Genomic DNA, 130539 nt, shown 5'->3' with positions numbered 1-130539 from the left:
TATCTCATATATATTTAAATAATTAAATAAAATCTTTTCAAGAACGTTTGTGCACACAATATATACACATATATAATCACACATTCATTATAAAAAAATTAAAAAAACAAAACAAAGTTAAATATTATACTGATAGGTAAGCCTTTTATCTTATTCAAATAAAATAGATCAAATATATAATAAAGTATTTATAGTAGTATATAGCACTGTATATGCATCGAACAATATATATAATACTATAATTTTATATTTTATAAGAAATATAAAGACATTAACAACGATCATTTATAATTTGATGATACATACAAATAAATAGCTAAGAAGTATTTTTTCTAAAAATTAAAAGAATATAAATAGGGAAAACATAAAATAATATCTAAAATATACTAATAGATATAAAATTTTATAAATTAATTATAATTATAATTTTAATTTATTTTAAAAAAATTAAATTATTAAAATAGATTCGCGCGTAGCGCAAGTATAAAAAATCTAGTACAATACTAAAAGGCAAATATAAGCCATGGAGAGTCTACGTATAATAAGAAAATCAACCAATCAGAGAGCCCGAAGTTACCACGTCATCTCATTTATTTTTTCGTAAAAAGTAAAAAAACAATGCGAAGGAAAGGATTGAACCCGAGCTAGTATGACATAAATATAGGAGAGTTACCACTAAGCCATTGAAACTTTCTTGGACACATATAGAAGAATCACTAAGTATGTAATCACAAACTAATATATTGTTTGAAAGTGTGAGAACATTGACAAATATGAAAAAGCATAGATTTTTTTTTCGTGACAAAGTTAATAATTTTGTAAAAGTAAGTTTAACATATAAATTTTCGTGACAAATATGAAAAAACATATATTTTTGTACAATTTTGACAAAACAACTCAAAACATAGTTAGGGTGCAATAATTAAATATATCAATTCAATAAATTTTGTAATTTATAGACAAAACAATAATACAACAAATTTTGAAACATTTGCTTAACCTATCGATTTCTTTTCATGAGAATCCAACTAAACAAGATAAAAAAATAATTAAATTTACAAATATTTAATTACCATTTTCTTCAATTTTGATTAATTTCAAATTGTAATAATGTATCTTTTTGAAGTTACAAAAAAATAATGTTATTTCTTTATTACACTAGCATTATATATAGATTCTATATAAATATAATATAACAACATAAGCTTGCTTTCCCCGATTCATATGAAAACATTTTAAGTTATCCACCAAAGCAAATTAATTAAATCAATCAAATTGTTAGAATACAACAAATTAATATATAATTTTATTTTAAATTAAATTATTTAAAAGTATATTTTCATTAAAAACAAAATAATAAATAAGTAAAACTTATTTGATGGTAATTTTTATGACATATATATATATATATATATATATATATATATATCTCAATTCTGTGAAAGAAATAGAAGCTTAATATGGAAGAAAATCTTAAATACCAAAAACTCTAAAAATTAACAAAAAGAACTAATAAAAATTAAACTATGATATCACTTGAAAGTTTTTTAGACAATATTAATAAAATATTGAAGCAATAATTAGACAAATTTGATTTTTTTTGCCAGCCAAAAGTTTATTATTAATTAGCATCATTTATTTCAAGATGTTTAAGAAAGGATGGACAAAAAAATAGGATGGACATAAATGATATATGAACTATGAATAATACTTTGTAAAACTGACTTAGATAACACATCTGCACATCCATTTCCAGGCTTTTTTGATGCCTAAATTCAATTTTTTCAGAGTAGTTATTCCTCAAAGAGATCGTATGAGATATTGTTTTGATATTCATATTTGTTTCTTGACTGTTAAGAAGATTGATAACTGTAAAAATGTATCTTTCGAATATGATATGTCTATAACTGAGTTCCCAACATGAGACACATTTGTTTAAAAAGTAAATAATTTCATTTTTATTATATTATATAATAAATATATCTTATTTACTGATAATAAAAATATAGTTATTCATCTATCACAAATATCTATGCAAATATGTGAATCAAGTACAACAATCAAACAACATAATGATTTCCACAAAAAAAATTTTAAAAACATATTTATGTTATGTAGTCTTATTTTATATTCTTTAAATAATGTAATACAATATTATTTTTTAGGATTGAGAAATACATATAATGTATTATCCGCGCGTAGCGCGGTTAAAAAATCTAATTTATTTATAAGTTTGCCATTATGGCTAAACTGTAGTCATTCTCAAGTTCTATTCTTAATAATCCTTTATTTACTAGATAGATTACACAATATATGTCATTGGTACGTACTAGTCACGTAACATAATTAGCTTGATAAAAAGATTATACATATTTTTTTTTTCTTTAATCGATCATACCAATTTAATAAGATGAATTTTGTTCTTTTGTGAGATTAGGTCGCCGATGTTGGATGTCGGATTTAGAGCAAGGTTAATGAGACGGGGAGGTCAGTGAGGTTAAGGAGACAAGCGAGGTAGAGTCCTGACATGCCGTTGTGGCGGCGGAGGAATGAAGAGACGGCGGAGAAGAAGTGGAACAAGTCAGGGAGGCGAGGTCATGCGGAAGATGACCTGCGAGGAGTGGGAGCTTCGAAGATTACTATGGCGGAATCATTCGGTGCTGTTGTTTTAGGTGGTATCTTTGATTGATTGCACGCTGGGCATTAGACTTCAAGGTTAATTATTGGTTTCTCTCTGTGATTTCTGCTTGAGAATCGGAACTAATTTATAAATATATTTGTTGGTGGGGATGGAGAAATCAGGTGGTGGAGCTAACCATGGATCGAGTAGTAGTGGGAGTATGATGGCCCGATGTTGATGAACAAAGAAGTAATCCATCTATCACTCTCGAATCTGTTATCATCTTTCCCTTTTCGCCTAGATTAGTTTAGCATCCTACACCGTTTGATATAAGCAAGACATTTGAGAACGAGGAATCTAGAAACTTATATGAGATTGAAGTCTCTCTTATGGGCTATGGCCAAAAATGGATTGTATTTCGAGTTTTTATCTTTGTACTAAATGTTTCTGTGGTTTAAAGCTGAAACTGTTACGCTTTGTTGATGAGCTCAAAAATTTCAAGGTCTCAAAGGAATCAAAGAGTTCAATTCACTGGACCAAGGGGCTTCCACAATTACTTATTAGTTAGGATACACAATTATATAATAATAATATATATATAATTATTCATTAAGGGTAAGAACGATATTAACTAGTTTAATTTTTAACGTGAGAGTTTTGTTACAAAAAAAAATAACTTCACAAATAATAGTATACTAGGTGATGGTATTTGTGGAGGGGACGAAGGAGTCTATCCAGGGAGCTTTAGCAGTGTTTGATATCTTTGCTGAGTGGTCGGGTCTTATGATAAGCATTGCCAAATCCACATTATATCTAGCAGGGGTTTCGGAGACTGAGACAAACAACATATTATCAAATTTCCCATTTGCAAAAGGTGATCTCCCGGTTCGTTACTTGGGTCTACCTTTGATGACTAAAGTGATGAGGAAGCAAGATTACTTTCCTCTTGTGGAGAAGATCAGAGGTAGAATCAGTACTTGGACCACAAGATTTCTCTCGTTTGGGGGAAGACTACAACTGATAAAGGCTGTGATTATGAGTGTAGTAAACTTCTGGTCAACGGTTTATCTCCTACCAAGCAAATGTATTAAGGAGATAGAACATCTTTGTGAGGCTTTCCTATGGACAGGACCAGAGTTGAAAGCTACGGGAGCTAAAGTGGCTTGGTCGGTTATCTGTCAGACAAATAAAGAAGGAGGTTTGGGCATAAGAGATCTTAAAGTTGTAAACAGAGTAAATGTACTAAAACTCATTTGGCGATTGTTCTCGAGTAAATCTCTATGGGGGAGATGGATTGAAGTGAATCTGCTGAAAAAGAAGTGTTTTTGGGAGATTAAGGAGAAAACACAAATGGGATCTTGGATGTGGCGAAAAATGTTAAAAACGAGAGATATAGCAAGGAGGTTTCATAAGAGAGAGTTGGGTAATGGTGTTCTGGTTTCTCTATTGGGTGAGCGTGGTATTGTGAGCTTGGGGATCAGGAGAGAGGCTACTTTGGAGGAGGCGGTTATGTGTGTTAGAAGAAGGAGGAGTCATCGATCACAGTTGCTGAATGAAGTTGAAACTCAGTTAGTGCTGGCTAAGGAGAAGTTGAGAGATGGAGTGGAAGATGGTAATATATGGAAAAGGAGATCAGGTTATAAAAAGGAATTCTCGACTCATGAAACCTGGTCACAAATGAGAACCCTGGGGGAGAGTTGCAGTTGGTCTAAAGCCGTTTGGTTCTCTCAGGCGACCCCAAAATATGCGTTCATGACCTGGCTTGCAGTAAGAGATAAATTGTCTACTATGGATAGAGTCTCTAAGTGGAGGCAGGGTGCTGATGAGGTTTGTGTGCTCTGCAAAAATGCACCTGAGACTTGAAACCATCTATTTTTCGAATGTCCCTACTCTACTCAGATATGGGAGTGTCAAACTAGTGGTATTCTTCTCAGTGCACAAACCAATGTATGGTCTGAGGTCTTAGCTATTATAATGGATGAGAGTTTGGAGAAGAAGAAGAGATTTTGTCTAAGATATGCATTTCAGGCGACAATTCATGCTGTGTGGATTGAGCGAAACAAGATCAAGCATGAGGTGAAGCCTCTACTTATTGCAACTGTGATGAAGTTAGTGGAGAAAGGGATCCGTAACAAGCTGAGTATTTTGAGATCAAGAGGAGTAAAAGGATGGGAAGATGGGTTGCAGTATTGGTTTACTAGAACCTAAGATTTTGCTCAAAATATAGGATTATAAGGGTATACGGTAATATGGTTTTATAAAACATAGAGGCTACACTTGATGTAATAAGGGTTTTTTGATGAATAAAATTTAACATTCATTCAAAAAAAAAAAGTATACTAGGTGTTTTGCCCGCACATACGAACATAATTTCCTTATGAATATTTATTAGTTTAACTTATTAATTCAAAAACTAACATAATAAGTTATTATCTCCTTGTGAACTCTTTTACTTCTATTGAAGAATATGATTAGATCACATTTGATAACATATAACCGCAAAACTACGGAAATGGAGCAAGCTTTCCATACCAAGCTTTAAAAGTTAAAATATACAAGTCCTTCTTAAGCTTGCATATGGTTAAAATACTCTCGTGATTGAAGACAAAATCATTTCTCCATTTTGTTATCAACCTCACCATTTATAAAATCATTCTTCACATATAACTGCCATAACCTCCAACTAAAACTTGTAGCTAAAGATATGAGTAAGCGTACAATTGTAATCTTTGTTACTGGGCTGAAAATCTCATCATAGTTTTCTTCATACTTTTGAAATAACCCTCGAGAAACCAATCCTACTTTGTACTATCAATGCTTCCATCAGCGTTTCGCTTTAATCGATACACACATTTACAAGAGATGAAAATTCTTGGGTTTCAGAACCAAATCACAAATTTCATTTTTCATGTGAGCATCCTTTTTGGTCGTTGATTGGTGATAGAACCACAATTATGTTCCTCTTTTTTTGTCTTGGTCAGTGTCACTCTTTCACCTTGAGTCTATGTTTTAAGACTTTCAATGTGACTTAGAAAATCAATATTATGTTCATCAATCTTGGAGGAACACACACCATCTTCATAAACCAAGACTTGAGGTAGCCCATAGTATTATAAACCTCTTTCAAATAAACCTCACAAGACACTATGTACTTATGTGTCTCCAGATCCATGCCCTTACAGTCTTTCCATTATTGGTTGTAACTGACAAAAATGCACTTCTTTATCTTTGCCTCCAACTTTTTCATTTGAAAGTAGAACACATTTATATAGCCGACTGATCCTATGTTTTATTTGCCTAAGAGAAGTTAAGTCTTAAAGAATATATCCGTCGTAGACTCCCGAATAATACATTGTTTTAACCGTGCTTCCAAAATATATTCCACCTAAACATGAGTATTAATCTCAGAGTAAAGGTTCTTTATCTTGATGAAGAACTATGGAAATTGAAGACTCCCTTTGCTTCGCTTTTGCGAGTTTATTCTCTGCTAGTTGTAGCCTAGCCTCATTATTCTTATTCAAAAGTTGATCTAATGCTTCGAAATATAAATAGCAAGTTTACACCTTGTGACACACTCCAATACACCTGCAGATATGGAACTCTTCAAAGCAAACTCCGCTTTAGCATTTTTCTGTGTTTACTCCTTGGTTGCTTCCGCGGTTGTATCATCTGCCCTTTTTGATGTTGTGCCACTATCGCCAACGCCATTCCATAAGTCCTCACTCACCAACTATGGCTCCATACATGATTTCCATAACTGGTACTTAGATTGGTTTAATATTTACATTTGCAATTCAACAACACGACCCATTGGTTCCATGCTTAAAACTTATTCGAGCTCTCTTTTAACCCCGATCTTGATAATACATGATTATAATGACTCTGATATCATTTAAAAAAGTTTGGATAGTGCTTAGAACTAGTGTAAAACCATAATACCCAAAAAACTCCAAAGGAATAAAAGACCTTTAAAGTATGAATAAGAATATAAAAAAAAAATCAAGAGAAATCTTAAAAGCATTTAAAAAAAAACAAGAGAACTTATGAGAAACACTTTATAACTTTATATTACAAATGATGAGCTGAAGAGATGTTTATAACTTCTTATACATCTTATAAAATATCTAGATTATTCGACCACAACTTTAATTACTTCCTATTATTTTATTAATCTCTAAATTTTTCTACTGCAATATCTAGATTTTATTAGTTTTTTTTTTCCAAATATGACTCAAAATTTGAAGTCAAACACAAACATGACCCATGCTTTTTTTATTTGAAACTTTATTTTGCAATATCCACCCTAGAAACTTGAGTTATTCACAAAAATACTACTACTTTTTTTTTCTTCCAAAACTGAGTGTTTTACTCATTCATCCCCATCTTTCTCATTTATTTATAACATTGCCATTGTCATCAAAGCACCAACCACCATGAACAACCAATTTCAAGCTCTAAAAGCACCTAAAATCAACATATACATCTTTATATCCTCATTTTTCACACACATAAACCATTTCCATTTCACTTTATCTCTGATTTCATCCAAAAATCCTAACGAATTTTTACAAAACTATAAGCTTATTAGAGTTACTTAAGTTCATGATTCATGGTCAAGAATGAGTGAGTAACTTCCATTAAGAAGTTATGTGTACTTGTAAAAGCTAAACTTGAATTTCACCGGATCTAAAAATGATTTTTGAATTTTTTTTTATATATGTTTTGCTAATACGAATTCTAGAGAAGTCTTCAAGTCAATGCATAGGTTAGTTTTGCAATTGACTTTTTATGTGTTTTTTTGCAATTGACTTGTGTGTTTTTTTTGCAATTGACATAGGTCAATGACTTTTTTGTTTTTTTTTTTGTTAACAAAGTAAAATTAGAAGACTTATCTAGAAGTCTTCTAACTTTACTTTGTTAACAAGAAAAATGAGAGGAGTCTTCTCGGATAAACAAGTTATTTTTGAAATTAACCGAAGTTTGTCAGAAATTTGACTTTTCATTAGGGCTGTTCAATATGGTAAAACCGAACCGTACCGAATCGAACCGAACCGAACTAGACAATATGGCTTGGTTTTGGTATATACCATATAAACCGAATGGATATAATTTTATAAAAACCGTAGGATTTGGATATGGTTTAGTATATAACCGATTAAACCGAATAAACCGAACAAAACCAATTAAAAGTAGAAACATGTAAATATGTATCTATTTTATAACAATACATGAAAATCTATTTGTTACATAAATTAAATTTGTGTTAATAACTATTACCATAATTTTATAGTAATAAAGAACCTTAATTTGTAAAATAGTTGAACTATAATTAAATAACAATACATCGCAATTTAGACATCTTATTTTCTAAGTCTTTTTTTGATCTTTTTGCTTTATTTTAGTCTTCACTAAATTAATATGAAGATTATAAATTTGATGGACAATAATTAATGGAAAATTTTCACAACTTTTTTCTGTAAACAAACAGAGTTTTGTGTTCAATTGAAAAAACATGACTTTAATGAACACTAAATAAGGAAGAGTGGAAAAACTTTTCTTTCATATTTATGTTTTGTTTCATATTTTTATTTTCAAAATTTCAAGCTTTGATTTTAGTTATAGATTTGATTATTTTATTTGATGGTAGAATCATTTTTACTTTTTTGTTTATTTATTTGAACATGTAATATATTTTTAATAAATGACTATGTTGACAATATGACTCTAAAATTCATATAATATGATCCCAAACTAAATAATTATGTTTTTTTTGGTATAAAACCGAATAAACCAAAAACCGACGGTATATAAACCGAATCGAACCGAAGTAAATATGGATTTAGAATGGTAGTTATATTTTACTAACCGAAATACCGAAACCGAAAAAAACCAAACCGAAACCGAACCGATATCCGGATTGAACACCCCTACTTTTCATAGAAGACTTCATGAGAGAAAACTTTTCGGGAAATCTTCTTTATTGTTAGATGAAGTCTTCTCACTATCGCAAGAAGTCTGCATAGATTAGTTTTGCAATTGAATTTATTTGATTGTAATTTTTTAAAAATTTTATAAATTACTTTTAAGATCTAATACATGGGAAGACTTCTTGAAGACTTTCGGAAGACTTCGCTTTAGGTGGGAATATGTCAGAAGACTTCTTAGGAAGTCTTCTATAAGTCTTCAAAACCCTAACATAATCAAATAACTAACTAAATAGCAAAAAAACAATTTATTAAACTTAAAATCAACTTAGAAAGTGTTTAATATACACAAAACTAAGCACATGTAGGTCAAAAAAACAATTTTAAGTTAAGATTCCAAAATCTAATCCTAAATAATAACAATACTATAACATATGTTATCAAACCTTAAATCAAAGTCTTCTAAACCCTATAATCAAATAATTAAGCAAAAATAACTTCCGTAAACTTGAAAGAAATTTAGAAAATGTTTAAATCAAGTTATTAGCTAGTCACTAAACACATATAAGTCAAAACTAAAAACAAATTAAAAAGATAAGATTTCAAAATCTAACTCTAAAAATACCAACAATACTATAACATATGTTACCAAACCCTAAACCAAAGATTATCATTACTCAATCTACATTATTCACTCACCTACGTTAATAATAATTCAATTTTAGTAAAACTAAATTACATCATTTATAAATGTCTATTATTACATGATTTCTATTTTTTCCCTTTCAATTTTTTTTTATAAAATTTATAAATTATTATTTTTTATTTAATACATGAGAAAACTTGCCATGGAAGACTTCTGAAAGACTTTGATTTAAGCGAAAAACCTAAATTCTAACCTAAATTCTACTAAAATTCAAGGAGGAACATATCAGAAGACTTCTTAGGAAGTCTTCCAAACCATAACCCCTAATCAAATAATTAACTAAATAGAAAAAAAAATTCACTAAACTTAAAATCAACTTATAAAGTGTTTAATATACAAAAAAATAAACACAAGTAGGTCTATTTTTTTTTCTAAAGTTATGATTCCAAAATTAAACCCTAGAAATATAAACGTTACTATAATATATGTTACCAAACCCTAAATCAAAGCTATCATGACTCAATCTACATTCACTCATCTATGTTGAAAACAATTCAATTTTAGTTAATCTAAATTTACATCATTTATAAATTTTTATGGTTATATGATTTCAATTTTTCTCCCATATAAATATTTTTATAAAAATTTATAAATTATTTTTAAGATCTACTGTATGACACGCGGAGGGTTATAATGGTAAAACTTAATACATGTTTTTTGTTTGTTCATAAGATGATTGTTGTGATTTCACTAGCCTTTTGGGTTACTTTTGCATTTGATTGAATTTAGGGTATATATTTATGTTCAAAATCATGTTTTGAGTTATATTTGGCAATTTTACAAAAATTTATTAAGGGTAACATTGACTTTAACCGCTCTAACTTGTAACGTGAGAGCTCAATTGCAAAAATTCATTTTGCAATTAAAAGTATACTAGGATAAGACATGCACCTTGCGCATGGTGAGTTTATTTGTATATATTATCGACAATTATTTATATATATCTGATCATTTTATTTATTTATATACAATGTTTTTTTGTTGCTATTATATAATTTCTTTCCAATGGACCAGATCAATTTTTATTAAAAAATGTGGAACTAAACTATAATTAATATATCATGGGTTTATCGGATTGGACATTAAACAAACTATTTACAAAAATCTTATTTTTTTCAACCGAACACATTCTTTAAAAAAAAAATGAACAGTACTGTTTCCATAGTTGAATTATTTTGACCTTTATTTTCCATATGGTTTTGAAAGGTTTTAGATCAACCATCAAATTGATACATGTCATTTTAATGTTTTAGTCGTATGCTTAAGGAAAACTTACATTTTTATAATTTAAAGTCGTTTTAAAAAATTCAAAATATAACATATAAGAAAAAACATATAAGAAAAATATAACATATAAGTTTTCCTCATTTTTCTAATTTAAAGTCGTTTAAAAAAAATTAAAATATAATATATAAGGTTTCTTCATTTATTTAATTTAAAGTCATTTTAATATTTTTATTACATAGTTAATGTGATTTTTTTTAATTTTTTAATAATATAAAATTAAAAAAAATGAAGAATGATGCAAAAATTGTTATCAAATCTTTATTATTCATAGTCAGTAATTGCCATATATATTAATCATATTAGATAATTCTGTAGCTTTTATTTAAGGAAAGAAAACATGCTTCTTATATTTTTGGTTTATCTAATGTTCCCTAGTAATTGGATTTGGACCAATACTTTATTCAATTGATTCTTAAGCGTAAGCTAAATTGCCATCATAATTAAGTGACACATAAGCAGAGTCTCTTTTTAATTAGTACAAACTTAAGGTTACAACTTTTTAAATGATCCTCAATTAATATATAGAGAATATATATTAACCAAAAATATAAGAAGCGTATAACATATATATATATATATGTGTATATATATATATAACATTTTTATATTTTTTCTTTGAAAATTTTATCCTTTGATTTTCCAGTATTAAATTTAAGAAAATTTATGTCATATAAAATACTAGTAGAGAAATAATGTTAATGAGGAAGACATATTTTGTAAACCAATTATAGTGGTTTAATGGTTGATATCTGATAACTCCCTCGTTTGATTTGATTTCAAATGGAAACAAATCTGATTTTATTTAAAAGTTGTCATTTTGTTTTAACTTTGATTTATAACCGACCCGGTATATTGATAACTATTATTTATTTCAAAATATAGTTTCCATTTGTGTTTTGCATCAATAACTACATATAAGCTATTTTCAATGAATTTCATTAGATGAATCAAATATTCTAGAGGAATTATAAAATTTTGAGATTTCATTGTTATTTGTTTATGAATTTTAAAATCTAAGTAGAATCTATTGTTATTGGAGTGAAGAATTTTAAATCTCAATCAAAATCCTTTATTATTAGAAAATTTTAGTTTTCATTGATTTTAGGATTCTATTAAAATCTATTAGTATTGAGATGTAATTTTTTTTGTTTTTACATATAAGACTCGATTTTGAGAATATCATCTATATCCATAAATTTTTTAAAATCTATGTAATAAAATAAATTCACATACAAAAACACACAAAATTGAAGAGCGAAATAATACAGATCAGAACTTTATTACTACAATCCCATTTTCATGCAAACAGTTTGAAGTATTTGGATTTTTTCTAAAAAAAGAAAAAGAGAAATAACAAATTTGTGTGTTGTCCCAATATTGAAGGGTTCTCCTGATTTCACTCTAATGCAAACCATATCTTGCATCATTTGTTTTCCATCTCTCTATTGACAATCTTTGTTTTCCTTATTTTCCCCGGATTTTCCGTTTTGTTGAACCGCTGCTGCAACTATGATTCTCAACATTTGTTTGCTCTTGAATAGTAAAACCTTGTTGCGTTTGTTTCTATAGAATTTGCCAACTTCTTCACCGAATTCACAATCTTTTTGGGGTTTAGAAGAACCCCTTTTGGTTTCTTGCCGCAAAAACTTAGATTTGCATTCATCTCGATTAATCTGTGCAAGTGATAGAGAGAGCTTTGATGCTTGGTGCAAGGTCATGTTTTAAATCATTGTAGAGTAGTAGGATATTTGCGTGCGTAAACCAAGGCAGAGTTATTTATTATTATGGGCTGCATTTGCTCTAAAGGTGCAGCAGAGGAAGCAGACGATCTTTCATCTCATCGTCATCAGAAAGGAAAAGAGTATTGGAACAAATCTTCCTCAGTGCAACTGATTGCTCCTCTGCCTTCAAGTAAAGATGATTTCTCGCACAAAGCCGTAGATGGAAGCTCTGGTGGTGGACGAAGAGCGAGCGGTTTGATTGTTCCTATAGATGATAGTCACGATGGTAAAACAACGATCATAGAGAGACCTTCGAGGTCTCATCGAGGAAGAAGAGTTTCAGACAATGGCAAAGGAGGAGGATTGATTATTTCGAAAGTACCTCGTAGCGCAGAGGCAGAGCTTATTGCTGCTGGATGGCCTTATTGGTTAACCTCTGTTGCAGGGGAAGCCATAAAAGGTTGGGTTCCTCGCCGTGCAGATTCCTTTGAGAAGCTTGACAAAGTTAGTAGTCTCTTTCAACTTTTCATTTGTCTGAATCATACAGTGTATTGGTTTGTAATGATATTGTATTTATTTTTTTTACAGATAGGACAAGGGACTTATAGTATTGTGTATAAGGCTCAGGATCTTGAGACGGGCCAAATAGTGGCGATGAAGAAGGTGCGGTTTGCTAACATGGATCCGGAAAGTGTGAGGTTTATGGCTAGAGAAATCAACATTTTGCGCAAACTAGATCATCCAAATGTTATGAAGCTTAAGTGTCTTGTCACTTCAAAGCTATCAGGTAGCTTGCATCTTGTTTTTGATTACATGGAGCATGATCTTTCAGGTCTCGCCCTTAGGCCTGGTGTCAAATTCACCGAGCCACAGGTACTTTAATAAAAGCTTCCGTCAATTACTCTCACCCATGTTGGTTCTCTAAGACTAACAAATCAAATTTCACTATTCTCTGTGATTAGATCAAGTGTTTTATGAAACAACTTCTTTGTGGACTTGAGCATTGTCATAGCCGCGGAATTCTTCACCGTGACATCAAGGGTTCGAACCTTTTGGTGAACAATGATGGTGTTCTCAAGATTGGAGATTTTGGTCTAGCCAGTTTTTATAATCCGGATCATGAACAGCCGCTCACTAGCCGTGTAGTCACATTGTGGTATAGAGCACCTGAGCTTCTACTGGGATCTACAGACTATGGACCAGGCATTGATCTCTGGAGCGTTGGTTGCATTCTAGCAGAACTCTTTGTAGGTAAACCAATCATGCCAGGAAGAACTGAGGTAAGTTATAAGATTTAGATTATGTGTATCATGAGTCCATACTTTTTTTTTAGCCTATAACCATTGGTTTTAAACTGATATTGTATCTTGCAGGTGGAGCAAATGCATAAGATCTTTAAGCTGTGCGGTTCACCATCTGAAGACTTTTGGGAAACAACAAAGTTCCCACAGGCGACAAGTTACAGACCGCAACATCCTTATAAGCGTGTCCTACTAGAAACGTTCAAGAACTTACCATCTTCTTCTCTAGCTCTACTTGATAGGCTTTTATCTGTAGAACCAGAGAAAAGATGCTCAGCTTCTTCTACTCTATTGAGTGAGGTAATGTGCCCTCTTCTTGTTTGTTAACATTTTTGAGTGAGGTAATGATTATCTTATTCATCTCTCTAGTTCTTTACGACCGAGCCACTCCCATGTCACATCTCAAGTTTGCCCAAGTATCCTCCAAGCAAGGAACTTGATGCAAAGAAGCGCAACGAAGAAGCAAAAAGGTGAGAGAGTATGCAATGAGAGGTCCCTGGATGATGCATGATCAGAGAGATCCTAAACAAACTTTTCATTTTTGCAAAATTTCAGGAAGAAAGCAGAAGCTGTGAAGTGGCGTGGACACGAATCTGCGAGAAGAGGTGGAAGAGACTCCAAGGTAACACCGGAGTTCATGGCTTCAGGGCACTCTAATGTCTCAATCAACACCCCATATGGGTTCAAGAAAGAGAATGGAAGAGGAAAGCTCTTTTCTGCTTCAAGTTCGGTGATCCATCCAAGCTTAACCGCAACATTGAATAAGAATAAAAGCTCTAGGAGCAGTGTAGGAGAGGTGAGAGCTAATCGTTCCAACAATGTGCCTGTTATAACATGGGGCTACTCATCTAGCTCTTCGCAAAAGGAAAGTGTACCATCACGAGAACCCACAACGGTAATAACTGAATTGATTTCAACTCTTTAACTCTTCTTCCTTCCTTCCTTCCTGTTAAATAATGTTTTCTTGATATATTGTTTCAGAGATATATGCGAAAGAAGAACAGAATGCACTGTTCGGGTCCGTTGATGCCTCCTGGTGGCAACATTGAAGACATGATGAAAGATCACGAGAGACGAATCCAAGAAGCTGTACGCAAGTCCCGCCTTGAGAAATCTGTAACAAAGAAATCTGTCAAAGCATGTGCTTAAGCAATGAAACAAGATAGAAATTGATGATACACGAACTAGATGATTTCATAACTTTGAGTCACAGATTGCCTCCCAAGTTCTATTATGGCAAACCTATGTTTCATGCTCTCTGCTATTTCTTTTGGTTAGGGAAGCAAACAGATGTGCATATTAAGAACTACTCCTTTAGTAAGTCAATTTATAGATAGAAGTTATACATTTGGCTTAATAGAGAATATATATATATAAAAAGCCTTAGTTCTCTTAGAAACTAGGCATCAATTTCAAAACTAGTACATATCCAGCTTGGGTATCCGGCTCAGCTCTGAGTATTGACCGCCCATTAACTGCAAATCTCTTGCCACAAGTTTTCTGGTGAAGCTCCGCATATTAAATCGGAGCTGCAAGCGGCAACATGCCAGTAATCTGATTCGATTTTTTCTCTGAGCTGATGTAGCTGCCAACCGGCATAACCAACAAAGAATCTAAAGTCCTGTGGCTTAAGAATTCCCTTTTACAAGTACTGAAGCTTCATCCAAAGTGTTCCGAGCACCAAAGTTTAGTCCCGGCATGACTTCTTCAAACCCATGTATCTTGGTTTTCAACAGGAATAAAGCCGTGCGAAGGTTTTGGGTTGCCCGAAACCAATCCTATAAATTTCTTCGATAAAAATAATAATACAAATTACTAGAGAAAATAAATATATATAAAAAAAACTAATAAACAAAATGATAATTATATAATATTTTTTATTTTTATTTCAAAACAGTTATTGTAAAGTTTTTACTATTAAATTTTATAAATATTTTTAGATAAAGTGATGAAATTAATTAATTTTTATGCCATGATCAAACAAATATAAAATTTTATCAACTTTACATTTTTGAAAATATTTTAATAATGCATTGAAAACTATAACCACCAACCAATCTAATTACTCTAATTCTTTAATAATTAACCATTTCTATATTTTTGTTACTTAGGAAACCATGTTTTCATTATATTTCCATGTTTTTTTTTTAATTCTAACTATCAGATTTCTTTGTTTTTATAATTATATTATGCCTTTAATTTGTTAATAATAAATGATGTCTTTGATTTGTAATTTTTTTCCTGTCCAATTGTTTTTTTTTTTGCACATATTGGAGAGCAAGGAGCATAGCCAGGCTACCTCTGAAGCTGTATTTGCAACCGCTCTATATTCTTCTCCCGTTGATGAACGAGCAACTCCTTTCTGCTTCTTAGAAGACCACGAAAATGGGTTTCTTCCTAGGTAGATGATGTAGGAATTTGTTAAGACGTAAGAAGAAGCCTTGACTGCGAGTGCCAGCCAGATATCATAATACACGTTTTGCTGCTTGCCAATGCTCCATAATCGGCTGATGCATGAACTGTGATAGACGTGTAACAACATAGGAGAGGTCAGGTCTGGTGGAGGCCAAATACTGGAGGCTATCAAGAAGAGAACGATAAGGGGCATCATCAGCTAGAAGGTTTCCACCAGCAAGCGTCAGTTTCGGTGAAGTTGGCAATGGCGTGGAGACTACCTTGGCATCTCCCATGTTATGTTTACTGAGTATATCATTGACATACTTCCTCTGCATTAGATGAAGTCCTTGAGGTGTCCTGATCGCTTCGATTCCCAAGTAGTGGATATCAACCGGATCTTTTATAAAGAATCTTTCAGCAAAGGATTTTATGACTTGTTGAACAACAACTAAGTCACTGCAAGTTACCAGTATGTCATCGACTTATACAAGAACATATGTGACAGTGTGACCATGAGTGTGAACGAAGAGAGATGCGTCAGCAGATGAGTTGATGAAGCCAATCGTGAGAAGATGGTGTTTGAGTGAGAGATACCAAGAGCGTGGAGCTTGTTTTAGACCACATATTGGCTTCTGGAAGCGACAGAGGTGGTTGGGACGATATTTATCAATAAAACCAGGTGGCTGCATCATGTAAACAACCTCAGTTAGATCATCTTGGAGGAAGGCATTATTGATGTCTAACTGTTTCAGAGTCCATGACTTTGTCACTGCTATTTCAATGACAAGTCTGATGGTGGTAGACTTAATGACTTGACTGAATGTTTCAGAGTAGTCAACTCCATATCTTTGTGTGTATCCCTTGGCTACTAGTCTGCCTTTGCATCGCTCTTCCTTGCCATTTGCGAGGTACTTTGTTGTAAAAATCCATTTGCACCCAATTAAATTCTGGTCTGGTGAAGGTGGTTCCAAATCCCACGTATGATTGACAATATGTGCATCGAACTCTGCTATTGCTGCTTCTCGCCATTATTTTTCTTTCATTTCTTGAATAATTATAGTTGGCTCTGAGGAGTGTTGCTTTTGTCCTGCAAAGTGAAGAGTTAATTTCTGCACCGGTTTTGAAATATTATTTTTGGCTCTTGTTTTCATTTTGTGGATATTTTGTGGTGGTTATGGAACTGGATTTTGTGGTTCACTTGGTTGTACAGACGTGTATGCTTGGGTTTGGGATGTATTTTCAAGTTGTGTTTACTGAGCTATGGCTTGCAACTCATTTTGTTCTTGAGCAGTGGGCTCATGGGAAGAGACGGTTGGCTGAATCATGGGTTGTGATTCATTTTGAGAAAGAGCAGTGGGCTCTGAGGAGGAAGAAGATGATGTAGTTTGAGAGTTGGAAGGTAATACATGAGGATTTGGCGGAGGAGGAGAAGTGTGGTGAAGGTTCTTAGGCGAGGGTCCCATAGATGGCTGTCGCATGACCGGGATTGTTGTAGCTGCAGGGGTTTGAGTATTAGGTGTGGTTGGGGTCTGTGGATCACACACTCTTGATTTGGCTTGGAACGGGAACTCTGTCTAAAAAAATGGACATGTCTTGACGTATAAATACGGTTTGTATCAGGTTCAAGACAGAAGTAAGCAATCTGAGTAGCAGAATATCCAAGAAATACACATCGCTGTGATTTCTCCTGAACCTTATGAGCATTGTATGGCCTTAACCAAGGGAAGCATAATCACCCAAACACTCTCAGGTTCTCATAGTTTGGTATTACTCCAAACAGTATCTGAAACGGAGATCGCATCGAGAGAGTTAGTGTGAGGAGACGGTTGATTAAGTAAACGGCCGCTGAGAAAGCAAACGTCCAATACTCATTTGGTAGTGATTCTGTGGAGAGCAAGGTAAGCCCAGTCTCTACAATGTGGCGGTGTTTTCTCTCCAATAGGCCATTATGTTGTGGTGTATGCGGCAGAGATGTCAAGTGAGTGATGCCATTTGTAGTTAGAAAGCTTCTCAAATCGATGTACTCGCCCCCTTTATCCGAGAACAATGTTCTAATGGCCGACTGATACTTCTTTTCTATAAGTGCTTTGTAAGCGATGAACACCTCTTTCACCTGCGATTTTTGTTTCAAAGGATAAAGCCATCTATATCTTGAGTAGTGATCAATAAAAATTACATAGTACTTGTAGTTATCGACATAGATAATTGGTGAGGACCAGACATCACTAAAAACATATTCAAGGGGTTGATATGAGACAATGAAAGAGTTTGTAAATGGTAATTTGTGGCTCTTATTAATCAAGCAATCAGAACAAGACAAATGTTTTTGGGTACTAGTAATAATAGGAAGAGAAAACTAAGAAACTATTGTGTTTAAAATAGAAAAAGAAGAATGAACAAGCCGAGAACATGAAGAGATAGATGGTTATGGGTTAAAGAGGTGAGCATGGCCATTGGATGAGAGTTTGTAACAGGCCATTCATACAACTCATTCCTAGTCTTGCCTTGGAGTAATGGGATCCCCGTGCTGAGATCCTTCACCTGAAATTTAGAAGGGAAAAATTCCACCGAAACACCGCTAGTGTTACATAGGCGATATACGAAGATAAGATTTTTATCAATATTGGGAACACAGAGTATGTTTTTCAAGGATAAATCACGAGTGAGAGTGGGGAGAGTAGATGAACCCGTATGTGTTATTGGTAGGCTTGATCCATCAGCGAGCAGAACATCATCTTCACCCTGATATGGATGATGTAAGGCAAGATTGTTGAGGTCGGAGGTGATATGGTGAGTAGCACCATAGTCTAGGAGCCAGTGTTTCGCTGTATAAGGCTGGTTCACAGCGATATTCGTACGCGGTTTCTATGGGCAAAAAGGGCTGCTTGCGTGTTGATTGTTCGCAGTTTGTAGGCCCTGGAGCTGAGGACAACGCCTAGCACTGTCCTTGAGTGTTACAGATTTGGCATTTACCCAAATATGGCTTGAATGGGCGTGCATCAGAACGTTGCGTGAGCTGATTGTTCTGATTGTTGTTGGGGTTGTTGTTGTAGTGCTGGTTGTTGTTGTTGTTGTTGTTGTTGTTACGGTTGTTGGAGTAGTTGTGTTGCTGTCGGTGTTGCACTGCATTCGCCGATGTTGGGATCACAGATGTTGTTGTATCACGAACAGAAAGAAGCTTGGCTTCATGATTCAACAAGCGCTCATGTATCTCTGTAATACTCGGAGGAGTTTCTTTTCCTTCGATCTGATCAACCACAGTCTTGTACTCCTCAGGTAATCCTCCAAGTAGAAGTTCAACTTGATCCTCGTGATCATATGGCTTCCCTAAGATCGCAAGTTGGTCAAGCTTGGTGATGGCGCATTGGAGATACTCATCAATCGACTTAGTTCCTTTGGTGTAGTACTTCAGCTGGTATTTCAGTTGTTTGATATGTCCCCTACTCGGCGTAGCGTAGATCGAGGCTAGATTTTCCCAGATCTCTGATGTAGTTGTCATGCGTGACATGGTTGGCTAGATCGGGGTGGAGATAGCACCAAGAAGAGCACAGTAAATCAGTTTGTCTTGCGATTCCAGCGTATGAACTCGGGATTCTCGGTGACAGCATCTCCGGTGGTGGGACAACATGGTTACTGTCGAGATGCTTTGCTAGAGCATAACCATCCAATAGGGCATGAACTTGTAAAATACAAATGAGGTAGTTGGTGCTTGTAAGTTTTGAAACATTTGACATGTTGATGTGCAAAAATGTGTTGTTGCTGATCGAGGTGGTCTCGGTTGTGTTGGTGGAAGAACTCGTGGCGGCTAGAGATTGAGATCAGAAAATTTTTCTAGGTTTAGGAGCGCTTGCTCTGAAACCATATAGATTATGGAAAGTTATAATCTTATTAGAACCTTTGTACAATACTTATACACGTAGAGAGTAGGGTTTAAGAGAAGAGTAATTACATAGAGATCCTCAACTATCTATATTCACATATATATCCAATATTTTCTTCCTATAACATCATTATAAGCATAAAGTAAACCCTCCTGAATAATATAATTTCCCAAGAATGTCTAAGGTTTGGTATCAACAACTATCGGAAATATAAAGGGTATTACCTGCTCCTTCATAAACAAGTTTGCTCTAGACTCTCTCCAATCCATATTAAGAACAAAAGGCTTTGGAGCTCCGGATTCAACTGTTTTGTTTCCATCAGAAGGCTTGTTTTCTTGAGAAGCATCTCCTCCTTGATGAATAAAACAGCTGCACTATTATAAGATACATGAGAAATTTAAAGTAAACGCACAATCCCACATCATTGAGAAGTAAGCAATATAATCATCATGGTCATCCCACAAAAGGAAGTTTGACTTTCTACTACCAAAGCTAACTCTCTAGTAATTTTTCTATGTTCATCAAAGTTTCACACTTGGCCACGAACAGAGCGGGGCATGAGCGGGCCTGCTTCATGGGCTGCTAATGTTTTATGCTCTCATGTACTCTATGATTTCATAATGATAATTTTGATAGAAACTAGTTCACCATAGTTTCAACCAGAGATGTGCCTACACTACATTGAAAAAGGCATTCGTCTAAAACCCCAATTAATATAACTTTATTTGAAGTTTCATAATTTAAAATAATTTCTAGTCTACTGATTTAGATTTTTTTTTTGAAAAATCCTTTCCACGAAAGTTCAACTTACTCACCTTTTGAATTCAACTATTTTCCTATATGATATAATTATAGCATAGTTACTTAATAAACTTATTCTTTTATGGTTTTAGACTTATGTATTTGGGGAAAATTATATATTGTAGGGCAATTCTCTCAAACAAACATTTTTTAAGTTTTTGTCACAAAAAAAACTTCCAAATATCAAAATATTCCACTAAAGGGAAAAGACTTTATACCCTAGATATATAAATACAAAAAAAAATCAATATAAAAATAAAATAAAAAATTTTATAATCAAATTCTAATATTTTATAAAAATAATTTTTTGAATTTTTTTTTCAAATTTTCTTTTTGAAATTCAAAAATCATTTTTGAAACTATTTTAAAAAATTTATTTATAAATTTTAATATTTATTTTTTTAAATTTTGAACATCACTCCTAAAACCTCACCCCTTAACTCTAAACCATAATCATATATTAGTTAACTCTAGGGTATAAGTGTATATTTACCACGTTAATGAAATATTTTGGTCATTTTTATCTTTAGAGGCTATATTGTTACAAAAAATTTTTTAGGACTATCCTAAAATATTTCTCTATATTGTATTCGAAAATTGTTTTTAATATAGTTGGAACATAATCCTTAAACTGAATGAAACATCATCCTTAAACTGAAATGAAAAGTACTCCGCACACATCAACTCCGGAAAACAACATTCCATAGTTTAGAACACCAAAAATTTCAAACAACAAAGTTTAAAAACATAACATAGAGCCAAACATCTTGTGACAGCATGACCACTCTTACTCCTGCCAAACAGAATAACAACAACAAAGCTGTAAAATCAAGCTATAAACCAAAAGCATAAAAAAATTCTAAACCAAGAGAAGAGATTTTATCTTATACATATGGAAGACCAATTTAAGCAGCAAATTATGATGCAAAAACAATTTAAGAAACAAAACTAAAACAATCATATTGGTGACATACCTCTTTCAATCTTTTCAAGTTCTGCAATATCCTCAAGGATTTGTGCATTAGTAAGCACTTGTGACTCGCATTGAATGTCTTGTTTTAGGCATTGCTCGGTACACATGAACACCTCATGCAGTGAGTAAGGCATCTTCGGGATGGGTCAAGGATCCTTCCACTTGCATTGAAAGCACCCTCGGATGCAACAGAAGAAACTCGCATGGCATGCATGGCAAGGAATCTTTTCAATATGTGAAAGAAGCGGGTAATTGGTACAGTTTTTCTTCCAAAATGAAAGAACATCACATTCTACACCAAGCATCAAGTCTGGATTCTCAACATCTTCTTCAAAGTATATATCCACCTCAACTTGTTTGTCTCACTCCTATCTCATTCAACTTCTCCTTATACCTCTGGCCAATCCTCTTATAACCTAAACCATCATCAACTAAATCCATACTAACCGATGACTCTTGTCGACTACACTGAGAGGCTTGAGTGTTGGAGGTTTTAGACTGATCAACTTACCCTCCTTGACTCTTCCCATATCTCTCACTGTACTCCTTGAACATTGATAAGGATCAAATTATCCTAGAGCAACTCTCTTAAATAAGAGATTGATTGCAGTACTTCGGGATCAAATCAACAGGGAGCGTGGATAACACAATATACTTTAGATTTAAAATTAAGCTAGGCTAGAAATATTAAAAGCACTAAATAAAGAAATAAAATCAGTTTATAAGATGATTGGGAAAGGTGCCAGACTTAGGGTTTAAATATGTAGAAGTTAAGGATTATAAGAACTCAAATATGTAGATGTTAAGGGTTTAAATAAGAACTGTCTTAGGACTTGAATTCAACAAGAAAGTAATCCCGCTCTCGCATGCAATTACTACCAAATGCCTAAACTTATCAGATGCCAACTCTCTGTGGGAACTGAAATTCACACTGTCGATTTCCGTTTAAATTAGGAAACTAGGAAAACCCTAATTTCCCAGAAATCTCGGATATCTGCTAATACCACACGCCAAGCAATCAGAACACGAGATAACAACGATAAAATATAAGGAATCGTAAAAAGAGAGCAAAGAAAAGTCTTATTCCGAATTTTCGTATGAGCGTTTACAACAAGGTATTAGCCTGGGCTCGAAAGCTGTCGGCGAGATTCCTAGTTCTAAAAACCCTAAGGCGGCTAAACCTAATTGAGTCGTAGCTCAAAATAACAAAAACGGAAAGTTGCCTAATTGCTCTAAGTGCTCTGTTTGTTCTGAAAAAATCCTCCTTTATGTCTCACGCCTAGGGCTCCTTATATACTCGCTCCTAGGTCGGTTTACGCTTTTCCTCTTCTGCTCTTAAGCCATCATAGCTTGAAAATGGAGATATTCCATTTTTCCCGATCTTCGTAATTATCTTCGAAAACTTTGTATTTATCCGCGGAAACTTGACATTTATCTTTCCTTGCGAACCAAGCATAAACCGTCCTACGATTTACGGGCTTTTGGTTAAGAAATCGTAAGTGGGCTTTGAGTCACGTCTTAGGCCTCTTTGGACTGTCTTTTGACTCGAAACGTTTATTACAGCTTCTTTCGATAAAAAAGAACTTTATGCGTTTTTTATCGTAAAGTTCGATTGATGACTTTAAATGACGAGAAACATGAAATGGATTTGCTACAGTCTTCGGGAGATAGCATTAAAGAGTAGACGAGAATGCATTCGTGTCGTATCGACATTTCGGGAAAGCTCGATCGCTTCGTAAGGATCGAAACGTGCATGTGCTCGGTCGCTACGTATAGCGACCGAACCGTGTGCATGCTTGGTCTCTGCGTATTGATCGAGCTTGTCTATGGCCATTTTGAGTCTTCGCGAATGATATGTTTTGAGAAGATGTTAGTGCGTATGACTGTCTGGTCTTCCAAGAAGGTGTTTTTAACGAGGAAGGAAATTTCGTCGAAGAATGAATCTTCAGGCGTCTGCGACGTCTCGCGATGCTGAAGATTTGTTATTATTTTGTGTGCCGCGCTTCGTGCTTGAAAATGTTTGCGGGCTTGATGATGTTTCGCGATGTTGCAAGGGTTTAGTCTTAGCCCTGCGTTTGAGAAACATTCTGGTTTGACTACGGATGTTCTTAGCCAAAATTGTTGTTCCTGTTTGGATGCTAATAATTGGATTTGCGATTGAGGAATTAGGACTGAGGTGTCGCGTAAAATTTTTCCATGGGAAGAATCGTTTTCCTTCACAGTGCTTTGTAAAGTGTTGGCCTTCCGAGATCTATTTCGTGCATTTTTTAGGATGTTTCGTATAGCTCTAGAAGCTTTGTTACGAATTTTTCCTTACATGCCGCGTATTATGGGTAAAACGTTGCGGGCTTAAAGTGAATTGTGGATCGTATTGAAATTGGTCAGTTTTCGAAAAGTTTAGATTTTCCGTTAATCGTTTGATTGTTAGGACTGAGTTTCGTTACGAAGAATTTATCATATGACTTCCGACTATGGGCTATACAATAATTATTCTCTTAATTGTCACATGACGTTTTTAGACAAATCGTAGATTGTCGTTTAGCCGTTAAGTGATGGAGCGATGGTTTCTCAAATAATTTGGCTTGGCATGAGGGATGTGTTCACTTAGATAGCCAAGGATGTTGCAGGTCAAGGATTAGACCATGGTACTTTAACATTTAAGGTCATGTTAGTTTACGATCATCCTTTAAGGGGATGGCAAATATTGGTTTGGACCTTTAGTGGAAGGCGTAATTGACCGAGGGCAAAAGAGCGCTTGTCGAGATGGATAGGCCAAGTTTGCCGGGGTTATCCATGCTAATATGGCCGATAGTCGTAGAAACGATTATCCGCTCTAGGTTTCAGTTATACGACGAACATTTCGTATAATGTGACCTATAGTCTTATGAAAATTGAGTCATTTTTGTCTGAGGAAGACGAAGCCCAAGAGGTTTGCTACATAACCAGTGTTGAGTCAGAGGCGGGATGACTGCCTTCTCGGATGTGACCGAGGGAAAAGAAAAGCAGAAGCCAGCGAGCCGAAAGGTTCTTCATAAAGCATGTTATGTTAACTTTAGAAAGTTTCTTCGTAAGACTTGTTCTGATTGTACAAAGGATTTTTCGCGTAAGTAACGGGGACCGGTTTTACGAAGGTTGTAAATCGGTGATGTGTATACATATGTCAAAGTAGCGTTGTTTCTGTGGGTTTTACGAGAAACGTTTCTGCTGTGATTTTGATCTTAGGTGAAAGTTGCTTGGAGTTACTCATGGAGTGTTACAGAAGTTTATTTCAATACGATCTAGTCGCAGAACATTTTTCATAGGTTTTTTTAGAGGATTCTTATGACACATTCGTTTCTGGAACGAATTGGTCAACCAGAGGTGGATCTAGCTAACCATCGGTAGGAAAGTGCGCCTTTTAATGTTCACGATGCTACATCTATTCTCGAGTTTTCTTCGTCGCAAATGTTTTCGATGCATTTCCGTGACTTGCTTGGTACAACGGAAACAGAAAGAAATGCTTTGGTGATTGAAGATTTCGAAACTGGCTTTCTAAAGCCGGAAAGGGCTTCAATACTTTGGCTAATCGTCGAGTTTCAGTTTGATATTGGTACAGGTTTTATGTACGCATGATTGCGACAAGAAATGATATAGTCTTTGAGATTATGTTCATGATCGTCTCGATACTTTGGTAGCGTTTAGACCAATTTTTGATTGTCGTTTGCCTATTTGGGACGATTTGCTTTGACGAAATCGTTTTCTTGACGATTTGCAAAAAAAATTTTGAAGTTTGGGAGCATACGAGTATAGTATACGTATCTACTCCCCTTTTTTATTTTTTAATTTTTTTTACGAAAGAAAACGGTTGAACCGATACTTCGAAGGGTTGCGTACGTTTCTTCTTCTGAGGTTTGGAATGATCGATAATCCGGGATGATTTAAAGACGACGCTTGGACAGTGTTTTTGGTTGTTTCCACGTTGACGACTTGGAATATATCGGTTCCGAGAAAATTGCTAGTAACGAATCGGTTTTAAGACGACGTTCATGTCTCTAGTTTTTTCACTCTTTCAGAAGCGAGCTTGATATGCATGGCGATCGTTTCTTGATTTTCGGAGAGTTTAGATCGGTTTGCAAGATCTGGCTGAACAGTTATGGAACAATATATCGAGACATGAAAAATCACATAAGACTTATGTCGCTAGACTATCCACCTAGGTTTTATGTTCCCTAAAGTTCTATGGCAGTCTCAAAGGGATTTTTATTTCTTAGTAATTTCCTACGAAAATTCCAAGTCTGATTTCAAAAATTTCAAGTCGGAAATACCTTTGTTCTTTAGAAGATGTAGTTTTGTCTCTTCTCAGTTTTGCTTGTTTATTTCCCCTTCCTCTTCTCGTGTATGTTCGCCATTTTCGATATTGGTGTTTATCCTTTGAAACTTGACATTTATCTTCCGAACTTTACTGTTATCTTCTCCTTAGATACGACGTCAATTTTTATAAAAAGTGTCAACGTAATCGTATAGTTGAGGCGGCTAAGGTGTTAAGTTGACTGTTGCCGTTTTATACGATTCATTTGAATCCATGCGAGAAAACAAGTCTTTGCGGGTTTTTTTTATCGTAAAGTTTCAATGGTAACTCCAATCGAGACGACACAAGAGATGTTCGATCGAGATTCGAAGGAGAACGCAAAGATGGAGGTAAGGGCGAGCAAGCCAAGGAGTTTAGACGAGTCTAACTTGTTTTCGTCGTAAAATCTCAACGGAAACTCCGATTGAGGCGAAACGAAAAGCGTTTCGATCAGGATTCAAAAGAGAACGCAAAGGAGGACCTTTCTGAGGCCTGACAGGTCGTTATGTAGCGAGTGGAGGTCTGACAGGTCGCTACGTGGCGAGTAGAAGTAAGATAAGAAGAGTCCTACTTGTTTTCATTGTAAAATCTCAACGGAAACTCCGATTGAGACGAAACGAAAAGCATTTCGATGAGGATTCAAAGGAGAACGCAAAGGAGTACCTTTTTGAGGCCATACAGGTTTCTACGTAGCGAGTGGAGAGTTGGATTAAGCTCGGTTGCTACGTAGCGACCAAGCTATGTGCTTGCTCGGTCGCTACGTAACGACCGAGCCGTGTACTTGCTCTGTCCCTAAGTAGCGACCAATTTTACCCTTCCGAAATGTTTTCGGAAAACATATTTTGGTAAAATCCTTAGCATTGAGATTTTTCTTGTTCGGTAATGAGCCAAACTTATGGGGTTCGATAAGATTTGTGTTTCCCTTTATGTTTAGAAAGAGAAATCGCGAGCTTGTTTTATTGCACTTCTTGTGGCGAAAAGTCGCAGCAAGGTTTTCGATTTTCTCAAGAACTGTGGCGTTTGCGTAGGCGGCGCAGTGGCGGCTGGGGTTGTCTTACCAGCGTTATTGCGAACTGCGATTTTTTCTTTCGAGTTTCCAGACAATGCTTTGATCAAGCGTTTTGTGGCTGAGAGTTAGATTGATCCGTACTCCCCCCTCCTTCTAGTGCCAAACTGTGGGAACTGAAATTCACACTATCGATTTCCATTTAAATTAGGAAACTAGGAAAACCCTAATTTCCCAGAAGTCCCGGATATCTGCTAATACCACACGTCAAGCAATCAGAACACGAGATAATAACGATAAAGTATAAGGATTCGTAAAAAGAAAGCAAACAGAAGTCTTATTCCTAATTTGGGTATGAGCGTTTACAACAAGGTATCAGCCTGGGCTCGAGAGCTGTCGGCAAGATTCCTAGTTCTAAAAACCCTAAGGCGGCTAAACCTAATTTAGTCGCAACTCGAAATAACAAAAACGGAAAGTTGCCTAATTGCTCTAAGTGCTCAGTTTGTTCTGAGAAAATCCTCCTTTATGCCTCTCGCCTAGAACTCCTTCTATACTCGCTCCTAGGTCGGTTTACGCTTTTTCTCTTCTGCCCTTCAGCCGTCATAGCTTGAAAATTGAGATATTCCATTTTTCCCGATCTTCGTAATTATCTTCGAAAACTTCGTATTTATCCGCAGAAACTTGACATTTATCTTTTCTTGCGAACCAAGCATAAACCGTCCTTCGGTTTATGGACTTTTGGTTAAGAAATTGTAAGTGGGATTCGAGTCACGTCTTTGGCCTCTTTGGCCCGTCTTTTGACTCGAAACGTTTATTACAGCTTCATTCTATAAAAACAAACTTTCCGCGGTTTTTATCGTAAAGTTCGATTGATGACTTCAAATGACGAGAAACATGAAATGAGTTTGCTACGGTCTTCGGGAGATAGCATTAAAGAGTATATGAGAATGCATGGATCCGTGTCGTATCGACGTTTTGGGAAAGCTCGATCGCTTCGTAATGATCAAAACGTGCATGTGCTCGGTCGCTACATAGCGACCAAGCTTGGTTCTGAGCTCGGTCACTACGTAGCGACCGTGGCGTGGGCGTGCTCGATCGTTACGTAGCGACCAAGCATTACGCATGATCGGGCTCGGTCGCTACGTAGCGACCGAGCGGTACGCGTGCTCGGTCGCTACGCAGCGACCAAGCGGTACGCGTGCTCGGTCGCTACGTAGTGACCGAGCTTGGCTCGAGGTCGCTACGTAGCGACCGAGCCGTGTGCATGCTTGGTCTCCGCGTATTGATCGAGCTTGTCCATGGCCAATCGGATACGTGTCTGTTGTCTTGGACAATCTGTATTTTGTTCGACCGAGATTTTGAATAAGATTTTACCGCAAGGCTCTTCGTAAAGATTTCTTTACGAAGATTACTGTTCGTAAAAACGTTCATGCTGATTTTTACGGACTTTCAGATATTGATTCCGTCGTAACCGATTTTGACCCCAACACTCTCGTTGTGGCTCTAATAATTCAAGACAAGCTTTAAGCTTCAATTTGGTATGTTCACTAAGTTTCCTAAACCAACTCTCATTGTATTTATCAACTTAGCTCAGCAGGATTTATTTCAGGAGTCGAACCCACTCTCGCGATTGTCAATTATCCTATGATCAGGTTTGTAGTTAGCTATTGAAGAATACAAGCGATAAGAACCCTAAAACCCTAAATCTAATAAGTAAACTGATCAGACATATTCAAGCAAGACATATAGATAAACTGAATGAAATGCATTAAAAGTAGAGATATATATACAGGAGTTCCAATCAAATCTTTGAATGTGTCTTGTGATCTTCTCTCCAAAAACCTCTGTTAGAATAATAAAATTCTTAGTCTAAACAATGGCTGTAAAAACAATATAAATAGGTCAAAATATGTACATGGTTCATCTTGAAATTAGTAGAAACTTCTGGGCCAAAAGTGCAATTCTTGAAATCTTGGGTTGGCCACCCTAGTGACACATCAGTTTCGACCGACAGTCCTTCGATATATCGGCTTTCACTTCTGTCTTCTTTCATAGCTACGGGTTTTCCAATCTTTAAGCTCCAAATGACTCTATGATCTCCACAATACTCCAAAAAGTACCTAGACTTGAAAAGACCTTAAAATAGAGTCGAAACATAATATAAAGACTTTGTAAAGGACTTATACTATGGGTTAAAAGTGGTAAAAATCATAGTATATCAAACATACTACACAAAACACTGATCACAAATTCATACATTTCTTTACCTTTGTCATGTCCATAAAGCTCTTCAAAACACATGCTTGCGAGATCCAGCTTCTTCGTGGGATCAAAAAATTGTCGCCACAATTAACATCTTATTGATGTTCTTCATCCCATCCCAGTATTTGTCAAACTTCACATACATCTCCACAGCCTTTTCCTTGAGTTCATGATCTTTTCTATGGCTCAAATCCATAAGGTTAGCAGTTATGGTTACAATTCCCGTAACACTTGTAAGCACTGAGAGAGGTAGAGTCAGATACACCTAGACTGAAGTTGTAGAAGATGACTAAGAACCGGCCAAATCTTTTTATTTCTCTACAATCAGTAAACTGAGGAGGGCCTATCAGGTTGATGATATGTGCACTACATCTCAAATGCATGAATTCTCCATCTAAAACTAATGCCTCGTTAAGCAGTAAAAAAAACTGACTCTGAAATCTTCTCAATGCAGATTAATTAGGCGTTGAATTGTCTACATTTACAGAGAATACCTTTCCTATTCCCAGTCTACATTTACAGAGAACCTTTGAAATTGTCTCACTTTTATGATCGATGACGTGTTTGAACCCAATGATAAATTTCTTCAGTCGCCAACACACATCACTGTAATGGGAGTCACAACAATGTAACTAGCACATGTGAGAAAGAACAAACACATAAGAATCAAACCAAACACATAAGGAACAAAATCATTTAAACTAAAGTCCTTAGGCGTTACTTGAGCCGCCCAAATATCAGTAGTCAGTGAAACTGTTTGCTTATTTTCTTTAAAGCACTTCTTCATAACAGCCTTCCTCTGCAGATACAGCTAAAAATGTCTCTTGTTGATGTCCTTCTTGAAAGAGGTTTGTATAGTTCCATCTACACACCTAACATACAAAGTTATATACTAAAATAAACTAAAGCATTAAACTATATATGTCTTACTTAGATAATATAAGAGAAATCTGACCTTGGTACAAAATTGTTTCCAAGCAACACCTTCTACGAAGTACAGAGGTAACTCTCCTGTCACCATTATCTCATTTGTTGCTTCTCTGAAAGTGTGCTCACTAATCATTGCAGCCTTCAGCTTTCCTTCTTCGCTGATGGCAGGCTGATAAGAGCTTTGACCCTCTGAAAGGGTCTTAATGTGTTTGCATACGGTAAGATGCTTCAGAAAGTTTGTTGTTTCCAACTTTGTAGAACAACAAAACTCCTTATTAAAATAATTATATATACATTTTTCACGATTCTCCTTTGTTCTTGTGAAATGTCCCAAGATTTTAGACCTTGCAGGAAGAATCCTAGGTTATTTCTTTTCCTGGTATGTTGCTCTACTAGATTCAGGTGATTCTTTACCCTTGCCTTTACTGTCTGCATTCAGCAACTCTTGTTCTTCATCGGCTTCTACATCATTGTTAACAGTAACTTGGTTTGGAGTTGAAGATGAATCCATCTGAAATAAAACAGAGTATTGGATTCATCACATAAGACAAAGCGATAAAACACATTCATAAATCATCTACAAAACTCTACTCAACACGTGATTCGTTACAAAGAAATAAGATTCATCTTCAAAAACCCCAAAAAGTCAATCGCATGCATTATTCATCTATATAAAACTGGCCTAACCGACTCGTGACTCGTTACATAGGAATAAGATTGTCAACTCGTGACTCATAATAGAGGAAGACGATGTCGACTTGTGACATGTTACTAACCTGGAATTGATTTCTCTAAATCACAGATGGTGGAGACAGAGTGAGCTCAATATTTAGGTTTGAAGCATGATAGACACTCTGCTACTCTTTGATTTAATAGGAGATTAGGGATTTCGAAACTAGGAAGAAGATGAATTGCTTCGCGTAATGATTTTTATCTGAAACACAAAATATTGGAACTCGTAAAACGCATGTTGTCTATACACAAGATATGTATAATGTCATAAAATTTTGATTTATTTTGGCTTACGTTTCAGTTCTGTTTAAACCAAACCAAACCCACGGTCCAATATATTGAAAGATGAAACCCGATCAGGTTTTTTAAAGGATCTGAAACCGATATGATACCCTTATTTTGGGTCGGGTTCGAGTTCGGGTTACGACTTTGTGCCCATGCCAAAGAGAAGATGTAACAAGACAACAATAAAACAAAAGAAAGAAAAAAGACAACTGTGGGAAACAGAATATGCTTTTTATGTATGGATTATTGATTTAGTTTGCTATTATTAATCATATCATACAGCCTAATTAGTCGGTTTGCAATTCCTAGCCAGCCCTTATGTGAGAAATTGTGGAAGGTTAAATGAAAAAAAAATTGGATTATTAATTGAAGATAAGTTAGCATAGATAACAAAAAAAGAAACGAAACTAAGTACCCATAAGAAGGTATGTGCTAGGATATTCTTTGTGTATTATGTATTTTTGCTTGGGTTGACTAGTGCAGTTGATAATAGGAGATTGTACTATGTTTAATATATGTTGTTTACATATCATGCATGTCCAGCACATTTGGTGTTCTTTCTATACGTCACTTTGCTTATATTATCATATGCAACAATGTAAAATATAGTATGCCGTATCATCGTGTGTCCAATGTTTTTCTCCAACAACCACCATGAAATAATTGATAGGATATTATGAATATATTATACTATATTTTATCTTATGACATAGTATATTATGTAACAATATCTAGTTATTTTCTTTTTTTTTTGTCACTCAATGTGTTTATTTTGTCTTTTTATATGTTCTTGTTTTTCTCTTGTTTTTCTTTTGTGATTTAATGAATATTATGTTCTATTCAGAATATTGCCAATGTACCCTCCTTCTCTTCATTCTCATGCTCCTTGATATACCTTGGATTTGACCCGTTTTCATCCATGGTATATAGGTGTTTTACTATATATATATATCTATGTTTTCTACTCTTCTAGGTATGTTTTCAGGTTCAGGTGCATTTCGGAGTAAATCTATGACTTTGGAGCATTTTGGAGCTTAAAGGACATTTCACCCGAGCTAACCACGTAGAGGTCGACGAGAGGAAGAACAATCGATCGATGCGCATCAGTGCTGACGATCGATGCCAGGAGGTACCTCGACAAATGAAGATTAATATCGATTGATGTACACAAGTACCATCAATCGATGTCGAGACATCAAACACGCGACATTTTGGATTCAGCAGACTTAAAACCCAAGGCCAAGCCAAATTACAAAAATGCCCTGACGAGTTTTTAACCTAGTAGATTATATACTGCCTAAGTATTTTGACGGCAGAGAGACCTTTTTTGTTACAAGTTTTACTTTGAGAGAAAAGAGAGTTTTGGAGAGAAGATCACTTGTGATTGGAACTCCTTGTTATCATTTCTTTTCATCTATACTATGAGTTTCTATTTCTTCATTGTTATGAATTGCTTTGCTATGTCTGAGTAGATTAATTATTAGATCCAGGGTTCAGATAGGTTTGTGGGATTAGCCCCAAACTATAGATCTGCCTTGTTGTGATATTCATGATAGATTTGTATGCATTGCCTGTTTTAGCCTTGCTAACTAGAACTTGATCATAGGATTGCATATTCAAGCACCCTTATTATCCCATCCTGACATATATCTATCATATTAGGATTGCTAGAGAGGGCTAACCGCTAATTTAGTATCTTAGTAGGGCATATCATACTAGCGCATAGGCCTGGCTAGAACCCGTCGATCGATGTCCTCAACTGACTATCGATTAACGTTGGCAAAGGTGTATCGGTCGACGTCCCAATAGGACCATCGATCGACACTCTTTCGTTGTCGACATACTAACCGTTGAGACACGAGATCTAGCCTGTTAACCAAGTGAAACATGCGACAGCTGATCACTGAGTTAAGCGGTTGAGCTCTAATATATCATGCATGCAACAAATAGGCATCTATAGGTATTATAATCTCCAACACCTAAATAGTGGCCCTGCATCTAATATCATTTCCAACCAAGTTACATTTACTAGTTGCTTCGCTTGTTACTATTGCTATTTCATTTAAACATTTACAACTCTTAGAATTAATAAACACAAGATTTAATTGTTCCCTAGCTCCTTGTGAATTCGATCCCTAAGTACTACATCTGAACCTCTTTTGATGAGAGTAACACTCCTTAGGGTAATTAGAGTGGTATCACTCCTCTTCCTCCTCCTCTTTTTGTAAGACAATTATGTTTATTAATATGCTATTGATGAAAAAAAATACTATTTTTCAAACACATATAGTATAGTATAGTTTTTATGATCCATATTGTGTTACTCGGCCAGACAGCACGTGCGGGTAAGGAGAAAGTGGTCCACTTTTGTGTAAAACCGTCACATACCAGCACCACTTTATTATATGGTTAATTGATCAATTTTTCTCCTACTATATGCATTCCGCCAATTCACCCTTAAATGAAAGTTTTTAGTTTAACAAAAATTGTGGAAGGTTGTCCACTTAAAATAGAACCACAACAGAGGCTGAACTCTAAAAACAAAAACAACATATGACACGGAAAAAACATTTTAAATAGTGTTATATAAAAACATTGAAGAAAAACATTTTAATATTGAGGAAAAGTATTATTAGCAAGGTCCATTTTAAGTGGAAGGTTGTCCACTTAAAATGGAACCACATCAGAGGCTGAACTCTGAAAACAAAAACTAACATATGACATGGAAAAATCATTTTAAATAGTGTTATATAAAAAACATTGAGGAAAAGTATTTTCATATTGAGGAAAAGTATTATTAGCAAGGTTTTATTTGAAATCATTTGCATTGTATATTGACAATTAAAAAGAAGACTCTTCATGTGGATATGATGAGTAAAGGTGATTTTCTTCTTTCATCTAAATAGCTAGCTTGGAGTAGTGAGCAAATCAATTGTTATGACCAGTTTCAGATTCAATTCAGATGTGAAGAATCAAAAATAAACTCCCTAGCAGCAGGTTTTACTGAAGTAACTTTTGCATAAATCTAAAAATTGTTGTAGTGGTGCAATCTAGATCAGCCACAATTAAAGGCTTTGAATATAATGTGTGGATCAGCCAGATAAGGCCAATGCACAATCTAATGGGCTGAAGTTGACTTAAGCAAAGTTTAGTTGGTTGAGAAAGATCTAATAGATTTGATCCATGAAGTATTGGACCGAGAGAAGACAAAATCTATGACTTCATAAGGTGTGGATGATCAAGTCTTTGTCAGAAAATGAAAGGGATGAACAAGTTTGGATAGAAAATGGACTGGATAAGTTAAAATGACTGAGAAATGGACTGAACAAAAGAGATGGGCGAGAAATGGCTTGGAAATGGAAGATGAAGAACCAAAGCTTGAAATGGATCATCATAAGCATTTTCATCAACCAAATGATTCGTGGATAGGATGCAGTTATTCATGGATCAAATCAAGGGGGAAGATGAGGGGTGTACTAGAGGCCACGATCACTCGTTTGTGGACTGTGGTCTTCTCCTTGAAGATGTGGAATGGTAAAAAGATGCATAGCTAATCTATGCCATATATGTGCCATGCTTTTGCCAAAATGATCACGTTGGAGATTCTTCTTCGTATGCGAGTTCAATGTTCTTATGCTGAACAGAGAAAGCAATTGATACGATATAAACTTGAAAGTTAAAGTTCAAAGACTGATGGTTGAATCTTAAAACTCAGCTGGTTACAAAATATAAAGGATAAACATCATCTATTATGTCTAAAAAATCCCTAATCTTAACCAATTTTATTTCTGGAAATCAATTCCTATCCTAATTGTTTCATATGGTTTAATCATATTCCTAATTCTATTTGATTTAAGATATCCAAGTCTATCCCTAATTGTTTTAAATTTAAACAAAAAAAAACTTATTTACTATAAAAATAAGCCATGTGGACGTTTTAAATCTTCTTGGGCCAAGTCTAGACCAAGAGTCCTAGTTTTGACTAAATAACTAGGATTTTATTTTACATTTTACATATAACTAGAGGTTGGCCCGCCCTACGGGCGGGTGAATTTATAAAAAAATATTTTATATTAAAATATATTTTAATTTTATAGAACAATTGAAATATTGCTTTAAATTGAACATGATAAATTTATTTATTTTTAAATCATATTGTACATTTTATTTAATTTTGTTAATTTGAGTTAAAAAAACCACTAACGTTTTTTAAGTGAACATAAAATTTTAAATAAAAGAATTTTAAAAATGTAATGGTTTATATTTGTTCTTTTGAGTTTTATTCTTTGATAATATAGACAAACGTTTTTATTGTTTTGGACGTCAAATATATATATATATGTCAACACCTTTCAACTATTGTACATCTTTAATAATTTTACATGTAACATGTATTTAAATGACAGTGGCACATGCAGTGTAGATTTGGATGTACTCAGCAATGCTTGGATGTTACAATTTTGAGGCTTTTAATCTTGTTTTGGGGAAATACTTAACGTGTACACTGCTTAATTGTATGGTTATGTATTCTTTAAAAAAAGTTAATAAACATTTCAAGTTTATCATAAACTGCTTACGTAGACTACCAAACGTAGACTACCAAGTGTTTAGAAGTACGAAGTTCATACGTAAGGTCGCATGACTGCTTGACTTATCTTAACAAAATGTTGAACATGTATCCTACAAAAACTTTCATTAATAATTCAAACACTGATCACTACAGTGAGTTCAAAACAAAAATAGAAAAATATGTTTTTTTTTTGAAACACAAAGTAGAAAAAGATGCTAAAGCATATTATTTGATAATAAATTTTAGGGGTTGTCAAAGGTATCCACGTGAACTTATGCCAAGCGTGCCTTCTTGGTTCCACTCTCGCCAAGTTCACATTTCGACAGTTGGATCAGCAGACGTGGATGGCTGGGGAGAAAAATTGGAGTTCTCATCAGCAGCGACATTCGAAGCTAGTGCACTCACTCCAGGAAGATGAGCATCAGGAACCTCTGCACCCCGTGTTTTCAAAATATTAAATTTATTGTTAATATAACTGAGTTAGCAGCATATCTAAATTAGGATCGGGTACCAACATCTATAACAAATCCTGGCAAAGGTGACTGATGTCGCTCAGCAAAGATACAGGAGATGGTGAAGGTTTGGGGTTTTGAAGGGAAATTGAATTCGCCTATCTTCAGCTGGAAGGTGTACGTCTTCCCAAAAATTTCAGCAACGAACCGAAGGAGTTCAGCGTCAACCTTAGCATAAACTCCTTCCACCTGCAAAACGCGAGACAGATTTAATTAGAATACTTGACACAGAAGCAATATCAAAAGTTAATAGGAAACTGATGTATATAGAGTATACCAAAATTTCAGCAGCTTGAATGTTCGTCAGTTTAGCCATCCCTATATCAAAAGCCACAAAAACAGCATCATCAGTTACGTCTGAGACAGACAGTTCCACTCGATACCTATAGAAAGGGAAGCAGACATATTTGAACATTACTGTCCAGAAATGTATGGAAATGAGTTTCAATATGCAAACGGAAACAATGTTGTTGAATTCTAACCTCAGTGCACCAATGGCATTGTTTTTATTATTACATGGGATACATGTGAAGGAAGATATCTCTCAGTGGAGTTTTTTGGAACAATTGGAGCAGCCTATATAACACCAACCTTTCTCTGGCTGAATTCCAGTCACTTTGGTCATGCAGAGAAACTCAATTATCTGTGATGCCAAAGGAAATTTTATCTTTCGGTTGGGATAATTCATAGGGGTTTCTAAATTAGGACACATAAATGTTTATTAAACTATTTGTAAAATCACCATTTCTCTCAGTCCCTGTTAGAAGACTAATTATGGGGAGTTAACGTTCTTTACCTAACAAATATGACAGTCCTGATAGGAGCAGTTGAGTCATTGAATGATTGTGTTTTATAGTACGATTCTTGTTGAGATAGAGAGCTTACGTGGAATTTGGCACTTGGGAGGATCATGTCTTCGGGTGCTGAATCTTACCTGAAGCTAAAAGCCTCAGTAGGGAGTAGATGTTGCTGTAAATGAAACCAAATTCGTGTGAGCATTGTAGACTATTAACATGTTGTCTAGTGAATGTGTTTTACAGTTCTCACCAGCTATATCCTCTGCTCCGTTTGTTGGTATCACAGCATGGGGGCCTAGGCTTTGTTGTACACATGTAAGAGTTGGTGTTGTACTACTGCTGGCATGTTGAGCTGTGAACAAATGAAAAAGTTGGCTGGTGGAAAATTTTCAGGCTTTGAAAATGGGAGATGTCCTAAGCGAAGCTTCATTACAACCCATTCAAGGTGTGTTGTGAATTGTTAGCTGCACCGCACCTGAGCACAATGGTTAAAGGAAACATGCCAGAAAGGGTAGGACCAATGCGAGATTAGTTTTAGTTTAAGTGCCTTATGGTTCCTCTAGCTTTCCTGCTTGATTGCGAGCAAGTTGCTTAACTTGGCGTAGCTGCGTGCTCACTTGGCGGGCTGACTTCCCTAAATAATGTAATAAATTAAATAGTATCAACTTGAAGCGACGGCTTATACCTTATGAATGTGGGAGACCATAGACTCTATTATAGTAGGATGTTCGTATCCAGGCAGTTTCTTTTCGTAGCATAGAAGCTGAGTTTGCGCTATCATTGATATCAGATTCATTAGATTTAGAAATCCAGTATAAACTATAAACTCTGATTGTACACAATACCAACGCCTTTTTCGTATGTGTGATGGAGACGGGTTGATATGCAGCGGCTGTCCCACTGTGATCACTCTGATCACTAATATCTTCATCTTCTCCATCTTGTTTTCTCTTGACCATTTCTGCAGGAAATATTGATGTTCAGGTAAGGAAGTTGATTTAATTTCGAACTTAAATTATCCAGGTAATAATCAATCAGAGTTCAATAAAGCAAAACTTAATACCTTGAAGAAGTATACAATCTCTATTATTATAATAGATAAGCAATTAAACATAGCTCAGAGATTAAAGAGCAAGGTCAAGATAATTGCTTTTACGTCAAACATGAATCAAAACATCAAATAGCTTTTAAAAATTCAAACTTTAAAGAAACCCAAAAGCCAGAGACACGTACGGTCAATAGCAGAGGTGTTGAGCTGCTCCAGGGCCGAGATGCTTGCTGACTTGGACAGAGAAATCTCTCAACGGGCCCTCTGCCTCAGGATTCGTCTTGACCCGTTGTTATCGGAGAGCACGAGTTCTAATCAGACCCGACAGTGTTGGAGAAGAATATGGATCACCTGGATTCGATAACAGCATATTCAGCTTCGATTGTTAAGGAAGGCGTTAGAAACCTCCATAGAGAAATCAGAAAACAAAATTAGAAAACGAAAAAAACAGAAACAGTCGTCAACTTGCTACAACTTGCCATCGACCATTAACAGATCAACACCCATGAAAATGGGTATCTTAAATAGTCCCATATTAGAAAAACTTAGAAACTGTAAGCCTGGTTACCTTTCCATGGATCCGTAACAGATCAAGGCGAGCTTCCCAGAATCGAAGGAGCCTTGCTACAACACTCTCCCAATAGCGATTTAAGGAAGAGAAGCTGTACAGTGAGGATTACACGGATAGAAGATGGAAAGCAAACGATACAAATCAACACTCTTTCATAATTTTGGGTTTAATGGGTTAACTTAATTGGAGTCTTCTAATTGGTTGATTTAATTTGCTGAGGTGGATAGGCTGAGAGGGCTTCATATTCCCCTTCTAGTATTGTAAGATAATCAAACCATTTTTGTAAATTTTCGCTTTGGTTTTCATATTATGAAAAAGACGTTGAAAATGACATTACTTGGCTCTTGGGTCACGTAACAACTTATAGACAACGTCTCTCAATTTAGAGAACAAAATAAAATTTGAGTGGAAAAATATTTATAGTGTGCTATTAACTGATGGTGAACGATTTTAAAGAGAAGCAGAACTTTAACTAAAACTTGCTCTTTGAGAGAATATCTACTGAACTAACCTTTTATTAAAGACGGAATTTTAGAAAGGAGGAACACTTGCATGAAGCTCTTATCTTCATTAGATAAACATATTTACAAGTAAAGGTGTGTTCGTTTGTCCATCCAAGTGGACTATTTAAGTGAAGATGAAAATTATTATTTGTTTTATGTTAAAATGGATATCATCTAAATGAGCCATCGAAATAAGTTTTACAATTAAAGTAATTGTTTTGTGGCCAACTCTTGTACATCACCGCTGAAGGGAAAATTCACAAAAAGAGAATTGTGTCCTTAATTTAAGGATTGGTTTGGTTTCGGTTCAAGTTTTGTTAAATATTTGAAATCTGAACTAAAACTTTTACAAGTTTAGTTAAACCGAGTTGAGTTGGATACCTTTGAAAATTGCTGTTTTTGGAAATGAAGGTTTTTAATTATTATAGTAAATATAAACAAACAAAGAGTGATCCTGCCGGCTCTGTTTTCTAGAGCTCACTTTCTTGTATAAATTTGAATTATGACTCCGGTCTATTGTATTAAGCATGTATCTTTTTAATATAAGTATCTTTGTGCTAAATAAATAAGGGAAATTGGTATATATAACCAAGAAAAAAAGCATAATTTGTACACTAACCAATTGACCTATTATACCAATATGTCTCATGTTTTTAATGTAATAATGCCCTTTTATCCTTGTAAGCAACTGGCTCAACCTGAAAAGTAATAACAATTTATATTATTAATTATTTCTTGCAAAAAAAAATTCGTGTCTCTTTGATATCCACTCATCTTCTGCAAGTAATTTAATTTTGGAGAAGATGAATCTGTTTCTTCTCAAATTTGTGGGATTGTTGATGAAATTGTCTTTGTTGATAGTTACGGTGAATAATAGAGATTTATAGACTCGTGTGGTGAGCGACAAGACTTGTGCAGTGGCGATCACCTCCATCTATATAATCGGCTCCATCATCATGATCAATTATCTCACCGCCACCACCGTATTTGTTTCTGCCGCAGTTGTTCTTCTTCCCCTAATTTCTACGAACGTGTGTTCTTCCATTCCATCTACTGTATCAAGTATAAATTTTTTTCTCTCCAATACGGTTACATGTATTATATCCACTGATTTCGTCACACAAACTTATATTTTTTCACTGTAAATGATCTATATTTGATTGGAGAAGATGAACAGATTTTGTTTATTGTATTATCTTCTATTTTATGTATATAGAATAGAAATGTAAAACAATATGTATTATGTTTGTTTTATTCATATTATGTAATGCATTTTGTTACTATACTATTATATTATGTTCCATTCCATTTGGGTTTATGGTTTATATTTGGGTTTAGGTTTACTTATTAAAGTTTAGGGTTTATATTTGGATAAGGATTTAGTGATTAGAACTTTAGGTTTAGTATTTAGAAGGTGACATGTATGGTTGGGGTTTAGGGTTTTATATTTTCCATGCAATCACAGACAATTCATAAACATACTATGTTATTTATTTTGTTCCCTTCTATTTGGGTTTTGGATTTATATTCGGGTTTAATTAGGGTTTACTGATTATAGTTTAGGGTTTATATTTGGATAAGGATTTAGTGATCAGATCTTAGGGTTTATTATTTAGAAGGTGAAGGGGTATGGTTGGGGTTTAGGGTTTTAACTTTTTCCGTGCAATCATAGACAGTTCATAATTTTATCAATATGTACTATGTTATTTATTTTGTTCCGTTCTATTTAGGTTTTAAGTTTATATTTGGGTTTATTGTTTACATTTGGGTTTAGGGTTTACTGATTAAAGTTTAGGGTTTAATATTTATGGGTGGGGTGAGACTGAGATAAGGTTTAGTATCTAGGAATTGGACTTGGGATATGTTTAGTATTTAGGGGTTGTAGCTCGGGTTGTAATCCTATACTACTTCGTGATAAGGGTTTAGGGTTTAGTATTTTTGGGTTGGGGTGGTGTGGAGTTTTGGTTTATTTCTTAGGGGCTGGGATGGGGTTGGTATCCTAAACAACTTTTGTAAAATGGAATAGAATATGTTGGATATTCCGTATAGACTGGTTTTATTCATTTTTATACTATACAGATTGACTGGAATACTGCTTTTTCAGTTTAGTTTATGTTGGTTTCGGGTTCAGGCCGGATAAGTAGTACATATTTCGATGTCAGCATAGAAGTTTAAAAATATTACTATTAAAATTATTCACTGTCAAAAATTAAACTCTAAGAACATTTCCCTTCGTTCTTGTTAATTTTTTTTGTATTTTGATATGTGGTTCTCATCACGACACACAACACTCACATACTATCACTTTTAACTGGTTACTTGTTAAGGTAAAGGGTAAAACCGGTTAGTTTGTGTATGATATATCTCAAACTAAATAACGTCAAAATCAAAGTTACTTGCTTAATTTAGTCTCGATTTATGACTAGTACGCAAATTAGCCCTAAAGAAAATTAGTATGTATAACCAAGAAAAAAAGCATAATTACACACTAACCAGTTGACCTATTATACCAATATGTCTCGTGTTTTTTATGTAATAATACATTTTTATCCTTGTAAGCAACTGGCTCAACCTACAAAATAACAACAATTTACATTATTAATTATTTCTAGCAAAAAAAACCTCGTGTCTCTTTGATATCCACTCATCTTCTGCAAGTAATTTAATTTTGGAGAAGATGAATCTGTTTCTTCTTAAATTTGTGAGATTGTTAATGAAATTGTCTTTGTTGATGGTTGCGGTGAATAATAGAGCTTCATAGACTCGTGTGGTAAGCGACAAGACTTGTGCAGTGGTGATCACCTCCATCTATATAATCGGTTCCATCATCACGATCAATTATCTCACTGCCACCACCTTATTCGTTTCTGCCGCAGTTGTTCTTCTTCCCCTAATTTCTACGACCGTGTGTTCTTCCATTCCATGTACTGTATGTATCAAGTATAAAGAATCGGTGAGTTTGAAAAAAATAATAATAATAATAAACAATCGGTGATGGTAGTTTGTTTGACAAATATTAGTGTTCAAGAAACAAAGAACCAAAGTTGTTAAAATCAACATGGGTTATTTAAAATACAAGGAATAAGAAAGTTGCAACCACCATGTTGGTTCGTTTTCAACACCTGTCTTGTTTACGGGTCATTATTACAACTGTATCCGATTCTTCTCTTTCAAACATCATTTATAATACCAGAAAACTCCCCATTACGTTTCACATCTTCCAAATATATATAGATTATGATATGAAAAATAAATTTGTTAATATATGAATTCACCACCAACTTATGTTGTATTGGAAGAACAGCAACCTTAGTAGCTTTCATGTCCTCCTCAACTTCCTCAATCATTCACTTTCTTTTATGCTACATTATACAATAGCTCTTCTTTATAGTTATATAACTTCTCACCGTTATCAAAACCCTTCATTGTTGTATTCATCGACCAAAAGCAAGATCGAAAAATGAGGACCAAATCTCAGTCTTCTGTTAATCTGAAGGTCATATTCACATGCTGCTCAATCTTGATATTTCTCATTATCTTCTTTGCAAGATCAAACATCTCTTCCTCCTCCTCAAAGCCCCTTTCCGAAACCAATCTCTCTCAAGAAGAAGTAGAAAATCAGCATAAACCAAAAGGATGTCCAACAACACAACAATGCACAAAGATGCCAATCTCTTTATCCGACGCATTAGTTCACTACGTCACCAGTAACGTCACTCCACAACAGACATTCGACGAAGTCTCTGTCTCAAAGAGAGTCTTGGACAAGAAGTCTCCATGTAACTTCCTAGTCTTTGGATTAGGTCACGACAGCTTGATGTGGGCATCTCTCAACCATGGTGGTCGTACCTGTAAGTGTTTTTAATTTCCTCTGCCTCTATCATTACAACAACAGAGCTAACGAAGTTTCTTGTTTCAGTGTTTATTGAGGAAGACAAGGCTTGGATCGAGACTGTGACTAACAAGTTCCCAAACTTGGAATCTTACCACGTCGTTTACGACACTAAAGTGAAAAACTCCGACAAGTTGATGGAGCTGGGAAGATCAGAGGAGTGTACATCCGTCACCGATCCAAGAAACTCGAAATGTGATCTAGCCTTGAAAGATTTTCCGGCAGATTTTTACGAGACGAAATGGGATCTAATCATGGTAGATGCTCCAACTGGTTACCACGAGGAAGCTCCAGGGAGGATGAGCGCTATTTACACGGCGGGGCTTTTGGCTCGCAACCGTGAAGATGGAGAAACTGACGTTTTTGTTCACGACGTTAACCGTCCGGTGGAAGATGAGTTCTCGGCGACTTTCTTGTGTAAGGGATACATGAGGGAGCAAAATGGGAGGCTAAGGCACTTCACCATCCCTAGTCACAGGGCTCGTGCTGGAAGACCGTTTTGTCCTGTGGATGTTGATCACCGCCGTTGATTTTTTTTTTCTTTTGCCGGGAAATATTTGTGTTGCGGAGATCTATGCAGTTAACCGGACTCAGGGCCGGTAAATTGATTTACCTAGTGGATCTAGAGTCACTTTGCTTGGCTTTTTGTGTGTGTTTTTGCTTTATCTTGATGATTACCGTTTTAAGGATTCAGTGCATTTACTGAAACGATGTTTTAATGTAGTTTTATTCATATAATTATTTGTCATTTTAATGAACACAAATAAGAAAAAAATCTTTATATATAAAAAAGGGTTTGTATCCCTCCCAGCTATGCCACCTAGGATGCCAGGTAAAAAATTCGTTGCACGACAGCTTGACACGTGTCACATTCCTTCTACGCAGCGTTTCATTTAACCTTGGCGTCATGGGCTTCGTCTGCGTGTTGTGCGATTGGGCTTTGTTCGGTTGTGAGTGTTATCCGGCCCGGATACATCGATGACGCCTCTACCCTAGAACGTCTGAAGCAAAGAAACGAGGTTCGTCGCTCCCCTTCGAGGCGGCTCGCCGGTGACGTTTACGCTTCTTCCCACGGCTTGAAACGGTCTGATTTATGCCTTCGTCTTTACTCCCATTGATTCCCTCACCCACGATCTGTCTTCAAAGTGCTTTTGGATCTGAGAAGCGGTGTAGGTTCAGTATAAATATATGTTACATTCTTCTCCTTGAACACATCTTCTCTTCGTTTCCTTTTTTTCCTCTGAAACTTTATCATCTTCTTCATCTGATCGAGGATGAACAACTACAGTTATGAGAGGACGAGATGCTTGAATGTTTCTGGGGGGCTAAGAATGTTAAGCGCGGTGGTTGATATAAATGTAAGGCGGTTATTAAAATTTATATAATCATGTGATTTAATATTTTCCGTTGTATCGAACTCTGTTTCAGGGGAAACCGAAGGTATTAACTATTTAAGAAATGGAGGCGGTGATGACGTAGCAGGAGCTCCGCCTTGGAATCCGATGACGATGCGAGCTGCTTGTAACGAACCTGGAGATGAGTCCACAAGGATCACTGGCGTCAAGAGAGGTAGTAACGAAGGAGGTGGTGATAGAGATTCACAGAAACTGAAATTCTCTGTTTCTTTGTTGAGAGAAGAAATAAAAAAAGATTCCACAGCGTACGATGGGAAAAACCTCCTACAAGACAAAAGAAGAGACAAGAACTATTCTGAGTCAAATGAATGTAAGTTCCAAGCTTTATTTGTTGCTTAACATTTTCAATCTTGGTTGCTGACTCTCTTCACCAGACTGTGGCTAGCCGAGGAAGTAATAGCATGCTCTTCTGATTTATGAAAACATGATCAAAGGTGTGATTCTTTGGTTTCTTCAGTTTAGAGTCCTCAAAATTCATGTTCTATCAAATTTGTGTTAATACTTTTTCAGTTGTAAAAATGAAGAACAAATATAGCAATGTACCAATTTTTAGTGAATGAAGCTATTTTACTATGTTTCTTAATATTCTTCTCTTTATTTGTGTAAAAGAGACGAGTGGAGCTAATCGTAATCTCCGGCTGTTTTATTTATCAATAATACTCTCTGCAGCTTTCTTACATCTTTGTTCCTTATTTAATTTCAGGCTGGCTACTATATACTCATCATCGCAACTTTGATGAATGTTATTAACATTTTTCTCATATTGCTCGGAACTTATGATCATGAGAGCTTACGTTTGTTGTTTGGTGCTATTCATGTTCTACAGTTGGTTACTTGGTTGAATAATATTTTAAAACCGCCTAACCTACCATTTACGTTTGTTGCTCGCTGCAAGATTGGCTAATTTTCGTGTATTAGTAAAATGGTTCTCAATGAATGGCCAAATGTTACATTCTTGCACATTTAATGATGAATTTTAGTGAGTTTGAAAGTTTAAATTTTTCAAACAATATACATTCTTACACATTTATTGGGTGGTAATCCAATGGTTCCATGATCAACAATACTAGCAAGACTTTTCTTACTCTACTCTGATCAACTAAGAGAGTTTTTTTTTTCGTTTTTAATTGATCACTAGATATTGACCCGCCCTCAAGAGGGCGGGTAATTTTTTTTGTTTTAAAACTTTTTACCTAATATAATTTATATGTTTGTGTGTTTGTATAATTATATTTTTGTATGATATAAATTTAATAGAACATATAATTTTTGTAAATATATTAGATAAATCAAGTTTCATAAGTATACAATTGTGTATTTTTTTGTACCAAATATGTATTTTTTTGTAATCATATTTGTGTTTTTATCTTTGATCATATTTGCGTTTTTTTTAAATGATTAGTAAAGTATTTTGATAATTGTATTAAATTCGCTGACAACAAAAAAAGAGTTGTATTAAATTTATTATATTGTTAAACTATACACCATAGCCTTTTTACACATCAATATGGTACTTAATTTTCAAAAAGTATTTTTTTTAAACATAACAAACCCTTTATATAGTTTTGTTTAGTAATCTATACTATTATCTGAGAAGTGGTTTTGCTTAGTTACCATCTTCTCCATAATTTTAGGTAATTTTGATTATTTGTAATTGTTTATTGTTTATTTGTCTTATTTTTCATAATTTTAGGAAATTTACTTATTCTTTATGTTTTAATAATTTTATTTTTTTTCTTATTTGTCTCCACATTTTAAATTATATATATATATATTATATATTTCATATTCTTAGTAATTTTAATTCATAATTTTAATTATTTATAATTAAAATAAATAAGAGGACGGCGATAGAAACGATTGTGGGGAAGGAAAAATTTTTAGTTTAAAAAATTGTTAAAAAATATGAGAGCATATTTTACGGGATTAAGGAGTTAGATGACCAAATTTCGAAATTAATTTTAGAATAATTGATTTGATTCCTGGAATGTTCTTGTTTTATTGGATAAATAACTAAAAAAATAGATATGCTCCATATTATTAAGATACAATCGATTATTAACTATATGGTATTAAGGTTACGTACATATTATTAGCTATTGATAATATGGTGGTAAAGTCCAGAAAATATATTAGTTGCTCATTTAACTGATAGTAGATAATGGTCCCGATAAGTAGGAAAAAAAATGTTAAAAGAAAAGAAATTAGATATAAATAGAGTTTCCCTATATTGTCGCTGTGATTATGACGTGGGGGTTACTTAAGTTTGATAGGCGTGTGAAGGATAAAAACTAAAGCTAATAAGGAATAGTGGTTAGGTTGAAAAATTACATAAAGGGGTGGTTATGTTCGAAAATGATGGATGCATGTATTGTTGCCATTAATTGTTGGATCTAACTTTTATCAATGGGTCACACTGCTGTTTTAATAGAATAGATGTTGTCGGAGTTGTAAATTGTTTTTTTTTTTCATTTTAATTTTTATCTAGGAAACATATTTTTATGAATAAACATTGATTAATGGGAAGATATAGTAAACATTTGTTTTACCATGTTAAATATATAGTAAAATTTTATTTTAAATAAAGGATAAATTCTAAAAATTATTTAAAATATTTAATAAAATGTAAGAAGCTTCTCAAAATATATAATAAATTTATTCGATATGAGATAGTTAATTTTTAAAAAATATATTCGAAAATAATGTATAATTGTTTTGTTTTTTAAAATATAGTCAATTATTTGGATGACAATGTTTATTTAGTCTCTAAATATTACTCCCTCCGTTTTTTAATATAAGTCGTTTTAGAGAAATTTTTTTTTCCAAATTATATGTCGTTTTCGATTTTCTATATAAAATTTATTAATAATTAATGTTTTATGGCCAATGATAATATATCTTCTATTTTTCTATTTGTTGAATTGTGGTTAGGTAAATAATTAATGATATTTTTGTTTAGAAAATATAAGAAATTAATAGTTTTTTTAATCTACGTGCATAACTGTAAAACGACTTATATAAAAAAAACGGAGGGAGTATAATATATAAAATCCAGTAATATCTTTATCTGAATAGTAATAATTAATATTTGGTTTTCAATGTATTTACCAAACTTTTAGAAAAAATCTATAACAGTGAATTATGTACTTACATTTTGGATTATTTAAATTATTGATTCCAAAAGAATATAATGAACTAATCTACCAGTAAATTCAAAAGTATGTACAAAAGAGAAAATAAACCCAATATTGTATGTATTAAACCTAACCGAAAAAATAAAAATTATATTCCATTTGCTATATGTATATATTAAATTTAAGCAAACATTTAAGAAACTATATAACAATGACAATAACGAAAAATTTGTATTCCTAATACAAATTATGATCTCTAACAACACTAATACAAATATAAAAAATGTTAATTTTAATTATATGTATACAAAGATCAGATGAGGATGTGTTTTCATTAAAATGAAAGATACAACCTAAAAGGAAGGTAATAACTAAAATAGTACGATGGTGCAAAATATATTTGACAACAAGTAAAACACAATAACAAATTAGAAAAATAAACAAAATCAAACGTTAAACGAAATAGACAATTTAATAAACATAGAATACAAATAGATATGCAATACCTATTATAAACACTAAAAATATTGATCATAATAAATAAATGATCGTTTCAAAATATGTAAAAATTAGATAAAGTTATACGTGAATTCTACACAAAATTTATTTATATAATTCAAAATATTTAATCTTTTAAGTTAAAGAACTAGAATATTATTTTCACATCAAATTTTTAAAGAAATCGGCTAAATTTAGTAAGATTATTAAAATTTTAAAAATAAACTAAAGAATATACTAACATATAACCTCTACACACCAACATTCTTAAAAACCTTAAATATTATAATAAATTTTTCTTACAAAAGCTTATAAAACACATTCAAAAATAAGATACAATTATATATTTTCTTATATCATACATAAATCATATCCCGCGCGTAGCACGGACCGACCCTAGAAGAAAAAATTATAATTAAAAATAAACTAAAAATTTCATTTAAATTTAAATACATTTGTATTATTTCGTTCATTTGTTTACCCGCCCGTAGGGCGGGTCCGACCCTAGTATCAGATACGGTATAGAAAGTACTCCCTCCCCTCTCTTCTTAAATATCAGATGTTTAGCTAAAACACATACATATATTAACAATTTTTTGTCTAAAAAATCATTAAAACTATAAATTAATGATATACAACCAATTACAAAATATATTATTAAATATGATTAGTTACATAGTTTTTAATAAAATAAAAGTTACATAAAAATAAAGACATCTTATAATTATATATTAGAACATCAAAATTCTTTGAAACAACTACATTTAAGAACGGAGAAAATAAATTGTATTTTTGCTGATTTTGTTTTTTTTTTAAAGAAGAATTGATTTTTAATACAATATAAAGCATACATAAAAAACTGTTATGGTTTTTTTTTAAGTCTACACCGACAGAATGGCCAGCGTTCACTACACATATGGAGGAGTTTCTGCGATGTAAGGAATTCTTTCACAACTTTACTATCCAACATATTCCAAGGGCACAAAATACCCTGGCGGACAAGCTGGCACGATGTGCTAGAACTTCGCCATCTGCTATGGTTTATGTTGATTCTGTTCCCCCGAGGTGGCTCTCGGATCAGGGATCCGTTTAGTCTCTTAGCCTTTTGTTGTAAAAAAAAAAAAAAAACTGTTCAAAAAAGCGTCTCAAAAGAATAAGCCAAAATCAGGTTTAGCTTTAATAAAAGATACGATTAGAATAGCTTTGAGACCATGTCACAAATCGCTTTATAACTTATCATTTTGTTTTCTAGAGATTTAGCAAGTGTAAATCGAGATGAGTAGATCAATGTTTATTTAAATTGAAAGTTGAAAGTTGGTAGTAATTAACTTCAATGTTTATTTAAATTTACATTATAATGGTAGATCATAGTCTTCTAATATTGTTGCAGATGTTGTGCTTCTTGCTCCAACTATGTTTCTATTTTCCGATGTTGGAAAGCTTTGGATCTTTTTCCTGGGTTTTGATGATTTTACTATTTATATATCTTCGTATTGTTTAAATAATTTATAAATTTTTCTAGTAAAAGATTGTACAAGTTATAACGACTATATACATAGATTTCCCCCTTTAAGAAATAACTAAATGGTTAACTGTTAGTACTTTCCCAATTGTCACATCCCCCTTTAAGAAATAACTAAATGGTTAACTGTTAGTACTTTCCCAATTGTCACAAGTGACACAAACAACTGGAAAGTGACACATTAGACTCTGAGACCTCACGGGATTGCATGAGATGCTTGTGAACATAGCCGCAGCTAAAAAGAAGTATGTTACGAGAGTGAGAGAAGAACTAAAAAAACAACTGTCACAACTCGTTCAGCACATGAAACCAATTATGACATGGCGAACCAAACCAACTAACCACCCATATCCTCAGTATTTAATTGTGAACTCCACAAACCTTTTTCAAACTCATTCTTCTTGCAACCTGTCAACAATTTAACTTAATGGCAATTCACCGTTTTGTATTATTAGCTAGTTTGAGTCTGGTGTTGTTTGGTCTAGAAACGGCCGTGTCACAGCGACAACAACAATCACAAGTCCCATGTTTATACATCTTTGGTGACTCCTTGGTCGATAACGGAAACAATAACAGGTTTGGTTTTGCGTTTTATATTCTGTTATTGTATAATTTTATCCATATATGCATGTGTTAGACAAATTCATTGCAAGTTTGAATATATGTAGGCTGCTTTCTCTTGCGAGGGCTAATTACCGGCCTTATGGCATCGACTTTCCCCAAGGTGCAACCGGAAGATTCACCAATGGTCGCACTTACGTTGATGCTCTTGGTACTTTTGTGTGCATCTATATTTTTCCCCCTACTGATTCTTTAAAAAAAACATATCTATTGTTACTAAAACTTTTATTACATTTCTCTTGTTTTTTTGTAGCTCAAATTCTTGGATTTCGGACTTACATTCCACCATACTCCAGGATTCGTGGCCAGGCTTTGCTAAGAGGTGCGAATTTTGCATCTGGTGCGGCCGGCATTAGAGATGAGACCGGAGACAACTTGGTACACAAAACTATAAGTTTTTAATCTTATCATGTGAAATTTTGAACTAACATGGAAACTTTGCAGGGTGCGCATACTTCTATGAACCAGCAGGTCAATTCTTACACGAGCGCGGTTCAACAAATGCTTCAATACTTCAGAGGAGACACAAATGAGCTCCAAAGATACTTAAGCCGTTGTATCTTTTATTCGGGAATGGGAAGTAACGATTACCTCAACAACTACTTCATGCCTGACTTTTACTCAACCAGTATGGATTACAACGACAAAACCTATGCAGAGTCCCTCATTAAAAACTACACACAACAGCTCACTGTAAGGCTTCATCAATAGTGTATACTTTAATCATGAAACTAATGGTTTACTTGCATATCTCATATGGTTATTTTGTTTGTTCTCAGAGACTGTACCAATTTGGAGCCCGGAAAGTGATTGTTACCGCAGTGGGACAAATCGGGTGCATTCCTTATGAGCTAGCTCGCTATAATAACCGCAACAATAGTACAGGCAGGTGTAATGACAAGATTAACAATGCAATTGCGTTGTTCAACTCTCAGCTCAAGAAACTAGTTGATCGTTTCAACAATGGTCAATTGCAAGGAGCCAAGTTTGTTTACCTTGATACCTACAAGAGCACTTCAGATCTTGCTGCCAATGGAGCCGCGTACGGTGAGTTCTACATAAAATTCATACACAATCCAATACATTGAAGGTTAGTCTACAAATTCTAATAATGGCATTTCTTTAACATTTATACCATCAGGATTTGAGGTAGTGGACAAAGGTTGTTGTGGGGTGGGGAGGAACAATGGTCAGATAACGTGTTTACCCCTGCAGCAGCCGTGTAGTGACCGGACCAAGTATCTCTTTTGGGATGCGTTTCACCCGACAGAGACGGCTAACATATTGCTGGCCAAGTCTAATTTCAACTCTCGAGCTTACGCTTACCCCATTAACATTCAAGAACTAGCCAATCTTTAAATAAAGGAGATCTTGATATGAGTGCATATGTGACATGTAACCAAGCTAGCTGTATGCTGTGTTTCTTCACTTATATATTTCTTTGAAATAACTATGAATTTTCTTTGTTTTGTATTGTTCCTCTTATTTTCAGCTATATGCATGATTCAAATATTATAAGCTCATTGCAAATTGTTAGCCACATGATTTATTAAAGTTGTCATATTATGTACAACTGCAATTCTTTCTTGTACTTTCATTACTATATTTATTATGTACAAATCACTTCTTTATACTCCAATCTAGTGTCACTCATGTTAGTGGACTTGCAAAATAAAATGTAACAATGCTCTATTTTGTACAACTTCCATGATCAATGGTTGCATAAGTACCATTAGCTTTACTTGACAAGTAGCCGTATTACTTGACACTCAACAGGTCTGTAAAAGGTCGGTTTTCTAGTTTTGTCCAACCAAGCAGAGCAATCAACTAAACACACAAAATCTTCCAGCATCAAATTCAGAAGAGAGAAAAATAATATTCACGTGCATCCGTCATTATTTAGACTTATAAAACACCTTTTTGTCTTTTGATGATAAATAAAACCACAATATATTGAATAAATGAAGCCCTTATCAGAGACTTGAAAGAAGCTTTCTCAATCAAAGATTGATGCACTTTCCAAGTTTTTTCTGGAGCTCCTTTGTCTCTTTCTCCGCCCTCTCCAGATTCTCTCTCAGCTTCTTAATCTCATCGCTCGACCGTTTCTGAACTTCATTTGCCCTCTCTTCAGCTTCAAGCCTTGCCGCTTGCTCTTCACCTAGCTGCTTCTCCAGCCTCTTTGCCGTTTCTTTCAGCTTTGTCTCCACCTGCACAGCAACAACAAACAAAACATAAAGCTGATTATGAAGTAACAAACATAGCTTTTAGCTCAAGGACAGACGCAAAGAGTAGTGATGATGCGATCAACTGATTCTTTACATACTGATCTCATCTCCACGTTTCTACAAGGATATTCTCAGTTGACTGAACCAAACCACTAACAGATAAACGCAACTACAGTTTATACTTGCAGTTTCGTACAATGTACACAATAGTTTAAGCCTTTGTGCTTTGTAGCGTGGTTGAAACTCTGATAAACAGAGTATATTGATATGTACACATTCTGAATTTTCTATCCCTAGCATAAGAACCTTTTAGGAAGAACAGAAGCTAGTTAACAATATAGTAAAGATATACCATCTCTGTGATGCGGCTAAGCTGCCTGTCATAGGATATCTCTATCTGCTTCTTGAACTCAGATATCTCACTCTTTGAATAACCCTTGAGCGATTCAACCTCCTTTTTCTGATCACGTAGCTTGATAGCCTCCTCCTGAGAGAACACAATTGATAAGAGATTGTATGTAATTTGTTCCGCCCAACCTCCCTCTCTTGTATTCTACACTTTAGAATTACAAGGCAAGTACAAAGACCTTCTCAAAACGTCTCACACGTCGAGAGCCTGAGATCAAGACCTCTAGTCTATAGATCTTTACACAATACTCAAAAGCTAACTAACTCTCTCTACAACCTTCTATTTATACTCCCTAATGATGTAACGACTCATTCTGATTGTAACTGACTCGTAACAACCCTTAATCCACGTCAGCGCTTGCCACTTCTTTATTCTCTTCCTCTCTTCTCATTGCTTCCTTCTTCTTACGGTAGTAGACCCTCCATGGCTTATCATTACCCCCCCCCAATCAAACCGAGCTTGTCCTCAAGCTCAAACTCAGGAAAATCACGCTTCAAATCTTTCACCCTCATCCAAGATATCTCATGTACAGGCAACCCTTTCCACTGTACTGAAACCTCCAAAAACCCCTCGTCATCATAACGATAACTAGCCAACGCCTCAGGCTGTAAAACAAACTCTGCACTCTCATTAAACGTGGAAGGTAACTCAGTAACAATATGGTTCTTCCCCAACACCGGCTTCAACTGCGACACATGAAAAACCGGATGTATCTTACAGTCATCAGGTAGTTGCAATCGATAAGCGACCGGCCCAATTCTTTCCAAAACTGTAAACGGTCCATAATACTTCGCGGCGAGCTTGCGACAAAACGTTTTTGATAATGTTTTCTGACGGTAAGGCCTGAGTTTCAAGAAAACCGAAGACCCCACTGAGAATTGCAGATCACGTCTATGTTTATCCGCACTATCCTTCATCGCAGCCTGAGCCTTTACCAAAAATTCTTTCGCCTGTCTCAACATCTCATCACGTTCCTTTAACATAACCTCCAACTCGAAATTCAGAGTAGAACCTTCTTCATACTGCAGCAAGGATGGTGGTTCTCGACCATAAACCAGTTTGAAAGGAGATGTATGTGTAGAAGTGTGATAGGATGTATTATACCAATACTCACACCACGACAAATACTTGCTCCATTGCTTGGGATTCGCAGATGTAAAACAACGCAGATACGCTTCAAGACATCGATTCACCACTTCAGTCTGACCATCACTTTGAGGGTGATAGGCTGTGCTAAACTTCAAAGCTGTGCCTGCCAAACGAAAACATTCTTTCCAAAACTTACTGAGAAACACGCGGTCACGATCCGAAATAATCGAAACTGGATACCCATGTAGCCTTACAATCTCTCTTATGAACTTCTCTGCTACTGATGTTGCAGTGTAAGGGTGTTTCAAGGGAATGAAATGTGCGTATTTACTCAGTCGATCCACTACCACCATGATCACGGAAAAACCCTCTGCTTTCGGTAATCCGTCAATGAAGTCCATGGAAACTTCAGACCAGATCATCGTGGGAAGTGGTATTGGTTGTAACAGACCACCAGGATTCAGTGTTGAGTATTTGTGGGTCTGGCATATAGTGCACTCCGACACATAGTGTTGAACATCGTCTTTTAACTTAGACCAATGAAACAACCGTTGAATGCGCTTGATTGTTTTCAACACACCAGAATGCCCGCCAAATACTCCGTCATGATATTCCTGGAGTATAATCACAATATACTTTGATGTCTTAGGGATAACCAATCTTCCTTTGTAAAACAGTCTACCTTTGATGATCGAATAATGCTTCTTCTGATTCTTTCCCTGAACAATGTCTTGAATATCTTGTTGTATACCCGGGTCAGAATCAACTTCTTCCAACAAATCTTGCATTTGCAGACTAGAGGAAACTGTCAATGCGCATAACAGACTCTCATTATCAAACTTCGTATCTTGCGCCATGCGAGAGAGTCCATCTGCTGCTTTATTTTCGATACCCGCCTTGTAAATGATCTCAAAATCAAAACCCAAAAGTTTAGTGAGCCATTTCTGATAATCCATAGAAATGTCTCTCTGCTCTAGCAAAAATTTCAAGCTCTTTTGATCAGTGTAGACCACAAACCGCCTTCCCATCAGATAATGTTTCCATCGTTGCACTGCCAACACAATAGCCATCAATTCTCTTTCGTAAATGGGTTTTAGCTGCTCCCTGTCTGTCAGAGCTTTACTGAAATAGCAAATTGGTTTGTGGTTCTGCATAAGGACTGCTCCCAAACCAAATCCTGAAGCATCCGCTTCGACCACAAATAACTCTTTGAAATTCGGCAAAGCAAGCACAGGAGCTGTTGTCATCGCTCTCTTGAGTTGATCAAACGCTCCCTGCGTTCGTCCCGACCAATCAAACCCGTCTTTTTTCAATAATTCCGTCAACGGCCTTGCAATAACCCCGTAGCTCTTCACATATTTTCTGTAGTACCCCGTCAATCCAAGAAACCCTCTCAAACTCTTTATTGTTCTCGGAGATGGCCACGCTTGCATTGCTTCTGTCTTTGCTGGGTCAGTGGCAACACCATCTTTAGAGATAATATGCCCCAAGTAGTCAACATGATCTTGGGCAAAAGCACACTTTTTGCGGTTTGCTAGTAACGAATGACGCTTCAGGGTTTCTAACACGATCTTCAGATGTTCACGATGCTCTTCTACGGACTTACTATACACCAGAATGTCATCAAAAAATACCAACACAAACTTTCTGAGAAACGGTTTGAAAACTGCATTCATCAATGACTGAAATGTTGCTGGTGCATTGGTGAGACCAAACGGCATCACAACAAACTCGTAATGCCCCTCGTGCGTTCTGAAAGCTGTTTTCTCGATGTCAGCCTCACTCATACGTATCTGATGATATCCTGAACGAAGATCCAACTTTGAAAATACTGATGCCCCATATAACTCATCCAACAGCTGATCAATAACCGGAATAGGAAACTTATCAGGAATTGTGATCTTGTTTAACCCCCTGTAGTCAATGCAAAATCGCCATCCTCCATCTTTCTTCTTCACTAGGAGTATTGGACTAGCATACGGACTTCTACTTGGCCTGATCACTCCCGATTCCAACATCTGTTTCACCATTTGCTCGATCACTGTCATGTGTGCATGAGGGTAACGATACGGACGAACTGCCACTGTTCCCGCCCCATCTATCAAACGTATACTGTGTTCGAATCCTCTCTCAGGTGGTAGCTGAATTGGTTCCTGAAAAACTGATGAATACTGTTCAAGCACTGACACAATCTCTTGTGGCATGTCGACAGCTACTGGCCCCACTTCTGAATTTATAGTACCCAACTCATGTAACTCGAACCCAGTTGATATAGACTCTAACGATGATGTCTTCGAATGTAACGCTCGATCTCCAACTAAGGTAACTCTGCCTTTTGAAGTAACAAACGATAGCTCTTGATTTTCCCAGTCAACCTCACACTTCCCCAAAGTACGGAGCCACTGGATACCCAAAACCACATCTGCTCCCCCTGGATCCAAAACAATGAAGTCTGATCTGATCACTACTGACTGAAGTTGCAATGTGACTCCTTTGCAAACCCCACACCCATTCACCGTAATTCCTGTACCAACCATTACTTTGAAGGCAGATCTATCCTCTTGCTGTAAATGAGCCTTTCCCACTACTTCCGGCGATATGAAATTGTGCGTTGCTCCACTATCAATTAAAACCACCACGTTAACCTTTCCAATACGGCCCTGAATCTTAGTCGTAGTCGGAGAAGACCATCCCATGTACGAATACAATGACATCTCCATCACTTCTGTTGTAGTACTCTGCAGCTCTTCAGATGAGTCATGAAATTCTTCCTCAATTAACTCCACTTCACACCCTTGCGCGACCACCATTATTTGTAGATGTTTATTTCTACAAACATTGTTATGAGCTCGCGTCCACTTCTCATCGCAAGAAAAACAAAGCCCATTCTTTTTCTTGTGTTCAAATTCAGCATCAGAAAGTTTCACTCGATTCTGACCCTTCTGTACAGCAGCTTGAGGCGCTTGCTTCACCCCTGTATCCAGTTGCTTTTGCTTGTTGTTCCAAGCTTGGTTAGTAGGGGTAGCTAACGGTTTGAAGAAAGGACTTGTTGTAGACTTGGTAAAACGTTTTTCCTGACTCTTTGCAGATGAAAATAAGCGACAGAACTCACTATCTTCCATCTTGATCACTGCTTGAATGTGATCAGATAATGTGCGAGGCTCTTTCATCATAATAACCTCCTTCATTTCTCTCTTCAGACCATTGAAAAAAATGTCAATCTTGTGTGCTTCAGCTAACTTGACCTGCGACGCCAGCTCTTGAAATTCTCGCACATACTCTGCTATCGTGCCTGTTTGTTGTATACTGAACAGCCTCTTCCCTGGTGTTCTCTCGAAAGACTCAGCAAATCTCGCTAATAACCTTCTCTTGAAATCAATCCAATCAGTGAAATCTCCATACTCAATCTCGTAGTTAAACCAACAAAGCGCATCTTCCTCCAAACTTAAAGAGGCTAATTCCAACTGATACTCCGGCGTTGACTGCATCACTCGAAAATACCGCTCTGCTTGTGCAATCCAACCAAACGGATTGATACCAGAGAAGATAGGCATCTCTACTTTCTTATACAATCCCTTCCGATTCTCAAATCTGTTTTCTACTTGCCGATAACCTAACTCAGATTCCTTCCGGTATTGTTCGAAATGTCTAGGAGATACCTGATTCAAGTTTCGCGAATCTTCCTGAGTTTGATGAGCTCCACTCGACTCCGGCTGTGAAGATCTGGGATTGGATTGTTGAATCGTCGCAATAAACGCTGTCAGAGTCGATTCGAGACTGGAGAATCGCTCGTCCATCTTCGTCTCCTTCGACTGATTGTTCACCTCCGTTGTTGCGACAAATCTGTTGAAACGCTCGTCGAGACTATCGAATCTCCGTCGTAATTCATCGACGTTGTTGTCCAACGCGCCGATCCGCTGCACCGATTCTTCTAGAGTCGCCGATCTCGTCATCGTCGTCTCGTTCGCGTGGATCGAATGCTCACCGCACCAAATGATAAGAGATTGTATGTAATTTGTTCCGCCCAACCTCCCTCTCTTGTATTCTACACTTTAGAATTACAAGCCAAGTACAAAGACCTTCTCAAAACGTCTCACACGTCGAGAGCCTGAGATCAAGACCTCTAGTCTATAGATCTTTACACAATACTCAAAAGCTAACTAACTCTCTCTACAACCTTCTATTTATACTCCCTAATGATGTAACGACTCATTCTGATTGTAACTGACTCGTAACAACCCTTAATCCACGTCAGCGCTTGCCACTTCTTTATTCTCTTCCTCTCTTCTCATTGCTTCCTTCTTCTTACGGTAGTAGACCCTCCATGGCTTATCAACAATCAATCAATAATAATCATTCTCTGCCTCAAAACACAGATCAAACGAAATAAACCGAAGCAACATTCACCTGTAGCTCATGGAACAACTCATCTGTAAACGGTTTTCCATTGTTCTTTCTAGCAACTGCATCAACAAGTGAGAGAAGCTTCTGAACTTGCTCTGCCTTCTTGCGCTTATTGGTAGTCTTGTTATCAAACAGTACCATTCTATTGTCACATAGCTCAAGAATCTCCTACACAATTCAAAAAAAAAAAGCATGCATAAGCAAAGCTGGAACAAAAAGAAAAAAAAACTAACTTGTGTATAAGATATTACTGACTTTCAGAAACTCAGGGCACTCCTGACCCAAGTAGTCCTCCAAGGTCTCATCATTGTCTTCCAAATCATCCCCACCGGTAAAGACAATGATCATATAGTCAGAGATCTTACTCCCGAAGAGTGTCTGCAAGTGATAGAGAACAGACTGCTCCTCATCAGTAGGTCGACCCCTCACGGTGAACACCAACAGAACAGCATGGATTCCACCTTCAGCAAGAGTTATGCATCTCACAATCTCTTTCCCTATAAACTCAGCTGCCGTTGACAAATCAAACAGACCTGCAAAAAAAGATATTGACCAAGTGAGAACCTTTTCGTGACTTTTCAATGAAAAAAAAAAAGAGAGGTCTTACCAGGAGTATCAATGACGTTGATGATCTGTCCATCTTCTTGAACAACTCTCCGCAACTCTGATGTGCTAGTCACTCCTCTAGAGCTTGCTTTTGACTTGAACGCTTTCTTGCCAAGGATGCTGTTACCTGTTGCGCTCTTTCCGTTTCCAGTACGGCCGACAAGAACTAGGGTTCGGTTAGGGTTTGAGGATGAAGCAAACTCCCAATCATCTTCCATCATGTCTCCACCCATCTTGTACAAACTCATATACGTTATTTCTGTAGAAAACAATATGAAATATTCGTTGATCGCTTAAAGGGTTCTGACCTTTGACAGAGTAATTAGAAAATTAAAGTAACAATGACGATCGCAAGAACTTTACAAACCCAAACTCTCAAGTTTCCAATAGAATATTACTTGCTTGCAAAGAGGAATTAAACATCAAAGCGGAACAGAACTACAGAATCAACAGATCAGACGACGATAGAAAGTAGAAAGGTTACTTGCTTAGAATTAGGAGAGAGATGAAGCGACGATAGATATTTTAGATCACACAAACAAAAGCCACAAAAGCAGATATCTTTATATGGACTCAGTAAACCCTTATTCAACTCTATTGGAACGTTACGTATCTAGCAAATAAATATTAAAAAAAATCTTATTTTATCAGATAAATATCTCTCTTTTTTTTTAACACCTATCAGATAAATATCTTAAAGATTAAAAAAATATGCATTTTGAAATTTTTTTGGATAATATTTTCAACTTTGAAATATGATTTAATAAAATAACAATTTTTTGTTTGTGTGTGTGGGATGATATAAATAAAAACTTTTTAATGTACTTTTGTATAATAAAAAAAACTAAGGATTCTATTAGTAAAGACTTTCGTTTTAGACTGTCTCTTTAGAGTGTTGGCCGTAGAAATTTTGGCTCTTAACATTGTTAATATTATATTAAATATTAATAAAAATAATAATAATACTAAAATTTATAAAAAACAGTAAATAAAAATTTTAGGTTTTCATAATAAAATATAGTTATGAAAAATAATAAAGAAAAACATATATGAAAATGAAAGTATAATATGGATCTCAAAATAACAACAAAAAAATAAAAATGATTAAATTATCAGACAAAAATTATGATAAATTTAATATAAAATAGAATAAATATTCTAGTTATTGTGTGGTAGAAAAAAAATTACTTTATAATAATAAATGAAAAAAAAACTATTTTTGTTTCTAAAGTCATGTAAGTGAGGTTGTAGGCATATCACTGAAAAAATAGAGAGAAATAGAAAATGGCTTTAAGAACTTTAGAACCATTAAATTTAGAAAAAGTATGATTGGTAAAAATACTAAAAATATGCTTTATAGGCTATTTAATCCCACAGTTTTGGCATCCCTAACCCCAAACAGACTCTAAATAAAACTAGACAATCAATCTTCTCCAGATATATAAATATGTGGTTTAACGCATGACATGCAAATTATCTAGTTGACTAATTACATATTGTACGATGTGATTTTCTTCATCATGTCTAATATGAAATCGCCTTATATTTTTTTTTGTAGTGACGACTCATTTTTTCCTAAGAATTATCGTATAAAACTATTTCTACGCAAATTTTCTCAATCATCTTGGATCCCCATCAAATAAAATTTGATAAAATTAATCTTAAGAAACTTTCTCAAATAAAAAGTTCATCGTGGTACCAAATAATCATATCCACATGGACGAAGATCACACAATAAACTATTAGTTTCAGTTATGATAGGTCAGAAATATTAAAACAATAAACAAATCGATAAATCTAAACAGTTGTAAGTTATTAGGAGCAAAACACTAGATCCAAGAATTATCAGACAATGAATTCAAAACCAAAATCAATAGGTGACACATGTTTAATTAGGTTTGACTCCATAACTCGAATGCAACTAGTAAGTTTTCCAACTCTCGCTGCAAAAGACTATCAGACGTTTAACTCTAATCAAATACCAACTCTCATTGTGAATTCAATGAATCAAGTAAACGTTAGGTCCAATTCGATATTGTTAAACTAAATACCTAGACTAATTCTAATTGTGAATAAGTATTTAGTCCAACATGATTAGGTTCTGTCAATCGATTATACTCTCGTGTCTCTCAATTGTCGTATGATTCTAGGTTCTAGTTAGCTACTTTATATCCGTTAGCTACTTTAGATCATGCTATAATAAACAATCCTGGTGTAGAATATGATAAGATTACCCTAGTATATCTATCAATAAACAGTTCGTCACAAATTCAAGGAAATTCCTAAACTAACATGTTGTTTACTCAGACATAATCATGGAAGACAACCAATCAATGAATAAACTGCATATATATATATAGTAGATAGAAATACTTGACAAAAAGTCTCTCAGTTGAGTTCTTCTCTTCTCTCCAATCTCAAAACATAGCTTAGCCTAAACAGCGGCTGGTAAATAGTAAATATAGGTTAAACACGTTCAGAGACTCCTATGCAAATACATGAATCTTTGAGCCAACTTGCAATTCTTAAAACTTTATTAAATCATGAGGCTGTTTCCGAACAGGTTGGGTGTCACTCGGCAGCTTCCTCTTGCGCGTCAGATAAACTACTCTTTAGTAAAATACATGTAACTTTTTATCTAAACGATTGATTGACATCAAACCGGCGGCACTGGAAAGCTAACTCAATTTCCTATCTTGTGCCAACTATGAACTTTATCCATTGGTGTGAAGACCTCCATCCGCTTCTTCTTATCCGAGTCCAAACCCTCCAAGTGAAGAGCAACCAACAAAGAACCAAGAATCAATACAGCAAGACATGGTAAACGAATTCACTACAGAGGAGGTGACTAGCAAAATGAGATCGGCCAACTGTGTTTAGTGGATAGTGTTTTGATCCTGATTCTTTAATCGTGATTCATCGTTGTTTCTTAGTTTTTTCCTGAAGGATCATGTTTTGTCGTTGATCACTAAAAACCATAACGCACTTTCGTGTTCTGTATCTCTATATTTTTTTGTTATGTAATGTAATACTTGTGTTTGGTTCCTATTGACAATTTGATTCCTTGTTTGTTTCCTTTTTTAGTCTTTGTGCAATTGTCTGCATAATTAGTGTTCATACTCATATGCATTTAAAGCAGAGTCTTTTTTTTTTCTTTTTACTTGTGTATATGTATATGTTTTTTTAGTTTTTGCAATTGTTGTCTCTTCAACTTATGAAATAACTGTAAAAAAGCTTCTCAAGTAACTGACCGAGTATCTCCTTATGTGATCAAAGCCTCTTTACTATTCATATTATCTTGCTCGAGATTTTTTTATTAAGAAAATGATGTTTTCATATATCAAAATAGAAAATATATGCAAATATTTTCATAACTGCACTTCTCATATTTTCATATATTTGTTCAGAATTATCTATAGAATACAAACTCTACTAGGTGTAGGAAGAAGACAAGCGGTTTTAAATCTATTTTTACTAATATTAGACTTTTGAGTCGTTTGTAGATTGATTTTTTAGAATTTAGAGTGATAGGTTAAACATAGAATGTGTATTCCAGAAATATTTAGCTAACGAAGTAGATTGACTAACATAACGTGGATTTCAATTTCCACTAAACCATTTTCCATAGAACATAAAATCTGCAATCCATTTGATAGGGTTTTAATATTTTTGGATTCTATTTTAGATAGCCAAATCTTATTAGATTTCACAAAGACAAGCAGTATGACCCAAACTAGTTAATGACTGTCTTGAATATCATTTACGAAACATAGAAGGCTCAAATATTGGCCCATATACACTCAAAAGTCCACATAACTCCCCCCCCCCCCCACCCAATTTCACCTATGCGGTTCGGTTTCTCTTCCGTGAAATATTTTCTTGTTTATTTATTTATTTAATTAATTATCAGCCGTGTTTTAGAGAAAGAGGAAACAAATTAGGGCAAAAATTGGTTGCGATTGGATTGCTTAACTGCGTCTGATGTGTTTGATTTGAGAAGGAAATTGATGAAGGAGCCGTCAGCGAAGAGGAAGGTGGTTGTTCGGCACTTGCCTCCTTCTCTTTCTGAGTCCGATCTCTTATCCCAGATCGACCCTCGTTTCCGTGATCGTTACAATTGGGTTTCCTTTCGTCCTGGAAAGTCCAGGTTTGCTCTTATTTCAGTATTCTACAAACATGTTTGATTCTGGGTACATAATCTTTGTCTGTGATTCCTCAGCTATAAAGCTCAGAAGTATTCACGGGCCTACTTTGGTTTCAAGGCCCCTGAAGATGTTTACGACTTTGCTGCTTTTTTCAACGGCCATGTGTTTGTTAATGAAAAGGGTATTTCACCTTTCTTTAATCTCTCTTCTCTGACTGCCTATGTCTTCGGATATGTGATTAAATGCTTCTTTTGTTTAGGTGCTCAGTTCAAGGCCATAGTTGAATATGCTCCTTCACAGCGTGTGCCCAAACCATGTGACAAGAAAGATCCTCGTGAAGGCTCTATTACCAAAGACCCTGATTATCTTGAGTTTCTTAAGCTTATTGCTCTGCCTGTTGAGAATCTCCCTAGTGCTGAAATCCAGTTGGAAAGAAGAGAAGCTGAGCTGTCTGGTTTGTCTTTCTATGACCAAGTTAGTTGGTTACTCTGTAATGAAGGAATGGAACTTACTAACAGAAATCTCTACTTTAGGTTCTTCAAAACCGGCTCCAATTGTTACCCCTCTTATGGAATTCATACGTCAAAAACGTGCTACTGTGATTGGATCCCAGGTAATCATAGCTTTCCTGAGACGTATCTGTTTTTAAATTGGAGTATCTAGGTTGATGATCTCTGGTTTCTGTTGAAGCAACAGGGTTTAGATGTTCGAAGAGGTGGCAGAAGAGCCAGGGCAGTCTCCTCAAACAAGCCAGCTTCAAGGCCCTCAAAACGAAACTCTGAAAAGAAAAAGTATGTGGAAAAAGACAATTCAAAAAGCGTGTCCCGGAAGGCTACATCAGACGCCGGCAGCTCCAAGCAAGATTACAATCCAAGTGGAAAGGACATACCAGTAACTGAAACTGGTAATCAATCAAAAATATAGTTATTCCGAATTAGCATATTCCCTACTCGTCGAAGTCCCACTGTCTTTCTAATTATTTCTTTTTATCTGCACAACTGCAGCCTCTGTCATGGATAGCTCTCTCCCAGGGATTGCGTTGACTATGGATTCTGGGAAGAAAAAGATCTTGCTCCTGAAAAAAGACCGAGACAATCCTCTTGTAAGCTTTTTCTCTTTCAGAAAGTTGTCTTCTTTTTTATCATGTGTTTTGATAGTTGTAGACAGCAGCTTCTCATTTGTCAATGTAACGGCTTTTCAGAACTCTACAACACAACCAGAACAGCAGATGGAAACTAATCTTTCTGGAAGCTTCTTGACTTCAAGACAGGATCAGAAGATTGTTGTTGGTGGGAGGTTGATCAAGGGAATACTTCTGAGAAATGAGCCGCGACCTAGTCAGTCCTCATCTTTTGTCCAGCCGGAGTCAAGAGTGGAACCCTTGGAAGCAGAAAACTCCAAGCGTCCTCCTCGGCCAGCAAACACTCGAGCAGGTTATAAAGGATTAGAGTTTAGAACTTTAGTCTAACTATTAACTTAGGCTTATATTTTAAAAGACAGATGGTAAATATGTAGGGAAAGACAATCAGATTTCTGGTACCAACAGTGAGAAGCAAGAGAGGCGTCCAAGAAACAAGGAGAGGCCTGATCGTGTTGTGTGGACTCCTCTTCGTCGCTCTGATGGGTCCAGTATCAGCGAGGATCAACTGTCATCTTCAACAGGTTCTGTTCGGTTTACTTTTTTTGGTTGTGCTCCATGACATATTAACCCATATTGTATATCAACTTACAGCAAACAATGGAGAAATTAAAGAGAGGATGTTGTTGCAAAGATCTGGAGAAGTGGTGAACTCCTCCGGTGGACACTCTCTTGAGAACGGTTAGTTCAGTTGAAGTTGGAGAATGCATAATGTGCCTTTTTTCATTAAATGAATGAAGAGAGTGATGTTAATTCTGCCAAAACTTCCGACTTTATTCAGGTTCTACAAGACATTCTGGTCGCCGTGCTGGAGCTCGCAACAGAAAAGAAGAGGGTTTTGCGATGACTGGTGAGGGTAAATCATCCCGGAGAGGAGGTGGAGGTGGTGGTGGTCCCAATTCACATGAGGCAAGCCGAACCAAAACCTTATTATGATATATACTATTATGTCCGTGTTTAAAAGACTCGTTTTCGCTGTGTTACAGAAGCAAATGTGGATCCAAAAATCATCGTCGGGTACTTGATATCTTCACTTAACATATGGTATGTAAAGCTGCCCTCTATTACTTTCAGCGTTTAACATCAATTTATTGTTCTCTTCATGATCTATTAGATGGCCTTGTCAACACAATGTTACGATTGTTATGACCTTTCAGGCTTTTATAAATCAGCCAATTCCAGTGGATTTTGTTCTTAACGGGAATCTATAAATCTCAATCGAAATGGAGAGTAACAACACTATATCAACACACTCGGGTTTTTGAGGGCTTTTGGTCCAGCGTCGTAAGTCGTAGTATTGCACATAAAAGAGGCCTGACTCACAGTAGGGATCAGCTCAAGATTTATGGGTTTTGAGATAAGAAAGAGACTGTTGCTACTGTCTTTGAAGGCTTTTAGCGGTTCATGGTACCTGCATCCCCTTTTTTGCTTGTGCTGTGTTACAGGCAAGTGGGTGAGAATTGAGAATTACAATGAAATAAAGTCGAGTGTATATGGAGCAGGGAACACTTTATCGGGTTTTATTTTCTGTTCTTGAACGTGATTTGCAGATTTAACCTTAACTAGTTTGATTACTGTGAAAAGTAAATTTCTTGCTATTTTACTAGTGGAAGTGGATTTGTTTCACCTGATTGTTATATAATTTATGCCTCCAAAAATGTTTTCCATAAATGGTGTTTTCTTTTTGTGAAATCGCGTATGCGATTATAATGTGTACTAGGATAAGATCCGCGCCTTGTGCGGGATGAAGTTGTTATTTTTATTATATTTTCGAGAATGAAACAAAAGTTTGGTTTCATTTGGATTAGGGGTGTTTAATCCGGATATCGGGTTGGTGGCGGTTCGGTTCAGTTTTTTTGGTATTTCGGTTAGTAAAATATAACTACTATTTTAAATCCATATTTAATTCGGTTCGATTTGGTTTATATACGTCGGTCTTCAGTTTATTCGGTTTTATACCGAAAAATATAATTACTTAGTTTAAGTTCATGTTATATATTATACGAATTTTAGAGTTATGTTATCAAAAATTCATTTGTTAAAAAAATATTATATATTTAAATAAAAGAATAAAAGCAAAAAAATAATGCTTCTATCATCTAATAAAATAATCAAATCTAGAATTAATATCAAAGCTCTAAATTTTGAAAATAAAAATAAAAAAAAACAAAACAGAAGCATGAAAGAAATTTTTTTTATTCTTCCATATTTAGTGTTCATCAAATTAATATGTTTCAATTGAACACAACTCTGTTTGTTTAAAGATAAAAAAAAGTTGTAAATAATTTCAACTAATTGTTGTCCATCAAATTTATAATCTTTACTTGAATTTAGTTACTGTTAAAATAAAGCAAAAAGATCAAAAAAGAAAGACTAAGAAAATAATAAGCCTAGTTGCAGTAAATTGTTACGTAATTATAGATCAAGTGATTTACAAATCTATACTATTAAAGCAGGATCTTATTGTCCTTTTTACCTTAGCCTACTCTTTTCTTTACTAATATTGCATGTTTCATTAAGGGCAATCAAGTAATATTAATAAAACATCTATATTGGATAATTTTTTTCGGATCCAACCAACATCATATCTCTTTTGGGCCATTTGGGCCGATTAATAAATCAGATTTTAATATCACATTTTTTTCTTTGGGCCATTGAGTCCAAGTTCAAATAATCTTTTTTCAACTATTCTTATTTATTATTATTTTTATTTTCTTAATATAAATTAAGTATTCATAAAAAAAATTGATTTTTTTCATTGAAAAGTATAATAAATCTTTATTAAAAGTATATAATTTTTTTTATTAAAATATTAACCACATAATAAAATTAATTTATCAGAGTTATACCAACTTAATTCATTAAAGAAATAAAGTTTATTTTTTAAACATAAATAGTCATTTAAAATGAAATACGATAAATAAAGATAAAAAGTTTAAGTCTTTTATAAAATAAAACACAAATATATGAAAATATGACATTTACTAAATATTTGTCAATTGAAAAAAAAAAAATAAACCCGCGCTTTGAAAGCGCGGATCAAAATCTAGTTATAATTATAGTTCAACTCATATAACAAATAGATATTCATGCGTCGTTATAAATATATACATATTTACATGTTTCAGTTTAATCGGTTATAAATCAAACCATATCCAAATCCTACGGTTTTTATAAAATCACATCCATTCGGTTTGTATGATATATACCAAAACAAAACCATATTATCTATTTCTGTTCGGTTCGATACTCTTCGGTTTTAGCATATTGAACAGCCCATATTAGTTGGTTTTGAATTGTTTTTTATCATGTCTTAATATCCTATAGTAGAATTAGATTTTAAATTCATATTTTTTTGGAACCTTACATGTGAGTTTTATCTTGAAAATTCATTGAAAGTTTTGAAAGTAAAATATTTATGTAATCTTATATGGTATATAGTTTAATATATATATATATATATATATATATATATATATATATATATATATATATATATATATATATATATATTTGTTCTATTATTAAATGATACCTTTTACTCATATGGTTTTAAAATAATGTGTATCTTTTTATAATAAAAATGTTAAAGCATTGATCATTAATTTTTAACATAGTAATTTTAATAGATTTAGTCATTTATTGTAGTTTTTAAAATTCAAAATATAACATATACGAAAAAATCTAAAGTTAATTTTATAGCTAATTTAATTGTTTAATTTATTTTTATAATATAAAAATTAAAAAAAAAGTGATGGAGGAGATATAAATTGTTATCAAATCTTTATGATTAGAATCATTAATTGTCATATATATATTAATCATTTATGGTAATTCTGTAGGTTTTATTTAAGGAAAGAAAATTAAATGATAATTATATCTAGCAGAACAATCATAAATGCTTCTATCGTAAATACCATATCATATCATATCATCATATCATATAGTTTGACCAACGAATGTATCTAGCAACATATACAATTCGAATATGGACCTACTTGTTTTTCAATTGAATGTAATTGACTACCTAATTGAGTGACACCTAAGCATGGGGTCTTTTTTAATTAATACAAAATTGAGGTTACAAGTTTTCAAATGTTTCTCTTTTAATATATAGGGGATTTCATAGTGACGTCGCAAATTACATTTAACCAAAATTTACAAATTACATCAGTCAAAAGCAGAGTACTTTGGTTGCAAAAAGAGAATCAAAAGTAAACAGAATTATAATTTCCATGACTCACACTCTGAAGGTTATGATGAAGCAAATATATCCATAAAGCTGTCAATTGTTGGCTTCAGTACTTTCCTGCGCAGTGAAAGGGATATCAATCACTGGTATGTGTAGCTAGTGTTAGTAAGCAAGCATACCATCCGTACTGCGGGTTGAAGTATTTAGTGATTCCAAAAATATTTTATTTTTTTTAATGAATGTTAAATTTATTGATTTTTTTTTTTACATCAAGTGTAACTTTTGTTTAAAAAATTAAAAAAAATCAAAACCTAGCTATTTTTTTTACTGTATTATCCGCATTTGCTTTCCTCTCGTCAATTTCATCCTCAATTATATTAAGAATTATTGTTTTGTGCCTTCTTCTTCTGTAGGACATCATAGCTTCTTGAACTGTAGCGTGAGTATGAAGACCAAGATCAATTACTCCTCGCTCTTCTAGAATATCTGAGAGACAACCCAATGAAGACCAAGTGTCATGCCAAAAAGATGTATTCTCCATTGCAAACTTCAACTCGATGAAAACGTCTTGCCAATCTTCTCCGTTTCAGTAATTTAGCTCATATCCAAGAACCAGCGCTTGTTGTTTCACTTACAGGCCAGAACAACCCTTTCCTTATGAGATATATCTTGATCCATTATACCCAAAGTGATTGGTTTGCTGAGAGCAATCTCCAAATTAGCTTCAGACATGAGACATTGTTTGCTTCTACCAATGATCGAATATGTAACACGCCTTCAGCTTTCGGTCTACAAATTTATGTCCATGATACTTTCGATCAAAACCTAGCTATTTTTTTACTGTATTCTTGTGCCAAACCAATATCTTAAGTAGGACTGGGCATCGTTACTTGTTACTAGTCTTAAATCTGTTACTTGACTCGTACCCGCTCAAGTACTCGGTGTTGTAAAAGCAAATAACAAGTCGACAATTTTCATTACTTGCAAGACCAAATCAAGTATCATTATTATTTTTAGTACTTGACTCGTTATGCCCCGTTACTTGTCCAATTATTTGTTATTTGTTACATGATCTATTAAATAGTTGTTCATATTTGTTTTTTCTTTTACTTGCATTTAGAATTGGACACAAATATTCATTACTCTTCTTATACTTATTACTTGTTTCGTATTTGTCTTGATTTTTAAATATTTGTTGTCATCTAATCAAATATTATATAGTAACAAGTTTTAAAATTTTAACTACACGACTTGTTACTATTACATGTTACTTGTTTATATAGAATACATTTTTGTCATCATAAAAATTAAACAATGTTTATGTATCGAAATATTCACATATTTTGAACAATTATTCATTTAAGTAATTCACATGTCTATTTCTAATAGATTATTATTTAGTAATTAGTTCTTAAATACTTAGAAAAATTCGTAAATAGTTCACAAATGCTCGTAATTGTTCACAAGTACTCGTAAATAGTAAGTAATAAAGCGGGGCAAGTAACTTGCAAGTAATTCATTTTAATCAAGTACTCGAAATAGCAAGTACTCGTTTTTAACAAGTACAAGTCGAAAATTGTATTACTCGTACAAGGCAAGTGAAGTCGCAAGTACACGCAAAATAGCGAGTACTCGCCTTGCGCCCAGCCCTAATCTTAAGCCACCTTCATATCTCATGTCTCTCATCATCATAATAGAGTTAAAATGGTTTCTGATTCCTTTATCAATGAATTTAACTAGCTGCACTGGTGTAAAATGAGCTTCCCCATGCCTCCTTTTATTTATTTTTCTACATATGCTGTGGACAGTTGCTTGAAAGAGATATTTAATAATAAAGCAAATCAGCATATCTCCATCTATTTCAGATATCAACTCAATAATATCAGGCTAATCATTTTTGTATTCGATCTCCTAAAATTGGTCTTAGAAGTTTCTTCCACACCTCAGCTGAGAAGGGTCACTTGAAAAAAAGATGGTCTCGTGTTTCAATAGGATCTTGACAGAGAGAACAACTCCCATCAACATTTCCTCCCCATTTAAGCATGCAGTCTCCTGTTGCAAGTTGATTTTTCAGAGTACACCAAGTCATGAAAGCAAACTTAGGTGTAGAATGACGAAGCCACACTCCTTTGCTCCATTGACAGAGTGGTTGTTGATCTCTGAGTAGCATCCAAGTGGTTTTTGTTGAAAACCTCTTCTTGTACATTCCTCCAATACCTTTCCACAGGCTAACATCCTCTGCATTATCCGCATTTGCTTTCCTCTCGTCAATTTCATCCTCAATTATATTAAGAATTATTGTTTTGTGCCTTCTTCTTCTGTAGGACATCATAGCTTCTTGAACTGTAGCGTGAGTATGAAGACCAAGATCAATTACTCCTCGCTCTTCTAGAATATCTGAGAGACAACCCAATGAAGACCAAGTGTCATGCCAAAAAGATGTATTCTCCATTGCAAACTTCAACTCGATGAAAACGTCTTGCCAATCTTTTTCGTTTCAGTAATTTAGCTCACATCCAAGAACCAGCGCTTGTTGTTTCACTTACAGGCCAGAACGACCCTTTCCTTATGAGATATATATTGATCCATTATACCCAAAGTGATTGGTTTGCTGAGAGCAATCTCCAAATTAGCTTCAGACATGAGACATTGTTTGCTTCTACCAATGATCGAATATGTAACACGCCTTCAGCTTTCGGTCTACAAATTTATGTCCATGATACTTTCGGTCTACAAATTTTAATCTCCTTTAAACATGCTTTTGGTAACCTGAAAGCAGACACCCAAAAATTTGTAATACTCATAATCACCGAGTTAATGAGTTGTAGCCTGCCTGCCTGCCTGCGAAAGGAAGCGTCCATTCCAATTACACATTCATGTCTGAATCTTCTCCATAAGTGGCAGATAATTGTTCACTGTCATTCTCTTGGTTAGGACTGGTAAGCCGAGATACCGAACTGGGAGCTGTCCAGCTGAAAATGGGAAATCCGTGAGGATAGAGTTTTGTGCTTCTTGTGATATTCCTTCCATATACAATGTCGACTTCTCTAAGCTTATCCTGAGACCTGAGATCTTAGCAAACTCCTTAAAAACACTCAGAACTCCTTCTCTATATCTTTGTTGTCCGTCCACAAAGACCATTATATTATCAGCAAAGCAGGGATGCGTTATTGGAATGATTTGACATCTCAGATGATATCCTATTTTCCTCTGAACCGCAGTTTCGTCAATCATTTTCGAAAGGACATTCATGCAGATCACAAACAAATAGGGAGATAAATCACAACCTTGTCTTAATCCCCGCTCACTCTGGAAGTAGCCTACAAGTTCACTGTTGACTTGTACAGAGAAAGAGGCAGTGGTTATACACAACCAAATCCAATGAACAAACTGATGTGGGAGTCCTAAAGCTTCTAACACTCTTAAGAGGAAAGGCCACTGAACTCAATCAAATGCCTTATAGATTTTAATCTGGATGGCACATCTAGCTGAGAGATCATCCTTGTGGTAGTTCTTGACTAGCTCAGTTGCTAGAAGAAGATTCTCCATCAATAGCCTCTCTTTAATGAAAGCAGACTGATTTGGGGTGATGAACTTGGGAAGCAAACCTTTAATTCCGTTGGCAAGAATTTTTGAGATGACTTTGTACATGACGTTACAACAGAAGATTGGTCTATAGTCCTTTATTTCCTGAGCATCCTCCGTCTTAGGTATCAACACTTTTTAGGTAGAAAACCTTTAAGAAAGAATGATTGCTCAGCGACTATAAAATCTTCTCCTACCACTGACCAAGCCTCTTTGAAGAACTCAAAGGTATATCCATCCGACCCTGGAGACTTGTAGCTTCCATCTTAAAAAGAGTTCTTTTAATCTCTTCCCTGGTCACTTCCTTAATCAACTGACCTTTCTCCAAGTCATTGCACTGAAACTGCATAAGTTCCTGAAGCATGTTTATTGAAATATCTTCAATGTCATCAGGCTTGTGCGTAAGAAATTCCTGAAAAAATCTGACAGCCTCCAATTTTATATCTTCATCATTGTTGGCAATAATCCCATTAGGACACTTTACTTCCGGGATGGAGTTACGGACCTCCCTCATCTTAGCAGCATTATGGAACACTTTATTGTTGCCATCACCAACTTGCAGCCAGTGAAGCTAGGACTTCTGCTTATAAAAATCATCTTCTATTAGTGCCAATTTCTTCCATTTATCATACGCTTATGCTTCCTCTTTAACACTCTCCGGAGAAGGTCGATCAAGAGTTATATGTTGCTTCTCACATAGTCTAGTATATGCATCTTTAACCCTTACCGGAAGATGGCTAATTTTTCTTTGCTTAGCTTCCTTAGCAGTGCCTTTAGAGCTTTGAGTTTCTTGGAAAATCTGTGCATAGCTGATGTCGAGTGAAACAGCTTATATGTCTCATTCCAAAACCCTCCCACGACTGGAATGAATTGAGATGTCGTCGCCACTGCATTTGTAAACTTAAATGATCGATGTTTCTTTTCCTTGACATCGTCAAACTGAATGCGACATCGTAAATGATTAGAACAGCCCCCCGGTTTAAATACACAATATACCTGAGGAAATTGGTGCATCCACACATCGTTCATTAGGACCCTATCCAGTTTCTTACACACCATTCCCTCATCAAGTTTATTACACCTTGTGAAAAGAGGTCCATGATAGCTCATATCTATCATCGAGCAATATCTTGCAGCTTCTTGAAATTCTCTCATACCAACCAGTATTGATGGCGAGGTCGTATAGTTTTTGTACTCCCTGCCATCCAAAATTTCATTAAAATCTCCCATAAATAGCCATGGTTTTTTCCTGAACATAGGAGAATCTTGATGGTTTCTCAAATCAGCCCATAAGACTTTCCTACTTTCCATAAAGTTTGATATGTAGACAAAAACGTCAAAAGAACTCCTCTGATCTACCCTCCAACAAAACTGAAATAGTGATTAGCTGGTCACTCTTAAACACCGGAAAAACACGTACTGATGAACTCCAGAGAATCCATATCCGACCTAGAGAATAAAACTCATAATTTGACATGAAAGACCAGTCTTGAAAAACCATGCCAACTATATCTTCTGCTTTCTTTTCCTTAAACCTAGTCTCCAACAAACCTCCAAATTTCATATCATTTTGGTTTATCCAATCGCGGACAGCAGCATATTTTGTAGTTTGATTGAATCCGCGCATATTCCAAAAAACCCCAGTCATTGGTTTGATCTCCGGGTGCTTCTTTTGACATTACTTGGGATGCTATCCCTCGTAATATTGGCTGAAGCAACCGTGAGAAACTTGTGTTTGCTCATTGAATCCCTTGGTAACAGTTGACGTGATGTACTGCTCTCCACACCAGTTTTGCGTAGAACATACAATTACCTCATCTGCAATATCAACTTTATTCTCCATTTGCAAATGACCATCTTTTCCTTATGCATCATCGTGGATCTTGTCCTCAGAGTGCAAATTCTGATCCTTGTTTTCCCCATCCATATCTACAGCATATTTATTTGTTTGAGTCTCCTCTTCCATAACTTTTTGTAGAACTGAAATTCTCGATGGAGAAATCACTTTCCCTTGTTCCAATAATAGAGCTTGTGATTTACCCACTAAACTTCTGCCAATGTTATCTAGTGATACTTTTGCCCAGTTACTGATGATTTTCCCCTCTTCTATATCACCCTCCTCAACATCTCCAGAACTAATTACTTCAGTTAGCTTGTCACTCTCAGCATCTTCCTGCATAACCTTTTTTTGAACAGATGCTGAACCTGAGACGGTTTCAACCTCCACTTCTCCTATTGATTTCCTTGTCTCTTGTTCTACCACATCCTCTTTTAATATATCTGAGACATCTTTCTCTACTGCTACCTCAACCACATTTTTACTCATAACACACTTGTTCTCCGAGTGACTCCATTGATCACATAGCTTACAACGGATTGGTAACCACGGAAAGATGAAATCCACTAGGAAGCCTTTGCCATTCTTTGAGAACTTAATCGATTTCGGAAGCTCCTTAGTCAGATCAACATTAACAAAGATCTTAGCTACATCAAATTGTGAGCAAGAAGTTGTCTCTGTATGAACTCGAATTGGCCTACCCACTGGACTTGTCATGAAACTCAACCCATCCCATGAAAACATATTCATAGGGACATTTTTCAGATAAACCCACATTGGAATTGTAGTTTTCTCTTCTTTTGTCTTCTCAACCATAGGAGACCACTTTGACACCACCAAAGAAACTTCCGCAATGTTCCACATCCCTCTTCCAAAAACCCTTGATCGAATCTGAGTATTCGGAATTTTGAACCTCATTGCTGTTGAATTCACTTCATAGACCTCAATTATCTGGTTTTTATCTCCTTGGTTCCAAATTTTGTTTACGATGACATGAACTTTTGCATTGTGTGGAGCTGTTTCGAGAAATTTTCCGATCAAAAAATCTTCCCAGAGAGGCTCAGAGTTATCATAGATCTCATCGGGTATCTCGACTTATGGTTTCCCATCAACCACCGTCAGATTTACGTCAAATTTCTTGAGAGTATGCTTCTTCTGAACCACTGATGCATACACACCAACTTGTTTCTCTTGCGTTATCACCTTCACTGTCTGCAGTCCCCCATCTTCAGGATCCCTCATCAAAGCCACAACGGCGACGGTGAGAAATCACAAACCCTAGAAAATCGCCAAAATTTCGTATGGAGCGTACATATTACACTTGCACTCATCCTTTTTTAATTTATGGATGACATGCAGGATACATGCAATTATTAATTAAAACAAAAAAAAGTTTTATTAAAAAAATATAGTATAAGTTATATAGTAAATAAATAAACACATTTAAAAATAGATTAATTTTTAATCAATATATATATATTATACTATTTATAAACAATATAAAATTTTGTAGTTAAATACTTTTATTTTTTAAAGGAAATTACGCATTAGTCGGTATATATAATTTAAATTTGACAGACATACACCCATCTCACATAAAAGAAAATCAATATACATTTGTACCCGTATTTTAAATATCTGAAATCTGTTTACCAACTTCCCCCTGCAAAGAATATAACTAGACGAACCAAGGTTGAGTTGGCCTAGTGGTAAAAGGGCTGCAACTGTAACTACCGCTATTTGGGTTCCATTCACGCTGGAATGAACTATTTGGGTTCGATAAGTTAAGAAGGTGATGGGCCATCTCTAAATAAAAGACAACTAAGTTTTATATAGCCTTTAGTGTTATTTAATATGAGTGGATTAAAAGGAATATAATAATTTAACATAATTGTCTTCAATGTTATGGATTAAAACAGATATGATAAAAGCATTTGATTATGAAAGTTTGATAGATGATTTTGTAGAAAAAAAGGTAAAAACCCAATATTTAAGAATTGATAAAAAAAAATTTAACTAGTTTTAAAGATATTGTAATTTTCAATCATAAATTTAACATTTTTATTGACAAATTTTTTATGTGTTATCGAAGGGCCTCTTTTTTTGTATTTCGTATTGGACCATAAATATCTCAGGACCGGCACTGGGTGACACTACCTTTTTTGACCAAAAAAAAAAGAATATAACTAGACGAGTCCCGCAAGTATTAGCTCACATTCCTAGGTTATGGGAGTTGTTCCCATATACGTGCTAACATGTGTATAGTTTCTATTTTTAAAGAGATTTTATGTGTGTATCTTTTCCATGTCAATAGTTTTACAATTGCTTAGTACAAAATAAATTTTGGAACAAACCAAAAGGGATGTGGATTGAATACTTTAGAGATCTTTTCTTTGAAATTTTTTTTTGAGCACTCTGTTTCTAAGTTTCCAAAGTCGTGTTTTCCATTAAATGAATACTTTATCAATAACCATGTGGTAATAAGATCCACAACCGAAAAAATGGAAGAATTTTAATGTACAAATAATTTATACGGTTAAAAAAATAAATGAAATATCAAATTTTTTAAGAAAAAGATATTTATTTATTTTTTATTTAGCCTATCAAATTGAGTATATTGGTAGCTTTTATTCAATATAGGCTTTTTAGTAGAAGTTTTCTTTTAAACAAAATTTTGTAAACACGAAGATTCAAGGCAAATGTATTAATAGATCAGGCAAGGCTTGCTCTGCTCACAAGTCATATTAGTAATGAAGAATAAGAAATCATCGTTATGCATGAAAAAAAATGGAACAATGAATGATATGGTCCTCAAACTGAAAATGTTATCCATATGCACCTAAAATGGATTTTCTTTATAATTTAATCTAACTTAGGAAAATGGTAAAAGATAATTGTGTCCAAAAAAATAGAATAAGATAGTACATAATCCAACTAGGAAAATATCCACTCATTCCGGAAACCAACCATGAGATTGATGATGTTAGTCACAAGCCTTTCTCTCTCCCCAAAGTCTCTCTCTCCTTAGCTCTCCCTCTTACACGTGTGTGGTCTTCTCGGCTCTGACACTGGCGTCCGGCTAGCGCGTGAGCGTCGCGGGGAAGCTCCTCTCCCCTTTACTCTTGTTTTTGTGTTGCTAACCTCCGATTTCTTTGTCTCTTTGTCGATATGTTGCGGATCTTGGGTAGGGTTTTCAACTGACATCTTCACTGCTCCCGTGGTGGGTGTCCTCGGCAACGTCTATGCTACCATTGGATTCTCGTTGAGGCTGAGGAGGCGGTGGCCTAGGGGGTGGTTAGCTTTTAGCTCTATGGAACAGATCGATTTTTTCCTTCAGATCTAGTCCGAATTTTGTTGTCGTTGTCGAGGCGAGGTGAGGCGGAATTTTTTCTTCTCTCAGTTCTGCAATTCTGTGTGGTGGTTCTGGTGGAGGAATCATCCTTCAATGGTGTTTGGCTCTTGGCCTCACCGGTGTCGATGTGGTACAGTTCCTCTCTCTCTGTTGTTAGGTGTGATTCGTTGGGTCGTTTCCTCTGAAGGCGAATCCAGAGATCTGGTTCGCAGGCGGGTATGGTTCTAGGTTTCTATCAAGGTTCATGTGGTTAGATAAGCAGTGGCTTTGATTGTCGTTTATGGCCGGTTGGTAGGCTTCTTGTCGATCTACGTCATCTTGTTCTCTCCTCCCACGGCTACCTTTCAAGTTCATATGTGAGGAAGCAGCGGTTTCTGTATCGGATTTCAGCCTTTTGTTTGTTCTTGGTGTACCTCTTCCCGCAACACCGGTTAGGAGGTTTATCAGCTTAGTTATGGGTCTTCGGTTCTTGAAGTCCACATGTGTCGAACCGGTTCTCGGGAGTCATTGACCGGCTTAGTGTCAACACTTGGTCATTGTACACTCCTGGTGTGGTGTTCTTGACTTTTTGTGCAGGTTATGGAGGCATACTTGTTTGGTGGTGTCAGCAAAATTAGCCTGTTTTCTTGCTGTTCGGTTTGGTGACAGCAGTACCGGGTGCTTACTCGGTTTGGGACTCGGTTTCAAGCGCTTTGAGGTGTTGTGTACATGCCCAGATTTGGTGGCGGTTGCAAGGCCTCTTGCGGTATGTACTCGAAACCCTCTCCTATTGGTCGTCTAGTATTTCATAGACAGTTACGGTTATAAGCTTTGTGGATTTCATCGGGAACTAGCTACTCTGGAGACAACATGGAAAGTCCCGGCATCCAAGGCAACAAGGAGAACCTCACATTCTCGTGGTGTTCATCAAAGGTAGAGAACAGTAACCGATTCCAAAAGATTTTGAAAACGTGCTAGCGGAATGTGTCCGGTTTAGTGGGCGTCCGAAGCTAGTTTTGTAATAGTTTGACTTTGAAACTTTTGTTCAAAGTGGTTTTGTAACAAGATCTGATTTCTCGATTATTCGGGTTGAATAAAAATATATATTTCAAAGAAAAAAATATTGATGCTGGAAAGCATAGCTCCTCTAGTTCGGATTAAGGGAAGACTGACGGCTGAAGCTGAACTTCATTATGATCAAACGGCAGTGAGTGATGTGTGAATTGTTAGCTCAACCTTCAGCACATTGATCCAGATTCAGATTGTCTTAATTCACTGAACTTGCAATTCTATTAAATTAAGATTAGATGAAAAACTTTGAAAATTAATTATGATTTGGGAATTTTTGTATTTTTGCTAGGAACATAAGCAATGAAAGTAAATAAGAATATGTGTCACTTATGTTTTAATTAGGTGCAGAAAAAAAAAAGGAAATCTCTCACCAAATAAGTGAATCTACAGCCTCAACAAACTTTGCATACATATGTGTTATGTCCCTTGTTCAAAAACGCAGTCGCCTATGCGTTGTTCAGAGGTTGACTGCGGCGAATATGCCCAAATCGGGACGTTGACCCGTGTAAGACCACTTAATTCCCGCGTTGATCGTTTAATTCCTGCCAAATTTCCGTCTAGACCGCCTAAGTTTTTTTCGTCCGTGTAAAGTTGAAACACGTTGATTATTTTTTACTCATTATTGACAGATTTTGTGTAATTATTCATTACTAAATAATTACAATTAGCTATCAAACCCCAAAACAAACACATACTTACTTCATTTATAATGGTTCGAATCCCACTGGCTACCGTCGATTAAAACGGGGTGAAAAAAGTGGCTCTCCAGGATGTCTTCAGCGGAGGTGTACTTAGACGCTAGTCGGGTTCTCTCCGGGGTGTCCGGATTACCTGGATTATTAAAAAAAATTACTTCATTTAGGAATTTTTCGTACCAAATACACCGACAAATCAAAAAGAGGCTGTTTAAAATTATATATAAAAAATTATATAATTATGTCTAAGAACATGTGTCATCCTGTTTAAAATTAGCTAAATATATTATACATATATTAAATTGTATTTAAAACTAGACCCCGCGTAATCTCCGAGTACTCCCCGATTTTTTGGTAACTTGCTACGCCCGGGATTGCCGCCCGACTAGCGCCTAGCGTAGTTCCAAACAGGGGTTATGTCCAAATCACTCTCTGTCCTTGTTTTTTTGCCTTGCGTTGGTACAAAAGTTCAGACACAAGTCACACAAGTGTATTAGGACATCTCCAACCATGACACTAAATATGGGGTTAAAATTACACAAAATTTGGTGTTATGGTGTCAAAATCTTTTTGTCATCTCCAATCATGACACCAAATATTACACCAAAGATAATATTATATATTATTTTATGTTTTCAGTTTTAATAAATTTTTTATTTTTATTATTTGAAATTGAAAAATGTTTTTATCACATGTTTGTTAAATTTTTTTAATTAATATGTTTATCAAATTTATTTACATTTATATTTTTGGTTTAATAAAATTATACATTTTGTGTATTTATTTTATATATAATATTATATTAAAAATTACAAACTATTAATTATGAAAAGCACATAATAAAATCATATATTTATTTTAATAAAATTTGTATTTGTTAGTAATACAAGTTTAACTATATTATACAATAAATAAAAAATAAGAATGTTATTTTGTTGTTTGGTGAATTTAATAGTATTACATAAAGTTTTAATTAATTACTATTAAATCTAACATTGCAATAATGTAATATTATTAATTTTTCATTCTGATTAAAATATAACTTGAATAAAGATTATAATCAACATTATAAAATAAAAATACATTATAAGATAAAGTAAATGATAATAATTTGGTGATTTTTATTTGAAAATAAAATAAAATATAAAAGTTCTATGATATTTTATTTTTTACAATATAAAGAAAATGATAATAATCACTTTGTGATTTCTTATTTGAAAATAAAATAAGAAATATTTAAATCATGTAAAAATAATTTTAAAATACAATATATTTATGTTTAATAACAAATTTGAACTGATTAATAATAACAGTTGAACTATATCCTTAAATGAAACATAATAAAATATAAATATTTAATATTTAGTGTGATTAATAGTGTTATTCTACCCAATATTTGGCGATAGTGTCATTTTTAGTTTTTTAGTGGAGATGAATTCACATCAAATTTGGTGTTTTGCTGTCCATTGGAGTTGACCTCAGCAAGACCTGGGCACTTTACTCGATATCCGAAGTTGTACCCGAACCTGACCCGAAAAATCCAAACCGAAATCCGAACCGAAATAGCAAAATACCCGAACGGATATTGATTTATGAGAGATTGGATATCTGAATCCGAACAGGTAATATCCAAACCCGAATGGATACCCGAAAATAACCGAACATAAGTATATATAACCTTATATTTTTAATTTAAATCTTTTATTTTATTTAAAATATTTATATTGATGTTACACATACTTTAAAATCATATAATATACATATAAGTACATATAAAATGATTTGATACTCACTTAGAATGCATGTCAAGCTTTTTGTTTTATGTATTAACAAAAGTTACATCCAATGTTTTTTAAAAATGACCAAATTAATGTTTATTTATTTTTACATTGTTATCTCCAAATCTATTAATCACTCAGTCTATTAAAAATAAAAAAAATCGGTTAAATAAAAGTTATATTTTCAAAATCTAAATATAAGAACCCGATCCGAAATAACCGAACCTGAATTAAAAATACATGATCAGACCCAAAATACAAAAATATCCGAACGAGTTTTATATCTCTATACCGAAATACCCGACCCGAACTGGTACTCGAACTCCTATCCCTAGCCTAACTAACGACGGATTGTTTTCCTCACAGGCTCTCTCCTCTCTGGAAATAATAAGCTTATCGCTTGATCCCATCTTAGGGCAAAACTTTGACTTTCTCGGAAACAGCATGCCGTTTTCTCGAGAATTTATTGAATTCCCATAAACTCGGAATCAGCTTCTGGTCAGTCTCAAGTTGGAAAAGATGGATAGCAAGATTATCTCCATGATGAAGGACAGCAAAGATGGGTCCAAGAGCAAGAGAATGAATCTTTCACAGAGAAAACTGCTTGCCGACGAAGAGATGTTGCATCGACGAGCTCTGTCCATGGCGATTCATCAAGCTCAGCTTTCTCAGATATTCGACGGATCCATGTCTAGACGGGCCAGGTCTACAGGCACCAGGAAACAACGGACACTCTCTGACCCGTTTTCTAATGGCAAGCAGGTTACTGGTTCTTTGCCTTTTTGTTCAATAATGTGTTGGTTTAATGATTATTGGGAACTTATGTATGAGAAGAAAAGGCCATTACAAAAGTGGAGAAGAGGAGATTCTTTCCGTAAAAGTTAGAAAACAGAAGCTAACTTATCTGTTGGATTCCAACTTTACTGACAGTGGGTTGGGAGTTGGGACCAGCTTAACTAAAAATCTACGAGTGACTTTGGACATTCCACAACCTTACAACACTAAGTGCTGATAAACTTTGTTAGTGTCAAAAGCGCTTTTGTCTCTCCTCTTGTTTCTAAAAGTCCTGTAAGGATTTGCTTGTTCTCGGAAAGAAGTGAAATTGAATAGGTTTTGTTTGAAAGTGATGCTGTTTTGCTTTAAACTTGATTTAAGATGTTAAAACAATGAATGGTTTAGGAAGCTTATTTTTGAAACATGTATCTAACATCCTTCTTTCTTCAGGTACCTGATTTTTCATTGGAGGTACCTGATTTTTCATTGGAGAGCTTGACAGTAAAGAAGTTATACCTGACGTGACGACAATGTTGAGGGAGAGACTGTTGCAGCTTGGTTCCGCAGAGCGGTTCATGAAAGAGTCGCAGTTCTTAATCTATGGTAACGGATAAGACAAGCCTCCTACAGGATTCATGTTTTAGAAACAACACATGAAAGGGCTTGTACTTTAATCAATCATCCAACAAGGTACACTCCAAAACGCTAACTTAGTGTTTGCATTTGGTAATCATTGATAATCATGATTCTGTTTGCATTTGCTATGATGTCGATGATAGGGATGTCAACTGGATTGTCCATGTCCAAATGGGTTTGTCCAGTTGGACAATCTTATTTATTGGACATGAATTGTTGAAGCCCAAATAAACACCGTCCAAATAAGACCAATCTCAAATAGGATCATAACGAGATGGATTATCCACAGAGCTCAAAAATATCAATTTTTTATTTTTTTTGTTAGACAAATAATTTTTTAGTGATTTTACCAAAAATGTAACTTCATAGTTTTGTAAAAAAAAATTATGATTTTACGATTTGACAAAAAAATGATTTTAATAAATTTTACGGTTTTGGAAAAAAAAACACAATTTACAAATTTATTGGAAATTTTTTTTTTCGGTTTTGATGGAAAAACGTAATTTTGCGGCTTTAGCGGGAAAACATAATTTTTGCGCTTTTGGCGGGAAACATGATTTTATAAATTTGGCGGGAAATTTTTTTTTGGTTTTGACAGAAAAAACATGATTTTTGCGGTTTTGGTGAGAAAATAAGATTTTGAGATTTTGGCGGGAAAACATGATTTTTTCGGTTTTGGCGGGAAAACATGATTTTGCAGTTTTGGCGAGAATACATGATTTTACAAATTTGGGGGAATAATTTATTTTTATGGTTTTTGGTAGAAAAATGGGATTTTGCGCTTTTGGTGAAAAAACATGATTTTACGGTTTTGACAAAAAACATGATTTTGCGGTTTTGGTAGAAAACGTGATTTGCGGTTTTGGCGGTAAAATGTGATTTACACCCAAAATTAGACAATCCTAGATTTGTATATGTTTATTGGACTGTCCATGCTCAAGTGGGTTAAACCCATCTAATTTGGGTTTCATGGACTTTTGTCCAATTGGACAACTTTAATTTTTAGGAAGTCCTCATCAGATGGAGATGACAAATGATGAAACAAACAGCCTCCTATTAAAGGCAAAGAAACTGAAACATTAACATTGGTTTTATTTCATTTGTGATGTTACAAAATTTACCACTCAAATATACAATCAAAACTAGTGAAAAGTTTGGCGATCGTACATATTTACAATTATCTTTCGCACCCTTTGATTTTCTGTAACTTCCTTTTTATAATTAACTTCATGATTATAGTATCCGTAAATTCATTGCTTTGGTGATAAATTAATTTTTTTGTGTTAACCTTCGTTCAATCTCTAAAGTGATATTGTTTTTCCATTATGATCATTCAAGCCGCAACATCAATCATTGTTATTCCTTTTATGTTGATTATGAGTTCAATAGGAAGAAAAATAAGAGTTCCATATGGGTTAATTGACGTCATTTGTCTCTTCATATGGAATAGTTTTTGTCTGGCATTAAATTTTTGTTCTCTCAGATCTTTAATTGCCAGTTTTTGTCTGTTCATTTTACAAGGTCTATTAGTTTTGGTTTTCCAAAAATTAACCTGAAAAGTACCATTTTTTGTTTAAAAAAAAACTTAAAGCTACATATGACTAAGGTCGGGGGAATAAAAAATGAGACTATATGCAATTGGTTGCAACCAATCCTTTATATACTAAAGCACAAGTCACATGGCCAATAAAATTTTGCCACATGGCTTGTGCTTCAAAATTAATTAGAAAAAATTAAATGCGTTATTATTACAGTTTTTTCTCTAGATTGTTTCTCACTCGAACTAACAAGATATTAACCTTTTTCACTTCTTTCTAAAACCACGATCTCCACCTCTTTCGCATAAACTGTTTTCAATTGTAGCATATAAATTCAACTCATCAACAAATTTCTTTACAAGCTTCGTTAAAAGTTAAGAATCTCTTTTACAATCTCCAGTTGTTCAACGACGCAAAACAAACGATCCTTCATCTCTCCAAATTTTCAGTTTTGATCTTGAATTCTTGATAGGTTTTTTCATATCTTCTTTTTTTATACCAGTTCGAAATTTTTATCATTCATTGTGTGGATTAATACTCTTTTTTTTTAATATGGCGGTCGAGTTTAAAATTGCGTAGGGATAATGATACAGTAATCTAGGCGTTCATATAAAATATAGCATAAATATTTGTATCGCTCAGTTTTGAAATTTATTTTAATTTTCTACAGACATGTATGAAAAAATCAAAGCTCACTTGAAGAAGCATCGAAGCTGATGCGGATATGCAAAAAGTTTGACCATTCTCAACTTCAGGTAAAAATACTTTTATTTACTTTATAGTCTTTAGAAAAAAAAAACAGGGCCTTAAATCTTTAATGATGGTTTGACCATAAAATTGTAGAAGTGTCTTAGCCAAAATCATGTGTTAACTCAAAATGTTTTTTTGGTAGAAATTTATGTGCTACCCACAGAATCCAGTATTAACTCAAGATGTTTTTTTCATCCTTTTATTGTCATCTTTTTTTAATCGTTTCATTTCTTTTAATTATTTTAGGTTTTGAGTGTAGCATCAAAATTCGAGATAACTTTATGATTTCTTTTTTAGTCAAAATTATCTTTATCTACTTCTCAGAGTAATACTTTTTTGTATGATTCTGTTTGAATTGTTTTTTATAGATTATTTACAAGAAGAGGAATGAGCAACAAGATAGCACAAATAGATTTAAAAATCAGACTATGGAATACTAAAGGTAATAGTTTAGCACTTTTTTTTTGTTAAGATGGAAAGTTATAATCTTATTGTTTTTTTAATGTTAATTAAATTTTTTGGGTGAATTTTTAGTTTATCATGGATATATGCAAAAAAAATCTAGCTAAACTTGCCATTAAAAACGTAAAGATGGCATATTGCGGTGCTGTGTGTGACAAGATTAGAGTAATATGGTAAATAGAGATTTAGCTTATTATTACTGTTAGTTGTTATAATTTTCTAGGATTATTATCAGGAATTATTTACCCGTACGTTAGTACGGGACCAACACTAGTTATCTAACTAAAACAAAAAGACGCATACGCCTTATGGATGAGTTGTGATCGTACCTTTTTACAATTATATTTCACACCCTTTTATTTTTGTAAATTAATACTAGATAAATTAATAATCTCTATAAATTAATAAATTTCGTCGGTCCCAATTTGGGCCGGTTCAAAATTTGACATAAATTGATAAAATAATAAGATAATATTTTTTTTAGAAAATTCTATGTAAATATATGGTCCCACTAAAATTATAAATTAATAATTTATATGTATACATTTTTTATATAAGTAAGAATCTGTTATTACTTTGTTTGTTTATATTCATAATAGAATTATCTTTATATTTTCTAAAAACTTAATATATTTTTGATGAGATTTAATAATATTATATGGGTTTTTTACAAGTATGACTCAAAACTTGAAGTCAAACACAAAACTAACCCATTTTTTTAGAACTTTGACTTGCCTCTTTCATCCCCAAAGTTCCGCTTATTCACGAAAATGCCATCACTTTTTGTTTTTTTTACGAAAATGCATATTTTACTCTATCACTCTCATCTTCCTCAAGTATTCACAATATTGTCATTGTCATCAATACACCAACCACCATGAACAACCAATTTGAAGCGTTTAATGCACCTAAAAATCGATTTACACTCTTTCTTTCTCAATTCTTATGAATTAAAAACATCTCTTTACTTTCTCTCAATATTCATCCAAAAAAAAACCCAAGATTTTGATTATAAATTTTTTATGGTTTATAGAGCCATTGAAGCTTACGATTCTTGGTGGGTCACTTTTGTTTGAGGTTCTGGGTGCTTGGAGAATACTTTTGTGTGCTAAACAAGTTATCTCACTCGTTGAAACTATGAAATTAGTTTTTTTTTTCCAGATATGTTCGTCCAGACGACTTCTGGGTAAGTCGTTTGGCTGTAGACGACTTACATGGAAGTCTCCTGGTCAATGCAGAAGTTAGATTCGCAATTGACTTCCCATAGGTCTTCCAAAGTTTGATCCAGATCTGAAAAACATGTATATCAAACCCAGATCTGAAAAACCTGCATATCATTTCAAAAAACGTTCAAATGGCTTAAAAGCAGAGAAAATGAGTGGAAAATTAGATATACATACTTTTATAGAATACACAAAGTACATATCCAAATGGAAGATGAGAAGCATTTGATTAAAACCTGCAACAAAAAGATAGATTAATGAGAAAGACATGAGACAAAAATGAAAAATTCATATAAAATTTAATGTTTTCAAGTCAAAGAGATTAGAGTGGGTTTGGAGAGTTTTAGTTTGGGAAAAATGTATGAGCTTTATGCAACAGGAGGTTACCAAATGAAGAAAAATCAGACATACAAACTTACCAAAACGCTCATATCTATTATGAAAGGGAGACATGGGAGAAGATTCCTTCAGAAGACTTCCTGGAAGTCGTCTGGAAGTCCTCCAGCCCAGAAGTCTTCCAGATTTGAAAACCCTGCATATCCAAATCCAGATCTGAAAAACCTGCATCTCCAAAAACGTTCAAATGGCTTAAAACAGAAAAAATAAGTGGAAGATTAGATATATCTACCTTTATAGAACACACAAAAATACATATCTAAAATTAATAAATCTACCTTTAAATGAGTGGAAGATGAGAACCATGTGATGAAAAACCTGCAAAACAAGATAATCTAGTGAGAAATACATGAGACAAAAACAATAAATTGATATAAATTTTGGTGTTTATAAGTTCAAAAAGATTAGAGAGAGGTTGGGGAGCTTTAGAATGAGGAACATACCATTTTTGTTGCAGCCATTTGAGAGGAAGAGAGAGAATGTATAAATGTTTCTTCATATAAGGAGGCAAAATTCCAATAAGGTTAAATATTTTTGATCAGAAGACTTACTAGACGACTTACTTGTAAGTCGTCCAGAAACACTTCGATATTTTTAGCCGGAAACTAAAATATTTTTAGCGAGAGTTAGAAGATATCTTCTAATCACCAGATAGTCGTCTAGACCCTAAACATAACCCATAAACTAAACTAACTATCTAAACACTTCATAAAATCAAATTAAACTTAAAAAGTGTTTACTATACACAGAAATAATCACATGTAGGTAAAAATTGAATTTTTCAAAAAAACATTTAAGCTTTCCAAAATCTAACCCTAAGAATACATACAATACTACAACATATTTTGCCAAACCCTTGACCAAAGAATATCATGATTCACTACTTTCACTCATCTATATTGAAAACAATTCAATTTTATTATATCTTAATTTATATCATTTAAAACTGTTTATAATTACATAATTTTCATTTTTCGCTTATCAGAATATGTTTTACAAAATTTATTAATTATTTTTAAGATCAACTATATCATACTACTTCCGTGGACGTTGTCCAGAAGACTTAACATAATCTTAGAAGACTTACCGGGGCTATATTCATAAAAATGAGTTATGTTTTTTTGTTTGGTCACAAGGGACTGGCTGTAATCTTACAAGGTTTTTAGCTTACTTTTGCATTTGATTCAAGTTTGAGTATACTTTTGCAATCAAAGTCAAGTTTTGAGTCATATTTGTCAAATTCTCTATATTATATCTAAAACCACATTTAAGTTCTATGTAATAAATATATTATATACACCAAACAATATAATAAAATTAATATAAATGTCAAATTTCAAAAAATAACAATTAATGTCTATACACTAAACTCAAATATTTTTCTTATCTCAAAATAAATATATCTTAAAATAAGAAATCTAAATAAGAAAACTTTTATAAATTAATATTTATATACATTAATAAAATTTCAAAGTCCCAACATTATAGTATCAATAAATTCATTACTTTGGTGGTAAATCAAGTTATTTGTTTTAACCTTCGTTCAATCTCTAAAAGTGATTCTGTTTTTTCCATTATGATCACACAAACCGGAGTATCAATCATGGTTATTCCTTTTATGTGGCTTATGAGTTGAATAGGAAGAAAAACAAGAGTTGTATATGGGTAAACTGACGTCATTTGTCTCTTTATAGGGAAATTTTTTTGTTTACCACTTTTATGATATCACATTTCATCTTTACCATTACTAAATGGACATTTTCAAAAACATTTTATTCATTAAATGACAAAAGACTCTTATGCCCTTATTCTTTATGTATATAATAAATAAATATTTAAATAAATAAAAATTCTAAAAAAATAAAAAATAATTTTAAACCCTAAGACATTAAACCCTATTTCGAAATTCAAACACTAAACCCTAAAACTCAATTCTAAACCCTAAACCATCAACCCTAAACCCTATATTTTTATAAATACGAACCCTAAACCCTGAAACAACAACTCTAAACCCTAAACCCCGAAACTTTAACTCTAAACCCTAAACCCTAAACCTTCAACTCTAAAATCTAAAACATCAACTCTAAACCCAAAACCCTAAACTTCACCTCTACACCCTAAATCATCAACACTAAACCCTAAACTATCAACACTAAACCCTAAACCCTAAAGAGTAAACTCTAAACCCTAAACCGTAAAAATTAACCCTAAACCCTAAAACATCAACTCTAAACCCTAAAAATTAACCCTAAACCCTAAAACATCAACTCTAAACCCTAAACCCTAAACCTTCAACTCTAAACCCTAAACCCTAAAACCCTAGAGTTGATGTTTTAGTGTTTAGATTTGAAAGTTTAGGGTTTTAGGGTTTAAATTTGAAGGTTAAGGGTTTTAGGGTTTAGGGTTCAAATTTCAAAAAAATATAGGATTTAGGGTTTATGGTTTAGAGTATGTTTTAGGGTTTAGATTTGAAGTTTTAGGGTTTAGAGTTTAGAGTTGATGTTTTGGAGTTTAGGGTTTAGAGTTGATGTTTCATGGTTTAGGGTTTAGAGTTGATGATTTACGGTTTCGATTTGATGTTTTAAGTTTAGATTTAGGGTTTAGGGTTGAGGGTTTATATTTGATGTCTTAGGGTTTTGATTTGAAGGTTTAGGGTTTAGGGTTTATAGTTGATGTTTTGGGGTTTAGGATTTAGAATTTAGAATTGATGTTTCGAGGTTTAAAGTTTAGAGTTGATGATTTAGGGTTTAGAGTTGATATTTTAAGTTTAAATTAGTTTTTTTTTTTTTGACGTCGAAAGCCATTCTATTACTCAAGCTAGAGGTGGTCTAGGTAACCAGACCGGAATAGAACAACCAATAAAAAGTAACTCCCTATGGAAGGATCTCGCAGTTTTAGCTAAAAAGTCTGAAGTCTGATTGCGCGCTCTTGGTACATGAATGATGCTGAATTCCGGGAAGCATATTTGAAGCGTCTCAATCCTCTCCAGTTCCGTCGCAAAGCTTGGCCAAGCATGAGGTTTTTTTAACATTGCGATCAGGTACTTGCAGTCTGTCCCAAAACTCTGGCATGTTGAGTGTTGGAGCATATTCTCCATTGCCCACCGCAGTGCTTCAAGTTCCGAATGCAGGGCTGATTCGCGTCTAGTGATATTTCTTGTCCCCATAAACTGTATGTTGCTCCCATTGTCCATCCACACCCATCCACATCCACTGAAGTGATCAGTAGATGTCCATGATCCATCTAGCAAGCAAATATTCCTCAAGCTTAAGACTTGGGATTCCTCAGTGTTGTTTTCATGTATCACTAGTTGTGGCACTTCAATCGCATCAAACCAGGCTGGCATTCACTTTCTGCATATCTAACCAGCTCTAATGGGTCTCTGTCTATACCTCTAAAGAGTTTATCATTCCTGGCCTTCCAGATATACCAGATTATCCACGGATAAGGATCTCTGTCTTGTTCTGGGTCAATGATGCTTTTCCTCCAGAATAGATAATCCATATTCGTGTAGACGCTTGATACTGGAAACAAATTCGGACTTGTTGGAGTTGATGATAATAACCAGGCCTACATAGCTGGTGGACACTCAAAAATGGCATGGGTTACTGATTCTTCAGGTTCTCCGCATCTTGGACAGTAGTTATCACACCTCATCTTGCGTCTTACTAAGTTCTTTGTTACTGCCACATCATCAGTTAACAATTGCCATATAAAATGACATATCTTCTTCGGCGCCTTCAGCTTCCAAGCAAAGGCTTGAATCTCAGTAATACTTGGCTCCACGACTTCCTTTTCTTCCTCTGGCTTTAATAAAGTCCGAGCCACCCAATATCGAGATTTGACCGTGTATTGTCCATTCCTTGTGTAGCTCCAGCAAAATGTGTCCCGTCGGTGGGCCGAGCTTATGGCTAAGCTCCTTATAAGAGGTATGTCATCCCGATTGACGTATTTCTCCAAAAGACTCACATCCAAATCCTTCGACTCCTGATTAATGAGATCGCTCACTCTCATGTTGGGGTTCATAACTGGGGCCACAGGGTGAGCTGCTCTCGCCGGCACCGTTGGAATCCACGGATCCTGCCAGATCTTGACTTCATATCCTGAGTGTACCTTCTGTCTGATTCCCATCATCAACAACTTCCTTGCCGCCGAGATACTAGTCCACACATATGATGGGCTAATAGCTGGGATTACACTTAGTGGTGAGCACAACCTATAATATCTTCCTTTCAACACCCGGGCTACCAAAGAGTCAAGGAACTGGACAAGCCTCCATACCTGTTTCGCCAAAAGAGCCAGATTAAACTCATGGATCAAACGAAAGCCAATCCCACCCTCCTCTCTTGGTAGACAGACTTTTTCCCATTTCGCCCAGTGCATTCCACGTTTCGGTGGATTTGAATTCCACCAAAATTTAGCAATAGCCGCTGCTAGTTTTCGCATATCTCCAAAGGGAGAAGGAACGTAGACATTACATAAGTTGGAAGCGCTAGCAAAATAGATTTAATCAGTACTTCCTTGCCTCCTTTTGATAGCCACCTACCTGTCCAACCATTCACTCTATGCATGAGCTTATCCTTGAGAAACGCAAAGAGCTTGCACTTAGACCCACTTATGTCTTCCGGGATACCAAGGTAGGTTCCCATTCCTCCTTCATTTTGGATTCCAAGTACATCTTTAATCTCTTGCCTACTATTTGCACTGATTCGCTTACCAAAGAGTAAGGATGATTTATCAAAGTTGATACATTGACCTGATGCTTTACCATACTTCCTGACCACTTTCATTACTTCTTCACATTTACGGGGCTCCGCCTTACAGAAGAAAAGGCTATCATCAGCAAAGAGAAGGTGGGATACCGAAGGGCACGCACGTGTTACGCGCATCCCCGTTATCTTCCCTTGGTTCTCTGCATGATTGAGAAGGCTAGCGAGCGCTTCCGTGCATAGAATAAAAATGAAAGGAGACAAAGGATCTCCTTGGCGTAGGCCTCTACCAGGAACAATAATTCCTCTTGGCTGTCCATTCATAAGTACCTTGTACTTAACTGACGTAATGCATCGCATTATCCAAGCGATCCATGTTTCCGAGAAGCCCATCTTTCGCATGACAGCCACAATAAATGACCATTCCATCCTGTCGTATGCTTTACTCATGTCCGTCTTGATAGCCATTCTTTTGTTTCGACCACTTGGTTTCGTTCTCAGGGCGTGGAACATTTCTTGGGCTATCATAATATTATCTGGGATTTGTCTTCCTGCCACAAAAGCTGACTGAGTTTCTGATATCAAGCCTGGCAGTACTCTCTTCAATCTCTGGCATAAGACCTTAGAGATTATCTTGTAACTTACATTACATAAGCTAATTGGCCTAAATTGGGTCATTTCATTAGGCTTTGTAGTCTTCGGGATGAGGCATATATTCGTATCATTCAAGCCCGCTGCCACAGTCCCCTCAAAAAGAAATATATTAACCATATGAGTTAAATCATCCTTCACAATATCCCAGAATTTCTGGTAAAAAAGCGCAGTCATCCTATCCGGGCCTGGAGCCTTCTCGGGATGCATGGAAAAAAGCGCTACTTTGATCTCCCATTCAGTGACCGGGCATGTCAGATTGTCATTCATTGCTCCAGTAATCGTCGTAGGAATCTGAGCCAATTCTTCTTCAATATCCTCTGGATTAGACGATTCAAAAATCTGTCTAAAATAGCTTGTAGCAATGGCTACTAATCCTTCTTCATCCTCTACAACATTACCATTTACATCCCAGAGCTGCGTTATCTTGTTCCGGGCCCGTCTTTGCTTCGTCAAAGCATGAAAGAATTTTGTATTTATGTCCCCTTCACGCAACCAAAACACTCGACTCTTCTGTTTCCAGAACATTTCTTCTGCTTTAAGAGCATCAGATAGTTCCTTCAGAGCTGCTGCAATCACTTCAGTTATAGCATTATCATCAGCATATAGGCCCTCCACTTTCTCCTTAAGCTCCTCCACCAATTTCGCGGAATTAACATTATGTTGTCTCCTCCATTCGCTCAAGGCTTTGCGGCAACTCGAAATGTGTTCCATTATAGTCGCATTAGGAGGGAGATCAGGTGATTTCCATCCCTCGAGAATGACTTGCCTTAACTCCTCATTATCCAGCCATCTTTTGTCAAACTTAAACTTTTTTATTCTCCTCGTTGGCTTTGTGAGTATGTCTGCAAGGATCGGACGATGTTAAATTAATAAAAAAATGTTATAAATGTTTTTTACCCTTCATTAAAGATGAAGGTAAAATTGGTTAGTGTAAACATGAAAAATGGTATTTTGAAAATGATATTTTTGGCAATTTCTCTCTTCAAATGGAAGAGGTTTTGTCTTGCATTAAAGTTTTGTTCCCTCATATCTTTAATTGCTAGTTTTTGTTTGTCTTTTTTACAAGGACCATAGTTTTATATTTCCAAAAATTAACCAGAAAAGTACAGTGTTTTAGTTTAGAAAAACTTAAAGCTACATACGACCAAAGTTGGGGGAATGAACAAAGAGACTATATGTAATTGGTTGCAAACAATTATCTAACTAAAACAAAAAGGTGTATACTCCTTATGGATGAGTTTGGTAATCGTACTTTTTTACAATTATCTTTACACTCTTTTATTTTATGTAACTTTCTTGGTAAATTGCCACAAATAGCACATTCATAGTACCACTTTTCATGTTTACACTAACCATTTTTACCCTCACTTTTAATAAAGGGTAAAAGACAATTATACCCTTAGGATTAACTAATCTAGACTTAGGGTTTAGAGTCGAGGAGTGGGGTAGGATTTTTGGAATGTGAAATTTAGGATTCTAATAAATATATAAATAAATACTTAAAATATATAAAAAATTTTAAAAAATAGTTTCAAACATTATTTTCGTTTTTCAAAAAGTAATTTGAAAAAAAAAAAATTCGAAATTTTTTTTTTTTAAAAAAATAATTATAAAAAAGTTCGAATTTGAAAAAGTATAATTCGAAAACAGAAAAAAAATTTATATTTATATTTTTTAATTTTTTTTACTTTTTTAATTTTTTTTAATTTTTTTAATTTTTTAATTTATATTTATATTTATATTTTTTAATTTTTTTTACTTTTTTAATTTTTTTAATTTTTAATTTTTTTTTAATTTTAATTTTATTTTTTTATTTAAATAATGATTTATTATTTGCCCTTTAAATTTCTTTTCTCTTCACTTTTATCTTCTTTCATATGTTATTGCTTTATATCATATACTGCAAAAAGTAAATCCACAAAATTTTGTTCCCATTAACTTTTCTTCTTTTTATATCCTTGTTGAACTAATTGTACAAAACTGTCAAAATCTATGTCATTAAGATCTGAATGCGTTGGGGTCACCAAATGTTTGTATTCCTTAGAGAATCCAAAAATTGTATTAACCAAAAGATGTAACAAATAATAAACAAGTTTTATAAGTCTCCCAAATCTCTAATTTACAAATTTATAAACCCATATAAAACTACATTTATAATCTCTTATAAAATGCTTCACATTATTGACCAAGACACCGATTGGATAATCACTTTTGGATTATCTAGTGGATCTGTTCCAGCTTCATAAATCCTCAGATGAATCACGAAGATGTGCAAAATTCATTGCTATCTAACTGCCTGACGAAATAAAAAGATAATGTTAACTTTTAATCGTGTAAAGATACCTTATCCAAGCATAATGTTCATGTATTTTGGTAACAGTCTTACAAAGAATATAGGATAACACAACACAAGACTTCTCATGTTCACACGTTTATATGTTGTTCTATAGATATATACGATGAACTCTTGTTTAAGAACTTCTTTTATAACACCTTGTTTAATAAGACTTTCTAAATGGTTATAGACTCTTATAATTGATTTAAAGACCTCCGGTTGATTTCTTAACATGTATATACCTATATACACCTTGAAAATATTTACATACACTTTAAAATTATTTTATTAACTCTTATAGATTGTTTAATAAGTCTTTCTAAATGGTTATAGACTCTTATAATTGATTTAAAGACTTCCAATTGATTTTTAAACAAGTATATACATATATAAACCTTATAATTATATACATACCCCTTATAAATTATTTATAAACATTTATAATTTTTGTAATAAACATTTATATATAGTTTATATACTTTATAAATTGTTTTATAAGCCTTTCTAAATGGTTATAGACTCTTATAATTGATTTAAAGACCTCCAATTGATTTATAAACATGTATATACCTATATAAACCTTATAAATTATATACATTCCCCTTATGAATTATTTATAAACTTTTATAATTTTTTTAATAAACATTTATAAATAGTTTATATACTTTATAAACTGTTTTATCAGCCTTTATAATAGGTTTATAAAATTCATAAAAAATTAAATAAAATTTTATAAATGATCTATAAACTCTTATTAAGTATTTATATATCCTTATAACCCTTATAAATTATTTTACAAACTCTTATAAATGATTTTTATAAGTCTTCATTAATTATTTGAGACTCTTATAAATTATTTAAGAGACTTTCTAATTGATTCCTAAACCTATAAACCATATAAATTGTATACATACCCCTTATAAATTGTTTATAAAATTTCATTATGTTTTTATAAACAGTTATAAATGGTTTATAGACTTTATTAATTGTTCTATAAACCTTTATAAATGGTTTAGATACTCTTACAAATAATTTATAAACCTTTATAAATAGCTTATAAACTTTACAAACCGTTTTATAAATGATTTACAAACTCTTATTTGCTTTTCAGCTTTCTTTTTTCTTCATTTTTATCTTCTTTCATGTGTTATTTTCCTATATCATATGTTGCAAAAAGTATATCTACAAATCCTTGTTCCCATTAAATTTTCTTCATTTTATATCTTTGTTGAACTAATTGTACAACACTGTTAAAATCTATGTCATCAAGATCAGGATGTGTTGGGGTCACCAAATGTTTGTATTCATCAGGAAATCCAAGCATTGTATTAATCATAAGAAGTAATAAAGAATAAACAACGTTTTATAAGTCTCTACAAACTTCTAATTTATAAACCCTTATAAAACTACATTTATAATCTTTTATAAAATGCTTCACATTATTGACCAAGACACCGATTGGATAATCACTTTTAGATTGTCTAGTGGTTCTGTTCTAGCTTCATCAATCCTCAGACGCAATCTCAAAGATGTGCAAAATTCATTGCTATCTAACTGCAAGACGAAATAAAAAGATGATGTTAACTTTTAATCATGGTCTAAAGATACTTTATCCAAGCATAATGTTCATGTATTTTGGTAACAGTCTTACAAAGAATATAGGATAATAAAAGATAAGACTTCTCAAATTCACACATTTATATGTTTTTTATAGACATATGTGATCAACTCTTGTTTACAAACTTCTTTATAAAACTTTGTAAAGCATGGAGTTGTACTATCAACAATATCTTAAAACCCAGATTTATAAGAGGTTCTAATTCTTTAAAATACAATGTTCACTATCCGAAAATATTTCTCCTAACCAGAACTATTCAAATGACAAGTCTAAATAAATCTTATTTGTTTTTTGAATAATAGAGGAAAGAAAATCCTAAAATTACTTGAACCCAGATTTATAAAGGTTTATAATTTTTTGAAAACTCAATGTTCACTATCGAAACTCTTTCTCTTAGATCGACATGTTGTAAACAAACCTTCGTTGACTTTTTTTTTATAACAGAAAGAACAAATCCAAAATATTACTTGAATCGAACAAAAAAAATACACAAATTAGAAACATACCAGTGTGAATCGTGGAGAGGAGCCAACATCTTTGAGGTTTTGAATCGTGATTCTCGTAATTGCTTATCACCAGATACGTGAGAGAGAGTGACGATGGAACTCAACGGAGACGACGACGGATCTCGACGGAGATGACGACAGATCTCAACGAAGAGAGAAGAAGGATCTCAACGGGGAGAGAGACGATGGATCTCGAAAAGAAGGACGGTGGATCCGACGGAGAGAGACGGTGGATCCAAACGGAGAGAGAAGAAGGATCACGACGGTAGAGAAGAAGGAGACGATAGATTGAAGATAAGGTAAGGTTAGTTTAGTCTTTTACACATTAATGAATGTGGTATTTATGAAAATGTCCTTTGAGTGGTGGTATAAGTGAAAAGTGGTATCAAGAAAAGTGTATATGTAAAATTTCCCCTTTATAGTATAGATGATTTCTTATTTATTAACTTCAAAGTCAGGGTAAACTATAATTTTTATTCCTTTCGGATTTTAAATTATACATAAATTATTTTGAACACATTATAATATTTATATTAAGGTAAAGTTTAACTTGGGAATATAGTATGATCAATATTATTTTGAGGTCCTAAGTTGGACCATGACACAAATCGATAAAATAATAAGATAATAATTTTTTTGAAAAATATAACGTAAATATATCATCCAATTCAAATTATAAATTAATAATTATACTTATATACATTTTATATAACTATAAATAAACCATTATATTGTTTGTTTTATATTCATAATGGAATTATTTTTATTGTATATTATCTTTAATGAATTTTAAAAAATGTTATAGTTTTTTTAAGAAAACAATTAATGTTTATAGTATTAATACATTATAATGTTGACTTAATTATAATTTTTTTTTATTTGCTACATAATTGTGATTGGTTTTTTAAATGGGCCAGAAAGTGGCTTGACTATATTTAAGCTCATAAAATTATCAAGATGGGCAGTTATTTAGATATTTATGTTAAGCAAATTCTGTTACATAAGGAAATCAATAAAATCGGCTCAAGCCCACAAAAATTCTATAGCTTTTACACAATAGAGACCAGATATTTTTGCCATTTTCAGACAGATTTTCGTTTTCCAAAAAAAAAAAAAAAACTCTCTAATAGCGATTGAAACGATATGTGTTTTCCACGAATCGACTCAGTCTCATCTCCAAGGTTACCCATTGTTACTCTGTTTTCTTCATCCTTGACAGAGAGTTGACTCGAATCAATTCTTACAGAAAGCTTTTTTTTTTTTGCATGTCTATCCGATGGCTTAAATATAATCGAAGTTGAAATCGTGGTGAGCTGATTCAACAGACAAAAAACTCCAAAGGTTTGTCTTCATGTTCGTAAATCCACCATTAATAACATGTTTACTTAAGAATTTTTAATTTAAAAAATATTTACCTAAAGCCCATTAGATGAGCCGATTTACATTTCTTGCTTTTTTTCAAGTTTCATTCGACAGAAGAGATAAAAGAACATTTCTTTCTTAACTGCCGGTTCCTCTTGGTTATAACTCCATCTGATCCGTAAAAGGTAATTCCAATGTTACTTTTTTTGTCTCTTCTTCATCCATTTTTTTTAAATATTGTATTTTCAGATCTAACTTATTTTTAAAATCTGTTTTGCAAGTTGGGTCCGATGATTTTCTTTCTTATTCCGATGAGATGGGAACTTGTTGCGATGACTTCACAGTAAAATGGAACTTTAAAGTGTAAGCCGTACAAACATAAAGGTATACAATTAAATAAAGTCACATTTGTTAAAATTGTAGATTCTTATACCATATAAAATTAAATAAATATTTATAAAATATAGTGTACTTTCATTAAAAGGAATATTCACATATTCTCTAAAACTTAAATATTTACATATTCACCTGTAATTTCGTCTGATTTTTCAAAAAAAATATATTCCTTTTATTTTTATTGTGAGGTTTGCAACGGGAGTTCACAAACATCTCTACAAATGAAACAGTTTGTATCATTAAACATTGATTGATAGAGATATAAACTATCACAGATTCACAGGTGCGTATTGAATGAAAGAATATATAGTGTTACTGTCAATTATTAGTCTATTGAAATATAATGTATTTTGTCTTTTATAAGATTAAAAAATAATTTGATTTAAAACAAATACCTTTTCAGGAACTACAATCCAGTTGTCATGCTGTGCACTACAAACAATCAGTACGAAGGTAAGTATTCTACTGAATACATTCATACATGTTTTAATTTGATCCGTTCATTGTTTCATTTGGTCAAAATTTTAGGAATTTAAACTATGACGACTTAACAGAATTTCCATGTTATTGTTTTTATTACCTTTTTGTCTGCAAATATGATTTCCAAACTCTCACCAAGCCCATCATTGGATGGTTTCCAGGTGTGGCGACTTTGGCTTCGACCAACCCGTCTTCCATGGTCTAATCTCATCAAGGTAAACCATCTTTTACTTGGAAAACATATTATGAGAAACGTTTTGAGAAAATGTGTGTTGCTTTGAGGTTAAAAGACAGTATATATAATAAAGGTAGTGGGTTTAGGTTTTCCTATTCAATACAGTTAGAGAATATATGCAGTTAGTTTAGGGGATGATTGGTTGGGGCTGTAGATGCTCTGGACAGCCAAAATTTAGTCTACAGCTATATATGTCTACCAATCGAGCTTTGCTTTCCTTAAAAAACTCACAACAAAAAAATCTCTGAAAAATCAAAATATGGCTGTAGAGAGCTTTATTTCCAGAGCAAAAAATTAGTGCTTTAGAAATCTACAGCAAGGAAAACTACAACAAATAAATCTACAGATTAAATTTTACAGCAAAAAATATAAAGCTACATCACTTACCAATCATCCCCTTAGTAATTTAATGGGAAATTAGATTTTTGGGTATATTATAATAGATATTTTTGTTACCAAAATTCGTGGTTTCTTGTTTTGATTTTCTCTTATTGATATGTTGAAGATATGCAAGTACAATGATTGGCCGGATATTTATGATTTTGTTATTCTTATTGTTTTGTATATATATTTTTCCAAATGAATTTACTTGCCGATTTTTTTGCTTTTGATTATGTATATATCTTATTTTTTAATAATTGGATTTGAAACAGATTTGCAAAAACAATAATTTGGCGAGTATGTTTCAAAGTGGTTTAATCCTGTATTGTTCTCAAAATATGATCAGTATTTTGTATAGAAAAAGTTTATTCCATAGATGGTACTTTTAAACCCAATTGTTAGTTTTTCTACTTAATATTAATAAATAAATTCATGAATAAGGGTTTAGGGGTTCTTTATCTCAATCTATACATCTAAAAATGCAACCATACAAATATATAAACATGAGTATTTCAACCATTCATAACGCCGACCATACATATATTGTTTAATGGTGAAGCTTGCACAAAATTGAACTCTGGTAGTAAAATAAACATGTAATTAATGATGGTACTTGATGTTCTGAATTTAAATGTACAATTTTTTACTGCCATATATTGTTTAAGCAATGGAAAAGAGTGTTATAGCAGTTCAAGATGGTTTTAAACCTTATGTATGGTGTTGAAGCAAACACAGAATCGAATTCTGTTAATGAAATAAACATGTCATCGTTGATGAAACTTGATATCTGGATTTAATTGTACAAATTTTTACGTGAATATATTGTTTAAGCAATGGAAAGATTGAAAAGTATAATTTCTTATGTGAATACATCTTTTAATACATATACGATGAGAGATTAAAAGTAAGATTATACATGATAAATTAAATAAAGGCGTTGAAAAAGGCTCGAAAAAATAGGATGGTTAAATAAAAAGAAATTTAAAAAATAAAAGAATTTAATTGAAATCATAGATTAAAAATAATTCAGTAGCATGAAGTTGTAAATACTTCAAAACTTGAAGGTGGCCTAAAAAAAGACCCTTCAGTTTTAATAGTATTGATTAGTTAATCTTGTATGATATAATATAGAGAAGTGTCGATTAATATAAATAAACCCATTGAATAACATTTCATTGCTTTGTCTGTGCATGTTTAGTTAGCTACGAGTGGGGAAGAAAATAAGTTGGAGAATATAATATAGAGAAGTGTTGATGAATATAAATAAACCCATTGATTAACATTTCATTGCTTTGTTTGTGCATGTTTAATTAGCTACGAGTGGCGAAAAAAATAAGTCGGAGAATGTAACAGATTTATGTTTTTGTTGTGAAACAAGAGAATAGAATCTGTATGTTTCTGTATTATTCATAAACATAAGGAGCCTTTTATATATATAGGGAATCACTGTCATAGAATAATGGAAAGACTAGAGAAAGGAAATAAAAATATGGAAAGAGTACAAATCATAAACAAATAAAGAAAAGGAAACTAAGGTTTGTCTCTCTCTCTAGGGCACAACCGTCTCTCTCTCTCTCTCTAAGTATGGGCTGGATATGGAACGGGCAGGTTATGGACCGTGCCGGTTATAGACATCCACAATATGATTATTAACACTCCCCATTGGATGCCATAACCATACAGGGATTGTAATACGCTTTGGATGTTGCCTCATTAAAACTTTACCAGGAAAAACCATTGGGACAAAACCATGGTGAAGGAAAAAGAGTACAACACGTATTACTCCCCCTGTTTTGGACATCACTGAAAGTCTTTCAGCCTACGCATCCCAATATGATGCATGAGCTTTCTGAATGTGCAAGTAGGAAGTGATTTGGTGAACAGGTCGGCTGAGTTGTCGCTGGAACGCACTTGCACTACTTGGACCTCTCCGGCTTTCTGTAACTCGTGAGTGAAGAAGAACTTGGGCAAGATGTGCTTCATCCTGTCTCCTTTGATGTAGCCATCTTTGAGCTGAGTAATATATGCTGCATTGTCCTCATACATCATGGTTGGTGCGTCATTGCTCTCGGTCATCCAACAATCAACTCGTATGTGGTTGGTCATGGACCGTAACCACACACACTTGCAGCTTGCCTCGTGTATTGCCAATATCTCCGAGTGGTTAGATGATGTAGCCGCGATCTTCTGCTTCATGGAAAACCATGATATGGCTGTTCCACCATGTGTAAACACATAGCCTGTCTGTGATCGAGCATTGTGTGGATCCGAAAGATAACCTGCATCAGCAAAACCAACTAAACCTTCTTGTTTTGGTTAGAATAAAATAGACCCAAGTCTTTCGTTCCTTGCAGGTAACGAAGAACATGTTTAATCCCGTTCCAGTGCCTTTGGGTTGGACAAGAGCTAAACCTAGATAATAGGTTCACGGCAAAGCATATATCTGGTCGTGTGTGACTTGCCAGATACATCAAAGCTCCTATGGCACTAAGATATGGCACTTTGGGACCTAGGACATCTTCATCGTCTATCTTAGGACGGAACGGATCAGTGTCCAGGCCAAGAGACCTCTCGACCATGGCGCTAGACAATGGGTGAGACTCGGCCATGTTAAATCTCTTGAGTACTTTCTCTGTATATGCCATTTGATTTACAAGGATTCCATCTTTTATGTACTCAAGCTGTAATCCCAAACAAAACTTTGTTTTTCCAAGATTTTTCATCTCGAATTCTTTCTTAAGATATTCAACTGTTTGGGAGAGTTCTCAAGAAGTTCCTACGATATTCAAATCATAAACATACACTGCTATGATTACAAAGCCCTGGCCGAATTTCTTTATAAAGATACAAGGGCTGATCGGATCATTCTTATATCCATATTTCACTAAGTATTCACTTAGCCTATTGTACCACATTCGACCTTATTGTTTCAATCCATAAAGTGACTTATTCAACTTTATACAGTGTTGTTCTCGAGTACTCGATTTTTTTTTCAACTCTATACCCTCGGGTACTTTCATATAAATCTCATTATCCAGTGGCCCATATAAGTATGCAGTTACAACATCCATTAACCGCAAGTCTAATTTATCACTTATAGCCAGAGTTATCAGGAATCTAAAAGTAGTAGCATCCACCACAGAGGAGTATGTCTCCTCATAATCTACTTCTGGTCTCTGTGAGAATCCTCGTGCAACAAGTCGTGCTTTATATCTCACGACCTCGCCCTGTTCATTTCTTTTCCTTACAAAGACCCACTTATAGCCGACTAGTTTAACATCATATGGTGTCCGGACTATTGGTCCAAAGACATCTCTCTTCTTTAAAGAGTTTAACTCCACATTTATAGCTTCTTTCTATTTGGTCCAATCTGATCGTTGAGTGCACTTTAAGATAGACGTGGGTTCATGATCTTCATTATCATCCATGATTTCAAGTGCTACATTGCATGCAAATATATCATCAATGTCGATATTCTCTCTGTTCCATTGTATCCCAGACAAGACATAATTTATTGAGATCTCATTATTATCAGGACCTTCAGTACCTTGAATCTTGGCGTCCCAAGAATCAGGATTAGATACATCAGGGCCGGCCGCATCTAAGCATTTATGATCGGCCGCGATCGCTATTAGGGTTTTGGGATCGGCCGCGGCTAAGTCCCGGGATTTAGGAATGGCCGCGGTCGTGTCTAGGGTTTTAACAACCTCGGTTTCATTATCTGCACCTTTCTTAGTTTTCCGAGGGTTTTTATCTTTGGAACTTATTGGTCAACCACGTTTCAAACGTTGTCTAGACTCTGTACAACTTGATTGTGTCCCTCTTGAACATCAATTCGAATTGGTGCATTAGCAGCTGGTATATATGATTTAGTCACTCTTTTCGGGTCAGAAAATGAATCTGGCAATTGATTAGCTAGCTTTTGTAAATGTATAATCTTTTGGACTTCTAAATCACATTCCTGAGTCTGAGGATCTTGCCAAGATAAGGATGTTTGATTCCATGTAATCTCTTTTACCATCTTCTTATTATCTCCCCCTAATGTTGGATGTTCGGATTCATCAAAGTGCAATCTGTATTGATATACCATGGATTTGACCCATTTTCACCCATGGTACATAAGTATTTTACCATCTATATACTATATATTCTATCCTATTACGTATGTTTTCAGGTTCAGAAGTATCTTGGAGTAAAGTGATGATTATGGAGCATTTAGGAGCTTAAATGAGTATTCATTCGAGATGACCATTAGAGGTCGATGCACATCCAGTGTCGTCGATCGATACAGAAGAGGAGCCTCAACGATTGAAGATTAAGATCGATCGATGTACATCCTGTACCATCGCTCGATGTCGAGACGCGGAAGCACGACTTGGTTCCAACCGACTTTAAACCCAAGACTTCACAAAATTACAAGATTACCCCTGACGAGTTTTTAACCTAATATATATATATACTTGCCTAACTGTTAGGAGGCAAGAGAGCTTTGAGCCACCTTTGTATTCTTATTTTCAGCAGAGAGTTTTAGGAGAGAATATCATAGAGAGATTTGTGATTGGAACTCCATTGATTCATCTATTCTATTCTATATTGTTTTCATTTACATTTTGTGTCATGAATTTCTTAGCTATGTCTGAGTAGTTTACTTGTTAGATTCAGGGTTCAATAGGTTAGAGGGATTAGCCCCAACTATAGATTGTTAAGTTGTGGTATCATTGATTGATTGTTCTTAATTCTTGTTCTAGATTAGCTACCTAGGATATTGAATTTAGGAATCTGCATGAGTCAAGCATCCTTGACCATCCAGTCCTGAACTTAATCTGTCATACTAGACAACTGGAAAAAGGCTACCGCTGAACTAGAAAGCTAGTGAGCATTATCAACTTACGCCTAAGGCTTAATTAGAAGCATCGATCGATACTGTCTTCTGACAATCGATCAATATTTGTGAAAGGTGTATCGATCGATATCCCTATAGGACCATCGATCGACACTTTCTTGTGATCAATATACGATAGTTGAGATTCAAGATCTATTAGTTAACCAGTGAAACATTTCCATCGCTGATAACTGTGTCTAAGGGGTTGAGCTCTAATATATCATGCATGCAACTGATAGGCATCTATAGGATTATAATCTCCAACACCTGAATAGAAACCCTGCATCTAATACCTTTCCAATAAGTTACACCCCCCAAATCATCTTGTTAGTCGAGCAATAGACTTGCTCAATTAGGATGCTATTTACTTTAAAACCATAAAAAGCCAAACACTTAGAATTAATAAATTACTAGATTTAATAGGTTCCCTAGCTTCTTGTGGATTCGATCCCTAAGTACTACAATTGAACCTCTTATTTGAGAGAGTAATTCACTCCTTAGGGTAATTTGAGTGGTATGAAATATGGTACCATTACCGGGGAGCTTTGATCACCATTAGATTTAGTGTTATTAATTCTTTTCTTTTTCTTTACCCCCATTCTGAAACAAAAAAAATGTTTCTTGTCTTTTCAGGTGCATACCGAGCAGTACTAGAAGCAACAAGGAAAAACACCTGCTATTCTCAGAAGATCCTGCTCACCTGGAACGCACGATCCACAAAGGTCAACGTTCCACATCGCTCGACGCAGTAGCTTTCACGTCGACTGATGCTCGCACCAACCCATCGACCGATAACCGACCTTCATCATCGACCGATATACCTCGTTCGAAATCGATCGATCCTACACCGCTTACATCGATCGATCCTCAGTCGCGGAACATGGTTGCGACTGTTATTTTCAAACAGGATAAGAATGGAGACATGTTTGACCTGGATGGTCATCTGCGTAATACAACAGGTCAGAAACTAGACGCTCAGGGGAATGTAATCCCTGATGCTGATGCTACAGGAGCTGCTCAACCTGTAGAAGAGGCTGCTCCACCAAAGGCACTGGCCGAGTACAATCGTCCAGACGAGTACTACACCAACATATCAGCTATTTGCCTTCCAGAGATTCAGAAGGAGAATTTCGAGCTGAAGCCTCAGTACTACACACTCGTGTCGCAGCTACCCTACTCTGGGTTACCGCATGAGCATCCTATGAACCATCTGGAGAGGTTCGAGGATCTTATCGCTGCTATTCGTATGGATAGAGTCCTTGAAGACTACATATTGTGCAAGCTCTTCAAGTATACTCTGACTAGAGAAGCGATGCACTGGCTTAAGAAGCTACCCACACAGGATCTCTAAAATCCTGGGCCGACATCAAGAATGCTTTCTTGCGAAACTTCTTTAATAAGGCACGCGCTGAAGACTTGAGGAGCAAAATTGCTACGTTCGCGCAGGAGACTGGAAAGTCTTTTAAAGATGCGTGGATCCGGTTCAAGTTCTTCCAGCGAGAGTGTCCACACCATGGATTCAATGACGTGCAACTGCTGAGCACTTTCTTCAGATGTATCGCCTTGAGGTATCAGATGGCTCTTGATACAGCTAGCGAGGGAAACTTCAACACCAGGAATCCGGTGGAGGCTATGAGACTGATAGAAAATCTAGCAAAAAGCAGCAGCACCAAGAACACTGACTTTGAAAGGAAGAAGTCTGTTGCATCCCTAGGAAAGGAGCAGATGGATGAAGTTAGAGCAAAGTTAGATGTGGTTCATGAGCTTCTTAGGAAGCATGTCTGCTCAGCTAAAGGAGAAGTAGCTGTAGACATGGAAGGAGAAGAGGATGTGAACTATATTGGAGGTACTGGATTTCAGAGATCTGGAAACCAGGGTGGAAACATGAACTTCTATGGCAATGGTCAAAGGAGTAACCATAGTTCACAGTTCCAGAAACCTTTCAGCAACAACAGCAGAGGCTATGGAAACTCATACTACCAGAATCCACCACCGCAGACTCAGGAAAGCAAGATTGAAGCACTGCTTGACAGAGTTTTGGAAGGACAGCAGCAACTCACTGTGGACTTCAACGGAAAGATAGATTCTGCCTACAACAGTCTGAACAAAAGAATTGAGACTTTAGGGACTCAAGTGAGGAAGCTTGAAATGCAAGTGGCTCAGACTGGAGACACTGTAAAGAGGCAAGAAGCCTTGGCTATAGAGGCAGGAGTTGAGAAAGCAAAACACCACGTGAATGCCATCCTAGATGATGATTTCTGGCAAGTGGTGAAGCATGAGAACTTAGAGAAGGAGACTTCAAAGTTGAAAGCTCCATGAGTTTTAACGGATCACACTGGTGTCGACCGATGTCAATGGATGCACATCGCTCGACAGACCAAGACGAAGATCGATTAACGGATCACTCTAGACATCGATCGACGTCGTCTGCTGAATTGGCTGCGGAGTGTAGTGCAGTTCGAATCATGACTCATGAGGAATTCGCAGAAAAACACCCTCACCCACCCTCCCCTCTCCACGTCAAAATCAATCGACCGCTTGAGCCAGCCATCGATCGACAAAAAGAGACCGACATCGATCAACCCCCCTCACCTTCGATCGACGGACACCTCTCACCCACCGAATACGATTACCATCAATTGATAGTAACCGAATCAACACACTCAGACCACCACCTAAACCTTTAGCAAACCCACAACAGCCTACAACCAACCCTTCAGACACTACACCAGAGCCTATGCAAGTTGATGAGGCAACTGAGGGAAAAGTGTTAAGGAAAAGGAAGGAGAAGACTCCTAAGAACCCAAGAGGGAAGCTAATGAGAAGGAGATGGATGGTTTCACTAAGAGAGTCCTCAGAATCCCAATGGAGAAAAAATTTGATGAAGTTTATTTCACACACCGGTTGTGGATGTTCTTCAGGGAGACTAAGGAAACTTAGGGGGACATTAGGAGAATGTTTCATCGTGTGAGGGAAAGGATGAAACTAAGGATCACATTGAAGAAGAAGAGTGATCCTGGGAAGTTTGCAATTACATGTCTAGTAAAGGGTATTGAATTTCTCCATGCACTTTGTGACACAGCAGCATTAGTCAGTATCCTACCTAAGGACAGACCAGTTGGGTCTGAAAATAGAGCCCTCATCAGAATCTTTCACCTTCGTGGATCTTTAAGATAGGAGCTCAGGAGGCATCATAAGAGACCTTGAGGTATAGATTGGTAACGCCCTTGTCCCAGTAGACTTTCATGTCATGGGCATCAAGCTTAATTGGAACTCTTCACTTCTGTTTGGAAGAGCTTTCCTAGCTACAGTAGGAGCTGTATGAGACATGAACACCAACAGATTATGTCTGACACAGATAGATCCATATGTCCACAATGACCTAGTTCGAGTTGTGAGACAACAGGTCAACCTCGTGGAGCTTGGAAATGATCTTGGCTATCCATTGTGGAGCAGAGTACGAAACTGAGTACTCGGAATCAATCGACACTCACACTGTCACATCGATCGATTCCAATGAGTCACCGACGACCAATGAACGCTATTCCACGTCGCTCGATGGGATGCAACCGGTAGACCACTCCACATTACAAGATCAGTACTATCCAGACATTGCCTTTCAACAACCCAACAAGAACGGACGAGATGACTGTTCCATAAGCAGTTGGGCAGATAGTGGATTCCATGAAAGTTTTGTAGTGGAGACTGTGATCTTTCATCCAATGAGGATCCTACTGAGGAGTATGATGAGGATTACTGGAAGGAAAGAGCTATAGAGATTTCTATGCAGGATGAAAGATATTCAACCCATTCCTTCAACAACACACCTACACCATCGATCGACAACAACTACTCAGCATCAGTTGATTCCCACCCTCATCCAGCAAAACAATCATCTGCATCGATCGATACCACACCCGGTACATCGATCGATATTAAAGCCGCCGCCTCAGAAAAGGAAAAAGGGAATATTTCTATTTTAAATAGGTTTAACAACACCTATATCAGGAGTTTTGCACCCAGGAGTTTTGCACCCAGGAGTACTTCTCACGAAACAGAAGCAGAAAAGATGAATGCTCCCACACACCAATCGGAAGGAACATCCAGGAGAAGCATTCGATCCAGAAACCCTAATTCAGCAGACAAACGTCTACCATCGATCGATACCTCAGTATCAACATCGATCGATACTCATTCAAAACCTAAACTTTCTCTATCTACTACGAGTATGAGTAATGATTACGACTTTCTATTGCCTGATATATTTGGTATTTTCTGGGACCAAGATGGCCATGCAAAAGCTATGGATGGAAGGATTTTACAAGTATCCAGAGAGGACATAGCATATATTGTTTAGTTGGCCAATGGAGTAGACAACTTGTTTACGCAGCAACGCAGCATCCCAGACAACAATCGAACTGTTGTAGACGTATATCCACAGACTACAACAACAGGAATTGGTTCACACCAAATGTGCACACCTGTTAGCCATGCATCGATCGACGAGTCTTGATAGGGTAACACCAACGTCGCTCGATAAAGAACCTTCATCATCGATCGATAGGCGTTATGAATGTGGACGTCGCGCTTATGACAGCTATGGAGCCAGAAAGTTCAGATGGGAACAGAAGGACGAATATGGAGTCTACAGAGACGAGTCTGGACATGCAAGGAGCACAACTGGTGATATGATTCCTGTTACCAAGGATGACAGCAGGAAAATTCTGGAGACAGCATCACTATTTGGAGAGGGTCACATATGTCCTCCAGAACATGCCACTACCTTCACACCTACAACATTGGCACCATAGATCTACACGATTTTCAGGAAGAAGGTTCAACATCGATCGATAGGTTCCGCAGGCTCGACAGCAAGAAACCTACAAAACATCTTCCTTACACAGCAGAGGCAGTTGATCAGATCACATCAAAGCTTTACAAAGCTATAGACACCTTGGAGGAGCGACTTGAGAAGCGGTGTGATGACATCTACTTTCCATTCGACGTCAAAATCAGTGGACTAGATAGCCAAGCAGAATGGCTATAGAAGGAAGTCAGAGCCATTCCAAGGCAACTCGCATCTCAACACCTGATATCAGCATCGATCGATGGAGCACACTCCAAATCGATCGACAGTGCAACACCAGCAACGATCGATAGACACCTGGTCGCATCGATCGATACCACGTCCATACCAGATGATTCGCAGCTGATACCAAACCACATGGAGTCAATGTAGGAGCAACTGAACGAGCTAACAGAATACGCCTACAGAAAATAGGATGGTATCAGTTCAGCATTGAAGACATCCTAGAAAGGCTACAGAACATCTCAATTGCAGTACAAAAGATGGATGAGAGAGATGGACCAGAAATGATGAGGCCACAAGAAGTTTCATTGCAGCTTGGTCCACAATGTGCAGAGATGAGGTGGATGCTTGTTTCCCAACAAGTAGCTGTTTTTCCACCAATTAGCCACATACCTCCAAAGTCAAGCTAATTGACTATAACAAAGCGCTGAGTGGGAGGCAACCCACTATTAGGTAATTTTAATTAGTTTTCCTAGTTATTGGTATTTACTTTCGTTTTTATTCTTTCAGATTTATTGCAAGACCGAAGTAGGATGATTGCCAACATATCGACCGTGGACGAGAAGTGTTGGGGTCAAAAACGGTCATCACAGAATTAACACCCGAAAACCCTCGGAAATCGTATTTCCGAAAAGATAGTAAAAGAAAAATATGATTTTCTTAAAAGTTAGCCAATACGAAGTTTTTACGAAGAAGTATCCTTGAAGGCTCAAAGCAAACAAACCAAGCTCGGTCATTGCGTAACTACCACACATACACGCTGTCCGGTCGCTACATAGCAACCAACTCCGAGCCGAGCTCGGTCGCTACGTAGCGACCGAGCATCCAACCCGCTCGGCCGCTACGTAGCGACCGAGTTCGAGCCAAATCTTGGTCGCCACGTAGTGACCGAGCGATCGTCCATCTCGGTCGCTAGGTAGCGACCGAGCTCGGCCAAGCTCGGTCGCTACGTAGTGACCGAGCTCTTCTGAAACGTCGAGACGACACCAGTCCATGCATTCTCTTCAAACCTTCAATGCTATCTCCCGAAGACCGTAGCAAGTTCAGTCTATGTTTTCCGTTATTCTAAATCATCGATCAAACTTTGCGGATTAAAAACCGCGGAAAGTTCGTTCTTTATCGAAAGAAATCGTAATAAACGTGTCGAGTCGGAAGACGGTCCATAGGGACCTAAGACACGACTCGAGGCCCGACTTGCGATTTCTTAACCAAAGCTCGTAAACCGTAGGACGGTTTACGCTTGGTCCACAAGGAAAGATAAATGTCAAGTTTCCGCGGATAAATACGGAAGTTTGAAGATAATTGCGAAGATCGGAGAAAAATGGAATAACTCCATTTTATGCTATGACGGCTTAAGGGCATAAGAGTAAAAGCGTAAACCGACCTTGGAGTTAGTATATAAGGAGTCCTAGGCGAGGAGCGTGGGAGAGACTTTTTTCAGAAAAAACTTAGCACTTAGAGCATTTAGGCAGTTTTCCGTTTTTGTTATTTCGAGCTGCGACTCAATTAGGTTTAACCGTCTTAGGGTTGCTAGAACTAGGAATCTCGCCGACAGCTCTCGAGCTCAGGCTTATACCTTGTTGTAAACGCTCATACGCAAATTCAGAATAAGATCTTCTTTGCTCTCTTTTCGATTTCTTATACTTTATAGTTGTTATTCTCGTGTTCTGATTGCTTGACGTGTGGTAATTAGCAGATATCCGGGTCCTCTAGGAAATTAGGGTTCTCCTAGTTTCCTTATTTAAACAGAAATCGACAGTGCGAATTTCGGTTCCCACAAGAAGTCGACATCGATCGACACATACACACACACGACGATCGATGCATACCTATTTACATCGATCGATTCCCACTCCGGTCAGGTTTATCTTCCTAACTTGTTACATTTGTACTTATCATTTATTTCCACCCTAACTTCGACTGTGTTACACTGAGACAGTGTAATTTAAGTCTCGGAGAGGTTTACTGATATGATTTATTCTGATTCTTATAAGAAGATTTTTTTATAAATTATGCTTAGCTATGTGAAAGGGACTATGATTTTATTACTTGAATGTCTAACCACTCTCACCATTGTAGATTTACTGATTGCAGATAGTATTAAGATGCTAAAGTGGATCAACATGTCAACTATACACACTTGCCTTGATTGTTTGAAGGAACCAAAGCTGACCTCCAATACTAAACTTGACATAACCGCTTGTCTTGGGGCTTGGTATACATGGGATCGGATTCTTCAGACAAGTCTGGAAGGTAATGCCTTATGTAGATTTATTTATCACAATTTTCTCTCTCTATTTCGACCCTAGAGTAGTTAGTATTAGTTTAAAAAAAAAACTGAAATTTATTATTTAAATAGGACTTTGGATTTAGATAGGTGGAATCTGAACAAGACTTGGTAGCTAGAACTATTAAGGCTTGCTTCATGAAGATTCCAAATAAAGAATTCGAACGGGACTTGGAGGCGGCAATCTTCAAGGCTCGCTTCACAAAACATTCTTGGATATAGGTCAAAAAGAAGTTAACAGGGCTTGGTGGCAACCACCATTAAGACTTGATTCATTGAAGCCTGACTAATCTTGGTCACTGATCCTACAATGGAAGAAAACTTTGACTCAAGAAAAAAAATTAGAGAGAGAGAAATTAGGAACTAACTTTTACCTACAGTTCCAGATACTTGTCTGAAATCCTTGCATCATGTGATCGATACTCCCAAGGTAAAACATGCACTTTTATATTTATGCTAAGAAATGAGGTTAGTAGAGGGGAATGTCAGACAGGATTTGCTAAGTTGCAGACTAGTTGAACTTGATTGCTAAGCTAGGATATTGCATAATGTGCTTTTGTGATTAGGACTTTAGATGTGGTTTACGAAATTGTAGAGGTGGTGATTTCTATGTTTGATATCTATAAGTCCCTACTGTTTTCAAACCTCTTTCAGAGAGACTGCCTGTTTGTTTTGCTTGAGGACAAGCAAAAGGGTAAACCTGAGGGAGTTGATATACCATGGATTTGACCCTTTTTTGCCCATGGTATATAAGTATTTTACTATCTATATACTATATATTCTATTTTATTAGGTATGTTTTCAGGTTCAGAAGTTTCTTTGAGTAAAGTGGTGATTATGGAGCATTTAGGAGCTTAAATGAGTATTCATCCGAGCTGACCATTAGAGGTCGATACGACGAAGACACAATCGATCGATGCACATCCAGTGTCGTCGATCGATACAGAAGAGGAGCCTCGACGATTGAAGATTAAGATCGATCGATGTACATCCTGTACCATCGCTCGATGTCGAGACGCGGAAGCACGACTTGGTTCCAACCGACTTTAAACCCAAGACTTCACAAAATTATAAGATTACCCCTGACGAGTTTTTAACCTAATAGATATATACTTGCCTAAGTGTTAGGAGGCAAGAGAGCTTTGAGCCACCTTTGTATTCTTATTTTCAGCAGAGAGTTTTAGGAGAGAAGATCATAGAGAGATTTGTTATTGGAACTCCATTGATTCATCTATTCTATTCTATGCATTTTTCATTTACATTTTGTGTCATGAATTGCTTAGCTATGTCTGAGTAGTTTACTTGTTAGATTCAGAGTTCAAATAGGTAAGAGGGATTAGCCCCAACTATAGATTGTTAAGTTGTGGTATTCATTGACTGATTGTTCTAAATGCTTGTTCTAGATTAGCTACCTAGGATATTGAATCTAGGAATCTGCATGAGTCAAGCATCCTTGACCATCCAGTCCTGAACTTAATCTGTCATACTAGACAACTGGAAAAAGGCTACCGCTGAACTAGAAAGCAAGTGAGCATTATCAACTTACCCCTAAGCCTTAATTAGAAGCATCGATCGATACTGTCTTCTGACAATCCATCGATATTTGTGAAAGTTGTATCGATCGATATCCTATAGTACCATCGATCGACACTTTCTTGTGATCAATATATGATAGTTGATGTCCAAGATCTAGTTAGTTAACAAGTGAAACATTGCCATCGCTGATCACTGTGTCTAAGGGGTTGAGCTCTAATATATCATGCATGCAACTGATAGGCATTTATAGGATTATAATCTCCAACACCTGAATAGAAACCCTGCATCTAATACCATTCCAATAAGTTACACCCCCAAATCATTTTGTTAGTCGAGCAATAGACTTGCTAAATTAGGATTGCTATTTACTTTAAAACCATAAAACAACAAACACTTAGAATTAATAAATTACTAGATTTAATAGGTTCCCTAGCTCCTTGTGGATTTGATCCCTAAGTACTACAATTGAACCTCTTATTTGAGAGAGTAATTCAGTCCTTAGGGTAATTTGAGTGGTATAAGATGACAAGCTTGCGCACATGCTGTTCAAAACGCGAAGTTACCAATGCGAGTGGTGGATAAGTGCTCTGCTCTGAACACGTAAGAGCTTACAACTATGGTTCATCATCAAGAGGGGAAAAATATGTCAGAGATCGCCCCAACTTCAAGATCAAGAAACACCAAAAACGACATAGGTGTTGTGACACAGATGATATGTTAGGAGTGAACCTAATCACCCCTTTGATATCTTAGAACCCAAGTTGCTTTGATGCCAATTAAGGTCCCTCTTGAAAGCTAAGAGAGTTTGTGAAAACAAACTAATAAAACAAAACAAGGGTTACTATAATTTTCTCTTCTTCTTTCATTCTCTTCCCAACTGATACTTAAATACAAAACTAAAGAAATAAACTAACTACATGAAACATGAAACGTGGGTAAGAAGCAACACATCCTCATCTTAAGGAACCATAATCCCACTACATAAAAAGTAATATGGAAACTAATGGCCACGTTCACTTCTTTCTCAAATAGTATCTCATGATGATATAAGAGCACTGAGAGGCAAATTAGAGAATCGATGACTCACAAAGAATCAACCACAAAAGAAAAATAAAGGGAAACTGATGTAAGGATGATGCTAGGTGTTTCCAGAGTGTTCTTGAAGATTTGGTCTGGTAAAGAGAGAACTAGAAGAGATGATAAGTAACTCAGGGACTTTGAACCATGGTTCTGTTAATGATGAATCTAAGTCTCCATCCACACAAAAAAAGGAGCGTTAGAGAAGGCAGCAACAAGAAGAAAAAAAAAAGTTTCATCTTTACTTAAACTATTATCATTTTTTGTGTTAACATAATTACATCTTTCCACGATTTTAAAGCATCTGAAATAGTAATGTTTCATCTTCACCTTAAGTCTTTAATTTTTTTTATGTAACTTTGTACTTAATGTACTAGATCAATCCTCAGTGTCGAATATATAGCAGGCAACAATCATTTTCGTGATAATTTTGTTTAATTTTAAACATCACATTACATTAATATAGTAGTAACCCTGCACCAAGTCTGATTCTCCATCCGATTGGGTATTTGAATCTTACGGTTTTGTTTTATATATGGTCTCGAGCACAATATCTTGTTTCTTGTGCGTGCATGGGTCCATGAATGGCCTGCGTGAGTCTCATGGTCCCATCTGTATATACCCTTATGTTCACTTTCCCAGTATCTGCTCAAAAAGATATATCCGCTTGCGGATAACAAGAGAGAAGCACAAGTTGTAAGTGAGTTCTTCTTTGCTTACACTTTTTTTAAAGAAAATTATGTGCTTACACTTTCTTTCTCATAGTTTTTGGTTTCAGGTGTAATTTTTTTTAGGGAAATTACCTCTAATAACTCACATTTTATGACTAATGACTAGATTAACACACAAAAAAGAGAAAGATAGAAAATGCATAATTAAGACTGAAATGCCCCATCGGTTAAAAAATTAGTTCCCAGGTTAAATTAAATTAAGGCAAAATTACTCTTACTTAACCAAAAAAAAGTAAAACCTCTTTGAAAAAAAAATATCCTCACGACACTTTTCTCTTCCATGACTCCAAGAACCCTAAATCCCCAAATTGTGAAATCCTCAATCTCTTGACTCTCTTTAGTTTCCATCATGATTTCTCATCGATTTCTTCATCTCCACACCCTAATCAACCACTAAAACCTTCGATTCACATAGGAAAAGTGAATCCAAAACCCAAGCGACGAAACCTAAACCCCCTTTCGAAAATTCTCAGCTGCGTCGAATCTCAAGGCTTTCATCACTTATTCTCGTTGATTTCGACACTCTTATAAGCTCCTCTCCACATCAATCAGTTTAATTTACCTATTTTGCCATCAAAGGTTAGTCTCTGTCAAACTATTTTTGATACAGAGTATCAAATGAATTCGATTTTGTTTTGATACAGAGTAGATAGAAGTGTTTTTCGTTTGTACATTTGTTGATATCAGTTTGGGTATGTCTGGGTCGTTTGTGTTCTTCAGTCTTGGTCGTTTCTATGTTTTTGGAAAAAAAAAATTCTAATACTTACTATATTTTACAATTTTGCAGACGGATGACTACATCAAAAAGTGGAAAAAAATATCCAGCAAGACTATATCCAGAAGGGAAATGTCCATTGCAAAGTGGAAGCATGAATCATAACTGTCATTTGGCTAATTTACAGATGGTGGAAGAAGTAGTTGGTTTAGATGTGTGGGAATCCATTAAAACATCATCTGTTGGAGTTATTCTGAGGCTGAAAGAGCTGAATTATACCTGGTCAGCCAAGGCGGTTCACCATTTACTTACAAACCAATTGGTGGTTAATAATATCCATGAGATATGGTCTGCTATAGAAGGTCAGCCAATTAGGTTTTCGCTATATGAGTTTGGTGATATTACGAGTTTAAATTGCGAGCCTTTCAACATAAATGACGAGGTGGAGATTGATCATAAGCCATTTTGGGAAGAGCTTGGTGTCTCTCCTTCACATGGTCCTATGCTTTCTGAGTTGCAGTCGTTGTTCACTAAAATTAGGAATTGGTCGTTTGAGAAGAGAAGAATGATTGGTTTACTATGTGTCTTGTCTATTGGAGTACTTGGCATCTCTCCAGGCAGTAGAATTCCTTTGGATCAAGCAAAGAGAGTCCTAGACATAGAAGCATTTGACAGATACCCTTGGGGCGTGTGGGATTTTCTAGCCTGGTAAATTCAGTGAAAATTGTTTCATATGAAGGAAGGAACAAGTATACACTTCGCGGATGCGTACACGCTCTCCTCATCTGGGTGTATGAGTCGATACCTGGTATTGGGCATGAATATGGGAATCATATTGAGGGTAACCAAGTTCCTCTTCTCTCCTGGTATGGATCTCGTGGTCGTATAAACTGGGATGAGTTTTATAAAAAGGAGAAAAGTCTCCATCTGAAGGTTACGTTTCTTTTCTTCATTATTGTTTTTTTTTAAAGTGATCACTTGAGATATTAAGATACTAACATTTGCATTATTTGATTGGTAGGTACGAGTCAGACATCTCATTGTCAAGCAAGAAGCTGAGATATACCCTCAATGGCCAGAGGACAAGGTTGATGATGATCTTCACAACTTGATCACAGACATTCTACATGGTGAGCTCGATGATACGTATTGGAACTTGAACTCGCGTACTGCACCAGTACCAAACAAAGAGAAAAGGAAATTGGTGAGTGAAGAACAAGAGTGTATGAAAAAAAAAAAGCCAAAAGAGAGGACATCCACTGTGAGTATATAAGCCTTTTGTTATACATATATGCTTGATGTTTATTGCTGAGTTTGTTTACTGTCTTGTAGCATGCTTGCGGATCCAGCCTTAACTCAAGTCGAGATGATACATTCCAACTTGGCCTAATGGAAGCAATGAACACATTGACTGCAAAGGTTGGAAGTATGGACACAATCATTGTTGAGAAGGTGTTGACTGCAGTAGACGCATCTGTAGATGAAAAAGTAAATGCAAGGATTGGTGAAGCCGAGCTGGTATTTACACAGAAAATCTCCACTTTACAAGAAGAGATTGCTCAACTTAGAGAGCAAATGCAAGCTACTGTCCCTAAAAATGATGCACATTACAATGTGAACCATGAAGATGAAGTCAACAGCAACGACCCGGTTAGTGATTTGCTTCCTTTAACTAGTATGTCAATTTCATTTTTAATAACTTACTCTTGAAATTTGACTTTCTATTGTTTTTTTATATGCTGAAATTAGTCATGGATGGTCCAAGACAAAGCCTCATCACAAATGGATGCGGCAATACAATGTGTGGTTAGAAAGAAAGCCAAAAAATCCGAGGTCAAGCTAACATCTCCAATTCTACTTGACACTGGTGGTGAGAAGGTTGTTGGAACAACAAAAGTAAAAAAACCAGCTAGAGGATTGAAAAATGTAAAGAAGGAGAAGGTTGAAGTTCCACAACTTAGGGATTCTGGTGGAACATGGTCTGATTCAGAAGACAAGCAAAAATATGGTAATCTAGATGCCACATTAGACCAGTTGGTGGCAGTCTTGGATGGACCTTTGCAAAAACGCAAGACACAGCTGACAAAGACCCAAGTGTATCCATATGTAGGTAACTCAACTGTCAAAAGGATCATAAAAGGTGATGTCTCTAAAGCCTGCTATGATCCCTTAGCTAAAGTTGATGAGACAAAATTTAGGAAGCTACTGGATTATTTGCGAAGTCTTGAGTAAGTTTAATTATTAGCATGCCTTATTTGTTCTTAATAATTTGTTACTGTTATACTAACTTGAGCTTGTTTTTTATTTATTTCAGTGGTGATAATGATGTAGACACTAACTTCTATATGAAGCTAATAACGCCAAGAAATGTGTGGGAAACAGATCGTTTTGGGTGGCTGTCAGATTCTGTAAGTTTATTTCTTTTTCTTGTATGAACATGAATCCGGGTGGTTAACACATAATTTTTTTTACAGCATATGGCATCTGCAATGCTTATGTTTCATAAAAGAGCTATGAGGGACCCTTCACCGTACTCAGCAAAGATAGCTTTTCTTGAGCACTGGTTTGTCAAGATGTGGGTCAGAGACTACAAGAAATATGATCCTAAAACGTGGAAGTTCTCAGATACTTACAAGAAGGTGTTCAATGGCAATCACCCTACAGAGTTTTCCAACAACAGAAAGTGGCTGAAGGATGTGGATCGGTTGTTTCTTTGCCACTTGATAAATGGTGACCATTGGGTCGCTTTAGAAGTGGATCTTGACAAGAAAATAATCCATGTTTACGATAGCAGAAATAATAGCAAGCCTTTCGTCATCTGGAATCACACAGCTGAGTTGTCTGAAAAACCACTTCCATGATTCATCATTTTCAGTATCGACTATCGCAAATGCTACTGGAAATATTTGGAAGTTGCCATCCTGTGCTGATGCAATTAGTAGAGTCCCTTTGTACTTTCCTTGCAAGAATGTGCCATCGACCACAACAACCTTCCTCATGAATGGAAATCCCTTGATGCTAGCACCAAATGCGATGAAAAGATACTTAAATCTGTCACTAGAATCTACTACAAGGCGAGTGAATGTCCCTGGATTTGCTTCTCTAATCATATGCAAATAGACCGGTAATTCCTGGTAGCCACTCTCAGCAGATCCCCTAACCAATTCTCTTGCACATATCAGTGTCCGATGAGCTTTCCAGTAGTCCATCTATCATTTAAAATAGTAAGAAACAGTTAGAAATAAATCAAATTTTGAGTAAACAAGTAAATGAAATAAACCTTTATTCCAAAGCACATGTTAAGGGACTGCTTCACATGACTTGGCAAAATGGTTGACTCCACTCCACCAATGAAATCAATGTATAAAGATCCGAGAATATCTGGTGTTGCTTGTCTGCAACGAGCTGATCTCTCTGTAACTGAACAAGTATGATCTGAAACATAGACACGTACAGTAAAGCGAGGAGTATCACTTGTCGGTGATGCTCGTAGCCTCCAACTACAGCCTTCAACCCAACATTTTACGACTAACAGATTCGGTGTTGAGTACTCGACATCGTAATCAAACTGTTGCACTATCGTCAACATCTTAAGTCGTGTTTGTAAAGCAGACTTGGACTCAAAACTTTGGCCAACAGAAATATTTAGTGAATTCAGTTGTTGCTGCCTAACATGTGGAGCCACTGCCTTAGCCTTTTTCGATTTGCTTGCTACCCCCATCTTTGGCGTACACACTTTCCTCATATTTGTATCTACTTCTGGAATTAATCCGTAGGCTATAAAGTCTTCATCATCTGATGTCGCACCATCTGAATCATCGCAATAGTCAAACCGTTCTCCGTCAGTGTCTGAGTCTTCATCATGATTACAATCATACTGGTTAATCTGTTTCATCGTCTTCATGTTGTCTTTAAAAGTGACCTCTATGCATAGACGAACTTTGTCAGATTGTAGGAGACGGAAGAAACCTTGCAACTGTCGAAAATTCCCAATTTTAACTGGGGGTGTGTCACGAGTTAGCTTCATCAAGCTTTTCCTGCCAAGCATGTAACTCAATTCGATATTAACATGTCTCTTATCTAATCCGTAGTCCTCATAAACCATGTTAATCATATCTTCAAAGCTTGTCTTGTCACTGACTGGAATTACTTTGCTTCCTCTTCTGTTATCAACGTGAAACATCCACTTATCCTTCTCGAATAACCACTGCCCACAAACGGCTATAACCCCCTCCATCAGTTTCTCTTGAGATTAACGTGAAATAGCCACTTGTCCAAAAAATGATCGTGACTTGGAGAAGAAGAAGTTTTACGGCTAAATCTAGGTTTTAATAACTGGTTGAAGGTATGGTCGAAATTTTGGTTTAATTAGAGCAAACCGGAATTTTTTTCTTCTAATTAGTTAACCAATTATGTTGTTAACCGGTTCTGGATGAAAAAGTCTGCCATCCCTTGAAAGTCTGCGGTAACTAGAATAAAGCATGCCGTAAGTATGCCGTAACTAGAAGCATACTTATTCTGAAAGTTTGTCGTTTGTAAACGTAGAAAGTATAAGTCTGCTATAACATGAAAAGAAAATCTGCTAAATTATAAAAAGTCTACGAGATAAATCTGCATGCCAGTACAAAACTTTCGACATATTACAAAACCTGTCGTCATAGGAAAAAAATCTACCACTAAAAGTCTGCCAACGTAAAATAAATCTGCGAGTATAATCAAATCTACCATCATGTGAGGTAGACTTGTTTTTGAAAGTATGTGATGGTATAAGTCTACGATACTAAGTTTTCGGTAAACAATAAATCTGCAACAGTTTATTAAAATTGCCATCAAGTATTGCAGATTTTTTATAGCAGACTTATGTTACTGTTTCGTTAAAAAAAAAAATTGATGACGTGCAATATTTTTTTTTTCTGTAATTTGTTTTTTTGTTAACAAAGAAAATAAGGGTATTGTAGGCATAAAAAATATTTTAGTAATTAAAAAAAGTTATAAGTTACTCTAGTAATAATAACATAATTTGGAGTTATTTTAGTAATCTTCCCTTTTTTTTATTATAGTTTTGTATAATGTCATCTTTCAGAGGATTAACAAGCACTATATTATAAGCTTCTCTTTTCCGGACTCCAATTTCGAAAGCTTCACTCTTAACTCTTTCCTCCTTCATCATTCGGAAGGAAATCAAAACTAAAATGTTGGAGATGATGGGAATGAGATGTTTGATTAGATAGGAATTAAACACTCTCTTTCAATACAGCCATCAATGAAAAGATTAAAAAGTTTAGTTACTTCCTTCAGGTATAGATATGTCTGCTTGGTCTTTATATTATTCAAGAATTATATAAAGTTCGTGACACAAACTCTAAATTACACCTTTATGTTGCACAGGCCGCTGACAGGAAGACCTACAGAACAGGGCGCTTCCACAATGCCTTGCTGATATTGTGGGGAGGACCTTCACATTCCAACTCAAGCTTACAAATTTTAATTTCTTAGGAAAGATCAGTCTTTCACGATCTCACACATATTTGATAGCAACCAGCCCCTACCTCTTCCTAATTTTGAGAACCAGGTTTGTACATCAATCTCACTTTATAGGTTGGGTCTGCCATACACGGATAAGTTATCTAACTGTTGTGCTCTTTACAGGAAGGACACAACAACCCAGGCGAAGATGTGCGAGGAGCTGGTCCGGTTTCACAGATTTCTCCAGCTGGTGTTCACATACTTCTTCCTGACACTAGCACGGTGTTGACAATGTTGTTCCTGCTAACAACAGAGGCATCACCAAACTATCTTCAAAGGATGCCTCAGTTAAGGAAGGTGGCTCCTCTACAAAGAAGTAACGTTGTGGCTAAATCTGCAATATTGTCCTCCATCCAGATAGAAAGTGGTCTTACAACTACTCTATTGTCTCTTCTTTTAAAATTTTCTTGAAATAATAAAGGGAAAACTGTCTTTTTAGAACAAAAAAAAGGTAACTATGTCCCTTTAGACTAATCTATATTTTGTGTCATATTTTCCTATAGCACCCTTTAATATTTTTGAAAATAAATTTAATAAATAGTTTTACATACAAAAAATTGGAAAAATAATAACTTTTGATAAAATACCTATATGAATTTAATGGTATTTTTTCCAGTTATAAAAAAGTTAAAATTATAAATTTCAGATTATGTTCTAAATAAAGTAGAAATGACATTCTACTTCGTAGAATGTCAGATTATGTTCAAAATAAAGTAGAAATGACATTCTACAAAGTAGAAAACGAAATCCACTTTTTTCATTGAATCTACAATGTTTAGAATACGTGATCTACGTAAATAGGAGTATTCTAAAAATATTTAGAATACACATTCCGCGCTTAACCTACCGTTCTAAAATCTTTAGAAATCAAAATCTACACATTAATATAAATCTAAAACACCTAGAAACTGACTTCTACATATTTACTATAAATCTAAAACATGTAGAAATGAAAATCTAAACATTACTATAATTCTAAAAAAAACTGTAAAAACCGATTTCTACAGATTAGCTGTATTCTACGGATAAGAAATCAATTCCTAAAAATATGGAAACAAAATATTTTCAGAATATTCACTTTTATATTTTGAAAAAAAAATCGATTTAAAAAAAAAATGAAAAAGGAACAAAAAAACGACAAAAAAAAAAACCTTGGCAACCTTCTTCAGCGTCTTCTATAATCCATTGATTGTTCACAAAATTTTTACAAAAATTTCTCATTATTTCTACCATGATTCATGTCTATTCTTCATGTGGTGTTTGGGAATTGGTTGTATCTTCAGGAGTGAGTTTTAATGTTGATAAAAAGAAAGGGGAAGGTTACTTGCTTTGAAATTGAAGTCCTCTCTGGAACAGTTACAGGAAAACGTTATAGAGGATTTTGGTTTTGAAGAAATGGATGCCGATTTGGAGTTGAGTTACCTTCCTATTGGGTTGACCAATTCATCAAAATGTCCACTGGTGATCATTGGAAACTCAAGGCAAGTTCAAAATTTTCTAGGGTTTTGTAAGAAGCATCAGTCAACTCAACTGTGTGTCAGCTATAAAGCAAAGCAAGAAATTTCAAATAAGGTCGATATTGATCTTAATAAGATGCCAACTGATGCAAGTACTAGTGAAGAGAACGAGCGAAATCCTTGTGACATTGGGGCCGCTTCAAGTATTGGTAAGGGGGCTAAGCATAACGAGAAGAGGAAAAGGAAGATGAAGCAAAGTGAAGTTGATGGAGATGATTATGATGCTGACAAGTATAACGAGAAGAAGAAAGGAAAGATGAAGCAAGACGAGGTTGAAGGAGATGATTATGATGCTGACAACATCAATTCTGAAAAAGAAAACAGAGAAAAATTGGCAAAGAGTCTGGTGGTCGAATTGGTTAAGACGGGAGATCTTTTCCTCAACAAAACAGTTTTGAAAGCGAGGTTTGAGTTATGCGCAATGAAGCATAACTTTCACTACACAGTTACCAACTCCAATAAATCAGTTTGGTGTATTAGATGCGCTGATAAGGTGTGATTTTGGGGTGCTCGAGCCGAGTGTTTGAAGGGCTCCACATATTTTATTATTAAGAAGTATGTCGGTGTACATTCCTGCGCACCTTCAAGCAAAACTAGTGCCGGAAAGACAGCTTCAGCGAAAACGATAGGTGGTCTGATCATGCATAAATATGAAGGTATCAAGGAAGGCCCTAAAGCAAAAGATATTGTTCACATTGAGCATGGGATTCCCGTGAATATGCAGTCAACGCTGTTAGAGGTATTCCAGAGGAAAGTTATGGGAAAATACCAAAATACTTGCACATGCTGCGAGAGGCCAATCCGGGTACACATTCCTCCTATAAGACTGACGTCGATGGTAGATTTCGATATCTGTTTATAGCGTTTGGTCAATCGATCAGAGGCTTTAGCACAGTCATGAGGCATGTCATTGTTGTCAATGGAACATTCTTGAAGAGTAAATTCAAAGGGGTGCTACTGGTTGCAACTGCTATCGATGGAAATTCAAATTTATATCCTATTGCATTCGGGATAGTCGACTCTGAGAATGAACAGTCTTGGGAATGGTTTATGAGACAATTAAAAGTTGTTGTTGCTGATGATAATGGTTTGGCTTTTATTTCGGATAGACAAGTGTCAATAGAGAAGACACTGGAGAAAGTGTATCCGCTAGCGAGACATGGTATTTGTATTCATTATTTGTTGAATAATGTGATATCATATTTCAAGGGGAAGGGATTAGCTGGGTTGTTTTCTAAGGCTTCAAAGGCTTATAGAGTGGTTGATTTCAAGAAGACGTTTGCTCATGTTTGCAATATCAGTCCAGCAATTGGAAATTATCTTATGGAAGCAGATGTCAAAAAGTAGGCTAGATGTCAATTTCATGGATACATGTATGACATTAGGACAAACAATCCTGCAGAGTTGATAAATTCAGCGTTGCGTTCGCCGAGAGAGTTTTCTGTAATTCCTTTGTTGGACAGTATTAGAGAAATGCAGACACGCTGGTTTTTTAAGCGTAAGAAGTTGATTTCAAAGCACACCCACCGTTTGACCATAGATGTGGAGGAAAAGATCGATAGGAGAATCGAAAAGGGGAAAACTTTCGGAGTTTACCCTGTAACCGATAGCCAGCTGCTTGTTAAAGGCGATACAATTGACTGCTTTGTTAATTTGGACAAACGGACTTGTTCTTGTGGGAAGTACGACCTCTTGAAAATCCCTTGTAGACACGCAATAAAAGCCAGTTTCTTTGTTGGTAGAGAACCATATACATTGACTGATTTTTTGTATATCACGGGAGCTTGGAGAGAAGCTTATCAAGACAACATAAATCCCATTTCAGTTCCTGAAGATGGTTGGTCCGTCCCACAAGTTGTGGAAAATTCTGAAGTGCTACCGCCTGAGACAAGAAGATCTCTTGGAAGAAATAGAAAACGGAGATATGAAATTGTTGAAGACAAAATCCGATCATCACAAGGATCACAGGGGGGTCAGTTTCGCAAGTGCAGTAGATGTGGTCTTGGTGGTCATAATAGAGCAACTTGCAAGATGCCAATATAGTCGATTTGTTTGCTGTGTTCTTCACAATTTAGTGAAAGTTTTTCAGACTTCATTTGCTTGATTTCTAGTAACTTTGTTTCAGTTTGTGACAACTTTGTTTCAGTTTTTCATATTATATTTGGTTGAGTTTTAGTAACTTTGTTTCAGTTTGGGAGAACTTTGTTTAATTTTCATGATGTATTAACTTGGTTAGGAGATCTGAGTCAATCAATCCCTTTAACAAACTGTGATCTCCGCTCCGTCGGGCGATCGATCGATCTTTAGATTAACCAGTCGATCCATCGGTCGATCCTGATCTATATGCAAAACAAACAAAAACGCGGACTATCTTTTGATCGACCTGGTACAGTTCTCTCGATCGGCAAATTTCTACGATAGATTTCCCCACTATATTTGAACCGAATTTAACTCAGCAAAATAGAGAGAATAGGACAAAAAACCTGCATTTATCTTCTCCTTCATGACTATACTTAATAGAATGGTAACTCACTATAGGTTATATAATTAATAAAAGTTTTAATCTAAACTGGGTATATAAAACATGAAAACAACCCAGATCCGAATTCGAAATGCGCAGAAAATTAAAAAAAACGGTGGAATACAATGGAAAGATATAACTGATACTGATCATTGGTGGTCGTCAGGACTGCAGCTCCTACTCTGTCCTGGTGCTCGTCTTCTCCTATGGAGGCGTGAACCTCGCTCTGCATCGGCTGCTTCATCAGATGGTTCATCTCCTGCGTCGTCTCCAGTCATACCAGCAGCCTCTGAAGTCTGTGGAGCGCGGCAGCAGAAAGGAGTAGGTGGACATCTAATCTTTGCAAGTGCACCCCACACAGTCTGCATCATCGTCGAGAGCTTGACTAGTGTATCCGCAGTCCATGCAAACTGCTGCTGCTGTGTACCATCTAATGGTGGTGCTCCAGAATCAAACTGGCCAGTATATGGTGGTAACAAATACTCCATGGAAGGGTTTGGAGTATGATCGACTGAGATATCCGGAATGGTGTCATCCTCACAAATTGTCTGCGCAGGACCATAAGAAGAGGAACCACGATGACGTTTTGAAGCTGGTGGAGGAGGCGTGTAAAGAACTTCAGCAGGAGGCATGAACTCCATGTTGTCCACAGACGTCAGAGATGTAATAGCGGGTTGTGGAAGCTTGCAATGAAGGATTGTCCCATCAGGCATGATAAAACAGTAAATTTTACCAGAGTGGAGGATCTTGGTGTTCAGGAAGAACTGGGCATCAAATCTGTCAATCGTATCCACACAAGGAGTATCCGAAAGATCTATATCATGGTGCTTGAAGATCCGAGTAAGTAGACTGCCAATAGACTCATCCAAAGGCTTCTTGTCAAGAGGATGAAGACCCCTAAACTTCCTTTCAAACAACATCTGAGCAAACAATGCTCCCATGTTTACCGAAAGCTCTGCTGGAGGTTCATCTGTATTCTCATACGTCGGTCTGAGAGCTAATGGCAGCCCGTAGTGAATAAGCTGCGCTTCATCCTCGGTAATTTATCCTGCTTCTGACTTTCCTAGTAGAAGATGACCCAGATATTCTGCTACCACTCGCAAGACCGGGTTTCTGAGCATTACAAGTTTAGCTTCCCAAGATACATATGAACTGTCTGCAATCTTGCCCCACAACAGGTAAGGACAAGGGAACTTGGGCAAAGAGCATGCCTCATGTCGGGATCGACTGACTGGATCGACCTGGTAGTTTTAGAACGATCGATCTGTATAGATCGAGCTTTCCAGATCGACCAGCTAGTTTCGATCGATCGATCAATTTAGGCTGACCGGGTTTGTAATTGTTTTTTGAGATTAGGGAACATTATGATTTCTCAATTGATAATGTTTTCTTTCATTTTGTAAACTCAAGTACTGTATATAGCAAAAATACCATTATAACATAAACTCCTAAAATCATTACAGAATAAGTATAAAAAAGCATAACCAACAATAAATCATAAATCATAAATCATCAATCTCAACATACTCGGCATGCTTATTACACTTAATAGGCTCATACTTTGACATTCTCTCAATCAATTATGGATCATTAGCTGCTTCCCATAGATCCCACATAATCTTTATCTGAGCTCCCCAGATGTTATCATCACTCACCAAAGATATGTCCAACCCAAGCACGTGACATTCGATGTGTTTTAAAGTGTTCACACCACAATGACAGTTAAGTCGGTTAAGACCACTCAGAGGTACATAGGAAACATTGTATGGAGTGATGTGGAGATGCTTCTGTACTGTCAATGACTGAACTGCCTTGACAATCCGAGGAATAAGCTGCGCGAAAGCTTCCACTTCCTTGATTTTTTTTCTACCCCCGCAATCAAACACCTGGATATTCCTAGTCACAAAACTGATGCATAAAGCAATCCAATGGTTGCAATTGACCCGGACAGGAATGTACATCCGATCCACATCGACATTCCACAACATCCGTGTTCTTCCATGAGAAGGCAGTTCACCTTTACCGTATTCTAGTAATAACGGATTTATAGTGTACTTCTTAATACCCTTACTGAAATTCAGGTAATCCTTAGCGATGAGGTCGCTGAAGACGCATGTCATGAAAGCAACACGGTCTACGTTCCATCGTTTCAATGTTGTTCTTTCCCGAAAAACATACATTACAGCATCAATTTCCAACAAAAACAAAGACAAATCTGTAATGTATACATTTATATAATAGCTAACATTTTATAGAAATGAGCGGTTGAATGCTTACGTAGTTTTTAAGCCAACTGCTTGCAGACATAATACGTCCGGCTAGATCACCGTCTAACATAGAAGGACCAATCTGTATAGCTCTGTAAACAAAATACAATGGTAGAGATGTCAATTACTAAGAACATCAACGGAATGATATATACAAAAAATTAACATACGTTCGTGTATTTTGCCAGTCCTGCATTCTTCTTAAAATCTGCAGGATGCACAATCGCCAAGCAGCGATCAGGGAAATCTTCATCGTCTAGCTCCATATCTCGGTCATTTAATCGGACCGCTGGCTTCTTCAATGATTTTAGAAGGTCCAATGACTCTTTTGAATTTTTCATTGATTTTGGAAGTTCCAACCAGTCCAAAGAATATGCTGCTTTCTTCAATGATTTTGGAAGTTCCAACCAATCCAAAGAAGCTGCTGGCTTTTTTAATGATTTTGGAAGTTCCAACCAATCCAATGAGTCTTCGACTTTAGTTTGAGAAGGATTCAAACCTTTAACAAATGTGTCTAGTGGAAGGTTCTTCATGCAACTTTCCAAAAACTCTTGTGTACCCATACGAAGATCACTAGCTGATGATTGAGTAACGTTTGCACGAGGTAAATTGACACACGAATCAGCGGTCTTTAACTCTTGGTTTTTTACAGCCTGTTGACAAACACGTACAAATACAAATTACACATATAAATTTCAAGTTCAAAATAGAGCCATTACATAAACGACAAGTTTCAAATCCATAATAAACATACAAACTTCCAAATACATATTACATTAAATAGAGTCATTACATAAACGTCAAATTTCAAGTACATATTACCGCCTAGTTCCAAGTTCCAACAACCTAGCTTCAAAGACCTACATTCCATCGCCTAGTTCCAAGCTTTCAACAATTCTTAACTATTTCTCTTAGTAGTTACCTTTTTCTTTGATGGAGCTGTGCCTTTTTTGCTGGTGCTAGGACCAGTGTTGATTTTGGTCATGCTAGGACCGCTTGCTTGATTACTCTTTCCCACCAATTCAGTCACCACTAAAGTTGTCCTGAGCTGTGTAACTTCAGCCTCAATTTTCCCCACCCTATCGGTTACAACTGTCTCAAACTGCTCATTTCTCTCCGAAGCTGTCCTGAGTTGTGTAACCTCAGTCTCAATCTTCCCCAACCTGTCCGAGAACTGCTGACAGAATTTCTCCCCAAAAGTAGTAAAAGAAGCTTGTACCAGACCCTTCAAGAAGTTTTTCAAATCTGTGTCAATATTCCCTTTTGATGAAGCAGCTAGCTGGCACAAGACATTCTTCTTCCTTGACTCTGCTCCTCGGTCCGCATGCTTTCTCTTGTTTCTTCTCGAAACATCAGCTGTGCCATCAACATTCTCTGCAACATGACTATTCTCACCCCTCTCAGTATCAGCTGCTTGATCCTCTCCTTTCTCTTCGCCAGATTCCTCAAATTCGGAGCTCGTAGCTTCTCTTACTCCCCAAACATGATTGTTCCAATCATGTTTTCTGTTGATCATATCCAAAATGCGATTGATAGACCATATATTTTACCCATTTTTAATCATGGTCTATAAGTGTTTTAAAGTGTTTTAAGATACTATTATTATGTTTTGGAGTCTATTTAGAGTATTTACAGGTTCAGGGACGTTTAGGAGAAATATGGTTATTTTCGAGTCTTTTGCAGCCTTTGGAGGTGCAGAGTTGCACAGACGCGTCAGATGTTTAGCTATGGATGGAGACCTTCCGACCGTTAGATTGAGCCCATATTTTGACACATGATAGAACTTTGAGTTAGATTTTCAATCTAACGGTCGGAAGGTCTCCATCCTGTAGCAATCAGAATCCTGTAGCAGAAGTTATGCCCGTTTTACTGAAGAGTGGTCAGTCTGCCTCGCGAAAGGAAGCTGCCGAGAAGAGGAAGCCATGTCGATCGATGCAGCACTCTGCACGTCGATCGATGGAGATCCCAGATCGTGGGCCTTGTATATTTTGTGACTGCGTAAAGCCTAGAAGCCACAAATTATCAAAATGCCCTTAAACGACCAGAAATCCTATTTTACTGTTTTCTAAGCCATTGTTGACGGAGGACTTCTTTACGCTTTCTGTTTCATTGTTTCTCTTAGAGGAGAGAAGGGAGGAACTCCTATCAGAGTCCTCCTGGAACTCCTTTGGTTTTATTTATCTATTTCATTTCAGTTTTTCTATCTATTTATCTATGATTTCTGTTTTCATGTCTGAGTAGATCCACCTGTTAGATCCAGGGTTCAAATAGGTTTGTGGGATTAGCCCCAAACTATAGATCTGCCTTGTTGTGATATTCATGATAGATCTATACTTATTGCTTGTTCTAGAGTAATTAACCAGAATATTGATCATAGGATTGAATACACAAGCATCCTTGTTATCCCATCCTGACATATATCTATCATATTAGGATTGCTAGATAGGGCTAACCGCCAATTTAGCATCCTAATAGGACAAATCATCTCGCGCATAGGCCTGGCTAGAACCTGTCAATCGATGTCCTCAACTGACTATCGGTCGACGTAGGTAAAGGTGTATCGGTCGATGTCCCAATAGGACCATCGGTCGACACTCTTTTGTGATCAAGATACTAACCGTTGAGACACGAGATCTAGCGTGTTAACCAGTGAAACATGCGACAGCTGATCACTGAGTTAAGCAGTTGAGCTCTAACATATCATGCATGCAACAAATAGGTACCTATAGGAATTATAATCTCCAACACCTTAATAGAAACCCTAGATCTAGCAACCATCCTTCCATCGAGCAACCCTTGCCAAGCTGAACAATTGACTTGTTCAACTTGTTTACTGCTTTGTTTATTTAATAGCTATTTTACTGCTTTATAATCTATTAGCCTAGTTTATTATAAATTGTTTAGATCTAATCGGTTCCCTAGTTCCTTGTGGATTTGATTCCTAAGTACTATAACTCGACCTTTTTTTATGCGAGTAATACTCTTTAGGGTAATTTGAGTGATATCAAATTTGGCGCCGTTGCCGGGGAGCTTTGATCGCCATTAGATCTTTTTAGTTAGATTTAGTTTAAGTATTATTATTGTTCGAAAAAAGAAACTCGTAAAATTTTTTCTTCTATTTCAGGTACATACATATCAGTACCAGAGCATTGAAGAGAGGATTTTTAGGTCCTTCAAGGAAGGAGGCTTCTGGTC

General features: G+C 35.5%; 12 protein-coding genes and 1 long non-coding RNA gene across 31 annotated transcripts; 9 read left to right on the top strand and 4 right to left on the bottom strand.

Annotated features, from left to right (window-relative positions):
* The first annotated feature begins 3322 nt into the window (after positions 1 to 3322).
* On the top strand, positions 3323 to 4828 carry LOC125608631. The gene is made up of 2 exons (XM_048779063.1): positions 3323 to 4447; positions 4520 to 4828. Exons 1-2 carry the CDS (start codon positions 3323 to 3325, stop codon positions 4826 to 4828), a joined length of 1434 nt encoding a protein of 477 aa, XP_048635020.1.
* A 7493-nt stretch (positions 4829 to 12321) lies between these two features.
* Positions 12322 to 14737, top strand: LOC125609566 (probable serine/threonine-protein kinase At1g54610). Its single transcript, XM_048781068.1, has 6 exons — positions 12322 to 13131; positions 13221 to 13538; positions 13632 to 13859; positions 13929 to 14029; positions 14115 to 14454; positions 14541 to 14737. Exons 1-6 carry the CDS (start codon positions 12322 to 12324, stop codon positions 14706 to 14708), a joined length of 1965 nt encoding a protein of 654 aa, XP_048637025.1. The 3' UTR covers positions 14709 to 14737.
* A 21092-nt stretch (positions 14738 to 35829) lies between these two features.
* LOC106354226 lies at positions 35830 to 38907 on the bottom strand. 9 transcript variants are annotated; one of them, XR_002653296.2, is made up of 10 exons: positions 38649 to 38905; positions 38266 to 38431; positions 37878 to 37993; positions 37718 to 37806; positions 37283 to 37384; positions 37121 to 37204; positions 36718 to 36878; positions 36513 to 36618; positions 36239 to 36424; positions 35830 to 36154 (listed from the first exon to the last, which is right to left on the bottom strand). XR_002653296.2 is itself a non-coding variant. In XM_013794110.3 (9 exons), the coding sequence occupies exons 5-9, from the start codon at positions 37145 to 37147 to the stop codon at positions 36125 to 36127; spliced, it is 336 nt and encodes a 111-aa protein (XP_013649564.1). In that variant the 5' UTR covers positions 37148 to 37204; positions 37283 to 37384; positions 37718 to 37993; positions 38266 to 38431; positions 38649 to 38901; the 3' UTR covers positions 35830 to 36124. The 9 variants fall into 9 exon arrangements, 3 of the variants coding, with proteins under 3 accessions (XP_013649564.1, XP_013649562.1, XP_048636984.1); XR_007339771.1 differs by having other exon boundaries at positions 37508 to 37993; positions 38649 to 38907; XR_001271920.3 differs by having other exon boundaries at positions 37283 to 37806; positions 38649 to 38903.
* Positions 38908 to 42437: 3530 nt separating this feature from the next.
* LOC106345221 (glucuronoxylan 4-O-methyltransferase 3) lies at positions 42438 to 45421 on the top strand. 7 transcript variants are annotated; one of them, XM_048781073.1, is made up of 5 exons: positions 42438 to 43005; positions 43074 to 44404; positions 44475 to 44771; positions 44836 to 44895; positions 45165 to 45421. In XM_048781073.1, exons 1-2 carry the CDS (start codon positions 42615 to 42617, stop codon positions 43574 to 43576), a joined length of 894 nt encoding a protein of 297 aa, XP_048637030.1. In that variant the 5' UTR covers positions 42438 to 42614; the 3' UTR covers positions 43577 to 44404; positions 44475 to 44771; positions 44836 to 44895; positions 45165 to 45421. The 7 variants fall into 7 exon arrangements, with proteins under 7 accessions (XP_048637030.1, XP_048637028.1, XP_048637031.1 ...); XM_048781071.1 differs by having other exon boundaries at positions 44475 to 44895; XM_048781074.1 differs by lacking the exon at positions 45165 to 45421 and having other exon boundaries at positions 43074 to 44215; positions 44335 to 44404; positions 44475 to 45140.
* A 4564-nt stretch (positions 45422 to 49985) lies between these two features.
* On the top strand, positions 49986 to 51809 carry LOC106345222 (GDSL esterase/lipase At1g33811). The gene is made up of 6 exons (XM_013784452.3): positions 49986 to 50191; positions 50284 to 50387; positions 50490 to 50614; positions 50681 to 50929; positions 51016 to 51283; positions 51378 to 51809. The coding sequence occupies exons 1-6, from the start codon at positions 50043 to 50045 to the stop codon at positions 51593 to 51595; spliced, it is 1113 nt and encodes a 370-aa protein (XP_013639906.2). The 5' UTR covers positions 49986 to 50042; the 3' UTR covers positions 51596 to 51809.
* Positions 51810 to 52092: 283 nt separating this feature from the next.
* LOC106453917 (immune-associated nucleotide-binding protein 9-like) lies at positions 52093 to 59433 on the bottom strand. 2 transcript variants are annotated; one of them, XM_048779572.1, is made up of 6 exons: positions 59337 to 59433; positions 58971 to 59228; positions 58619 to 58896; positions 58367 to 58531; positions 52814 to 52948; positions 52093 to 52443 (listed from the first exon to the last, which is right to left on the bottom strand). In XM_048779572.1, exons 2-6 carry the CDS (start codon positions 59215 to 59217, stop codon positions 52237 to 52239), a joined length of 1032 nt encoding a protein of 343 aa, XP_048635529.1. In that variant the 5' UTR covers positions 59218 to 59228; positions 59337 to 59433; the 3' UTR covers positions 52093 to 52236. The 2 variants fall into 2 exon arrangements, with proteins under 2 accessions (XP_048635529.1, XP_048635528.1); XM_048779571.1 differs by having other exon boundaries at positions 59368 to 59429.
* A 3402-nt stretch (positions 59434 to 62835) lies between these two features.
* LOC106451896 (regulator of nonsense transcripts UPF3) lies at positions 62836 to 65878 on the top strand. 3 transcript variants are annotated; one of them, XM_022719552.2, is made up of 12 exons: positions 62836 to 63116; positions 63189 to 63295; positions 63374 to 63568; positions 63648 to 63727; positions 63805 to 64018; positions 64119 to 64216; positions 64316 to 64547; positions 64615 to 64776; positions 64847 to 64933; positions 65034 to 65161; positions 65239 to 65296; positions 65410 to 65878. In XM_022719552.2, the coding sequence occupies exons 1-11, from the start codon at positions 62977 to 62979 to the stop codon at positions 65275 to 65277; spliced, it is 1482 nt and encodes a 493-aa protein (XP_022575273.2). In that variant the 5' UTR covers positions 62836 to 62976; the 3' UTR covers positions 65278 to 65296; positions 65410 to 65878. The 3 variants fall into 3 exon arrangements, with proteins under 3 accessions (XP_022575273.2, XP_013749329.2, XP_013749330.2); XM_013893875.3 differs by having other exon boundaries at positions 62838 to 63116; positions 63811 to 64018; XM_013893876.3 differs by having other exon boundaries at positions 62842 to 63116; positions 63811 to 64018; positions 64630 to 64776.
* A 4523-nt stretch (positions 65879 to 70401) lies between these two features.
* LOC125608630 lies at positions 70402 to 70896 on the bottom strand. The gene has a single exon (XM_048779062.1). The coding sequence runs from the start codon at positions 70894 to 70896 to the stop codon at positions 70402 to 70404; it is 495 nt and encodes a 164-aa protein (XP_048635019.1).
* A 9711-nt stretch (positions 70897 to 80607) lies between these two features.
* LOC125609539 (putative methylesterase 14, chloroplastic) lies at positions 80608 to 82306 on the top strand. Its single transcript, XM_048781016.1, has 2 exons — positions 80608 to 81503; positions 81966 to 82306. The coding sequence occupies exons 1-2, from the start codon at positions 81261 to 81263 to the stop codon at positions 82038 to 82040; spliced, it is 318 nt and encodes a 105-aa protein (XP_048636973.1). The 5' UTR covers positions 80608 to 81260; the 3' UTR covers positions 82041 to 82306.
* A 7784-nt stretch (positions 82307 to 90090) lies between these two features.
* LOC125608629 lies at positions 90091 to 92594 on the bottom strand. The gene is made up of 4 exons (XM_048779061.1): positions 91560 to 92594; positions 91067 to 91232; positions 90880 to 90968; positions 90091 to 90801 (listed from the first exon to the last, which is right to left on the bottom strand). Exons 1-4 carry the CDS (start codon positions 92592 to 92594, stop codon positions 90091 to 90093), a joined length of 2001 nt encoding a protein of 666 aa, XP_048635018.1.
* Positions 92595 to 98064: 5470 nt separating this feature from the next.
* LOC125609546 lies at positions 98065 to 105434 on the top strand. Its single transcript, XM_048781025.1, has 4 exons — positions 98065 to 98088; positions 98504 to 98553; positions 98742 to 98795; positions 104712 to 105434. The coding sequence occupies exon 4, from the start codon at positions 104959 to 104961 to the stop codon at positions 105427 to 105429; it is 471 nt and encodes a 156-aa protein (XP_048636982.1). The 5' UTR covers positions 98065 to 98088; positions 98504 to 98553; positions 98742 to 98795; positions 104712 to 104958; the 3' UTR covers positions 105430 to 105434.
* Positions 105435 to 113365: 7931 nt separating this feature from the next.
* Positions 113366 to 121379, top strand: LOC125609625. Of its 2 annotated transcripts, none has more exons than XR_007339792.1 (4): positions 113366 to 114763; positions 120597 to 120811; positions 120902 to 121085; positions 121163 to 121379. It is a non-coding gene; the product is annotated as an uncharacterized LOC125609625 (long non-coding RNA). The 2 variants fall into 2 exon arrangements; XR_007339791.1 differs by having other exon boundaries at positions 113366 to 114767.
* Positions 121380 to 122812: 1433 nt separating this feature from the next.
* Positions 122813 to 124599, top strand: LOC125608628. Its single transcript, XM_048779060.1, has 3 exons — positions 122813 to 123029; positions 123281 to 123899; positions 123942 to 124599. The coding sequence occupies exons 1-3, from the start codon at positions 122813 to 122815 to the stop codon at positions 124597 to 124599; spliced, it is 1494 nt and encodes a 497-aa protein (XP_048635017.1).
* Positions 124600 to 130539: the final 5940 nt, after the last annotated feature.

Source organism: Brassica napus, chromosome A5, assembly GCF_020379485.1.
Source record: "Brassica napus cultivar Da-Ae chromosome A5, Da-Ae, whole genome shotgun sequence".
NCBI classification, from domain to species: domain Eukaryota; kingdom Viridiplantae; phylum Streptophyta; class Magnoliopsida; order Brassicales; family Brassicaceae; genus Brassica; species Brassica napus.
This window is presented reverse-complemented; position numbering and strand designations above follow the sequence as displayed.

Bases quoted from the DNA above. Each gene is read 5' to 3' on its own strand.
- LOC125608631 (XM_048779063.1), top strand. From the start codon at position 3,323: ATGGTATTTGTGGAGGGGACGAAGGAGTCTATCCAGGGAGCTTTAGCA. The intron at 4,448-4,519 runs GTTTGTGTGCTC...TACTCTACTCAG, and splicing joins GGAGGCAGGGTGCTGATGAG to ATATGGGAGTGTCAAACTAG.
- LOC125609566 (XM_048781068.1), top strand. From the start codon at position 12,322: ATGGGCTGCATTTGCTCTAAAGGTGCAGCAGAGGAAGCAGACGATCTT. The intron at 13,539-13,631 runs GTAAGTTATAAG...TGTATCTTGCAG, and splicing joins TCATGCCAGGAAGAACTGAG to GTGGAGCAAATGCATAAGAT. The intron at 14,030-14,114 runs GTGAGAGAGTAT...GCAAAATTTCAG, and splicing joins CGCAACGAAGAAGCAAAAAG to GAAGAAAGCAGAAGCTGTGA.
- LOC106354226 (XM_013794110.3), bottom strand. From the start codon at position 37,147: ATGATCCTCCCAAGTGCCAAATTCCAC. The intron at 36,879-37,120 runs GTAAGCTCTCTA...TTGGCATCACAG, and splicing joins TCCCAAGTGCCAAATTCCAC to ATAATTGAGTTTCTCTGCAT. The intron at 36,425-36,512 runs GTATACTCTATA...CGCGTTTTGCAG, and splicing joins TTCAAGCTGCTGAAATTTTG to GTGGAAGGAGTTTATGCTAA.
- LOC106345221 (XM_048781073.1), top strand. From the start codon at position 42,615: ATGAGGACCAAATCTCAGTCTTCTGTTAATCTGAAGGTCATATTCACA. The intron at 43,006-43,073 runs GTAAGTGTTTTT...TTCTTGTTTCAG, and splicing joins CAACCATGGTGGTCGTACCT to TGTTTATTGAGGAAGACAAG.
- LOC106345222 (XM_013784452.3), top strand. From the start codon at position 50,043: ATGGCAATTCACCGTTTTGTATTATTAGCTAGTTTGAGTCTGGTGTTG. The intron at 50,192-50,283 runs GTTTGGTTTTGC...GAATATATGTAG, and splicing joins GATAACGGAAACAATAACAG to GCTGCTTTCTCTTGCGAGGG. The intron at 51,284-51,377 runs GTGAGTTCTACA...TTATACCATCAG, and splicing joins TGCCAATGGAGCCGCGTACG to GATTTGAGGTAGTGGACAAA.
- LOC106453917 (XM_048779571.1), bottom strand. From the start codon at position 59,392: ATGTTTAATTCCTCTTTGCAAGCAA. The intron at 59,229-59,367 runs GTAATATTCTAT...TGTTTTCTACAG, and splicing joins TAATTCCTCTTTGCAAGCAA to AAATAACGTATATGAGTTTG. The intron at 52,949-58,366 runs GTGAATGTTGCT...GTGTTCTCTCAG, and splicing joins AGTTGTTCCATGAGCTACAG to GAGGAGGCTATCAAGCTACG.
- LOC106451896 (XM_022719552.2), top strand. From the start codon at position 62,977: ATGAAGGAGCCGTCAGCGAAGAGGAAGGTGGTTGTTCGGCACTTGCCT. The intron at 63,569-63,647 runs GTTTGTCTTTCT...TCTCTACTTTAG, and splicing joins AAGAGAAGCTGAGCTGTCTG to GTTCTTCAAAACCGGCTCCA. The intron at 65,162-65,238 runs GCAAGCCGAACC...GCTGTGTTACAG, and splicing joins GTGGTCCCAATTCACATGAG to AAGCAAATGTGGATCCAAAA.
- LOC125608630 (XM_048779062.1), bottom strand. From the start codon at position 70,896: ATGGAGAATACATCTTTTTGGCATGACACTTGGTCTTCATTGGGTTGT.
- LOC125609539 (XM_048781016.1), top strand. From the start codon at position 81,261: ATGGATAGCAAGATTATCTCCATGATGAAGGACAGCAAAGATGGGTCC. The intron at 81,504-81,965 runs GTTACTGGTTCT...TTCTTTCTTCAG, and splicing joins CGTTTTCTAATGGCAAGCAG to GTACCTGATTTTTCATTGGA.
- LOC125608629 (XM_048779061.1), bottom strand. From the start codon at position 92,594: ATGGAACACATTTCGAGTTGCCGCAAAGCCTTGAGCGAATGGAGGAGA. The intron at 91,233-91,559 runs GTACTTATGAAT...CTCTTTGGTAAG, and splicing joins TTACGTCAGTTAAGTACAAG to CGAATCAGTGCAAATAGTAG. The intron at 90,969-91,066 runs GTAGGTGGCTAT...CTCCCTTTGGAG, and splicing joins TAGAGTGAATGGTTGGACAG to ATATGCGAAAACTAGCAGCG.
- LOC125609546 (XM_048781025.1), top strand. From the start codon at position 104,959: ATGGTTGCGACTGTTATTTTCAAACAGGATAAGAATGGAGACATGTTT.
- LOC125608628 (XM_048779060.1), top strand. From the start codon at position 122,813: ATGAAGCAAGACGAGGTTGAAGGAGATGATTATGATGCTGACAACATC. The intron at 123,030-123,280 runs GTATTAGATGCG...GTGAATATGCAG, and splicing joins CTCCAATAAATCAGTTTGGT to TCAACGCTGTTAGAGGTATT. The intron at 123,900-123,941 runs GTAGGCTAGATG...GTATGACATTAG, and splicing joins ATGGAAGCAGATGTCAAAAA to GACAAACAATCCTGCAGAGT.